Source organism: Centroberyx affinis, unplaced genomic scaffold, assembly GCF_046629955.1.
Source record: "Centroberyx affinis isolate AG114_WGS23_722 - 3 ecotype Tasmania unplaced genomic scaffold, CSIRO-AGI_Caff_v1 ptg000097l_1, whole genome shotgun sequence".
In the NCBI taxonomy this organism is placed as follows: Eukaryota; Metazoa; Chordata; class Actinopteri; order Beryciformes; family Berycidae; genus Centroberyx; species Centroberyx affinis.
The window spans coordinates 21,725-165,903 of NW_027278800.1; the positions used below are offsets into that span (position 1 = coordinate 21,725).

Below are 144,179 nucleotides of genomic sequence, written 5' to 3' on the forward strand. Positions count from 1 at the left end.
TGGAATTTTGAGAGGAAAACATTACTCAAAAACTGTCAATCAACTGTAGAGGAAGTCTAGGAAATGTGTCAAACAGTGGGCACATTTTCCCCTTAAATTGATTTAGCTTTTAGCCCTTAAAAGAGGATGAGAATCTTGTTATTTGAATTTGGTACATTGATGTAAATTTGTAGAATTTCCTCCTGACTTTGATGAAACAGAGTACTCAAAACATTCAGCGTTGATGCATTCAGAAACCACAATATACAGTAATGTAAGCAAAGCATTAGGTGGTGTTGGGGGTGTGTGCTGCTATGTAATATATGTGGAAACAAGTATTTTCAGCAGTCTGGGCAGTCTGTTTAGTTGCCCACTCTGTCTCACACTGATAACCCTGTGAAAGCTACTAACTGAGGCCACATGCCTGAGCTGCAGTGCAAACAACAATGGCCTCTTCCCAAACCTGACTGCTTAGCTTTTCATTTACTGCAATACTTTCAGTAACTACTGTTAGAGTTGCGGTGGATGACACTTTCAACACCTGTCTCTTATTTCACAATGTTGTCTTTTGAAATTAGATTACGTTTCTCACAATCTCACAAGCATGACACTATTTTTTGATGAAAAGCACTGATGAGATTTTATGCTACTGGTTCATTCTCCAGGAAGTGAAGTGATTTACTGTAAGTCTCAGTTAGCATTTTGATCATGGCACAAAGGACTGATGTTGAAAAAGATCTGGGGGGAAAAAAACTCTTATCTATTATTGTAAAGGCATAGACAGGTTTCTTATAGTGATAGCAAGGAACAAACATACAGAGAAAGAGGGAGTGGGTCATTGTGTTCGAAGCAGAGTCTGTGTGTGTGTGTGTGTGTGTGTGTGTGTGTGTGTGTGTGTGTGTGTGTGTATTTGGGGGGTGGAGGTCTTATCAGTGTCCTTGCTCTGTAGGTCTTACAGCATCAGCGGTTACACGTGCCACATGAGAAGACCCTCCTAAATTCTGGACCACCAGCAGTTTCTACATAGATGACCAGGATCCTTAATCACTATTTCAGAGAGTACTACAGCTAAACCACACAACTTTTTTGTCTCAGGAGGATCCTAATGGTGATTTACATGACATGCCTGGTCCTATCTGGAGTCTTTCCTGAAAAAAACAGTCTGGAAAGCCTCTCCGATAGCTGACAACTTGGAGTCAGTGATGAGAAGCTTAATTTTGTTCAGAATGGAGCGTCCAGGTTTTGAACTGAACACTTGTGGGTCAATATGCTGAATCTGAGTTGTGCCATTCCTGATTCATTTAGGACATGTTGCTCATGTCTGGGGTAGAAAATGATTGACACAACATCTGATCGCAAGCTTCATTACTAGATTTGTGGTAAGAAAGATCTTGCAAGGGCTATTTTACCATTATCATGCAGTGACTGTGGTTTTAGATCTATGTACAGAGTTGATAAGTGTGGGGAAAAAAACAACATTACTTCAGATGTTGCATTTACTATAGACACCACGAAACTGTGAGGACAAAACAGCTGAGCAAAAAAGCTCAAAGATTTAATTTCTCTCTATGATGAAGTGTTGTACTTCAACTGATTTGATGCAGATGTAATCAGTCAGGAATGTGTTGTGAAATATTACGTCCTCCCATGAAGTGGGAGGCGGCGCTCTCACAATATATCCTGTGGTTTGTGTTCATTGCTCAGTGGCCTGTTGTCCAGAGAACACATGACTGCACAGGCAGGTGGGCTCAGTAACACAATACCGCCTGTGCTTACCTAAAGGGGAGGTTCAGGACATTTAGAAGCCTTTCCTTGTGATCGCTAATCCCATTAATCAAGTCCAGGCAGCTTTATTAAGTGTTAAAAAATACTTTCACCCTGTGTTTTTGTGTCTGATGAAATAGCAGCATCTTGCTGTTAGCATTTGTCAGCAATGCTACTGTCTAAGCTAGGAATAAAATAACGAATCTTAACATCACTCTGCAAGTCTGTAAATCCACTATACCTCTATATGCTAGTAAGAATAGTAAGAATATGTTGTAAAATTGTTTGAAAGGACTCAGAAGTATCCTGATGGTTTAATTCCCTATTAACTTGCTCAATATTGCTCTACTGCTAACAAATTCTTGGCAGCGCTTTTTTGCAAACATTTTGAATGTTGTAAAAAAACTAAAAGGGCCTGATTATTGATCCGTACGGTACACCTCTAAAAATGTGGACTTCACCTTTAAGCCTTAAGGAAATGCTTTTAGTTTCCATCTATCATGCTACAGTTTGTTGACGTGATCCTAAAAATACAGTTGGCATTTTTTCCTTTTGTTTTGCCACTCTTTGAGCATTTAGATCTCACCTGGGGGAAGAAGGTAAACAGTCACAAACCAACTGATCAATGGGGTCTTTGTTGACCTATTAGACTCTATTACAGTGTGGGTTACTTCCCGTGGAGATGGGGGCTTTTATCTCTGACTCGGTTTCACTCTCACAAATGGAGGACAGGATACAATAGAGGGGAGCAGACGGTGCTCCTCTGAAACAAGCCACCCATTGTTTCTGCTCCCATTTGCATTGAAATAAAAAAACCTAATTTGTGTGTGCAGCAGTCCGACTCTTATTTGGTCAGACTGTGTTGTACTTAACAGCAGGCATTTTTCCGTACTCCCGTCATCAGAAGCATTTCCTGGCTCAATGTCCAGTTCTTACAAAAGCAGCGCAGAATCACAAATATTCCCACTTTAATATACACTGCATAGTCATAACTCAAATCATGAAGCTTGTAAAAGAAGACGACTTGAAATTGAATAAAGTGGAGGCTTTTGTATTGTTTTATTTAAAATCTTATAAAATTTGCTTCAATCAGAAATATTTTGTATGCAGATTGTCATCATTGTGTGAATTTCTTCAAGAACAGAAACAATCTTGATGTTTTTTACACAAAAGAGAAAAAAGTACTAATACCAAGTCTAAGTAAAAACGATTAATCTTTGAAATAAAATATGAACAACAGTGATTCCCACCACTACAGAAAAATGCTCACACTGAAAAACACAAAGCATGAAGCATCAGTCATTTTGTACATTTTGTACCAAAGATGCTGCATTAACATCCAGGCCACCAAACATCCGCGGCACCGCTCATCTACTGCACATCCAGGACAGGACAAGTTTTCTAACACTGGTTATCGCATCTTCACCTGAACCCACACGTCACATGTTCATACATAGTCTCTCCTGGTGTATCCATTGACTGACATGGTCTTGACGGCTGAGTAGTCCACCCTGGGGGGCGCGGAGCTGCCGCCGCTCTGCGCTGCGGCTGCTCTGGGGGGGCAGGAGCAGCAGAGCAGGGCTCCTCCTAGGATGAGCAGGCAGGACGCAGCCCAGCCAAAGTACAGCGAATTACCAAACTCTCTCTTCCCCGTCTCCTCCAGCAGCGGGTCGTAGAAGTCCAGGACGATGGCGTTGGCCGTCCAGGACACGGCCACCAGCAGCAGCAGCCCGGCCACCACGAAGGTTACTCCAGCTGCCAGCACGATCCGCGGCTTGCTGCTCACATCCGGGCTGCAGTTGGTGCACTTGGCGCCGGCCACCGACAGGCCGATACCCACGATGCACAGCACCATGGAGACGATGACCAATGCGCGGGCCGCCTGCAGGTCCACCGGCAGCCCCAGCATGGAGTCGTGCACCTTGCAGTGCATCTGGCCTGTGCTCTGCACCGAACAGTTCATCCACAAGCCCTCCCAGATCACCTGGGAGATGACGATGTTCTGGCCGATGTAGGCGGCCACGCGCCACATGGGCAGGCCGCACGCCACCATCACCCCCAGCCAGCCGGCCACGGCCAGGATCATCCCCAGGATCTCCAAACCTGCCGAGTACATCGTTGGAGCTGGAGCTGGAGCTGGCTGGGCTGGAGCTGGAGCTGAACAAGCCTCTCTTCCTGGGCGCAGTGGGATAGAAGGCCCTCTGTGTCCGCAGGCTCAACCCTCCTGAGATGAAGGCGATATCGGATCTCGTTGGCTCAAAGTCCCTCGTAAGGGTTTTAGTGAGAGAGAAAGAGAGAGGGAGAAACAGATTCTACCTTCTTTATACGGCTAAGAAGACTGAAGGTGGAGTCAGCTTAAGGTGGCATCATGTTTACTTTCAAATCACACTTGCATCTGGGGCCCTTTAATATTCCTTACAGCTCTCTGGTCAGGTCCGGTCTAGAGGTGGTGTCAAATAGGAAAACCCTGGAAATCAGTAGTCAGCTTGAAAACATATTTTTGTCCATTTTCTTGATGCAAAGGCATGGATAGCAGTTCTTAAAAGAGTTAAAATATAGATTTAGAAGGATACCGATGTCTTCCATCAAAGCCACATTTACACTTTATACATAATTTTGATATCAGAATGCTACACATTAAGCCTTTATGGAGTCAATTCTGAATATAAGACTTACATAGACATTAGCATACCAGCGTACCTTTTAAATCTCTATTTTAGATTTGAGAAAGAATCCTTGTGTATCTGTGACATGTGACATGTGACAACCTTGAAGGAAAATGCTGAATCACCCTCTGAATGAGATCTCCCAGCAAGGTAAAGGCAAACAATGACAGGCCTTGTTTTCTGCGTTAGTCAGCTACATAATCCCTCCTGGGAGAAAAAAATACAGGGTTTAGGTCAGGAGGCCTCACTGTCACTGGGCATGTCTGGGGAGTTTTATTTAAAATAGAAGCTATATGGTTAAATATTCAATTAAACAAAACACATTAAGAATATTTGACTGGTAGTCTATGAACTGGCATAAGTATATAAGCTTTTTGAATTCCCTATAGGTCACACCATGGCAAAAGTCAAACCATAAACACATAGCAGGGATATGATGGTAAGTCATCTGGGCAGCTACTCCCTCCAGTAAATATCCCCTTTGCATGTGATGATTATTTGGGCACTTCAGCAGACAGTGTCAGCCTAGTTTTAGACTGAAACATTTCTTCATGAGATTTCCATTGACAGGCAAGCCAACTTGACAAAAATGCATGAGCCTTTAACTAGGCTTTAATAAGTCCCTGCAAAACTGGCCCACTGCATCTTAATTTGCAGTGACCTGCCAAGTATATTGAAGTTATCATATGTGGGGCATCCTGGTGGATCATTGTTCTAAGGCGCATACCGTTGGAGTAAACGCAACGTCCTGGGTTGGAGTACGGCCTGGGACCTTTGTTGCACCCTCATCTCCCAATCTTCCCTGTCTGTCTTTGAACTGTGTAATAAATAATCTTTAAAAAAAAATTTGATTCTAATACTGTTTTAACTGAGGCTGTGAATGCTAAATTAAAAGCCGAAGAAAGGCAAAGTGAAGTGAAAAAGGCTCAAAAATAAAAATGAATGAGCTGTGTCTGTGTTCAGCATTCACAATGAACATATCTCAACTATACAGTCTTCCTTACTGTCAGCATCACTCTTTTCTCATGTCGAATGCTAAATGAATCAAAGGATCCCTCCACTGGCTTGAGTTAGTGTTTGTTCTTTGATACACAACAGGACTGGTAGGCGGCTCTCTGCCATTACAGGCTTTCCTCTCATTAACAGAGGTCAGCTGGGGTCAACGGTCAGGATGACAGGATGACATCCCCCCCCCCCGCACACACACACACACACACACCTGACAGGGACCTCTGCATCTGGAGCATTTGAGCGGCAAATTGAAGATCTTTGGAGGTCTTGGTAGGAGAAGGAGAATAAGCTCCTCCCTAAATTATCCAAACATTGTTTGTCCTAGAGCTTCAATATTTTCATCTGGTACAGAAAATTCACCATTTGACCCATGACCTTGGTACGAAATGTCATTGGTACAGTTTCCAAACCATCTGTTTACACTTGAGTGTATGACATTTCTGCTAATCCCACTCAAAATACGTTTCTTCTGGCATTATTGGCTCAGTAAGAGAAGATGTCAATATATCAGATGCCTAAAGATTGCTGCTTTGACATCATTACCCCAGTCGCAGTATAAAAGTACCAAACTCAACATCAATGATTTTAGTGGATGTTCACAAATATATAGTATATAGTGTCTCTGACTGCCCAAAAGGAAGAACTCCTTAAATAACAATCAGATGTTAGGAGTGCCCAATAGTAAGGAGTGCAAAGGTCAAAGCCACAGAACCCCGGTAACAGATTTGAGAAATACTGTTGTGTCCCCAGACTGTTCATTTATGACAGAGAGGTGCTGGGCTGAAGAAATAAGAGCTGGTTATAGAGGAAGTTCATTCCAGATGAAGTTCAGAACAGTAGGATAGGTGTTGCATTCTGGGACAGACTGGGAGGACTGAATGGCATCAAATCAGGAGGCGACAATCTCTCTGTACCTGCTCTATTTGTGTGTATTCTAGATGTACGTTTTTACAGCCAGGGGGAGCCAGTATTGCATCCTGTGTTTGTTGTGTTTCCTTTTGTCTGGTCTTGCAGGTAGCGCCTTAAATTACACTGGGATCTTGATTGTATTAATTTAGTTAATGATCTGAGCTATAAAAGAGATATTGCTTGTGTTTTGCAAAGAGAAGAAGAAAGGATTATGTGTATTTCTGATAAATGAAGACTTTATTGTGTATGATACAGAAGGGAAAAAACACATTCCATTGGGCTAACTGTTCACAGCAGCCTGATCATGGATACTGTCGCTCTGATAAACTCTCAACATTTTCGGATGCCTCACTGCTACTGTCCAGATATACCCTATCTCTGTCCCCCAGGTATGAGTTCCTCAAATATTAATCAGAGTTTTTTTTTTTTTCTTTTTTTACATGGAAATCATTTGCCACAGTTGGCAGCCGCCCCAGTTGAGGACTGCATTAGGGAGTTGCTACCGCTGTTTCCTAGGAAGCTCTTCTTTCCTGAGAAAGAAATGTTGTGTTGGAATACGGACAGATCAAGTCGGGGACAAAGTTTGAATCATAACAGCAGATGTGATTGGTTTATGCGTCCTGCATTGGAAGCCTGTAGCATTTGGTAGATTGGTAGGAAAGTGTCTCTCCAGAGCTGCTCTTATTTTTAACCCTTATTTATGCAGGGGTGGTTGGCTGAACATACAGGCTGTTCTTCAGCAACACCCTGGTCACCAGGTTTCCATAATGCACCTAAATAAGAAATGGTTTACATGATCTGAGCCCTGATAAATATGGTTAGTAGTCATACAGCAAACAGACTGGATAAACTGATATGGTTGGATAATAAGACTGCATATGTAACGGGATTCATTTGTCAATACAATGCCATTTAAGGAACACTTTTACCAGGAATGCATTTTTAAGTATAGCTGGCTCCAGTGGGAGTAAACCGCCCAACCCTGACAGTGTTATTGTCGTGCTCTAGTAATGGAACCTGCACACAGTCGAAAAATGAAAGAGTGAGGTTTGTTATGAGAGATATAGGTCAAGGTCATTCCAAAGTGCAACAAGTGCAAAAATACACTGCTGCAAACATTTTGACATTTATGCACTGAAAATGATAATTTGACTGAAATGCCTGCTGCACTGCAATTTCTTTCACTTTGGTATAAAATTGACTTATACCACTTATAATTCTGTCAAATGAGACCTACATACTTTGAAAAATGTGTTTGAACTTTAAATAAGCCACAATAAGTTTCATTCTACCCAATGAACTTCATGCAGGCCCACAAGTCATAATCGTATGCACATAGCTGTTTGTGAGACACACAATCATTTATATGCTACCTAACCCTACCCCATAAACCTAACCCTAACCCTAACAAACAGATTTTTGGTTATTATTATCGACCCCAAACATGGACATTATTCAGGGAGTTCACCTTGCTTAAAGCAGGTGCAGGTGTGTGATGAGACGTTTCCCTGGATAGAGACATGTAGCCACTTGCAGAGCGCCTTCCTACACATTCACCTGTTGTGGGAGCGGGAGCCGGTCTGACCAGTTTCCATGAGCTACAGGTACCTTGGCCGTCGTCACTTCTGGGCATGTACACACACAGCCTCCATTAATAACTAACGAGCCCCGACTCACGTTCTGGGGGAGAGAGAGAAAGAGAGAGAGAGAGAGAGAGAGAGAGAGAGAGATTCTTTTCAACATAGTTCAAAGGCTAAAAAAGGGACAAATGTTCAACACCTAGCTCCTCACTGCCTTAAGCATGGATGATAAAAGCAACACATATTCCAAAGTTATCCAATTAAGAAACTATAAAAAACATAAAGTTGCACCTGTTTTTTGGCTAGAAGCCAAAAAAACTCCCTTACTGCTGTGAGCCCAACAGTTCATACAAATGAGTAACTGAAAGTTGCCTCAGGCAAAAATACAAACCCTCTTTCCTTTCCCATCACTCCCTGACTTTTTCACAACCAAAATGTCTTATGTCCTGAACTACAAAGGAGCTAGTGTGGATTATATTTGCATAGATATCATGACATTTGCATTACATTTTACACAATTGACTGACTCTTAACCAGAGCAACTTCCAGTGAGTGCTGGACGTTGAACAAGCTAAAAGTCCTAGATCACCAACATGATAAGAAACCAATAGTAGGCAGTGCCAGAGTCCTGAGAACAGAATTTAACACAATAGATTAAAAGGGACAATGTGTGAAATATTTTCTACCCTAGATTCCAGATCTCTAAAAGGAAATCTTAGTAAATAACACTATCTCTTTCTGAGGACAGTGGAAGATGTCAGGTTCACGTTCATGTTTGTGTCATGTGATGTTGTGTCATGCCCGAACATGCATGACTCACTGAGACTCCCGCACGGATACTTAAACAGGCATGCTTAAATTACCCACTGAAACTGTGACAGTGTCCCTCCACAATGGCCTCGGGGCTCAGAACAATGACATCACACACCAAATACAGACAGTACCCACCTACACACACTGCTCACTCATATACATGAAATTACTCAACTTAAGAGTTTCATTAATCAACACAGTGATCCAAACACTGAAACTAAGGACATTTCCGGCTATATCACAAATTATTAATGTTGAATACATGGTCCAGATTCCCAGGGCGGCCATTTTGAACTTGGAGTGGGAGACTCTCTAGCAAGTAGTAAGTGCACACAGTTAACTACAAGATGCAAATGTCGGGAATCAGACAAACATTCATAATTTCACAGATTCTAGACTTAAAAACTCATTTGAAATAAAATTAATGGAACCCAACATGGATATAGGTTCAAATTTTAAGCTATAGCTACCAGAAACTACCCTAGGTAGCTAGCTAATTGCTAGCTAGTAAGCTAGCTTCGATACTAAATTCAAGAAGTCATGTAGTTGTTCCCAATGTTGTTAGCTAGTTTGGTAACTGTTAGATCTATCTGAAGTCCTCATGTGCTGTGGTAGTGCTAGTTTCATGCCATCTTTCGGGTAGAGTTTCCAAGCGATCAAAATGGCCATTGAGGAATATAAAATTTCCACTTTTGTAAGGTCCTGTACAGTTCAATAGGTACAATAGGCTACTAACACTGCCAAATTTAGGGGTTTAATTCCCACTGGGGACATCACATACTAAAAATGAATGGTACTAAGGCACTGTGAATACAAATATCTCCCAAACAGATGTAAGAAGCATCCAAACACAGCATCCTAACCCTGTTGTCTGCACTCCCCATTTACCAGGCTGATATGAATACTCTTTTCTCTTTACATAACATGCATAGTGAACCAGCCAGTTTGTAACTGAAGGGTTGGACACTTGACTGAGAGCCAAAGCCAGGAGCCGTTAGTGTGAAGCCCAGGCCTGTCTGGCGTCTACCTGCTGACACTTGTCACTTTGGCTCCCTCCCTCGAGCTTTTTCTCATGGCTGTCAAGTTTTCTGTGACAGACTTGCCACAATGAGGAAGCTTGAGCCCTTCATTACAGCTTTCTAACACTAGAAAATGCTGATTCAGTAGCATACTGTCATTTTAACACTTACAAACACTTTGCCATTCACTCTCTCATTAGGTCAAAAGCTGTTAATAGATTCACACACTCAGGATGTGTAGGAAGGCGCTCTGCAAGTGTCACTTCATCTAAGTACTGTACGTGCCTGATTATAAGATTGCTGATATTGCATTGATAAAATGATATGGAGCGTTAATTGATACAGTGACTTGTGGGGGGTTTCCACTGAAGTAGCACTGCTAACCTGTGTTTCAGTACCTTGTCTATTACTGTATGTGATTTTAAGATATTTGATCCTGCAACAGTGGCCCCACTGAGGCCTATCAGAGCCTACGCACCAGGACTAATCTCAGCAAGAAGCCGATATTCCCTGAAACCATCTCTCCTCAGAGTCTTAATTGTGGAAATTCCTCCCTGCCTACCTGTGTGTGGAACCCAATCTCCATAGCCAGGCCAGAGCAGCTTTAATGATCCTACCTTGGGTAAAATAGAGGCATTATAGTCCTAACGGCAGTTTTGGCTCTCAAACACTGCCTCCATTCATTTCTGAAACAATCTGATTCTCTTTCTACCTCTCTTTGCCCCCTCTCACTATTCCCTTTTTCTTCTTTTTTTTTTTTTTTGCAACAGTCCGACAACTGGAATCACTTTGCGTGTTGTTTGCCGTTTGCCCCACGTCTTCCTGATGCCTCCTCGCTGCTGTGGAAACCTGTCCATAGAGCAAGCGAGACCCCTGGACAGCACAGCTCACACATTCCTCCCTGGGCAAACGACAGAAGAAGGCTGCAGCCCTCCAAACCTCAAGGACTGACATCACATCACTGCAAGGTCAGATCTCGTTTGATCTCGTTTTTTCCCTATTTTTCCTCCTTTAAAGTGATTCTCAGTGAGTGTATGAGTAGGATTCATAAAAACACACTTAATCACTCACAGACCAACAGGTGTGCCCAACATGCTGTACTTATTGTGTGAATTGGGTTATTCAGTTGTATGTGGGGCGCATTGTGTACTTGATTATGTATATTTCCACTATGAGTAATTGAAGGAACCAACATGGAACTGATTGATGGAGCTTTTGGCATGTTTACCCAGGTATCTGTAGCCCTATATTCAATTAGTTTATCAGTGAGTGATTTGCCAATTAAGAACAACACTTTTCATTAGAATTTCAAGAAGGATTTGCTGATAAATTTGATGTCGACAGTTATGAATTATTGTATGGTTTGGAAGCCAAGAATTTGACTTTTACCATTCTTATCAAACTTTCTTACAAGTATGTCTAAATTTAGTTCTGCATCAATCTCAATACTAACAACCTAAGATGGGATTAATGTGAACAAATTAATAACTGATGTTACAGTATTTTTATGCAAGGTGTGACAACTCATGAACCATATTCTGGCATTCACTGTTTTACATTTTTGTTCAGTGATTCTGTGTAGTATCATTGGCATGATTGGGAAGGTATCATGGACAAAAGTAGTTTGTGTATTCTACCTTTGTCTCAAGGATCTGAAACTTCCACAGCTGAAAGATCAGACACCTGGGGTCAAAAGTTAACAGACAACACAGTTAGCAGCCACATTCTGACAAGAGGACTTTGTAAAAGCATTCTATAATAAAACCAAGACATCCTTGCGTTTTGTGTTATAAAGGGCTTTTGTTCAGTAAGCAAATATAGACGCCTGGAAAAAAATCTCAAATGACAAATGAAATTATCGTCAGACCTCCTTTGATGTCTTGGTCTGACATCAAAGTAAAAAGTACTTATTCACCACTTTACAAGCAAGTAATCACTGTTGGGTGAAAACCTTGTAACTCCAACTCCATTTTCAAGTTTTAACTTCAACTGAAGGGCTATATATTCCTCTATGGGCAGAGAGAATTCTACAGTCCTTGGGTTGATGAAACCTTTTCAAAACGAATCAGATAAACTAAAAATGTATCATCATCAAGCTAAAAACAAGGCTGTGTTTCATAGTTCCTCAAAAGTTGATATTTTGGAGATACAAAGTCTGTTTTCAGTTGCTAATATGAGGTATAGTCTAACGAAAAAAAATGTGTGAAAAGGAAAACAAGACAAAAAAAAGCTACCTGTTGACTAATACTGTAATTTAGAGGGTGTGGCTGATGGTTGTTTTTTAAAGTCAGCTAAACCAATCTGAATAGCTGTGAGTCACAATGTGGCTATTCCTGCAACGATCACTGACGAGAGACAAAAACTGACATGATGACACATGCCCCGGGGTGGGAGTGGGAGGGGGTGGGGGCAGTCACGTCAGACGTCTGCGTGAAAGTGTGTGTGTGTGTGTGTGTGTCAAGCCCCTCCCGAGTAAAGTATATAAAAGACCTGCTCCAACCTTGCCTAAACATTTACACTTGGGGATCTCTCAAGCAAGACCTAACTGACTTTCAGAGACACAACTTTTGGATTTCCTTTTGGACGACTGTGCAAGAACCTTTTGAGGAGATATGGTGTCTGCTGGGTTTCAGATGCTGGGCACTGCCCTGTGCATTATCGGTTGGATCGGGACCATCGTTGTCTGCGCCCTTCCCCAGTGGAAGGTGACGGCCTTCATCGGCCAGAACATCGTCACTGCCCAAACCACTTGGGAGGGCATCTGGATGTCCTGCGTGGTCCAGAGCACGGGCCAGATGCAGTGTAAGGTTTACGACTCCATGCTCGCTCTGGCCCGGGACCTCCAAGCCGCCCGCGCCCTCATCATCATCGCCATCCTGATTGGCATCGTTGCCATCCTCTTGGCCTTGGCAGGGGGCAAGTGCACCAACTGCGTGGAGGATGAAAGCTCCAAAGCCAAGATCGGCGTGGCGTCCGGCGTCTTCTTCATCGTCTGCGGCGTTATGTGCCTCATCCCTGTGTGCTGGACAGCCAACACCGTCATACAGAACTTCTACAACCCCTTGACGATGGGTTCTCAGAAGAGGGAGCTGGGTGCCGCCCTCTTCATCGGCTGGGGGGCTTCAGGCCTCCTCATCCTGGGCGGTGCACTCCTCTGTGCCAACTGCCCTCCCAAGGATAACTACTCCGCTAAGTACTCCGCTGCCCGCTCCACTGGACCAAAAGACTACGTCTGAGGAGGAGAAAGCCAATCGGAAAGGAGCAAGGGACTGAGACAGACTTGTGCAGACTATTGACTCAAATGCTGTATGATCCACGGATTTGATTCATACTGTCACATAATATGTGATTTGTATTGCACAGTGGTTTTGATTTCACATTTTGGTTTCATGCTTATATGTTGAGCTTCAGCACTTCAGGAAATTGTGCAACACTACTGAGATAAAGAGATGTGCACCACACCCAAACAACGGTGTGAATGGACTGAGAGAGATAATGCTGACAAATGCTGGAACAACACTTAAAATGTTGCATTGTAATAGATTGTAATTCTTTCTTTCTTTTGTTTATTTCGCTGTGAAACATTTCATTTATGCTTTTTTTTTATTTACATATTTCAATGTTGAATGTGTGCATGGCAGTGATCACAAATCTGTAAATAAAGTGTTCTTTTTTTCAAACTTTAATTGCTGTGTTTCATATGTTCTTTTAGATTTCATAACATGTTACAGTTTACTCTGAAGTAAAAAAAAAAAAAAGAAGCCTTCACAAAGAAGATGTGAGACGGGGCTCTGTCCTTGAATCCCACATCTTTGAGCTAATAATAATAAGACTTTAGTAAGAATAATAAATAATGCATAATATTGATTTAAATTTGTACTTCTTTTGACTTGGCCCATACACATTCATCCCAACAATAGAAAATAGAAAAGAAAACCTCATTATGTATAGTAACTTACCCTTACATTTCACTTATGATCAAATAAAAAAATCTCTGATGATTCCATTCATCTTTACTGAGTCAAAAATGTTTCAAATGTACAGTCAAAACATAATGAGGGCTTGGAGCCAAAGGGGCGTAAGTGCGTTGTAGTAGATTTTACAGGAGAGGCAAAACAAATTTTGACCAAACTTGGATCAGCTGCCACATACTAAGCATAATATTTTAACTTTTTGTGTTATCAGATTGAGCATTACTATAAAAACAATACTGCTACAGTTTAAGTTGAATTATATTTGTTAACTTTTTTTAAAAATGGCAAAAGACTGAAATACGCCTTTTTGGCACATTGTCCCAATACAGCCATGCAGAATATGGGTGTAAGTAAACAATTGTAAAACACATTCATTTTAATACAAATCTAGCAATTACACTTCAATCAATACTGAAATATAAAACAAGATCAGAATGAATATCTTTATCTTGAAGTAATGCTCAGCAACTTTCACCAAGTCCTTTAAAATTGTAGGCTACATGGAACATATCAAATTGATTGATACATTTTTTCTGTTAAAAACTTTTAATAAACCTTTTTAATAAACCTCTATAGACATAAGAAACTACTTTTGATTCTAAACTACTACTGTTTTTTTCTTTTGCTAGTATAATACATTGACCTGTAAAACTCCTCATAACACTGAGGGAGAACTTCAGCTACCAGCAGTCTTACTATCAGAGCTCATCTTGACCAGTTCACACTCCTCACATTATAAAATAACATTCTGAATCTATAGGCCTTCAGTATTTCATGGGGATATTACCATATTTACATTCATCTAATATTGACCTAGAATATTAATTAGGATATGAATAGGATACTAAAAATGATGTGATCATGCTGCCATGCTAGCATTACTTACGTCCGCATGCATTTTGAGCTGACCTAAGTGCTGTTAGAATCCTCTACCCACAATGCTTGTTCAGTGTCAAAAGTGGGGTTTTGCTAGGTGTCAAAAGGGCGTAAGTGCAGTTATGCCCTTTTGGCAGCAAACAAAACCCTACTTTTACTGTTACGGCTTTCAGTTTTTGTTGAATTAAAACTTATGGGTCATGATTTCAGTTGTGTCCTTTTGGCACTGAAAAGATCTCACTGAGACCTTTCAATTGATATATAATACTCATATTCGCCCAAAATTGCACTTATGCCCCTTTGGCTCCAAGCCCTCGCTCGATAAAGGACTGCACTTAATTTAGTTTTCCTACAAGTAACTACTTTAACAACATAATCATAAAAAAGATATCTTGGTTTCTGTGCACATTAAAACACTAGGTTGTTTTTTTTTTGAAGACCAAGGACAACAATGAAAGTCAGTCATGAATTTTGAGCTGCATGTAGGTTTTTTTAAATGTACAATTACATTTGTCCAATAAACTCCTAAAAAACCTTAGAAGTTGTATCTTAATGGAAACATAAGCCCTATTTTGCTTCTGTAGAGTATGAGCTTTTAATGCTATGATGTTTTTCAGAATTAATCGTTCTGAAAAGTCCTTGCTGTTGGAGTCATTACCTGTCCAACACTGCCCCTTGCAGTACATTAATAACACTATATAATACATCCTGTAGTTTCTCTCCTATACTTATATGTGTAAATAGTCAGAATTGGGTAACTATATAGCTTTAACTTACCTTACCTTGTCGTTTAATCAGAAATACACGTTTCATGAACATACAGCAAAAAGATCCATTTTCAAATGAATGCACCAATACTTTTGCCACTGGCTTGTATCTACCCTTGTTTGGACCTACAACTTGAATCCATGATAAATATATCCAGTTGTCCTCTTGACCAAGTGAGATATTCCCTACAGGCATTTAAAACTGAGTTAGTTGTCCATTTTTAAATGTTTTGATGGAAGGTTTAAAAAGGTCTGTATCTACAAAAAGTTTCTTCTAATTTTCTTCTAATTCTTCTAATTTCTTCATTTTGTACGGACATGTAGCCAAACTTTTTACTCTGAAATGTAAATGTATCGGAGAATAAAAGACAGGCTGATGAACAAGAAACTAGCTTTTTGTGTCTCTGACCTTGTAGCTTTGGTTTTCTGGTAGGTCAGCACAACTGAAGGTGACTGGGTCTCTGTTTGTGTGTAAACGAATTCTGGCAAATAGGAGCTGAGGACTGTGGTATCACATACCCTCATGTCTGAGTCCCCTCCTCTCACAGCACAGTCTATAAATACTGGCCCACTTCATTCCGCCCATCTTTCTTCCTTCTGGGACTTGTGGATTTTAACTGGAGTGTGTGAGGAACGGGGCAGACAAGATGGTTTCTCAGGGGCTTCAGATCATGGGCATCTCGATGGCTTTGATTGGCTGGTTCATGGTCATCTTGGTGTGCGCCTTGCCCATGTGGAAAGTCTCGGCCTTCGTCGGGGCCAACATCGTCACGGCGCAGACCATCTGGGAAGGCATGTGGATGAACTGCGTGGTCCAGAGCACAGGGCAGATGCAGTGCAAGGTGTACGACTCCATGCTGGCTCTGCCCCAGGACCTGCAGGCCGCCCGCGCCATGATCATCATCTCCATCTTGACGGGAGTCTTCGGTGTGATCTTGTCGATCGCTGGCGGGAAATGCACTAACTGCATCGAGGAGGAGCGATCCAAGGCTAAGGCGTGCATCGTGGCCGGAGTCTTCTTCATCGTCTCCGGGCTCCTCTGTCTCGTTCCAGTCTCCTGGTCTGCCAACACCATCGTCACTAACTTCTACAACCCGATGCTGATCTCAGCCCAGAGGAGGGAGTTAGGAGCGGCCCTGTACCTCGGCTGGGGAGCCGCTGCACTGCTGCTGATGGGAGGGGGGCTGCTGTGTTGGAACTGCCCCCCAAAAGACGACCACCCCCACTATGTACCCAAATTTACACCTGTGAGGTCAAGCTCCGCGTCCAGGGAATACGTCTAAGATGTTTTGCACTTCCCACATGGACTCTCGAAAAAGCAAAGAGAACTTTAATATTGAAGTGATAAGTTTGCTTTGGCAATTCAACATATATTTACTTTTTGACAATATAATCATGGCTTGAAAGTTGCACTTGCCACAAGCTGAATGATGGCAGATTTTGATTGTGGTTAGTAGCCTATGTCTCTCAATTCTACTGGACATTTTAACAGGAATACAGCTTATCTTACATGTCTATTTTATTCTAAATCAGTTTTGGCTTCTATGAAATTCTAGATCCACTTGCCACTGTGGCCACTTGGTTTCATGTCATGAATATAATGTTGTCTATTTAGTGAGTTCAGAAGGATTTCAGTAAGATGTAACTATCTTATAACTTACTATCTGTAACTAACTATGAACATGATTCATACAGATTTTCAAGGCAATATCTCACTAAATGAAGGAAATAACAAAATATGTATAACTTCCATTTATTTAACTGTTATTGGGCGAAGAGAAGAAGAAGAGTGAGCAAATGCTGACCACTGCCTACTATAACCTCCTGAGACACAGCAGAAAAAAAGCTTTTGCAATTCAGATTTTTTTTACATCTAATGAGTGTTTCGGGTGTAAATATCTAAGAAAAACGAATAAAAACCTTACTGTCAGTTTTTATGGACATCAGGTCTCTGTTGAACAGAAAAGTTCTGTTGGATCAAAGAAATTCTGCATTTTCATTCATTTAAAACCTTAAATACAAGAAAATATGTTTAGCTGTTTTTAGCTGTTTTTTTCATTTGAAGTTAGTTTCGAATTAAAATGTTTGTCTTTCTTACTCCCAGAAGTCATTGTTGTTTTGATAATAAACTATAAAAAGATATTTGCACTTCATGTATCTCACAAAGGCTTTGTCTCATAACATGAACTTAAAAATGCATTTTTTGCAAAACATATTTTTTAGATAATCTGTTGCATTCCAAATTCCACCTTTGTATTTGACTCACTTTATCTGAATCCTTTATATTTCTGCGTGTTTCCAGTGTTGTAATGTTCTGTTACTGTAAATAAACCATAATCTTATTGAATGATCACTGTTGATTTGCTTCTGAAAGACTGCAACGTAAAAGTAGTGACAGATCCCAACTTTACCATGAGAGGCTGCCTGTCACCTCGGCAGTTCTCAGTTGAAAGTCAAAGCATATGATGAGGGCAAACGGTTGCATTTTCATCACAGTGCGCTATGCCTATGGTGTTATCAGTAGATTGTGAATGGGGAAGAAGTGATGAAATGAACTGGCTATCAGAGGAAGGTATTCGGAAATGTATTGGATATGCTTTGGCTCGTTTGGTCACTTCAATAGCCATTTATGAGTTTCAATGTTCTCTGATGAGCAGGTTAAGTAAGTCATGATTGTTGTGCTGATAGGAAACAGGACGCAGGATGAAACACCTGTGAATTATTCAGCTGTTTACCTTGAGGTTGTTTTCGGCTCATTTGCAGATCAAAACAGCCATTACACCATAAATTTATACGCCATGGTCCACGTGTGCGTCAGTGTGCAAGATAACCTTTATAACCAGGCATTTTGCCAGATAGGAACATCCACCCTATCATGCCATCAGTCCGGTTCCAGATCCTGGTGATCGCTCTTGCCGTGGTAGGATGGCTTGGCGTTATACCACCCTAGCCATGGCCATCTCCTTTGCGGTCTTCTCCTTCGTCAGCATCCTTTGCTCCAACCATCCAGGAGGAACCGGCCAAGTCCAAGCCATCGCGTCGGAGATGTTCCTGATCGTAGACGGGCTCCTGTGTCTCATCCCGGTGCCGAGACTCCCCGGACAAATTCTCAGAAGCCAGACCCACTTCTGCTAGGCCGGCCGTGTAGCTCTGTCAGGCAATCAGCGATCATGGGCAAAAAGTGATGGCAAGAACAGCTGTGCCCCATTCTAATAACGTTATCCATTAATCAGTCACAAGAATGTACTAAGGTTAACTTGAGTCTCATTCTTCATCTTTAAGTTAAGGTTTATGGTCTGCATTACTGTCTCCACAGAGGAGAAATATGGCTATACTTACTCCATTCTCACTGAAGGCAAGGCAAGGGAAAATATAAGACATTTGATACCAAACAGTATCACAAAGTGCTTTATAGAAAACAAAGAAAAAATGACAGCAATGCAAAGTACAATGTAAAGGTCCTGTTGAAGGCTGAAGTTTAAATGTTTGAGGCATTTGCTTCAAGATTTCAAGAGCTTTAATATGAATTGTAAAATTAATTTCAGCCCCAAAATGTCACTTAGACCCTTCGGACTCTGAACCCCAGAGTTATAACATGTGTGACACTTGTAAATGAGAGAGATCAACCCTGTTACATGTCTGATTTTTGCCTGAAAGGGACTTAATCAACCAGATTTATTTTATTTTTTGAAGTTTTCCAAATATAATACATTTACACTTACCTGACTTTATTGTGTAACCACAGTTGAAAAATATTTTGTAGCCTTTGAACCTTTGAAACACTTGCTTTCAATTTCTATTCACCTGACTGAACAAGACATTAAAATGCATGTAAATAAAAGACTCTGATAAACAGGGTAGTTATGCATATGAAAATCAATTAAATTTGATTCTTTCTTGTGTCTTTTTAAGTGCCAGTGTCTGTGTATTGAGTATCAGTGAAAGGATTAACTTAGCGCACGTTTGCATTTCAATGTGCGTTGAATCTCCCCCAATTAAATTCAGGGCTGCTTGTTTTCTTGTGGTTTGTCCTAGATAGCAGTTCACTTTCAGTTTTACACAGCAATCCATATCTTAAAGCATCTTGTTGGAATCTGGTCACACTGGAAAGCACCATTTACTGTAAGGGATGTGGGTGTTGACTTCAGTATTCAACATATTTTAGAGTAAGACATGATAAACCCATTCCTTACACGGATACTGAGCTGGACGAATCCAAACAAAACATGACAACTGACAACTTTGAGTTTTCTTTTTCAACCAGCAAAGCTTTAAAATGGTGTCTTGTGGAAAAGTAGTGTCCATCCTGGGTTTTGTCCTCGCTATCATCAGCTTTCTTGGAACAATTTTCATTTGCTTGCTCCCGATGTGGACAACGATCATCAGTGTAGCAAAGAAACTGACTATTTTTGAGGGTCTGTGGGCAAGATGTGTGATAGAACAAAGTGGAAAGATGGAGTGTAAACAGTTTGTTTCTCCAACGGAGATATCTCCAGGTCTACACGCAGCCCGAGCCTTGGTCATCATTTCCATCTGTGTGGCATTTATCGGCATCGTCCTGGGCTTTGTCAGGTGCAAGTGTGTCAACTTTGCCAAGTACAAGACATTCAATGCCATAGTGTCAGCTGCATTTTTTGTGGCTAGTTTACTGTGCTTCATTGTTGTCTCCATCAGAGCCATCGCTATCGATTTTGACAGAGATGACCAAAACATCACCGTTTGGGGGGCTGCAATCTACCTCGGCTGGGCCCCATCTTGTGGCCTGATCTTGGCAGGAGTGCTGGTGATTTGTGCTGCCCATTCATGCTGTTCGTCTCCCACCAGAAGCCAAGAAATTCCCATGCACATTCACCCTGAGGGACAAGAGCAACAGCCCATGTTGTAGTACTACCAGGACCAATTCCCACAACGTGTGATGTTGCTTATCACTCTCTCATAAAGTGCCACATTTTACTGTACGAAACACTGTATTTGCTGTAAAACATCTATCTTTTTATAAACCATTTATTTTTGAAGATGTGGTTGTGGCTTCCAACAGATATGTTCCACCTTATTTCTTATTATTGTGGTATTCACAGTTCTAATCATGGTAAAGATCTTCCTTCCTGATATCCAAAGATCCAAAGTGTCAAATCTAACTCATAACTTGTTTGTGGCGTCATGATTTTGAGCTTCTGCGTTACGTTTTCTGTCATTAAAAGCCAATGTCTCTAATACAGCTGCCCTTGTTTAATTTGACTGAATTATAGATAGTATAGCTTATAGTAATGATGCAATAATAATCAGACTGTCTAAGTACATTTAGCCCAAATAGAAATACATGTAATTTTAGGATTAGTGTTAGCAGCAGAAAAAAGAAAATATTTTGCAGAAAGAATAAAGACAAGGTCACAATTAACTTTCATCCTTTCCTCTAAAATTGTCACAGTGGCATAGCAAACAAAATAGTGTAATGCACTAAAACAATATAATGAGTCACTCTTACATGACATGTATTGTTGAAACTAAAAGTTGTTAACTAGTTGTGTGTGTGGGTGCAATGCAGTTTTTGTCTTAACACGGGGGTTGCACACACCACCACCATTTTAAATTCAAATTGCTACAGCAAACAATCCATTTGTGAATACAACAATGTGTGGTGTCTTGGTCAGGCGGTCATCATTCACAGTCAGTGCTGGATGGTTTCAGGATCTTTGAAGCCGCCAGGCGGTGGAGAGATAACTCCACAACCAGATCATTAGATTTTCTGAGGACAAAAGCATTGCATTAAACATGTGTGCCACTCCTCAACTTCTGTGTCTGAGTATCTACAGTGTGACAGAGAGAGGAATCTTGTTTGGCCAGAAGAACTCACCTGATGACAACACACCCCTCCTCCTGCACATTCTTTGACAAACACCAGTCGAGAAAGCTGTGTCATTTTGGTAGCACAGAGCTCCGGAGAACCAGAGCTGTAAGCTGAAAGACTTCTCTCTCCTGCCGCAGACGTAGCCTCTTCGCCATGGGGAGGATTGGCAAGGAAGTGGCCGGTCAGGTCATAAGCTTCATAGGCTTGGTAGGGGTGGCGGTGTGTTGCGGGGTCCCCCTGTGGAGAGTAACCTCCTTCATCGGAGCCAACATCGTGACGGGCCAGATCGTGTGGGACGGCCTGTGGATGAACTGTGTGACGCAGAGCACCGGCCAGATGCAGTGCAGGCTGAACGAGTCTGTGATGAGGCTCACCAGGGACCTGCAGGCCGCCCGGGCCCTGGTCATCATCTCCATCGTCTTCGGCAAGATTGGCTTCTTGATCACCTTCATTGGAGCCAAGTGCACCAGCTGCCTGGAGAAAGATGGGTCCAAGGCCAAGGTGGTGATCGTGGGCGGCTCTCTCATCATTTTCGCCGCTGTCCTGATCCTCATCCCCGTCTGCTGGTCGGCAGCCATCACCATCACGGACTTCCAGAATCCCTTGACCATCGAGACGCAGAGGAGGGAAATCGGAGCCTCCATCTACATTGGCTGGGCCTCCGCCGGGCTTCTTCTGGTTGGCGGGATCATCCTAACCACGTCCTGCCCGCCTCAGAGACCCATGTATGGATACCCAGGCTATGGCCCAGCGCCCGCCTACCCATACGCAGGGCCAGCAACCTACGGCCCCGTGTACGCCCCCCCGCCCAGCAGACCCTACTCAGGAACAGGGTCGTACGTACCCAGCAAACCGTACGCAGCACCAACCACGTACTCTGCCAGACAGTACCTTTAGGCAAACTGAGTGAGACTCTCCATGGATTAAGACTCAGATTTCTGCCCTGATCTCTTCAGGAAGTTGTTTTGCACGGCTTTGCCACTGCAAAGTAAAAATTGCACCGAAACATACACTTAATTTCTTTCGGTTGGTATGTATTCCACTGTCTTGTTGGGACGTAAAAATCCACTCACGGCAATCAATGTGACCTTTAATTATTGTGAATCTTTGATAAGATTGTGCTCTTCTGGATTGCTTTGTGCTCAGAAGTAAGAATCTGCTTTTTATTATTTAATATTGTCAACATGGTAATGTGTAGTTGATATCCTCATTTTCATGAGGATATCAGTGTTGATATTTTTCTACCCTCATTATACAGAACATAACATTTTGTACATAGTGATGATTTGTGTTGTATATGTTGTCTGTAAATAGCTCCTTTTCTGTTGCAATAATTCAAAAGTATTTCAATAAAACATTTTTATTACCTGCAGTATATGTGTTTGTGGAGTCAATTACCGTATCATATTGGTCAGTTTTTCATACAATACAATGAAAAATGACATGAAGGGAACTGATCTGTGACCTCTCAGATGAAATTAAATGTATGTAGGGATTCTGTCTTTGTGTGTGTGTGTGTGTGTGTGTGAGAGAGAGAGAGAAAGAGAAAGAGAAAGAGAAAGAAAAGAAAAAGGTACATTTAAATTTCTCCTTTTGTAAATTCAGTAAGTCAGTAATTGTATTCTATACACAAAAAAAATTCTGTTCTAAAATTAGAACAGAAAGCTATCTAAATCAATAATAGTTTCATATCGATCACTGTGTCATTTCACTGTCAACTGAGCAGAAATATTATGACTCCACTAAAGTCTCTCAAATGCAAGAGGAGATGTGACATCCCTTGTGAAAATGAAAAAAATGTATAGAAAAAAATATTAGAATGGTGTTTGTAATACTCTAATTAACTGTGATATTGATCAAAATGAACGCTTCTGTTCTGATTAAAACATTGATAGATTAGTAGAAAGCTTCGGCAAAGATAAAGTGGTGATTAAACAAAAGGAAATGAATAAAAGCATGAAACTAGAAGCAATTGAAGGAAGCAACTTTCTGGTAACTTCTGACATCCGGCGATGACTCATACCCATGCTCCTTTTGTTTTTACCCTGAAACCAGCGGTCAGACCTGCTCCCCGGGTAACCTGCCCAATCAAAGGGTGAGCATTGTTTGAATGAAGCACTTGCTGCCTCTTTACAGGCCCCGCTTTTACGCAGCGCCGTTTGAGACTGATGCTCATCTCATCGAAACTACTCCCCATCCGCATACTGATAATGTGAAGAATCTGGTTGGGCAGGAAAATTACCCTGTGCAATGGTTTCAGGTCAGAGGGAAGGAGGTTGGCTCCACCCTTCACGCACAACATCCTTATAACAGAAGGCAATGTGACCCAGTCATTATCCAGCTTTACCACTGAGCTGAACTGACCTGCTGCTGAAACACTCGACTTCCTTTCTGCTTCAGTACTACAGAAGTGACCAAAACAAGACTCCACCATGGTGTCAATGGGACGACAGATGCTGGGCTTTGCCTTGGCCGTCGTCGGCTTCCTGGGGACCATCATCGTGTGCGCTCTGCCCATGTGGAAAGTCACAGCCTTCATCGGAGCCAACATTGTGACGGCGCAGGTCATCTGGGAAGGCTTGTGGATGAACTGTGTGACGCAGAGCACCGGCCAGATGCAGTGCAAGATCTACGACTCCCTGCTGGCTCTGCCCCAGGACCTGCAGGCCGCCAGAGCGCTGGTGGTTATCGCCATCATCCTCGCCGCCTTCGGGGTCCTCGTGGGCATCGCCGGGGGCAAGTGCACTAACTTTGTGGAGAATGAGAGTTCCAAAGCCAAGGTGGCCATCGCTGCCGGAATCATCTTCATCTGCGCCGGCGTCCTCACCCTCATCCCCGTCTGCTGGTCAGCCAACACCATCATCAGGGACTTCTACAACCCCCTCCTCACCAACGCCCAGAGGAGGGAGCTGGGGGCTGCGCTGTACATCGGCTGGGGCACCGCGGGTCTTCTCATCCTTGGTGGCGCCCTCCTCTGCAGCTCCTGCCCGCCCAAAGATGAAAACTACCCAGTCAAGTACTCCCAGGCCCGGTCCACGGCCACCAGCAGAGCCTACGTCTGAGAGCCTAATTCTCCTGAGAAAGACTGTAAATTATTTGACTATTTCTTAGGTAACCCTCCTCCATTGTGATTTTCAGAGAGAGACATAAGTTGGTGGGATCATGTCTCACATTTTTTGAAGGTGAACCACAATGGGAGAGGAGCCTTTTAAAACAACAAATCCTGAGTAATTCAGAATACAATGGCTGAGGCAAGAGAGAGTGTTTTCTTAAGGAACGAGAAACACACAGTACAAAGGTGTAGTGTGTACCTGCAGTAAGAAAATCTTACGACATGAGGCGATGACTGGACTGAATGAAAGCCATTCTATATTAAGCTTGTATCAAACCTAACCTATTCTGTATATAAAGTAAATCTAAGATGTGTTAGAAGGACATTCATACTCAGGAAGAACTATGATGGAAGGAAATATGTGTACAGTACAGATTGATATATTGTGAATTGATTGTATAGTGTATTTTACAAGCATCTGTGTTCAACTGCAATATCAAAAGACTGTTTTTGTTTACCAGTATGATTGATTTTTAATAAAACATTTACTTGATTGATATTTTATTGCCTAACGACCAATTTTTTTTTACAATTATTAAATGTTGATATTGAAGCTTATATGGTATTGGACAGTTGTTTTGTATTTACATTTATATTTCAGGTATTTAATTGACACTCTTATCCAGAGCAATATAGATACAACAAAATAGAGTTTAACTCTAGAATGATCAAGTATGACAAAGAAGTTCTAGGTAAGGAAATAAAAGCTGAGGAGAAATGGTCAAAGGGATTTTTAAAAATATATTTCACATATTGCGATCTCTAATCAAGAACAGTGAATCTAAGGAATGTTTTTTGAAATATTCCACAACATCCAGTGAAAGCATGTCGTAAATTCTGATCATGCCAGACTGAAACCAAATCTTCTCTGAACATCTTGTAAGAAAGGTTAAGGTATACACTCATGACCCAGTTACCCATGATGGGTGTCAGAGTGGAAATTGTGTGAGGCGCATGTTGCTGACTGATCACATTCACATTACAAAACCCCACTCACTGAAAATAAACTGGTTTGATTCAAAGATGTCCCAGAGGAGAAACTGAGTTGTAGACGGTGCAACTGCAACACAATGTATTCAAAAGCACTCAAGCAGTTTGCTAAACCAGTTGAACCTGTTTTACAGTGTTGAATGCCAGTCACTACTTTCTCATAGCATGCAGTGTCTCAGTTTCAGCACTTATTAGTGTTAGTTCAGAGTAAAAACAATGTTAACTTATGTACAGCACCAGCATTTAAAAAGTTTGATTTAAAAATGAGCCATAGTGACACAATAAATGATAGAGCCATATTAAGGTTCGGTTTGATAATTGGTCACTTTTTTTTTTGACAAAATGCTAACACCTTTAACAGATAACAGCTTAATTCAGATACTGAATTACAAACTTCATGTATTGATTACTTCTCCTAAATGGATAAATAACGTTTGGGAAATTTATATTATCACATGTTACAAATGAGTCACATTGTCCAATGTGTGGACAAACAAATTGTCAATCGTCAGCAAAGCAACAGGATGTTTAATCCGTGCGAACACTGCTGATTTTGCTGTTTCACTTCTCTTGGTATCGTGTGTCACAGCTGGCATCTGGCCGATAGAGAATGCCCCTAAACCTGCTATGGCATGATTAGTTGTTTTGACTGCTTCAGAAAATGTGGTGCCAAGTGTCTTTCAATATGTGTGATAGCAGAGATGGGAACAAATGCATCAAAACCTATTTTGCTACAAACGAAAAAAAAAAATGCTGAAAAAATATGGGGGGCAATTAACGAAATTCATTAAAATACATTTACCTTCGTTTTTCCACTTTCAAAATATAAAATGAAAATTAAAAACCGATCGGAAGACCAGCAAGCTGAGAAAACTGTCAATTCTTACTGTCCAAGTAGGGCTGGACGATAATTCAATATTATCATTTATCGTCTTTCAGTGGGATTATATTGTGATGATATGGTGATTTTGGGATATCGAGACGCACAATCCTGATGTCTAAACTGATGAGAACAAGCTAATTTTATTTAGAAACTCAGACAAAATTAAGTATGGTAGGAATACGTGATTTCGCTTATGTGAGCCATATCGTCATATATATCGATATTGAAAAAAATCCTTATGATTATTGTGATATTGATTTCAACCATGTTGTCCAGCCCTATGTCCAAGCAAAGTGATTATATTTGTACAGATACCAAACTATTTAAAAAACCTCAGTTTCCAGGTTTTGATTCTCCTAAAACCTGCCAAATCCCTAACGGGCATGAAGCAAAGCGGAAAGTCATAGGAAAACGTAAAAATAGTTTTCCGGCAGGAGGTGCTCATGTTGATTTTCACTGAATAATCAATGATGTCACAGCACTGAACTGATTTCTATGCAGATCTATTTGGGGGAGTAGGCTATGGAAATGCCATTTATTGTCTGTTTTAAAGTCTTTTCCCTGCTACAGAATATTTCAGAGAGCACGGTTTTAAAGGTATCCGGTTAAAAAACAACAATCATTTAGATTCAGTGGGAATACGACTCATCTCTGTGTGTATGTCCAGAAACAAATCACTGTTTGCCTTGAGAGTGTGTAGTGAATGGCAGGATGGATTCATCTCTCTCCCACTCTTTACACACTTGTGTCCTCATCATTCTTTAAACCCGTATGTCAACGCTTTGCTCTGTCTGTTGGTATGTCAAACAATCCCTGCTCTGCACAGTGCATTCAAGCCGCTTACATTAGCAAGCTGGTGTATTTTCAGTTACATATAGCCTCTCTTCTTATTGGGAGTGCAAACAAAACCCTGTGTAACACAATCCCCATCTCCATCCAGCAGAATAAATGAAACCCCCACTTTTATTGTTCCCTCACACAAAGAATCCTGCACGGCTGGTATTCTTTGGCAAGGCCTCTACAGTGTCCTTAATAGCTTGCATAGCACACCTCCCTTTCTTCGTCTGCTTCAGATGTTCATAAACACCTGATCAGCTCCCAATATTCTCTCAGAGAGTCGGAGAGAGAAGGCGATGGGTTCCATGGGGATGCAGATGCTGGGCAGCGCTCTGGCCCTGTTCGGCTGGATCGGGGTAATCATCGTCTGCGGCGCGCCCATGTGGCGGGTCACCGCCTTCATTGGCAACAACATAGTGACATCCCAGACCATCTGGGAGGGCATCTGGATGAGCTGCGTGGTCCAGAGCACGGGCCAGATGCAGTGCAAGGTGTACGACTCCATGCTGGCTCTGAGCTCCGACCTTCAGGCGGCCCGGGCCTTGGTGGTGGTTTCTATTGTCACCGGCATCGCCGGACTCCTCATGGCCTTTGCTGGCGGCAAGTGCACCAACTTCATTCCAGAGGAGGTAGCCAAGGCGAAGGCCACGGTGGCGGCCGGGGTGGTGCTGATCATTAGCGGGATCCTCTGCCTCATCCCCGTTTCCTGGACGGCCAGCATCATCATCAGGGACTTCTACAACCCTCTGCTGACCGATGCCCAGAGAAGAGAGCTTGGGGCGGCTCTTTATGTCGGCTGGGGCGCCGGGATACTGCTGGTCATGGGAGGGGGGCTGCTGTGTGCCAACTGCCCCCCCAAGGAGGACAAAGCCCCGTCTGTGACCTACCTGCTGAATAAGTCTGCAGGAGGACGCAGCAAGCAGGACTCAGTCCGGTCTTCTACTCCGACAAAGACTTATATTTGAGACAAGGGACAAATGGGAGTCTGGTTGACAGATTTTTGTCTGCAACAAGTAATAGAAGCTTGAAGTATAAGGACTAGCTGTGAAACGTGAAGGAAAAGCTCCTGATAAAAAGGATGTATGTACAGACAGCGCACTGTGAAGGAAATATGCACTTCATCGTTGAATTTTTACCTGGCATTCACACTTTGAATGAGTGTATGAAGACACTAAATGATTGAGATTTCTGTAAATATCAATGTTGTTCTTTGCAATGACATATATATGGATGTAGTTTAAATAATGGTGACTAGGTATTTTTATATTTGGGAAAATTGGTAATTCCAATTTGAAGATGTAAATTTAAATTCTGTGTTTGCACCTTTTTTGCTTTGATATTTGTGATTTTATCACAATAAATGTCTTTGTAGTGCGAGTTTTCCTAACACTCATCTGGTTTGTATTCATTCAAAAAAAAAGCACCCATGGATATTTAAACCAAACACTGTGAGAACCTGTTTGTCAGGTACTTAACACAGAGATCACTATCCAGCCTACAAACATGGTGTCATCCAACACTGTTGAAGTTTGTTGCATACATACTTGGTTTTGTAGGAAAAGAATATAGAAATCTGGAATAAAGGAATAAAAAGGGAGCTAACAAAAGTGAAATGTCAGAAAAGTGAAATAACAAAAGGCTTGTCCTCCATAAAAAGATGTTATATAAAAGGATATAAAAGGATGGAATAAAAGGATGTTAATTATTTTTTCACCTCAGAGCCTCAAATGAAAGATGGAAGTTGAGCTCTTAAATTCATGCCAGGACTGTTTTGGTTTGATTGGAGAAGTGGTTTGTGTTGTTAGTGTCGGGTGACTGTCTCACCAACCTCACGGAGGCCCGCGTTGTGTTTTGTCACGTTATCAAGCTGGGGATCAGGAACAAGAGCGGGTCACGTTACTCCGTTCTCACAGGAAATGTCTTAAGAGCTTAAAATTGTTTGCAATGCCTGATGGTTACTCTCATTGCCACAGGTGTTACTGTTGTCTCAGTGATTTGCATTTACACTCCAGGCAATTAGCTGATGCTCTCACTGTAAAATGTGTACAACAAGGGAGTAAAGACAGAGGCTGATTACACTACATTCAACAAATCAAATCTATACTGATTCTTGATAGTTAAAGGCTTCTTGTCCAACTTGATGAGGCTGCTGAATTTTCAACAGTGTCTAATAACTTGATTGAGAATTACAGACATGCAAAGGTTTTATTTACTTTATGGCTCCTGCCCCAGAAGTATAGTACAGTAGGAAGGATATGTAGTTTTGTTTGGCTACCTGTCACAGAAATATTGCTTAGGGGAAGGGTGTCATCTTTATAAAGAGCCCTCCCTGGTCTTGATGTTACTTTGAAGTTTGGGTTGGATCAGTTCTGCCTGGCCTGGGAGTGCAGGTCAGACATTAACTGATCTAACATTTTACTATTTGTTTGTATTTCCGTCACCCAGCATCACTGTATTTTGTAATTTGCACTTGTCATATCTGAAAAGACCAGTTTGTAATTTGTAAATGGCACTTTTGAGGACAGTGTGTTGAATTGGTGAAATACCAAAATACTTACTTTCATTTCACAAATCTATTTCCCTGTGTAAAGCTACTTGAAGAACTCATTAGGCTACCATAATATGAGATACATGAGATTGAGATTAATGATATTAATTATCTAATAATATTTAGAATTATTTAAAAGAACATGAACACGTATGATAATGAGCCAATTAATCTGCAAGAGCAGATGGTACAGGATGCCCAGTTCAAATGATTTCTCTATACTTTCTCTTTAGCTTCAAGTCATGAAACAAAAATAGACACTTTCTATATGGGCAGAAGATACTTAACGCATCTGGCTTCAAATTTACTCCACTGTCCACCAGGATTTTGATTGTTCGTGAATGTTCAAATGTTTGCTCTATCTTTTGAAAATGAAGGGTTTTGACTCCAAAATGCTACATATCCATTTTGATTAAAAAAAATGCTGCCTTGAAGTCATAAACATAGTCATCAATACTCAAAAACAGAACTAATTTGTAAGCAAAAGTCTTAAGATGATTAACTTTCGTGATGGACGATAAAATGTTTTCATGCCAGCAATCATTTTGTGAAAGCGGGTGACAGTTTTTTTCAAATAGTGGACATCTCATTTTTGGAATAAATCTCTTCACCTACAAGCCTGTATTCTTAAAATACCTTTGTTGCCTCCAGTCATAAGCAATTTGTTAATTAATCCCTTATGTATTCCTTATGTATGTGTAATTTAGAACAAGACATGAACAAGATATGATAAAGATGTCTTTGGGGACATGCTGCTCCCTAGTGGCGTTTTGCCTTCATGCACAACTCTGCCATGTCACAGTCAGGGAAGTAAGTCTACCTAATACTGAAACTATGACAAGCATCACAAAAATATTTATGATGGAATTTAAAAAACAAAAATCCCGAAATGTTTATCTTATGACAGCAGTTACAGGAAATGACTTTACAGAAACACATCTTGATGAGTGAATAATTGTGTTTTTAATGACATGGAAACGCTATAAGCATTAGCACTGTGTTGTTATGCCGACTGATAGTCTTCAGTGCAAGGACAGCCATCTGAACAGTCTGCTCACATGGCAATGGAAGAGAATCTAGATCTTCATTTGTAAAGGGAAAGTGGTTTATTTGCTCCACAAAGTCTGGTAGATGAATAATGGAATCAGCAGTGACCAGTTTAGAGCTGATGCAGTACATTAAATTTCGGTGATTAAAAACAGTTATACTGAATGAAGCATATGGCAGAGCCGATAAGTACTGTGCTCTGCTTGCTGACCACTTTATTACACACTTCATTACACAGGTTAGGCAAACAATACTGAAACAATACTGAAATTTTAAGCCAAATTCATTGTGTATGAAATGTACTTTGGGGATAAAGGGGTTTTTCCACTCCACCAGGTCTGTCAATTATGAACAAAGTGTATATTATGTATGTATTGACCCATGGAAGCATAGCTGCCATGATGGAGCCAGATCACTGGAATCATAATGACATGATAAGCTGATTTCCTGATCCCTGTCCTCTCTGTGCTCCTCAGGGTCTGAGACAGAGGGCACAGCGTCCCATGGCTCTGGAGGAGCTGGGCATCAGCCTGTCCATGATGGGCGTTGCCGGGACCATCCTGATCTGCGCTCTGCCCATGTGGAAGGTGACGGCCTTCATCGGCACCCACCTGGTGGTGATGCAGGTGTTCTGGGAGGGCCTGTGGATGACCTGCGTCAACGAGTACACGGGTCAAATGCAGTGCAAGATCTACGACGCCCTGCTGGACCTGTCGCCGGACCTCCAGGCGGCCCGCGGCCTCATCTGCATCAGCCTGGTGCTGGGCTGCCTGGGGTTCCTCATCTTCCTGCTGGGGGCGCGCTGCACCAACTGCCTGAGCCACCCGCGGGTCAAGGCCCGGGTGGTGCTGGGCTCCGGGGTCATCTTCGGCGTGGCGGGCCTCACCACCGTGGTCGCCGTTTCCTGGACGGCCAACTCCATCATCAGTGACTTCCACAACCCGCGTGTCCCCGAGGTGCTGAAGAAGGAGCTGGGGGCGGCCATCTATATAGGCTTTGTGACCTCCGGGCTGCTGGCCTGCGGGGGGGCGGTGCTGTGCACCAGCTGCCCGCCGCAGAGGCCCAGGTACCCCTCCAGTGGGTACACACTGGCCAGGACACCCACAAACAGCGGCTACGCCATCAAGAACTATGTGTGAAGGGAGCAGGTGGAAAACACACATCAGGCCAGGTGTTTGAATACTGAAAAGACATGATGTCAGAGTATCTGTTACCGCAATAAGATAAATGTAATAAACTGTATGATATAATATCAGTGGCATGGATGTTATATTTACTCAATGCATTCTCTGACCAATACAGCTTAGAGTAATTGACATTAATCTGAACATTCAAAATCTGTCTAAATGAATTATCAAGTGGAATTCCCAGGTATCATGAAGAATTAATGTGTTGCCAATGTCCTAATAGGTTTTGAACTATAGAAATCCTGTTGTTGAATCTGCATATATTTTTCCATCCAGTAGAAAAATGTGTTGTGTTTTTAGTAACAATGTTTAGTCAAATTATAAAAAGAATAGCCTACATTTGTCACATTTCTAAAGGTTCGTGTGCTTTTGTGATTTGCCTCATGGAATTACGAATAAACATTTTAGTATAAACACGTGCCAGTTGCATCACTATTCTGCAATGAGAAAGGTCATGGCCTAGAATGAGTCTCATTGTTGTTTGGGATAGCGTCACCGCCCAGTAGCTCCACAGAGAAACAGAGAAGTGAGCTGCACTGGTATTGTGAAGACACACATCCCAATATCACTAAGAACTTGTGGCTCTTTAAATTGAGTTTCCTCTCAAAAACACGAGCCAGTGGCTGAAAAGTCAGAGCACAGTGGCATCTTTGTTTTTGTTTCTCAACAGAAACTGAGAGAAAGGGATTGTTGTGAAACCATGGCAGAGCAAACAGAGGGATTTCCCTTCTCCACCCAGCTGCGGAGTCGATCCACGCCTGCTTCTTTCCATGAATACCGGAGAACCGGTTTTGCTTTCAACAGACATGCAAAAGAGTCACACACACACACACACACACACACACGCACACACACAAAGTTTTTTTTTTCTCTCTCTCTCTATCTCTCTCTCATACACACACACACTCACTCACTCACACATGCACACACAGGCTAAAACAACACCCCACCCCTCTGCGCTCCGCTGCCAGCTGTTTCTGGTTAGGCAGCCCGGCCTGCAGTGAAGAGGAGGAGCGGGCAGGCCGGAGTCATGAAGCGGTGGCTGGAGCTGGCTGCGTTCGGCCTGGCCGGGACCGGGTGGCTGTGTGCCATCCTGACGCGCTGCCTGGCCCTCTGGAAGGTGAGCGGCACGGTGGACAACACTACGGCCACTCTGCCCGCCTACTGGGACGGGGTATGGCTGGAATGGGACCACTGGGACTTAAACCACGACGGCAGCCTGCACTGCTCCTTCTACCAGTCTCTCATGTCTCTGTCTGGAAGCTTCCGGACGTGGAGGGCCCTCATCATGGCAGCCGTCGGGGCCGGGGCTTTTGCTGTGGTGATCGGCGCGGCGGGGGCTGTGTGGTTCCCCAGGCGCGCCCAGGTCAAAGTGGTTTCTGGTGCCCTCTTCGTTTTGTCCGGGATTCTGATGCTGGTCCCCACCGCCTGGACGTGCCATCACACCAGCCAGCCGCTGGAGGGCGCCGTGCCGCTGCGGAGAGACTGGGGAGCCGCGCTGTACCTGGGATGGATCTCCTTGGCTTTGATGCTGGCCGGAGGGGGGGCGCTCATGACCAGATGCCCCACTTTTGAGGAGCGCGAGGGGTCCGAGGAGAGGAGGAACCCTGGTCCAGAAGAGGAGGCTAACCACCCGCTGAGCAGCATCCACAGGACTACATTCACGCACAGCCAGTATGGACGGAGATCAGAGCCTCTCTGAGGGGGTCCAGACTCCTGCAGGACCCAGATGGAACCAGACTGTGATGTGTTTAGTGTGAGTGATTAAACTGCAACGAAATATGTGAAATGGGTGTGGATAGACTTAAGGATAGAGATAGAAGTCTGGACATGTTGAGTAATGATGCACTGGCTAATTTATACTGTTTAAAAAGCAGTAACACCAAAAAGCACTTACTTTTATTAATAGGGATTTGATAGGACTTTTCATGGACTGACATTTGCCTCTTGTTTTGCTGTGTTTCTTATATTTCTATTACATTTATTACATTTCTATTGAACTTCTATTGAATATAAAAGAACAACATTGTCATACATGCAGAGATAACAGGAGAGAGCTGATCAGTACAGATTCGAAATGTAAATGTAATACTGAATAGGGCTGCATTTTATTTAGGTTTTTTTGATACTGAAAATTCTGATACTTTAAATTTTTCAATGCTTTTATGGGTGTCTTTATTTTCTAAATAACATTTGTACCTACTGCTTTTGTAAATGCAATTAGACCATAATTGATTCCCTTAATACCCTACAAACTAGTAGAACCTGTGAATCCAACATGTTAAAGCCTTTTGATACCTTTTGATACATTATGATGCCTTATGAACTAATATTGATACCAAAAAGACTGTACAGCACTTGCCCTAAATGAGAGTAATGACATTTGCTTAGTTTGTTGACAGTGTCAAAAACTTTACATCTGAGTGGAATTCATTTGCACACATGGCATTGTGGAATAAAGCATCATGCATGACTTGAATTACAAATGATTCATAAATATATGTTTACAACAATCACTTGATTATAAAAATGCAAGTGGTTTTAAATGCCAATAACATGGACCTGTTGTGCATGACTACATGGCATGCAAAGACACAAAGAACACTTTTATGTTAATGAATAATCCAGATGGACTAAGAACCCTCATTACAAACTGGTCAAAGCCTTTCTGGACATGATACACTAAAGGCAATTTGAGTTGCTAAGCAGAAATTTTGAAACCCCTTCCATTCATTTTCAGGATTTGCCTTTTAAAAGGAAGATGAATTGTGAGGAAAAGTAGAAGAAACAGCTTATAATTGTTTTTGTGGTTAAATGCGTAATCATGCAAATGAAATGGTGTGCTCAGAGATTCAGAAGGTCCCAGTGTTAGATGAGGCTGGCCTCATCAGACCCCTGTTTGCAGATCAATACCAGTGTTCAGAAGATTATTCATTAGACTTGGATAGTCTCTTTCCTGAATAAAGAATACTGAATCCAGAAGGTGCAATGTCACTTTGTCCTGTCCAATTTTACAATGGAAGTCAAAGGAGAAATCTGATGGGAAAAGCTCACAGAAATTTGCACTTTTTGTAGTTTTGCATGTAATGACTGGATGATTACTTTCTTTTTTCTTTGACTCCAGAAGGGCTGAATGTTATCCATAAGTGAATCACATATTCCATACTGTGCTTGAGTGTTGTGATTGAGAGTTGACCCTGCATCCTGAATTCCCATTAAGATGTAATGGACCTGTTTTTGGCTTTGTTACAAATAAAGATGAGAATACAAACATTTTTAAAGAAAATCATTTCCCCAAAACCCTCAATACAGTTTGAGTAACACATAACATCAAATATTGAACAAGCTGGTTTAAGTGGGGGGCAAATCAGCCCAAATTTAGAGAGCGGGTGAATACATATACAAACTGTTATTTGAATTTAATATTTTCAATTTCTTTTTGAGAAATTCCTTTTTACTTTGATAGAATGCTTGGCATAGAACTCAGAGACAAAAAATCCCAAATAAATGCAATCTGAAATCTCTTTATAGCACAAGGTAATGTGCAACAAGTCAAAGAGGCTGATAAATCCTTTGAGCAACTGTCTATAGATTTTGCCTGGGATTAATACAACACTGCAATGATGTGATACTTTGCAGGAATAACAGGGTCCTGCTATTAATTTTAACAGGCACTGACAGCACTGACTGCCCCTGTTAATAACAGATGCTGAGTGAACTGTAGGGTGAAACAAGAATTTACCAGTCCACCATTTTTCTAGTTGAACTTGAACAAATCGCGATTACTCTATTTCTCCCTGCTGGTTAGACAGTAGGGCTGCTAGGTCAATATGTATAACAAAGTCGGTAAGTCTTCAAATTACAGGCCATTAACTATGCAGTAATGACTGGAAATAACCTAAGTAATTTCCAAGTAAAATAGATGTAATAACTCATTATAACATTAGAATGACTGGTAACTATTAAGTAATATACAAGTAAAATGTGCAGCCGGGTAGCACTGGTATCATGGAGAGGCAGAAGTCGGTCTGTTGGGTTTGTGAATACACACAGGCTCTACATGTGCAGCTTACTATACCAGACAAGGTGTGTCTGAGACAAATCACCCTGCACCAGTCGTTATTAGCAAAATCACTGTGAATAAAACAAAAGGAAACTAGATTGTTAAATATTTATTTGAGCACACTCATTTCAATATGACAAAATATAAATTATTGGGTTAAAGAAACTATCCATAAAATAGGGATATTGAGCATGATTACATGGCACACAGAGTAAAATGGAAGGCAAAAATAATTGCTGATGAGTATTGCTGATGGTCCAGTGATACTGACTTAAAAACAACTAGCATGCTTTTCTGTAAATAAGTGAATTCAGGCCATCTGAACTACTAACTGACCTGCAGGTTAAGGTATAACTGCTCAAACCTCTTTTGAAATACATTCCTCCCTATAATTGCAAGTTGGGCAGAAGAAAATAAATTCTTACAGAATCTTTTCAGTCAAATAAGTCCCTTTATATATACAGAGGCTGGGAAACAGGAATGGCTATATTGGGTATAAAATAGATCTTAAATATCAGTCTTTTAAATGAGTTTGCAGTTTGTGTGCCATGGTGGTAGGCTTTAGTGTGTTAAAGCGTTCTGGGTGGTTGGGTTACTCCAGCTTCTCGTCTCCCTCCTCCACATCCTTCAGACTGAGGACCTCCAGGGAGCCTCGGCCTTTGGTCTCGCAGCGGATCAGCTCATCGATCTCCCTGAAGCAGCCAGGATCCACTAGACAAACCTGGGAGTGAGGAGAAGGGAGGTAGAGACAGAGGGGGAGTATGGGTATGGATTAATACAGACAGGATGGGAATTGGAACAAAAAAAAGCATGGGAGAGAAAGCAACAGTATCCACCGCACTGGCAGATACATCTCACAATCACCAAGCAACCAATAAGATTTTAGAAAGACCAGACCTTTAAAATCATGGTTGGCTACCAAAATGGCCGGTAGAGCAGACAAACTTACCAGTAATTACCAGTTATTCTAATGCTATAACTAGTTATTACATCTATTTTACTTACATTTTAGAAAGACCAGACCTTTAAAATCATGGTTGTCTACCAAAACAAAGAGTAGACAAACTCACCAGCTACAGACAAGAATTACTAGCATTTGTCTGGTATCTTGCTTTAATTTCCCATCCTGCATGCAGTCATAGTCTGGGAAATGTGTCAACACCCCTCACCATTTCCAGCTCCTCGTCAAAGTCTTCGCTCTCCACCACCTTCAGCAGCGGTTTGAGCTTCTCCTTCAGCCTCTTGCCCTCCTTGGCCGACAGCACCAGCCTCAGCCTCATGTGGGCCCTCTGGATCTGCATGGACTCCTTCAGCTGCCGGATCACCTCCAGAGCCTGGGGACAGGGGAGACAGACAAATGTGTCAAGATCATAAAAAAAAGGATCATTATCTCCTATAATGAATGTTTTACAATGTCTATCCTTAATCACATGTGTTTTTTGTGATCAAAGGATAAACTACTGAACAAATCCCCGGGAAATAAAGTGTAAACATCCAAGATAGAGACTCTCACAGCTTGCATATGTAGCTTCGATTAGCACTGCATCAGTTCCAAAATGTATTTATTTCATCTAATTTACTTATCTACTTTTCTCGATCTAATCATTACCTTACTGGGCATATTGAGTAACAAATTTTTTTTATTACAATGATGACCTGACAAAACCCAGTAGGGATTAAACAACAAAACACACACATGTGGTGTTTCTGCTCTGCACTTCCCAGAGATCACATGTCAATCAAACCGTGTGGGCGGGGCTTGGATTTTATGTTGATGAAGTTTGAGTTTTTTTAGGTGCCGCTCTTTTTATTTTTTATTTGTCTGTTCAGTCATGGTGGCTATCGCTGCTCATGCCAACTACCCAGTTCTTCTATTTATTCCAAACAAACCGGAAATGTAAAACGCATCATTTCCTGTGTACTAGAGGATTTTCCCAGGAAAAGCTGCCAGACACCGGCTGTTTAGAACAGACAATGTTAAAGCTTTCATGACCTGGATATAGGTTGAATCACTTCTGTGTGATAACAATCAGTGACAGAGAGACATTTATTTATATGAAAATATCACACATAATTCCCAGATTCTCTCTATAACACAGCCTTGGCTTCAGGTGATCTTACAAACTTCTACAGTGTGCACAGCATTAATCCTTTGTGTTGTTTCCAACACACAGGAAACAAACTGAAGTGAAATGTAGCTCCTCACCTGCTGCTTAGTGCTCTTGTTGGCCTTAACAGAGTAGTGGATGTCCTTCATTGCCCGCTCGATGAGACTGACTGTGTACGGCCTCTTGGTCTCGGGGTTCACACACTTCTCTGCCACAATAGTCGCGATGTCCCTGAACATCGTCTCCAGCTGACTCTGCCTCTCCTTGTCTGACACCTGCAGCTCTCCTTTAGCCAAGATCTGTCCAAGGAAGAAACAAATCAGAGGAATAGTCAGGAAATGACACTGAATGCTGGACAGGTCTGTGGTGGCAAATGTTGAGTTAGTTAAGAGTAAGAACTATTCTGGTGATGTTACTTACTTGTTTACAGATTTCTGTCAGATCATCTGTTCCAAAAGCTTTGGACAAGTCATCTTTCTTCGCCACCTGACCCTTGGACACATTGACGAAAACAGAGTTTGTCTGCAAAACCTCATCCAAGTCCTTCTCTCTGGAAAAAAACAGAACATACGTGGAAATTCAGATACGGTTTGATCTCGTTGAAATTTAGTTGAAGGACTGTAACGTGGAGCAATGGGTGAAAATACTGGCAGACTAACTAGTTGTGGGCGTAACTGGCTAGCTAACGTTAACTATCAAATTAAACCAGCAAATGTTTGTTGCTTGTAACACATAAGAAACTGGTTATTTTGGTAACCGGTTACATTAGTCAAATCGTTTGAACGTCATTTTAACATTTAGCTAACGTTACTCACGCTCCTGATCTCCAACTCATAACTTTGTTTTTGTAGCAGGCGATTTCAAATCGTTTCCCTCCTTTCTTCATCCTCACCACCGCCACATTTGTCAGTCGTATTTGATTTGTTGGCGTGAATATAGACATGTTTAAGTTTAAGAAGACAGAATACTCTGTCTAGGCAGCTAGTAAACAGGTAGATGTGAAATTGCTGTCAGATTACAACAGTCGTCGTCGTTGTGCTATGAGTGCTATAAATGAGTGTCCACTCTGAAACAGAGACATTAAGCAAAGGTTCCGTTCCGTTTTTCGATTCTATCCTCGGTTCCAACCTTTAAAATCTAAATAAATAGTTTTTTTTTTTAACGTGAAACAAGAAATATTATTTAGCGTACAATATCTTCGTTGAAAATAAAAAATACAGAGGCAAAAAGTACTCAGTTCTTCAGTAAGTCACAGAAACACACAAAACTACACTTCCCAGCATGCACATCGGGCAAACAGGACAACAATATGGTTTCACACGGCAACAACTGCTGAAGACCTCTTTGACACAAATATTAGTTAAGCCTTGCAAAATATGTGCACCAAAATACTGCATACTGTGATGCAGGGTTTCTTCGTATTTCTTTTGGATTTCATAAAGCATGTGTCTTCCTCGGATACTAAAGGTGAGTTTATTTGAAATCTAAGTGGAAATGTTGAAACGTTAGCTTGTAGAAACATTGCTATGGGTGCTATGGTTAGCAGGCTAGTTAGCCGCCTTTTATTTGCTGCAGGTGAATTGAGCTTGTATCCTGTTAACCTGTTGCGTGCTGCTGTGCAAAGAATAAGATAAGCATTAGCCTAGCAAAGCCATAGCAGAGCCATTTGCATTTGCATCATAGCTAACCCTACTTAACTTCCTCATGTCTCAAAACCATAATATGGCATGTTACTTCCCTTCCAGTGTCAAAGAATGCCCACAGTCCCAGTGAGGGCTACTTCATGTCGGTATGGCACAACAGACTGTACTTGTATTCAGCTGCTGCACTTGTCTTTGGGATCTGGTTCTCTGTGAAGATGGCATTTAAGAAGGTAATCTGTCACTTGCTGATGTGTGGGCTCCACTTATTGCCTGGTATATTTGTTAGGCTTTATGTGATATTGTGTATGTGGCACTGTTAATCTTTTCAGAGGTGCTGAGTTTTGAGTTGCAGTTTCTGAAAGCATTAAATACCCTTCACGTTTCCAAACATTGGAGACCAACTGTGTCCTTCCATGAGAAGACAGCTGTGTGTGAGAAGACATGCCAGGTCATATGTCCTTTCGTGAATTGTCTTCTTCTGTTTGCTTTTTAGAAAAGCTTCTCCAACCAAGTTGGCCCGTGGCTCTACAAAGCTGTGAAGGAGAACGGCCACTCTGTGGAGAGAGACACTGTGGTTCATGTCTCAGGAGTTAAAATCTTCTACGGCTCACAGACTGGAACAGCAAAAGTATGGATTTTTGCTCCCTGAAATCATAAACATGCTCTGGATGATATGATGACAAAATATAGATATGATTATTCTATGATATGATGTGACATCCAGTAACAAACTACAAGTGATGAAAATACCAGGGCATATGGAGCTTTTAAGAATAGGAGTATTGATCTGGGGTTACTACCCATGTTACATGACCTTATAAACTTCACTGCGACACTTACGTTTGGCTGTTTGTATGGAAATTTAGTAGCTCGGGGATTGTCAGCAGAAAAGAAACTCCCGCACCAGACTGTAAAAAAACACTCAGTTTTATACACGCAATCAAAAGAGATAAATAAGCCGTTAAAGGGGGCAACAAGCTGTAAAATGTAAGATTTCATTTATGATTGATTTGTTCAAGGATAGATAGATTAGCGGCTGATAAACAGTGAATTGTAAAGATATTCTAAGATGTCTTATAAGAGCTAACTGTGATTCTCACCTTGACTTGTCCAGGGCTTTGCAAAAGAGCTGTCAGAGGAGGTGAAGGCTTTGGACATACCAGCCGAAGTGATTGACATGCAAGACTATGATCCAGATGACCAACTGGCTGATGAGGTAGGCCAAGTCATGGGAGCCAAATAATGATTTGGAGTAAAATGACGATTTGCATTTTGACAAAAGTTACAACTCTTATGTGGCAGTTAGTCCAAATTAAGCTTAGGGGTTTAATATTTTATTTAACTAGATTCCTCTGCTATTTGAATTTTATACAGTTACTGCCACATACATTTCTATATTTTTTTTTTCAGTTTGATAAAGTTGAGCTCCATGCATAGAACTGACTTTTGAGTAATTACACAAACCCGACATCACAGGAATACTTTTGTTAAATCTGTTGTCAGCGGCTCTAACTCTTGCTCTCCTTACTTTTGGTTGCTTGCAATGTTGGTTACAAGCAACCAAAAAAAATGTTGGTGACACAGCTTATTCTGCTGTTGCACTCATTGTAACTTACTTTTTAACAGCATCAGCTAAATGCCAAAAATGTAAGATGAGGACACAGCAAACTTAGCCAGTCTACTCTCTGTACAGACTGCACTTTGTGGCTGGTTAGTAATCCAGCAAGTCAAGCCTCGACTGCACTCACAGTAAGTCGCTCTGGAGTGTCAGCTAAATGTCTAAAATGTAAATGTAAGTACACAACAACAGGCAACGTGATTTGACAGGGAAGGTAATCCTCAGGAAATGCTTTATTAGAATAAAGTTCGTCAGAGTTGAATAAATCACGACTGACATTCACTGAAAGCTTACCAACAAAAACAGCCAAGTAACAAACTACAAGCAGCCTCAGGTTCTGACACTGTTACGCTCCAGTCCAACTTTTCCACTTCATTGTCCAGTGATTCAGTTCCTCAGACAGCTGGCACAGAGGACAGACGCGCTAAACAAATCCCGCTCAACTGAGGAAAGATTGATTATTTTCATCAACGTTCCTTTTTTATTTTGTGGGCAGAGGCGCTCTGCAGTGCATTGAGAAATGAATAGGAGATTGGCTGGCTGGTACACAGCAAGAGAGGAAATTGCTATTTATTCAATAGGATAGTGATACAGTTTTTGGTGATGGAAAATCTCGCCACAGGCAGCAGCCGGCCGCTAGATTCAGTTGTAGACGCTCAGTGCATTGACTCCCACTGGCCAGCCATCAGTCAAGGAGACACTCTCTCCTGAGCAGCGCAGACCCAGCTAGACATGAGGCATGGCAACCGCCTCGCTCCGCCAGGTTTCTGTTCATTTACAAGCGGCCAAGGAGAGGATGTGTGCTTCATATTTCACTTTAGTAGTCCCTTTGTAGCTACTCTGAGAGTGATTTATTTTCACCCTCTGCCTGTGTGCCGGTGAATTGGTTTTCTATTAGTCTGCTGTCTTTTGTTTTGAAATATCAGCCTTAGAAATAGACTGGTATATTTGATTGTATGTAAACATATATCATGATTTTAGTTTTCACAAATAATTTGGTTATTGGCACTGAGCAGTTTGGAAGCATTACATTTCCTACTGCTATTACATTTAGAATTTTTTCAGTAGTTAAACATGATCAAGATGTTGTTATAAGATCCCAAAAGTTCATAAATGGTTTTTTTTCCTCACTTCAGAACTATTAATTAATTTGATTATTGTGATTAATAATCTTGTTCACAATATCTATCAAAATGATCGAGGTAATTTCACCTATAATCATGCAGTCCATCTTACAGATCATTATTCTCCTCCTCGTTCTTTGCTGAAATGCCCTAATGCATTGTTTCACTAATTCCTCTTGTCCGTTTTGATCGTTTCTCTGCACAGTGCACCAACAAGTCGGTCTGTGTGTTTCTCTTGGCCACCTACACTGATGGACGACCCACGGAGAACGCTGAGTGGTTCTGTAAGTGGCTGGAGGAGGCGTCCACCGACTTCAGATATGGGAAGACTTACCTCAAAGGCCTGCGGTACGCAGTGTTTGGTCTGGGCAACTCTGTCTATGTTGGCCACTATAATACGGTGAGAAAGCTTTCCATTTTAAATTCCATCATTGTTTTTGCTGATCTGATAGTCCTCTCCAAACCTTAGTCTGCAGTGTTTTTGAGGTTATCAGTTATGGGCAGCTATATACACAAAGAAGGGCAAGAATTCAAAGAGGCATTAAGTAATCTCTAAACTTTATTGACCCCTATTGGTGACTAGTAGGAATTGCAACAACACTGATAGAACTTAAATCCTCCTACACAAGTCTCTGGCAGTTAGATGGCTAATTTTGATGGCTAATCTGTAGTCCCTGGCCAGTTGTTAAAAATGGCTACCTAGAGTAAAAGGCTATGGTGGCCTGTAATTGACACAAACAATAAAGTCACATTTTCACAATAGAGACGAGTAAGCAAGCTAATTAAAGCAGAGATCCAACAGAAACGTCTAGTAAAGAGGCAATATATCATCATGCAAAATACTGTAATAATAATACTACTTTGTCATTTCTTTTTTTTTTCTTTTGCCTTTGTAGCTGAAATGTCTTGCGACCTCGTAGCACCATGACAGTTGATAATGCATGGGGAGCAGGTGGGGGGAGGAGACTGGGATTGTTTTGAAATGCCAGTGGGGAGTTTTTGTTCCAAAAGGGAGTGCAGGCCAGAAAGTGAGTTTTAAAGGCCAGACATCTCAGCTCCTGCTGAAGTAATCATTAGGTCACTGGTATCGATCAGCAACCCTATTAAACCCCCGCAGATATATTAGGATCATTTTGTGCTATGGGACAGTAAAGATCTAATTTATTACCCCCTTTAACTCAAAGTACAGGTCACTTTCCTCAGTTTACACACAACAATAAACCATCTGCAGCTTTGGATTACATTTCAACATTGTGCGTAGCTGTAAAACATTATTTCTATGCTTATGTATCGCAAGTGCAGCAAAGTGTTGAAATCCAATTAATCAAAGCATCCAAAGCTACTAGTCGGGTGACTGTAGCTCAGCAGGCGGCAGCATATTCCAGTTCCAGACTGGACTTCAAATCCACTGCTTAATTATTGTTTACCAAAACGTCAACTTGGGTGAATGAAACAAAAGGCACTCTTCTTTGAAATTCTTTAAAAAGCCTTTATTTTCTCATCTAGGGACATTTAAATACACTTACAACACTCCAAAGCGTTTCAGTATTGGCCTTCATCTGAGCTTCATTTTTGAACATGAATTGTTTGAAGCTCCCTGATGAAGGCCAGTGCCGAAACGCTTTGCTCCATTTTTGTAGCACTCTCTGTTTTTCTTCTCTTTTCTTCTTTGTTCCAACTATTACTATGAGTTCTCTGGCAGAATAAGCCAAGCACCTATCCCCATTCAGTCTTATTTAACCCACTTCTTTGTTTTCCCTCTCCAGGTGAGTAAAAATGTGGACAAGTGGCTGTGGATGCTGAGCGGCATGCGAATGCTGACCAGGGGAGAGGGCGACTGCAACGTGGTGAAGAGCCGTAACGGCAGCGTCCAGGCAGACTTCCTGGCCTGGAAGGTGAAGTTCCTGAACCGCCTGCGGGCGCTGGCCAAGGGAGAGAAGAAGAACTGCAGCGGAAACTGTAAGACAGGAGGCAGCTCCTGTAAGAACAAGGGGAGAGACAGCCAGGGCCAGACAGACGAGGAGAAGGCAGCTCCGCAACACAACAGCTCTGAGGTAATGGAGGAACGACAATACATTTAGCTCTCTGTTGTGTTAGCATGGCACACTGTGAACACTGGACGACACGGGTTCAAGCCCCTGTATCTGCCCTGCTGAAGTGTCTTTGAGCAAAACACTGAATCCCTACCAGCTCCTGGAACGCTATTCTGTAGCTGACCCTGATCTAGGGCTGGGCGATATGGACAAAATCAAATATCACAATATTTTTGCCAAATACCTCGATAACGATATTGCGACAATATTGTAGGGATGACTATTGGTGCTTTCACAAAATATTTACACAATGAGATTTTTGATAAATAATCATCAGTAATGTGGATATAATGACTAAGTGGGTAAAGGCAAATTATAGAACAGCTAGAACAGTCTGGTAAGTTCAGAAAATTACATCACTTTACTGTAACGCAGCCTTTAAAACCAGGAAAAGACAACACTTATGCCATATCACAATATTACGATATCCAAAATCTAAGACGATATCTAGTCTCATATCACGATATCGATATAATATCGATATATTGCCCAGCCCTACCCTGACCCCAAAAATCTCCCCACAATGGATCAATGAAGAATGATGATGATGATTTCTATTATTGTTATTATTTCATGGGACGGAGAACTATTGATAGAGCCGTGTCCGTCAGTCCATCCATCAAACATGACAGATCTCAGGTGATGTCTCAGGCACCACTGGTCCCATTTTGACCAAACTTGGAAGAATGATGCATTTTGGGACTATTCTGGCATCATATCTAAAAAAAAAAATACACCAATTGACCTGATGGAGACACTATAATTAAAGGTTAAAATTTCAAACTTAGAAACTGTTGAAACACTCTGATTGCTGATTGGCCCAAGGGGTGCCTGCATCATTCATGGTGGGCGACATTTTTCTCTTGTTATTATGCTGACATTCTACTGTATAAAGCCCACCTTTATAAAGCCCTTACATACCCAGTTCGTTTTGGAGACATTCACATTGCAGACAATGCTAGTGTGTGCGTGTGTGTGTGTGTGTGTGTTTGTCTTTCTATCTGTATTAGCCTTGTGATTAGGGCTGGGTGATATGGTTCATCAAATCAATATCATGACAATCATAAGGATTTTTCTCAATATCAATATATATCACGATATGGTTCATGTATGCAAAATCACGTTAAATAATCAAATTAATGTTCATCTCATTGAAGCAAATGGTAATGTTAGGTGTGATGTCAAACAAAACAGAAATATTCAAATAACATTCCTACCATACCTCATTTTATGAGAGATTTTAAGTAAAATTTGCTTGTCATCATCAATTCAGACAGCGGAAATGTGTGTCACAATATCAAAATATCTTCATATCGTCACGATATGATTCCACTGAAAGACGATAAATGATAATATTGAATTATTGCCCAGCCCTACTTGTGATAGACTGGCGACTTGTCCATGGTGTTTCCCTGCCTCCTGCCCAATGCATGCTGGGATAGGCCACAGCCCCCCGTGACCCTGAATAGGAATAAGCGGTTGAAGGCAATGAATGAAAGAATAAAGAAAGAAAAAGAGAGAGAGTGCAGTTGGTGTCTGTAATTAGGAGGGTGCCCTCTGGCTTGTGATGACGCCTTTCAACATCATATGAACACTTTGGATATCAAAGCAGCTCTTATCACACTACTCAGGGAAGTGGACCGGCTGTGATAACGGCCTCGTGTTGCGCTCTAACAACGTGATTAAAATCAGATAAGCGCTCTAAATGTCCCAGAAAGACGAGCGCTACTCTCGGTTTATCATGTCCTGATTTAGTAGCACTGATGTCCTGCGTTGTTAGGGATGGGGTTGTGTTATAAAATGTTCTGCACGACTTTCATGAAATTTCTCATTTCCGGGATGTTTACCAGGATGTTTTTTGCAGCACGTCAAAATATATGACGTTTTTGTTATTCTCTTGTCATTCACTGAAATTATTACACATTTCACACAGAGGCAAGTACATCCACACTCACGCACACACTAAGTAACTGCTCTTATACACATCACACCGCACACAGATGACCAGTTGTCATGGCAGCGGGCGTCTCTGAGCCGACTCGGAGCCGAGAGTTTTTCCCCTCTGTCTGCGGCACTCGCTGCACGCAGCAGGGGTGACATTCAACCGGAACCGAGAGTAGTGGAGGACTGTGGCGAGGGGACCGTCATCGAGATTTATCTACCTACCACTCATCCATTTAATCTCGCCGCCGCACATGTGGGCGAAATCGTCTAGATAGGGCACGCACTGTGATAAAATCCTCTGAAGCGCCATAAATATGCATATGCTTTTCTTATTTAATCAGGCAGCCTAAGAGAAGATAATGACGTGCAGTGAGTGCGTTCCATATGGGCTCCCTTGCTTAATCATGGACAAATTTTTTAGATGGGTCATGGGTATATGCGAATCTGGAATAGGCTTGGCTGGCTCCACTTTGGGGGAGACTTTTGGAAGTGAAAAGACACTTTATTATCATATTACACCCTCCATTATCTTGTTTTGTTTTTTTCGTCCTCATCAATATTCTACACCACCTGCTGTCATTTACAGTTTCCACCATGGTGTCTTCCCTCTGAGTCTTGCTGTTTCCTTGTCCTCCTTCCTTGTAATGTTAATATTTTTTAACCCTCTCTTTGGGTCCTCCTCTCTGGGGCTGAAAGATAAAAAAGGTTTTCACCAATATCGTACCAAAGATTACCTGGAGCTCTAAAACACTTTGTTCAGAAATCCATTTTGGACGCCCCTCTCTTTTAAGCAATTAATTGCAGCCTCTGCGATTTGGAAATTGCAGAAGTTCATATTGCGATTTCGATCTTTTTTCGATTAATTGTTCAGCTCTACCTTTCTCCCTGCAGGAGGAGCTGATGGAGTCCAGCAGTGATGAGGAGGAGTCTGCCGTGACAGATGAGAGGAAACCTGGTTCTGTAGTGGACGTGGAGGATCTGGGCAGCATCATGAACAGCATCAAAAAAGCCAAGGTCAGACTCAAACCACCGGCACAGTAACACTAATGTTTTAGTTTATTCATTAGGGACGGGACGATATGCTTATCTCACGATGGGATTTGATACGCGATATGGGATTCCTGATTCAATACAACCACGATACGATGTAATAAATAAAAGTTCAATGACAACAAAGTCTGACTGTGCAGAATGATGTTTATTTCTGAGCCACAAATCTTTCTAGCGATGGCATCGGCTTGCTAGAATGTAAACAAAAATTAAAAATGTCATTACAAAATACAAATAATATAATTTTGATGGAGAGCTTGTGAAACTGTGATGGTCAAGCGTCTTATTTGTGATTACTACAGCAGAATAAAATGGAGCTAATATTGCGATTCATTTTTCTGCCCCACGATACGTATTGTCACATTTTCGTACTGCGATATTTTGAATTTCGATATATCGTCCCATCCCCAATACAGATGTTTTTCATTACAGCTGTGTTTTCCATAGATATTTTATCTGATGCTCTTATCCAAAGAGACTTAGACTGAGTTCAGTGTCTCCCTCAAAGACGTTACGCCACCTTTCCATAGCTTGGCATAACACTGCTGCCCAGGCAGTCAAATCATCCAGAGATTTATATTTATACTTGTGTACAGTTATATATACTTAACGTTCTGCTGCACAATACTACAGTCAGTTGTTTGTCCATTCGCTACAACTGTAGTACCGATTTCATCATCAAGCAGCTCTATTTTCAGCATTTCCGCGTTAAGGCCTGTAAGGGGGCACCATCGTGGTGTTGAGCCTCCAGCGCCTTAGCCCGACATCAGTGTGTGAGTAAAGAGAAAAGTGGTTTCATTGAAGGAGAAGCGGCAGATGGGTTGATAGACACCAGACCCTGGCAGGCGAGAAGCGGAGGCTTGCGTAAGAGCGAGGACGCCCACTTCACAGGCTTGCGAGGAACGAGTGACTCAAGAAAACGGAGGGGGAAAAAAGAGCGAGAGAGAGAGAAGGAAGAGGCATGATCGCTCCCCTTTTACAAGCCGATCTGTAAAGATCAGGCCAAAGAAGTGAAACGTGAGAGCGGGTGAAAGGGAAGGAAGAGAAATGCAAGTAACCGCCCGTGTAATGTACCTGTGCTTTTGACTGGCATGTTGGGAAAGTATTGACGCTCTTTAAATCAGAGTGAAAGCCTTCTCTGAATTTAGTTGCTCATTGGATGTGTCATGTTGTAACAGGTGTTCAGCACATCTTTCGCTTGTGTGACTTGCATGTTGTGCAGTGCCTAACACTCGACTAACGTTGACATGACTCTACTACACTAACTCAGTAACACAGCAGCCTGTCAAACAAAAAATAGTTGGTGGTTATCGCAGCCTCCTGCTGTCCATTGTGTCCTGCTTCAGCACGCTGCCTCTCCTGCAGTCATGTGACAGTGACAGACTGGGAAGAAATGTCTTCGACACCTCTCCAGGGACATTTGTCACTCACACAGAGTTTAGGTTTTGTCTGCGTTATCCACAGTTGGTGCTCCTCCTTACAGTGAATGAACAGTATTGAAATTCATTAATTATTTGCCATCCTACCTCACTTTTCTTGATCACAGTACTGCGAGAGAGCATCTGAGAAAAATCACAGTTGGGGATTTTTACTTGAATCTTGAAATTGGTGTCGGCGTAATTTGAGCTCAAACTGGAGCTTTAAAGTTACAATGAAATGAAAAATGACCTTTTCACCTTGCTAGCTCATTTTCCATACACCTACGTCACAATGAATGCCGTAAAAAATGCAATATTTTTGTGTTCTTGTAGTTTTTTATCAAAATCCCATTACTTTTACTTCCTGGAAAATGGGTGTTTTTTTAGTGGTTACTCTGGTGTGTAGGCATACATAAAAATTTCATCCAATTATACCATCATCACAGATTTTTGAACAATTCCACCCACCCCCCCACCCATTATATAAGACATTTCTCTCCCTAATGGATATCCCATTGCTTCACATCATCGAAATGTATGAAACTACACAAGTGTGATTCTCTTGAAATGCTGTTTTATTGTGACTTTAACAAAAACGTCTATTACGTCTAGACTTGTTTGTCAGCATTTGACCTGAAATCGAACTTTTGAGGATGATGTGTTTCCTATTACTGTCTTTTAAAGCGTATCGTTGCCCGAGGGGCAAGGAGTGAGCGACAGTGTTTGGTTTGGACAGGTGTGAAAGTACTTTTATGTGTTTTTCTGTAACTCAAGGGAAAGCTTTAGACATCAGCCACACGTACATTTCCCCCTTTTCCCTTTCATTTTTCTGCAGATGACAGAGGTGTTGTGAGAGCCCTTCTGGTCCCTAAAGTTTGTACTCATGAATGCATAATGCTTCACGACAAAGCTCGTGTTTTGCTAACAGTGATGGATTTCAGGAGAAGCGACCATGACTCAAAGAGCCAGAAGAGTACATAGGTTTTTTTCAACAGATCGTTCCAGGCTTGTGTCGTCTCCTGTGACATTAATATTACAGTATATGGTGTGTAAGCTCTGGGAGGTTTGGACAGGCCCTTTGTAAGCCCTCCATGAATTTATGTATACGGCACTGCGGGGAAAGTTAAAGGCAAGTCAGATGACAACTTGAGGAACCTGGGCGGCTCGGTATTTTTCAGTTATGTCTGCCACACTGGAAGGGGCCAGACTTGCTTTCAATTTTTTATGAGGTTTCATTTAGTTTTTATGACGAAGCCGTGGATTCCCATTGTCATTCTTGTCCCTAGAGTGTTTCCAGTACATATTTGTCATGGCCAACCACAATATTTGACAGGCCTCACCACAGATACATTTGGAAGTGAACGCCGCCTTGATTGTTGTCACTCTGACGCCTTTCCAGATTACGTCAATGTGCTTTGCTGCTGTGATTGGTCAAAGATTTTGATAATTGACAACTAACACCAACCAATTGATTGTGGGTGAGAAATTACGTCAGTGAATCAGGCTTGATCAGACCGCTATGAAACAGCATGCAAATTCAAAAGGTGCTAAAGACTGCGATTCATCGGGGTGGGACACCAGGCAAGTGTTCCTTGTTTACCCCGGCCTGCCACCACTACAAATTAGTTGAGAACCTGTGGGAAACCCTGTCCTGTGTAAGACAATCTAGTAGGAGAGTGTGATGGGTAGAGGAAGGAGGCAAAAATTGCAAGGCTTTAGGTCAAAGGAAGGATTTGAACCTTCTCTGCTGGGGTATTGCGCTCAAATGGCAATTTTGCTACTTCTCCATGGTATGGAATCAATGTTTTTGCAGAATTTGGTCTCAGAGAACAAGCCGTGCAAGATGTAATTAGTTTGTACGTTAAACATTTACTATTGCCAAGAGACGAAAAGCATTCAGCCAAGCTGCAAATTAAGTGTGAACAAGGAAATCTCTCTGACTTGAGTCTGTTTGACACTAAATCAATTTCGCAATTAGCTATTCTACAGTGTTCATCCAGTGCAGGTCCAGGAGTTTAATGTCTGTTTTGTGTGACCCAGGGGTGACTCCCTATTTAGACTAGACTGTTGAACAGGGTTTTTTTTAATTAGTCTCAAGTCGTAGTGGCTCATTAAAATTCACTCTGTGTGTTAGCTGGGAGGAGAGAGATGAGATCACAAGCACACACACAGTTGGGTCTTTCTGGTGCTTGAGATATCTCACATCAACCCTGCAAGTAACAGATCAGTTTGGCAGAGTTTGACCACTAGGTGATGGCAGAGACTCTCAGTTGCAGGCAGCTGAACTCAAATCACTGAGTAAGAGCCCATTAGTCTTTGGCAGCCTTAAAAAATGCCACGGCATCTGATATCTGAAACCATGCTGTCATTTTACTTGAATCGCCAGCTAATATGATAATTTGTTGTAGGAATTATCTTGGTAGGCATCAGGAAGATGGAAACAAAACATAATTTTATACACTCTCACTCTCTGACAACCAAACTAAAGCCAAATGTCATTGACTACCTGAATCTGTACTCAAGCACTTTGTCTATATCAGGAGCAACTGTTTTTGGTTGAGATCCAGTGCAAATTTGTATCTAAAATAACGGTAAAAAAAAAAGTTGTGGTACTTAAAAAAAATGAATGACAATATTTTCCACTGGTTCGTTATGCGCCCATTTGCTGTGTGCTTCCCTACATGACCGCTTTCAAAATAATCCAATAATAAAATGGCGGCTATTCAGTTTTCAAATCAATATTTTGCAATTACCACAGTTTCTTACAGATCACGTTGATATGCTTATCTTTATAAAAAAAGATGCAGTGCACAGATATAAAACAGAGGACTGCAGGGTAACCCTAACCCTAACCAAAAATGACTTTGCAGAAAGCTTCTGCACACACCCATTCACCTTTTCACCCCAATTTGTGCTGTGGCTTAAGTCCAGAAGTCAATCCTGACTGAGCAGAATGTGACACTTCAGTCCAAATCCAAAAGAGCGTCCAGTCATGGTTCAGCATCGCCATCTCTAACATTTATAGCTGAAGTATAATTAAGTTATTAATTGGAGGAATAGTTTTGGGGGTTTTATAGTCAGATCCTAGATGGAGGACCCAAAATAAATTTCCTACCCTAAAAAGATTTCATACACAGTATTGATCAGTCAGTGTATTTTCTCACTAATGAGCCTCACTGGTTGTGGTTGCCCAGGCTCTCAAACCCATTACACTGAAATTAACCCATTTTTGTTTGAAGTTCATTTTAGCGCATAACTACTAAAGTGCTAGTAACATAAAGTGTCATTACTTGTCTAATTTGTTCACACATCATCTCTCATTAGCTCATGCATCCTTCAACACTTTTTTGCCGTCATCCCTCTGGACCAGCCCACAAAAAAGGAAAGGGCTGTAGAGCTAAATACAGCAGGGATGGATTTATTTTTTATTTATGTCAGTTGTACTTGTAGCCAGGCTGGAATGAGGATGACTGGATGACTCTTGAACTTGATGAGTGTGTATTTCCCACAACTGTTTTTCTTCAAAAGTGTCCTGCGATAGACTGGCAGGCAGGCTGTGGTCGGCTGCCAGATCGCACCCCTCAGATTTCCCCACCCCTGGTCTGTATCAGTGTTTTTCTATTTGTCTCCTGCCAACTGCCAATAAGCTCAATTTCCATTATTTCTCCAGTTGATTTTGCACAAACGGTCATTGAATTGGCATCTATGAACTTCATCCTGGGAGGGCCCTCTGCTGCTGCCAGAGTCGTCCATTCGTAATGCTGCAGTTGTTGTTGCTGCACTGGGCAGCGGGACTGTTGCCAAATAGGAGTGAGTCTGGAACGGATCATTAACCTAGCTGCACAGCTTTCTGGGTTGGGTTTTGATGTTTTTTAGCCGGCTGTCCAGAGGGAGTAAGTGGAGGTCAATATACGACCATCTGAAGTGGAGCGCTGCTGCATCGCCTCACAAACCGTAGCCTTGGCGTAGTTTAAATGGAGAGGAGTCTGTTGAAAACTCCACTGGCTTGGGTAACCATCTGTCTGCCAAGTATGTGTCAATTCATGTTGTTTGTACATGCAGATGTCATTATCTAGAACATCCCACTGAGCAAAAGACGTGATTTCAACGTCGCGTCTATGCTTTAGCTCTCATATAGCCCAGGATCATTACGGCTATGTATAGACCTATTTTAGACCAAGCAGTAAATACATTATTACAATGAATAAACATCTGTAAATACCAAAAATATGCACCAGAGAAGTCCTGTAGACTAGCCTACAAAATAATTATCTGAGCACAAGAAGTAATTTCAACATTGCGTCTATGCGTAGCTCTCATATAGTCCAGGATAATATTGTCTATGTATAGACATCTAATAAACTTTCACTTTTCAACCCCATTTAAACTTAATTTAGCCTAGATGGCTATGGCCATTTAGACGTCTAATCAACGTAAAATTGCTCAGTGGGATGCAAGCCATGTTGCAAACATTACCTGCATTTATAAATATGTATGCTGAACATGACAAATTCAATATATTGAATTTAGTACTTACTGAAGATTAAAGATGCACAGTCCATCCTCACCTATTTGGTGTTTTTTTGATCTGATTTAATCGTCACTCACTCAGTGCCACACAGGGATGTGGGTGATTGTGGTAACACTTTGCTTTATTTCAGTGTATTAACATGTTGTAACCTGCGGGAAGGTATTGTAAATACACAGTTAGTGTTGTTGTTGTTTTTTTATTAAATATAGTTATGTACCTACAAGGGTGTAATCACACAGTATGAGCACTAAGTTTTACATTTGCATACTTACAGTACAGTGTGTTGTTAGTAGCCTAGGTGTTGCTGTAATTTTCATACTCTAAATTCCTTGGTGGTTTTCTCCTGAGGAATACTAACGTTGTGGCTTTTTCACATATTTATTTCAGTGCATTGAAAATCAGTATGTTTGAAAGCCTGCTGATCAGTAGTCTGTAAGAGTTCTCTGTAGCAGCCCAAAGTCATCAATACTACAGAGTCCAGTCCAATATCAACACTCACCTGGCTAAGATTAATGTGACCTCTTTCTAACACAGAACAATTGCCATTAAAGGATAATTAATTTCATGTGCCATTTAGATGTGTCTTTAATTTATGATTAATCCAAATATAAAACAAACGAGAGTCATTTGGATAAGAACACCGTATTTAAATTTTGTGGCCAAATCACGCTCCTTTACCTTATTATACAGCACTGTTGTTTTTAGTAAGTATGTATGACTGAGAATTATGAAACTCCCATTCATTTAGCATAAGCAGTGGCTGAATGTTCTGATGTGTGGCTTTTACTCAGGAACAAATAATTCCAGGTTTCAACGATGCATCTCAGTTTCACCTGGCCAAAGAGCCATCTCAGTATCATCAGTAAAATGAGAATTATCATTTAACATGACCTCTGCTGCACAATGATAAGCTGGGCACTTGATAACTGCTCAGCCACACCACCAAATGACCACACAGCGTTGAGGCTAATGGGGTTACTGACAATCTCAATGAAGCAGGGGTTGGATAGTAATGGAGATCACTGGGCTGCAGAGCGTCCATAATATCTGGACTGGAGCACGAGACTGGAATGGGACAGTGACATTAGCTAGTGCTGGAGAGGCTCGGTGTTGCTGGCTCTCAGCCTTTATCCAGTCCTGACGGGCAAAGCTCACGTTCCCAAGCCTGCTTTATTTTGTTTCTTTCCATCTTTCTGTTTGTCTGTCTTATTGTTTTTCCTTGTCTTTATATGTTTCTCTTTCTGTCTGTTCTTCTCCTTCTCCTCAACTTGATCGCTCTCTGCTCTGTTTCCCTCTCCCTTCATGTATGCTTTTTCCTCTTCCTCTTGGCCACCTGCTCCCTCTGTGTGTCTCTCTCCGCTGACCGTCTGCGTCAGCCCCATGTTGTGTCAGGGATCCAGAGCGCAACACGATGCTGTGAGATGTCCTAGTTCTGTTACTCCAGACAGGCCCAGGCATGACTGGGCGTCTGTGAGCTCCAGAGCGAGGGGGGCGGGCCGAGCGGTGGGCACCGGTGACCGGGGCCAGATGAATCTCCAGGGTTGCACGCACGCACCGCGGGGACAGATTGTTGCACTGTTGGCTCCATGTTGTGTGTGCTGTCAGAGTTTTGCATGTCACGGATGCAGTGAGTGAGGGTGGGCGGCTGTGCAGGGTGAGAGTGGTAAACCAGCAAAGACCTCAGCCATTTTGGGGTTTAAATTGCTGCGTTTTACCTGGGTTGCACAATTTGAAAATGTCGGTTGAGATAACTGGCGAACTTAAATGGCCATTTGAGCCACAACCTCCTGATGATTGCAGCTGAAGGTAGTTGATGCTATCTCACATCGACTGTTATTAACTGTTTTTTTTTTTGTGCTCGGGTTACTGTACACCTTCACTGATAACCAGAGAAGATCATGACTCATAGCATCCTTTAAACCACCCAAAGTAAGCACCACCCTGTGTATTTGCGGAGGGAAATGAGGTTTCCAAATGTCATCCGACACAACGCCTAATCCTATTCCACCGTGAAACGGGAGGTAGGAGGATTCTGACACAGCATGATGGCTTACTTATTCGCAGCATCCCCTTTCGACAAAGGAGCCGCTCATCCGAGGGACAGTCGTGGCTGTCAGGAGTGTGGAATCCCTCCCTTAAGCGCGGCTGAGGCTGGTTGATGGCGGGCACGCTCCTCCGCTCCGGCAGATACCCCAGCTGCACAGGGGAGATAGAGCTGCTAGATAGCTACAAGGGCTTAGACTCATCCAGGCGGAAGCTAAAAGTACACCAGTGTCTGGTTGATAAGCAGCCAGAGACAGATGGGCTCCGAAGCCAAACACCTGAGGTCATGCTCAGATGCACATACATGGGTTGTGTATATATACGGCTCCCGTTAGGGCCCGCTCCGTCTAGGTTGATGTCTGCTCTCCCTGATGCTCGGAGCACGCCCTGCATTACAAACTATGTGGGACGACGAGAGCAGGATCACACACTCGGTTTACAATGGAGTCTCCTGGATGTGTGTGTCTTCTGTCAGCAGATCATTTGGGGTTTGGATGGCAGTCAATAAATGTGTTTAAATCCTCTCGGCGTAATTGCAGGATGGCTCCCCTGTTGAAGCTCTGTGTGCGCGTTTGATTGTCTTTTGATGAATTGAGATGGGACCACAAATGTTTTCACTTTAAAAGTAATTGAGGGATCCTTTGATAAATGGACTGACAGTATGTCACATCTAAACATGAGTTCTGCATATATTTTCAGGCTGTTTCATTACTGGTGATGATTCACTCCTAACCTCTAGTCAGCAATGAAAGAGAGTTTGCCCTGCATTGAAATCTGTGATGTCACACCACAGGCAATCATTTGGAAAAAGATGGAAAAGGTGACTGTAAGAGAACCCACGGGATTTTCTGTGGATATGGATGTTTTTTCCCTTTCAAAACTGTTCACACTAATTATTTCCCCACTGTTGGGTGGTTTCAGAGTGTTAGTGACACACCTCACAAGTGTTGAGAGCATTGTGGCAGATGAACAAGGGTCACACAGCGTCCAAAAGGCTGTGGACAGTCTCTGATGTGAGAGACACCCGTATTTCAAGGATTGCACACATGCACACACACAAACACACACACACCTCTTCCAGCTACTGCTGACAGAGTATCAGGCCAGTGATAACTAGCCCCTGATGAGCGCTGCTGTTCTGAGAAGATGACATATAGATCCCTGTAGACGGGTCCAAGCAGTGGCAGCAGTACAGTAATTGGGTTGGGCGGAGCTGTCGCTAAACATGGCTAATCTCCAAGGCTGGTCGTCCATCACGCCTTTCTGAAAACTAATACCTACTCCTATGCTCCGGGAAACTTTCTGGCAGGAATTCATCACTCTTCTGTGTTGTCTGTAAACAGCATATCTCTAAGAAGTGTAGATTTACATAGAATATGTGGTGTAATGTGCAGCAGTGGAAGATTGCCCCTAGGGGAGTTGTTACTCTCACAAAACAAACAAGCTGCAGTGGCTTTCCTATCATAAAAGAGAGCTATTACGGTCAAAAGTCTAACATTTGTCTAATTAGGCTGTAAACCTTTTAATGAGTTTCACTGGCCAACTGGACTGACTTATATTAAACTAGCCAAGTCTGTGCAGGTCATTGTATTGTGTTGCTTTTGCCCAATGCACAGGGTTTAGATTTTCCTAATGTCTTTTCCAGCTTTCGTTATGCTTTTCTGAGCTACAGTCCAGACACGATAATACCACTTACACGCAATGGTTAATGGTTATGTCACACAGAAAGTCATGCAAGGACTTCAGAAAGAATCACATAACCCTTGATCTTCACAGGCCCCTCCAACATCAAACACTTAACTTAGGAGTTCTTTGGAATTGCACGCTTTTAACTTGGTTCTTTAAAGTGATTAGCATCAAATCATGTGCCGACTACCAAAAACTCAGTTGTGCTTTTTTAGCTTTTCTGGATACTGTTTCCTGCCGTTTTGAAGTTGGAGCTGTGGCTTTGAAACTAGAAAAACGATCGTGTTGCAGTGCAATTTTTGTTTGAACAGTTATTCTTCGGGGTCTTCTCCCCTTTTGTCTTCACAGTGAAACCCGTATTGTTCCACTGACCTTCTCTGTAGCTGTGGCCAAGTTAATACCTTTGAAGACATTCAGCTCGCACCTCTCATTAATTGAATCAGCATCGGCACTTCAGGACTTCTAGTGTATTGTGGAGGAGGGTGTGATTAATGTGCAGGTTGTAGAGCAATGTCCTACACATCTCTCCATTTGTCAGCATTGTTATGGAGGGAAATTGAGAGCCATGATGTCAATGTCACACAGTGACTTATTGCCAACCCCCATGGGCCTTAACCAAGTCTTTCCAAAACAAACATAGAAAAGGGCTGTGATAATTATGCAACATGAAACCACATAGCCATGAGGCCGTGGCGACCGCCCGTCTCCGTTCATTTCAATTCATTTTCCAATTCATTTTCTGATCTTTCAGAAAACGGACAGAATTATTGACAGAGAGATTTCTGTCTGTTGGGCTGTTTTGGAACATCAACATCCTGATCCGTCCAATGAGAGCTGTCCGTTGTCCGGGCAGCGCTGATGACACGTCCGTCTCCGACAGATTGCCGTCCGTTTTGACGGACAGAAAGTTCAACCCAGTTGAACTTTTTCTTGACGGACGGATTCGTCACCGCAAATCAGAGGCGTTTTTTTAAAAATAGCGTTGACGTTCCGAAACAGCCCAATGGACAGAAATCTATCCGTTAGTAATTCTGTCTCTTTTCTGACGGATCAGTGTGGCCGTGGCCTAACACTTTGCTCATAACAGAGCTACTTCATAGAAAAAAGTAGAAACAGACTGTACTGTAAGAAACTGACCTGGAAAACCTACATTCACCCCAACATTATACCAGGCTTTCTCAGTTTTATCTTTGCTTTGGTCGTACTGTTGTGTCTGTGATCGGTGCTATTTTTTCCAAAACAAACATAGGAATGCCTCTGATTGGCTAAACGGATTGTGATGAATCCATCTGTCTAGAAAAGGTTCAACTGGGTTGACCTTTCTATCTGTCAAAAAACGGATGGCAAGCTGTCCGGACAACAGACAGCTCTTATTGAAAATGAACTGAAATGAACTGAGACAGACAGACACAACGTATCAGTGTGGCCGCGGCCTCAGGAGGCACCGATGTGGTCACACTGACAGGTGATAGCAATGTGGTCAAATTGTCACTTGTTTTACTCTCATGTATTATGTATAAAGCATGAGCAGAAAGCACTGCTGCAGTGTAAAATTGCATACTTGTGGTAATCATGGCTGTGGTGTTTGTTTGTGTTGAGTGTTGTGTTTGCAAGTCCTTATCAAATTGGTGAGAGAACATTAATGCAAAATTGACACCTTCTTATTTCTTACACTGGAGAAGGTAGGAAATAGTAGGAGTCATCAGTGCACATCTCAATTAAATAAAGGAGCAGAGAATCAATTTAATCTCATTAAGTAGGCGTTGAATATGCATTCAGTTTCAAGCCTCCTTACTTTTGTCTATTTACTCTATTCGTGTTTGATGTGCTTGAGAAATGTGGCAGTGGGTATTTTCCCTATGTAAAGGGACATTTTTAGCATAGAATTTATGGCCAAGAGGTGGTGAGTTAAATTTTATTGGATCTTTCATTTTAATAGTCTAATACTCCCAAATGGAATAAATGAGGAATTTAATTTAACATGCTATAATGTTCTTGACTGTGAGATGGGATTATATGTCCTTAAGGGGATGAACCTTATACTGCCTCCTACACCAGGTGATAGCAATTATTTTTTGTTTTGTTTTTTTAATATTAGCTTCTGATTAGTCTATGGGCTGTGAGACATTTTAGATCATCATTCAATACATTTTTTGTTGACTATGTATGTACTCAAGTAAACCTGATGAAGGCTCTTTCAGCCGAAACACGGTGGTTTTTAATATTAAAGCTTTGTTCCCCAAGAGAAGCTGAATTTCTTTCTTTCCTTAGCATACAATTTATAACATTATTTATAATCCCCATGACAGTTGGCAGAGTCTTGACTTTTTGCAGATACCTTCATGGATATAAACATGAACTAACCCTGAGCTGTGTGTCTGCCACAGAGCAAAGACGAGGGCCAAGGAGACAGCCAGATGGTGAAGCTATCCAAGTTGAACGGAGTGAAGAAGAGTGAAGATGAGGAGGAGAGAAGAGAGATGATCACCCCCGCCCTCAGGAACGCACTGACCAAACAAGGTGAGGAACTGTAGTCCATGGTAGTCCAGGGTAGTCCAGGGTAGTCCAGGGTAGTCCAGGGTAGTCCAGGGTAATCCAGGGTAATCCAGGGTAGTCGCGCTGTTTAGTCGCACCTGTAATCGTTATGTGTGTGGAAATGAAAGACTCAAATCTCTCTCCTATGATCCCAGTCGGCAGTGTCACGATTAGATCAAACATGTTTGATTTTATCGGGCCTCGTCAAAGAGTTGAATCTTAACAGCAATTTTCAATACCCAATGAAAACTGAGATTGCGACAGACGAAGCAAGAGGGGAAAAAATACCAAAGTGTAAACACAAGATCCAATGGCTGAACCAGGACAGAAAAAGAAACCTGAACGTCTTCTCAGTCTTTTTTCCATGCAAATCGCAGCACAAACCAGAATTGCTGCAAGCCATATGGGCTGCACGTTTGTTTTGGTTTCAAAATATTGCAGAAAAATACATTCTGGCGAGTGCAGGTGTGCCATGAAAAATCACATTCTCGCGAGAGATCATCACAAGAGACTGCTCAATCTTTTAATTGTTTTTAAGATTGGAAAAATCTTTTAATGTGTCCCAGGCTTAAGATGACATGGATAGAGGTTTGCAATCAAGGCTGTAGATCAACAGTGGATCCAAAAAAAAAAATGGGGGTTGGAGCTCTGGTAAAACACTGTATCTGGGAGGAGTGCCTTCAGAGAATTTGAGTGAAATCAGACAAATTAAAAACAAAGATAACATAGACTGAACTGAGCCTTGGCCTGTAGCCTGCACCGCTTCAGTTGGTGGTAAAACTTTATGAATCTTTGGCACATACGCACACAGTCACTTGCAAAAGAACATCTGCTGGGTGTCACTGGTGACCATGGGCAATATATTCAAATTATGTAGTCTGCACTGCTTTGCAATAAAAAATCACATTAAATAGACGTAGGCACGCCAGCTGCTTGCGAGCACATCCTTAACCTTGCTGTTTTCACAAGGGCGGGAAAGTTATAATTCACTTCAAAAACATGAATGATGAGTCATGCCATTTCGTTAATTTCAACGGTAAAGCTAACAAGCTTATGCAAATTGCCAGCGGAGAAGTCAATTTAACCTTTTTTTGCTGAAACGTATTTTAACCCATTATCGAAGTCATTGACATGGGTGTCGATGTTCCCCAGCTATTTATCTCAAGAGCCTAAAGGTTTTTTTTGTAATTCGTCAAACCTCATGTTTACTGGCCTCAAATGCTAATTAGTTTGGCGTGCCATGCAGAAAAAGTATTAAGTCGGCATCTCTCGTTGGATTATGTTAATGTCCTCAGCTTTTTTCCCCCAATATCCCGTCAGAGAAGGCAGGCTGAGGTGCTGCATGTGGAGAAGCGTGGAGCCGGGGAATGTGTTGCCTAATGGCACTTAATGATGCAGCGCGGTCCAATTACCCCCTCTGCCTCCTCCACTCCTCGGGGTCCAATCCCAAGAGTTTTACTCTCCTCTTCTCCACAACACACTCTGCTTCTCCCACAGCTGCAGAACCTCGACAAATCCACTCCTGGTGGGCGTGGAGATGACGATTTGGATAAATTTCCTGCTTTAATTAGAATAATTTAGTTTCAGGACCATGTTGTTAGTAAAGGTAATTTAGTAAGTAAGTAAGTAAGTAAGTAAGCTTTATTTATATAGCACTTTTCAAAAAAGCACTTTACAAAGTGCTTTACAGAGACATAAAAACAAGATAAATTACCAGATAAAAAATAAAAGTAGAATTGATACAGTAATCATGACAAGCGAGGTATGGATTCCAAAAACACAATAAAACAAATAAAATAAAATGGAAGTGTAACCGATTCAAGAAAAAGCAATTCTGAAAAAGTGCGTTTTTAAGAGAGATTTAAAAGAAGAAACAGAGCTAGCCTGCCTGATCTCCTCCGGCAGGACGTTCCAGAGTCGTGGGGCCGTGATTCCAAAGGCTCGGTCTCCTCTGGTTTTTAGCCTTGACCTAGGGACAGACCTCTGCCGGAGGATCTCAGGCTGTAGTAGTAGTTACCTTTACGGAAGAGAAAAAGTTTAAGAATAGAAAAGAATCCATATATTTTGAATGGCGTATTGAACAGTACAAACAGAATATGTGTCTAACAGCATCAACTGAGAGCAAACAGAAATTAATTAATCAGAATTAAAGAGAAAGATATTACAATTGCTTTTGTTTGTTAGTGAGAGAAGACTTGAGTGAAGCATTTCTGGGCGGGCATATTTTACAGCTAAGGTTGGGCAGAGATTGCCAGTAGATTTGGAGAAACGGCTAAAAATCCCACAGGAAATAGTGAGCACTCCCTTAAGGCCAGACATAGCAGCACAGTATTATAGTTATTATAGAGGCACAGCGGATTTTATATTTTGTGGAACTCGTGGTGCCGTGGGAGGACGAGGTAGATGAGGCATAGGAAAGGAAAATGCTTGGGTATTGTAATGACTTACAATTACAAAATGACCCACAGAGGGCTTGTCTGTGACTCGGGTTGTAGCCTGATTTATGCGTTCTGTGGGTCCTAAACCAGTGTCTAAACATTTGCTGTTCTCAGTTAATTTATTGCTCACTTAAGTCCATATAATCCATAATTCACACAAACCTAGAGACACCCTACCACAGGTCCACAAACCTCGATGTGGTCAAAAAACTGTGTGCTTCTCCCGTCATGCAACACCTCACTAGCTGCCTCTGCCACCTCATCTATGTGCCGATCCCTGAGCTCAGTACACCACCCAGTGTGCAAGGCAGGTATTATGTTGACAAGTGTGCAGACATTAATAAATATAACCAATGGAAAAATATAGAAATGGTTGCAACAGGTATATTGAGTTGGCAGCGGAGGAGGAGCAGCAGGATTCTGGATTCTTGATTCTGAGGATTTGTAGCAAAGTCCTAGAAGAAGAATAAATTAAAAACAAACAAATCAGTTTTTTTGCTGCTACCTGTCACCAGAAGCCTTTTTTTTTTTTACGGGGTGGAGGCTTGTACTCCTCCTCAGAATCAGAATCAGAATCAGAAATACTTTATTGATCCCCGAGGGGAAATTGGGTTACATTGCAGTTGCTCACATTGTAGAAGAGAATATATATAAGCATAGAGAAATTATAAGAAATTATAAGAAAAATAGAAATAAGAAAGTAAGAAATATGTAAAATAGATGAATATGACTCATCAGGTGAAAATTAAGGGTCAGTCATCTCTCCCCCATCAGATTCTCCCTCACTCATGTCCTGAAGCATTTTCAGTGCCTCTTGGACATTCATCTTTCTTCTTTTGTCACCGTCCATTTCTTGTTTTTGCTAAGCTAGGTAGCCTACTGTAAGCCAAAAAGACGTCTTCACTAAACAATGGGCGTTGCTAGGCAACCAGGCGTGGCGCGAATGTTGAGCGCGGCATTATACAGCTGTTTCTATGAGGGGGTAAAAATGAGTGATCCTAATTATTTTTTCTTTTTATCCCACATCCCCCATAATTTACTAGATGATTAATAAACCCATTTTAGGAGAAGTGATGAACTGAGAGATGTAGGGGTTTTATTTTAACAGAGTTACATGCATTTGAAAACGCAAGGGGGGTAAAAATGACCCCGGTTCTAGTGGACACAGTGCTGCAAGCCTCATCTCCTCAGACCAGAAGGTCCCTACGCCCAAAAAACTCCTCTCTATCAGGTAAAAAGTGTTAGTCTACACCTTCCATGGAGCACATTGGAAATTGGCAACAACAAAACAGGGAAAAGAATAGGGAAAAAAGACCAAAAAAAAACAACAGAATTTCCTCTTCTTTCTGTCTGATGGTCTTACATTTTTGATGGCATTGCCTGATGATCACCCTGGATTATGGCAGAAGGGACGGTTATATCACTTGGTAAATGAAGCTACATGTAGTATATTCATATTATTCTGTGTATAAGAGCGACAGGCTGCTGACACACTAGCTCAGTCTGGACCGGTTTACTATCCCCTCTGTATTTAGCCCATTCACCAGGGCAACAGTACAGGCCACTTGTAGTCAGCAAATGATCCCCCGCTGTTCGCTTACACAATGCTCTGTAAATAGACTCTCTGAGGAAGATTTTTGCTTCATCTGACCAAATGTTGACCCATTTCATGTTTTTTTTTCCCATGTTGGCAACAAACAGTCCCTGTGGACGGTTTGTTTTATGTGGAATGGTGTGAAAGATGAAAGTGTTGGCATTGTTTAATGATATTGGGTCTTGGAAGGCTGTTTTTTTTTCCGTATAGCCTATTCCTGACATAACGTGGATGCCAACAGTCATACCTCTGTTGGATACTCTCTTGTTTGAAGTCCAAGGAAGTTTTAACGTAACACTGCTTTCTTTTAGAGAAACGAATAATTTTTTCATCAACAGAGCTGAACAGAAACGAAATTCAATTTGTACTTAATCCTCAGATGATGTCGTCAATATTTCAGTTAGTATTAAAACTTGGTGGATGAAGTTTGCTGCCAGTCAATATTCATTACTGAGACTGGGTAATGAACACTCTCAGACAGAAGAAAAAGACAGAAGTGTGTTGTTGGCAGTAGAGGTCTACTGACTGTATTGATATTGTAGCAAAAAGCTGGGTTTCTCAGACAATTCTACATTAATTCATTATGACAAATAGTAATATCTAACTGGTTTCTGACAAAGAAAACATTCCTTTTGTGTGTAACAGTGTTTTAATAATGATTTGAATATTTTGTGGAGCACAATGAAGTTTAGGAGCAGACATATATGCTAACATTGTTACACACAGTGTTACACAGCATTTGTCGTCTCATCATTGCTGCAAATACATTTTGTTTGTAACAAGTTATGAACAATAATATTGAAGAAGATGCCTGACTACACCTACATTATCTCTGTAGAATTTTGCTTTAAGAGTTGTTTTATAATCTCTTCACTGAAATCGTAAGTTATCTTTGGGGGAGTTGTACAGTTTGAGTTGAGATGGAGTTGGTTTGGAGGCTAGTTGTGGACTTGCACCAGAAGACTACAAGGCCCCCAGAGGATCATCCTGCACTGCTGTTAAGCTGAATTTGTCATTATTTTCTCTAGCATGGAAGCCTTGAGGATGGGAGATTATCCATGGCCGCATTGTACTCCTCGATCAAATAGAAAGAAGGGTAACAGAAGCACCTTTCCTTTCTTCTCTCCAACCGCCTCCCCCTCACTTTGGTTCGATCTTCGGCATTTATCTTTCAGAAAAAAAGGCTACTGAGGCATTGGATGTTGTCCCTTAAGAACACAGGAAGGGAAACGGTCCTTAGATTATCATCATCAGTGCTTCATAAATCATTAACACCGCTTCCTCTCTGTGATGTCTCCAGTCCTGTTGTTCTGGGTTTAGATGTGTTCGTGTGTCTCTGTCTCGTAGCTGCCAGGTACGAGGTTAGAGGAGGTCTCAAGGTATTTTCGGGTGAAAAAATGATTTGATGTTGGTCAGCAAGAAAAGGGCAGTAAACATCAGGTGTGGAGCAAGAAAGAGATTGAGTCTGGTGTTTGTGTGTGTGTGTGTCTGTGTGTGTGGTTAGATTGATTTTTTTTCTTTTTCAAAAGAAGCGTCCTGGATCAATAGCAGACCCCCTGTTTCAATTAGATGGTAAATGGAGAATGAGTATTCCGACATTCAGCCAGTTGGAGGTATTTATAGCCTGGATGAAAAACATCTATATTTGAGTCATCCAGCACCAGACTTGAGAACCGTGAAACCGATGAGAGCTTATAAACGCCCCGACACAAATTGGCTGCTGTGTGTTAATTAGACATTTGTGTTGTTATATTGTGTGTCTCTGTGATGCTGTATTGTTATTGTATTGTATCAGGGCGTCATTGTAAAAGAGGGCACCCGCTCTCAATTGACCACCCTGAATAAATAAAGGTAAATAATAAATTTTAAAAAAAACAACAAATGGCTGAATGGCAGCTGACACTTGTGTAAGGTTCCAAAATAAAAAGGTACTACGTGAAATCACCTTGTATACAACCCCAATACCTAAGGATGGATTCTGTCTCTTACCATCCACACCAGGCTGTTCTACCTGGTGTGAGACTTAAACTCTCTTTAGACATTGTGACTTTTAAAGCGAGCAAGATGGTTGATTTCCCCATAGGCAGTCTCTTAATATCATGTTGTGATATTTCTTGAGCAGATTAAAAGATGCAGGGGCTTCTAGATACTGTGCCTTGTACCTATTCTAGGTAATCAAGGGGGTGGGGGGGTGCGGGGGTAGGGACGTCTTACTTTATTACTGTCACTATTGTCACTGTTTTTATTTTTATATGATACTACATTGGTGTATATTTTATAACAATGTGGAATATGCCTGCTCAACGCTGGGAACTTTTGTTGAAAATCTCAATACAACTATTTTGAAAAGAAAAGAAAAGATGCAGGGGCAAATTCATAAAACTCTGCAATAACAGAATAGCGCCGTGCAAACTCCGCGACCCGGTAAGTTTACCTAATTCAGAAATTTACCACAGCTGTGAGTACCGTGAAGGAGCCAGAGTGACAGCCAATCAAAACCAACATGTTAATTAAGCTTTACATATTCAACACCGTGTCATGTGCCATGGACTGCGTAGACGTGTCAGAACGGCAGAGAAAATAACCTCCTTCCTCTTCATGCACTCCTGCTGTGATTGCAATGTTGGCCATGATCAACCGAATCACATCAGATGGAAACTGGCTTTTATAAGTGCAATCAGAGCGGTAATTAATAATTGCAAATCCAGTGTGTGAGTCATATTTATTGAGCATTTTGTTTTGTGTTTCCAATGATAATTAATGGCCTTGAACACAATATAACTTCATCTACTGATTTTTTTTAAAATCCTTTTAATTTTGTTTTCATTAGTTAAGATGAATTTCTTCAATATACAGTCTGACGAGAGCAGGTGGTGTTTTTTGAGCCACGGTGTCCTTCTATGAATCGCTCTCACAATATGCAAATGGTCAAAATGGGTGGACATACCAGATAAAATCCTTAACGCTAATAACAACCCGGTATTTCATGTTTATGAATGAGAAAACCCAAGAGTCACCCAAGCATGGCCGCTGTTAGCCAGTTGTGACTAGCCGCTTGTGACTGAAAGGTCGTCAATTCAAATCCCAGAGTGGCTGAAAGAATCTAGGTGGAGAAAGTGAACGTGAAACACTTATTTTTTTTACAGTCTATGTGGCCATCAGTTAGGGCTGGGCGATATATCGATATTATATCGATATCGTGATATGAGACTAGATATCGTCTTAGATTTTGGATATCGTAATATCGTGATATGGCATAAGTGTTGTCTTTTCCTGGTTTTAACGGCTGCATTACAATAAAGTGATGTAATTTTCTGAACTTACCAGACTGTTCTAAAACAGGGAAGGAAACCCTGTCTTTGCATTTTATTTTGATCACAGTCTTGTTTTAATAAAAGTGCTTGTGACATCTCACATGTGGCTTTGACTTACAACTGAACATTTAGCCCACTTCGTAGAAAATACCGAGATATATATCGTGTATCGCCATTCAGCCTAAAAATACCGAGATATGATTTTTGGTCCATATCGCCCAGCCCTACCATCAGTAGAAGACTGCGGCACTGGGCAGCTCCCAGGTGTGAAGGAGTGAAGCTGTATGAGTGTTAAGTAGGGCATTGTTAAAGTAAAAGTTTCTTTATTACTTGTGCGACTACATTTGATCACATAAAAAAAAAAATCCAGTTTATTCCAATGTATTTCCACAATTGTTAGCATTCTTCATCCAAAACCAGCTCGTGTGGTTCTGGTTCAGAAGTCGATTGAGAGCCTTATTTCTTCTTGTCTTTCTTGTCTTTCTCTCTCTGCACAGGATACAAACTCATTGGAAGTCACTCAGGAGTGAAGCTTTGTCGATGGACCAAGGTAATGTCATTTACTCTTCGCAGCAGAGCATCGGGGCTTTTCTGACACAAACACAAACACACAAACCACATAAAAGGAGTTTGTTTCTGTCTCTCAGTCCATGCTGCGAGGGAGAGGAGGCTGCTACAAGCACACCTTCTACGGCATCGAGTCCCACCGGTGCATGGAGACGACCCCCAGCCTGGCCTGCGCTAACAAGTGTGTCTTCTGCTGGAGGTGGGTGCCTGAAGAGCGAAGCCACTCTGCAGTTCAGCTCTGCACTTTCTGTAAATTGGTTCCACACTCGATGCGTCCGGGACGGTCCCGGTGGTTTGGGTTTCAGTTAGGCTGAGTTTGTCGCTCAATTGCTTAGGCTCGGGTCAGGCTTTGATGTGAAAACTATTTTTAAAAACTCAGCAATTTGTCATTACTAAATTTGTACCTCTTTCAGACAGTTAGTACAGTGATTCTCAACCTTTTTCATATCAAACTTAGTACACATTAGAGCCACGGACCCCCATTTGATGAGATTTTCTCTCTTAAACCCAAATCTGAGAATATTTTTATTGTTAGATTTGACTTTGTCCAGAATTCCAAGACTATCTGTATTGTAAGTAGAGAGATAACAGTGAAACTATGATCAAAATAGTCAATCTTCTACATTCTTCTTCTTCTTCTGTAATTGTGTTAACTTCTTGTAAATGAAATAATGGTGAAGAGCAATTCATCAATTTACTGGGGACCCCCTGGAACCCCCTCAAGGACCCCCCCTAGTGGTCCCCGGACCCCACGTTGAGAACCACTGAGTTAGTAGACACTGGCTTGACAAAACGTCAGGTTTGGGTTTTTCAGCTTGGAGATCGGCAAGGTTCTAATTTCTCGAATCACCCCTAATATATTGGTGTTTAGTTGCTTCTGCTATTTTGCTTTACTGCTTTATTTTGCAAGTTAATGCAAAATTTAAGAATATCCCATTACCTCAAACTCTTATATAAGTTGTTTTTAATGATGTAGTTCCAGAGTTCTTAAACATTTTTTAGCTGCAGAATCATTATGAGAAACTTAGTCTCTAGCCTTAGGACACAGGCTCATTAAAACACACTGCTGCTTTTGCCATGGTGAGATCCACCACAAGTAGGCTGGCTGCCCACAGCTTAACAAACCAGGGTGTTTGTGTATTACTCTCTGCATACTTAGTTATATTCTTGTCCAAACCCAGCTTCCGCACCTCTTGTCTGCCTCGTTATTCAAGACCACTTCCCGTCATTGAGCGATGCCGTATCTCTCTGACTGGTGGCAAACGAGTTGGTGATTTACGAGCCGAAGACTAACAGCCGGCATAATTGGGAGGCCCGAAGGTGGATGCTGATTCATTATGACACCGGCGAGAGACGGGGGCCCTTCACCCCCCTTCAAGTTCCCTTTTTGAAAGGGCGACTGTTTCGAACACTGTGAAAGGTCGCTGTCAGCGTGTGCTGCGGTGAGCGGCTGCCCTGTCACCACAGATATGCCAGTCTCTGTTAAGGCCGCTATCTGGGTCGACAGGGAGTAAGCAATTTCAGGGCAAAGAGGTATTGTTATAGCTGCCCTCGCCGTCCACCTCTCTGCAGCAACAGGTGGCAGTAGATTTGATGGACAAGGGAAGTGTGTTTGGTGTGTGTGTGTGTTTGTGTGTGTGTGTGTATGATAGCTTAGGACATGTTGTTGCCCCTAGACATCATATTCAAACAGTAAGAAGGAGCCACTAACACCCGAGCAGAGGTGCAGTTATATACAGTAGGATGCGCTCTTTAATATATTTTTTCTAGCAGTGGGAATCAGCCTGGCACTCACAACTCACTTCCAATTTATGAATTAAGTTCTTCATGTCTTGATATTTGCTGCCTTGATGCTAAATCTACTGAAATATAGATGATATCTCAGTCGTCTGTGTTAAATGATCCCAATCTGATGGCCTGAATCTGTCTAAATCTAAGTAATAGCTTGGAGCGGTCCTGCCTATCGGGCCGATACTTCAGGTTTAGTATTCTGAACAGGCAGTGAATAAGTGGAATGGTTGCGTCTCTAACTGAGTGGTTATATGTCGACTCTCATCTCCTCTCCTCTCTGTCTGTGTGCCTCCGCCATCAGACATCACACCAACCCCGTGGGCACAGAGTGGCGCTGGAAGATGGACCCTGCAGAGAAGATCCTGCAGGACGCGCTGGAGAAGCACCAGACCATGATTCGGCAGTTCAGAGGTTGGTGCCGCAGCGGTTGATGGATACAAACATGATTTTTCTCCATCTCTCTTTCCATCTCTACAACAAAAAAAAATAAAAAATAAAAAATAAAGGTGCCAACTGGAACAAAAATGGTTCTTCGGAGTGATGCCATAGAACAGTCGTTCTCAATCCTGCTCCTCAGCACCCAGAGCCCAGCAGTTTTTCATTCTAGCCATCTAGTCAGGGACTGATTTATACCTGGGACACCAGGTGAATGCAATTAACTGCAATTAACTAGCTGGTATGATAGAAAACCAGCAGTACTTTGGGTCTCGAGGACCAGGACTGAGAACCACTGCCATAGAAGAACCATATCTGATTCCACAAGGTCCTTTAAAGAACCATTTCTGCACTCCTTTTTCCACACACACACACACACACACACACCGGACCATGGAGGGGGTATGGTTATTTTCCAAATTTATGCCCTCACCCACTATCCAATAACTCAAACTAGAAGGGCACTCGGAGAGCGCAGACCTCTGCCAAGGCCAATAGTCAAAATAGTTAGTTAGTTTGGCAAATGCGTAAGCACAACCAAAATGCGGATCCACTCCAAAATGTAATGGGTTCTTCCTTGGCCCATGCTACACCCTTCCACGAAGTTTCATGAAAATCGGGCCAGTAGTTTTTCCGTAATCCTGCTGACAAACAGACAAACAAACGGCACCGAATACATAACCTCCTTGGTGGAGGTAATAACAATTAAGAACCTCTCCCAAAGAACCATATGAGAACCACCCACTAAATAAAGTGGTTCTTTAGTAGGTGACGGTTCTTCGTGGAACCACACAGCCTTTTAAAGAACGAGTTAAGAGCTCACATTATTTTTCTGTCCGTATAATTGTTTCGCTCTCCTTCCCTATCAGTCTCGCTCCATTTGTCTATCCAGCTGTCTGCCCATCCATCTATCTGTCTCTCTATCAGTCAGTTACAGCGTTGAGCTCACATCATACATTTCAGTCCTGCTTCTAGAAATAAACAGGAACACAACGGCCCAACCGCACCGACACACCGCGTCATCTTCATCATCTTCGTCATCTTCGTCATCACACACACATCGCTGCTTCACTATCCTCAATTTACTCCTCTTGACCCTATTTAACCCTCTGTCTAATGAAGCAAAGTGAAGATGAAAACGCTGATGTTTTGTCTCTGCCGTCTCGTCACGCCCCTGTCATACTGCTTCATCAATCACTTCTCTCACACACACACACACACACACACACACACACACACACACACACACACACACACACAAAGCTGATTCCCCCGTCTCGGCACCACTGCTGTGTCCTGTTTGTCACAACTTCACTCTCTTTATTGTCTCACTCTTCCTTATCCATATTTTGCAGTAGCCTCACACAGGGCTGTCTATTAGTTAAATTGGAATTATCTCATGTTTTCTGTCAGCAGAATTTGTCTAGTATCCAAAGTTTATTGGGTTCCATTTGTACAACTTGTACCAATATTGCAGGCATTTGGGACTTATTTTCTCTGGCTGGTGGAAATATTGGCGGAGAATGACTTTGGATTCCCACAGCTCAGTCGAAAACAGCGTCATGTGATCATCCCATCAATATTCCCTAAGCAGCGTCTTCTTTGACAGGTTTTGAGAAATACTGTCAAAATATGTTGGGAAGACATTTATCAAAATGTCATTAAAGCGAAATATTTGAAAGGACTATTTTACTATTTGAAAGTGATTGAGTGGTATGGTTCCACATGGATTTAAAAACAACAGCATCACCGGTCTTGAACTATTGCTTTTACACTTTCCTCTTGTCACCTTTCATTTGACGTAAATGCCTTGTTTTCCAGTGCAGTGGTTGTTGTTTGGATTCTGTTGTTTTTATCTTGTTTGTGTTTTGTTTTGACCTGCACAAAGGGTTGCTGATCAATATGTTTGTGCCTGACGTTCAAAGACAAAAGTAACACACATACACACACACACACACACCATAAATAGATTTTAGCTTCTCAGCAGTACCTTATTTTGAGCATCTTCAACTTGAGTATCAACTATGACACAGCAATAAGCTACTGCCTCGCCCCTGTCCAAACTGCATCCCATTCATTATTTCACAAGGATGCTGCAAAGATAACTCTTGGTTTTCGTGACATGACTGTGGCTCTGCAGCCCGCTGAGACTCGGGACTAATTTAGCCAACAGACCCCCGTCAGCATAGCCACACACACACACACACACACACAGACACTTACACACATACACCCACACAAAGACCAGTTCTGACAGGTCCAGACTCAGTTTGCCAAACTGTCTTCTTTTCAAGGCAGTTCATTGTTGATCATTCTGTTTTCTGTTTCTGTTTTTGGTGTTGCTGCAGGGCAGTATACTATCTTTTTTTGGTCCTCAGTCCACACTGCCTGCTGCATCCCAAAATTCACTATTTTACCAGTCAGCTACATTTTTAGAATAGAATAGGACCTCCAGATGATAGCTGGTTACCTGTCAAAGTGGTTGGTAGAGTAGACAAGCTTAATTATGTGTTTATCCTAAGCACATAATTGATTTTTTTTTTTACCTTTATCTAACCAGACTGACTGAGCAGCAGGCCCTTTTCTAGCAACTTCTTGGTTCACATTCACACAGTAACACACATTCACACCTGGGATTTGCCCAGTACAACCACAGTCTGCTACTAGGGATGGGACAATACGAATGCGTATCATGGGGCAGAAAAATAAATCGCAATATTAGCTCCATTTTATCCCGCTGTAGTAATCACAAATGAGACTGCCTGCCCATCTCAATTTCACTAAATCTCATCTGTAATGACATTTTTAAATTGTTGGTTACATTCACAGCCCTACACAGAAAGACTTTGTTGTCATTGAACTTTTAGTTATTACATCGTATCGTGGTTGCGTCGAATTGTGAACCCTGTATATCGTGTATCGAAACGTATCACGATAAGCATATCGTCCCTATCTTCTACTATTGGCCACTGAGTTTGGGCAGCCTCACTGATGGTTGTTGAGGGCGGGGAGAGTGTTTGTCATTCACTTTCCCCAGCTTTCTCAGAGAAACAAAACAAAAAAATGGCATCAAAGGCTGCTCACCCAAATCTGTGACTGCACCCCCAGTCAAAGCAGTCTAAAACCAGACCTGGTTTGATCCGGCATTCTTCCAGACAGTCATAAGTCTACTTCTATAACTTCAAGGCTGCTGCTGCTCCCATTGTAAGACATTGGAATCATTGTACTCAGAATATGATATAGCCTCCCAAAAGAACCTGGGACATATTCTCTACCAGGGCAACTTTATGGTTAATAACATTCTCAATGCAGCCATACCAGATTCATGATGTATTATAATGTGTGTCATTATATGGCATGTAGTTTGTATTTTTTTTAACAAGAATAGTGCACATAAGATGAGAATATGCTTAAAGCTGCTTCACAGTGCACTTAGAGTAAACAAAATGATTTGTCAAAAAAGGGATCACAATTATGACTTTGTTTAGAAAAGAAAGAGAAGTACATTTACAGATCCTTTTACATTTGGCGAGATATTTTAATTTGTTGTAAAACTGTATGCTATTATAATTAGAAGCATACCAGAGCGTGACGCAGGCCTATATTGTCATTATCTTTCCTTACTTTCTTTCCAATTGTCATTCTGTCATTGTTAATGATACATTTTAAGACATCAACAGCGCAAGGCACTATCCAGAAAATGGCCCCCCAAACCTCGACTGAGATCAAGAGAGTTCATTTGTGCTGCTGAGTCGTGACTACGCTGATTATCTGCTGCCTGGAAGGTCTCATCAAGTACCAGCTTTTTAAATGTAGTGGCACAATTTCAAAGAACAAGCCGTTACAGTCAGTGTCCCATACTCCATTTGGAGGGCTTTGACTGTAGAAAGTGAGGCCAGGAAGTGGTAATAAAATGAGGGAGGCCTATTAGAAAGTAGTTAAAATAACAACTTAAACCCTTTGTTCCACTTAGAACAAAGGGTCCTTAAGTGGTCCAGCTTACCTTACATTCACTTGCTATACATCTGCATTATGTGATAGGCTTCAAATAGGGGTAAAACTGCCACCCCATACAAAATATATTTTTTTGCACTGCCTGCCCCTCACTTCAGTAATTTTTGTTCATCAGGTTCTTCTCCCTGGAAAGGAAGGGAATGAAGAAAGGAAAGGAAACCCAAACTAGCGATAAGCATCTGAATCCCCCAACCTAACAGAAATGAATCCAAGCCAGAGGCCTTTAATAATTGAGGATTCAACAGAGTTTTAAGGGATCAGTCCGAGTGAATAGGGCAGAGTTTCTCATTTGATCTGTCTAATGATCTTGGTCTTGCTTTGTGATGATTGACAACTTTAAGTGGTGGTGAATTGCCAGAGTCAGTTTTTTTTATTTTACTAAGCTTGTACAATGAGTAGACATCAAACATTGTCTACTTTTAAAAAATACTGTTATGAGTGAATGAATGAGGGAGAAGAGGCCTTCAAACGTGACCATCATCACTTCTCTATAAAAGTGAACAAGCCGCACACTGCTCTCTACTTGCTGTGACTTTTATTTATCGCTCCAACGTTTCAGCTATGATGCCTTTATTTGTTTATTTCCCAGCAGTCAGCGCCTCATTGGGTGTGCGTTCTCCCACTTTTAAATTTTTCTTCACCATCTCCTGTGCTGAACAGATTCCTCTTTTTGACAGGGACTTGGGCCACAACGAAAGATGATGCAGGTCCAGTCCAGAGGACGTCAGAGGTCTTTGTTAATAGTTATGTGACCGCCCTCCAAGAAAGTCCGTGGCTTCTAAATCAGTCACCGTAAAAGAGCCTCTTGTCCTCGCTGATAGACTTGATTTTTATGTGAGCGATCCACTTCAGGAAGAGCAAGAGGCCCTCCAGACGGCCACTAGGTAGCAACTCTTCTGGGAGTGTAATGGGATTTCACAGTACCAATATCAAGAAGATATACATTTAATGAGTTTTCAGACACTTCTCCTAACACATATGCACCGTCATCCTCGGCCGGGTTGTTGTGAACGGAGTTAAGTGGGATTTCTCCTGGGGAACAGTTTAGCGTTTGATGTCTTTGCAGCCGGTGCGAGATGCAATTTGTCCCTGAAATGTAGCACAGCAACAGTTACTTGTTGTGGTTCGTCCATAGACACCGCTCCGAATTGCTTTTTTCAATCTTTTCATCGTTAATTCATAGACAATGTTATAAAGCCTATGGAGTCAACTGTCCCAACTTTTTTTTTTTTCATTTAATCAGGATTCACTGTGTGTACTTGAAAATGAAATAGCATCTGTGCTCTGGCTACAGCAATATCTCATTTAATCCCCATGACTGTGTGTGAAACTTTCTACCCTAGGCTTTTACAATTTGTTTATTCCCTGACTTCATCCAGTCAAACAGCATTTTATACTTTATACTGTCAGCAAACAGGAGGCTTATATTACACTGCATTTATGCCCTTCTGCCCCCCATGCCAAGAGCTTTCATTCTGTACTTGTTGGCTAGACTTCATCAAACCACAGATCCTTCATTGTGTGTCCTTATATACCCATAGCTGAGCATTTTAGAAAAATTAGGGGATGGGAACCAAATTATGAAGGGAACCAAATGTTGCAAAAAAGAATCTTTATTCAAGCTAACAGTTGCCTAAATAAAACATTCAAAGCACAAAGGCTGTAGAACAATAAATATGGCTAAATAATGATCCTGATTGAGGGAAAGTGTCGGTGTGTTGCTGCCTAATATGTACCGGCCATATTTACTGTTCCTAACCCTGTTAGTTAGTTTGTCTATCAGCTGGAAACTTATGAACAGATTTCCATGAAAAATTGTGGACAGATAGTTTAGGAATCTGGGATTTCCAGTATTAGACAGTTATCATTTCTTAGCCATAACCATGAATCTAACGGGGACAGACTTGATTCCAAATCCAAAGAGTTTGTTTTCTGGTTCAAGAAATTCAATTTAATTTAAAATTTAAAGCTGCAATAAGTGAAATTTTCTGACCACAAGAGGGTGACAGAAACCACAACGCATTTGTAAATAACACACAGCAAAGCCACTGCACTACGTAGGTCTACCTAGGTCAAACATTGCAAAGCACTGTGCATAAAGGCTAACAGCTAAGCTAACATACATATATCTGGACAAGTGTCACTGGCTACCAGTCTTGCTTTGCCAGAACTTTCTTCCGTTAAATGCTAATTGGTGTCCCACAATGACAAGTGAAGAGGTAGGTAGCAAATTTTCTAGTTTACTAAGTTTACTCGCTTGCTTTATCAATTCCACCATTATGAGGAACTTTTCAGGAATGGGAGGGGGTGAAGACCGCGTTTAAACAGCGAGGGAGGAGACAAGCTAGTTTAAAAAAAAAAATTAAAAGCTACTGAATGGACCGAGGAGCTTCGTTCTGGAGCAGAATTTGTAAGCTTTAGAAAAGAGGTGAAAACAACAACACAGCTGGCTGCTGTGTGGATTTTGGTTTATATCATTATGTCTCAATGAAATCTCCGCATAGCACACATTAGTTTCAGGATTGGTTATAAGGTCTGGTATTGGTTATTGCAGGTCTAAGTGATAGGAATGATGTCTTTGGGTGTAACAGCAAGAATTGTTGGAGAATTGTTCAGCGTTGGCTGGGTTTTGTACTCTCTGAGTGCCTTCTTGTTTTTCTATTCAACTGTTAGCTTGAATAAATAGTTCCCTTTTTTTCTTTAGAAGTGGTTCCCCTCTTCTTTTTGTAGTGTTTTGCCTCCTTGGGAACCCTTTGCCCTTCTACACACCCATCACATATGTACTTGATGATAAGCACATTTTAACAGCACCCTGTAGTCCCTGCCAGTAGATCCACTGAACAGTGGGAGCTGGAGAGACCAAGACCACCCAGTGGAAAGAAAGAGAGAGAGAGAGAGAGGGAGGGAATGAAAGAGAGATGGACTGGGCAGCAGGCCAAACTCCCAAAGCACAGCTTTCTGAGACTATTCCAGCAGGTCTTTTTTGTCTCATTCTTCCTCTTCTCTCCTCTCCTCTCCTCTCCTCTCCTCTCCTCTCCTCTCCTCTCCTCTCCTCTCCTCTCCTCTCCTCTCCTCTCCTCTCCTCTCCTCTCCCGTTTCCTCTCCTCCTCTCCTCTCTTCTCCTCTCCTCTCCTGTTTCCTCTCTTCTCCTCTCCCATTTCCTCTCCTCTCCTCTCCTATTTCCTCTCCTGTTTCCTCTCCTCTCCTTTCCTCTCCTGTTTCCTCTTCTCTCCTCTCCTCTCCTCTCCTCTCCTGTTTCCTCTCCTCTCCCCTCCTCTCCCTCTCCTGTTTCCTCTCCTGTTTCCTCTCCTCTCCCCTCCTCTCCCTCTCCTGTTTCCTCTCCTCTCCTCTCCTCTCCTCTCCTCTCCTATACACCTCTCATTCTCCTCTCCTCCCCTCATCTTTCATGTGCAACACGTCTCTCTCTCTCTCTCTTGTGCCGGTTTGGTTGTACGTTATTACTCAGCTTGACCTCACTTCAAAGCTTGACCTTATGCAGTTTTTTTTTCCTCATGGCTTTCATAAACCCTTTGCAATGACAACACTTTGACTCCACATGTAAACCCCATCATTCTATTCTTGGAAGACATTGATTAAGTCCAAATGATCGATGGTGGAATCTGCTTCAAATTTACCTTTTAATTCAACCTTTGACCCCCTATCCCTGCAGGTGTGCCTGGAGTGAAACCCGAGCGGTATGAGGAGGGCTTGGCGGTCAAGCACTGCGCCCTCTCGCTGGTGGGAGAGCCAATCATGTACCCCGAAATCAACACCTTCCTCCGCCTCCTCCACACACACCGCATCTCCAGCTTCCTGGTCACCAATGCACAGTTCCCCCAGGAAATCAGGTGGGGGCAAAACCGAGCTGCACGGTTGTGTATTTTTGTATGTGTGTGTGTGTGTGCGTGTGTGTTTTATTGAGGAGGGATATACACACGCGCACAGGGGACGGGTCTCTCTCTCTCTCTCTCTCTCTCTGTCTGACTGTCTGCCTATCTCTGTCTCTGTCTCTCTCTAGCCCTCTCTCTCTTTCTCTCTCAGAAATATCCACTTCAGCCTATCTGTATTGGCTCTGTATCCGTCTGTATCAAACCCCCTCCAGCTCTTCTCTTTGAAGCCTGGGAAGATGAACTGGAATGTCGGGGGCAGCAGGGTCTCCTAGTGGTTAGAGAGACTGTCCCTTAAATAGAATGGAGTTACCAATGTTGTGTGTCCTTTCTAGAGCAAGACACTGAACCCTTACCTGCTCACTCATTGTAAGTTGCTCTGGATAAACGCATCAGCTAAAATGTTGAATTTGTAAATTGTAAGTAGGGCCTGATCTGAGTTGGACATTGCCCAATAGGATCTAATCTGGAAGACGGCATTGCAAATCATAACCCAGCTGTATAGTTTCCTTTCACCAGTTTCTGCATCAACCTTTCTGTCTTTTGAGTGAGTTGTTCAGTACAGGCACGGTTCCTCGAGGCAAGTGCCTTTATGCACCTACTGTTAGCTGTATGAAAAATACATAAAAGGCATTGTTACCTCAGATGGCCTTATGTGCACAGATATAGGCTACACCATACAAACACACACACACACACACATACACTTTACTTTGTAGAGGCAGAGGGGGCTGCGAGCAACACTGTGAGAAAGAAAGGTTTCACGTCTGAGGAAGAAAGACACTGTTGTGACCTCAGAGCGCCGTTACTCACTGCTCTGCTGAGCGCTCTGTCAAGCCAACACTGTAGCAGAAAACCTCTCAAACATCACTTTGTGAAACAGTCCATTTCTCCTTTAAAACTGTAGTGCGTGAAGTGGAAAAAGGACTTGCCACAAATGTTTTCAGGGTAACATTGCCATGCGTCGCTTTAAGTAAAACCGGCATTAGATTGATCATGTTAAAGCAGACATCCACTGTATTATTGATAGTGCAAGCTAACACAATGCCCACATTGAATTTATGTTTCGAATAAATTCGAACGGCGAACTTGCCAATTCAGGGCTAAGGCTTCTCAAGGTAATGCTTCCTTTACAGCAGACAGTTACAGACTGAAATCTCGTGAAATATCCTTTTATTGAACCAAGCGTTTTCTTCCACACAGGGTGGGAAATTAACAGCAGCCAAGTTTTGGCTGTGGCTGCTAAGTTTATCTCCTCTACCAGCCACTTTAGCAGAGGTTCCTTTATATTCTAAAAACAATTATTTGGCTGTTAAAAGGCTGGAAGTGTGACTTTTTGAAATAAAAAAAGTTTAGAAAAAAAGTTTGTTTGTTGCCCGAGCTCGACATAAATATCAAGTAGTAAAAATATGAGCACAGTCGGGTCACAAACAAAATTACAACCCTAAAAATCTAGTTTCCGTTGCACAAGTTATAGATTGTCATGATGGATCTCATCGAAGTGCAGAGTTGCCAGCCATCTAGATTGAAGAGGTTGTCGAGTTTCCATGCTCTGACGTTTACCTTGGCTTCCTCACTCACCATGCCCTTTGACCTCCAATCCAAACACGTCAGTCCGTCCTGATGCCTGGCAGCTTGTCATGCTGGGTAATCTTTACCCACTGTGTCGCTGTATCTGTGGCCACCTTGCCCGTCATAACCTGACTTATGGTGTCCGACCTGTTGGAACAGGCTGAAGGTGAGGACAGCAGCCATCAATCATTCTCAAACCCCGCCTGCCAGAGCCACCCAGCTGGAGACGAGCTGTCGCACTTTATTGAGTCTCCATTCCAACATTACTTTGATTAGGGAGTTTGTGTGTGTGTGTGTGTGTGTGTGTGTGTGTGTGTGTGTGTGTGTGTGTGTGATTTGCGCAGGGTGAGGTACAAAGAGCTAAATTCGCTGACTTTCTCTCTAGTTGCTTATTTGGCTAATTGGTTATTTCTGTCCCTTCACATAATTGCCGCTCTCGCACAGCAAATATTTTGATCTCCCATCCAAAGACACATGAAAGGTTAGCGCTTCTCTTGTTTGGGTCCTCTGAATCTTTTACACTTTTCCCGCTTCTGTTTACTACTCTTGTGCATCCTCCTGCTCTTACAGATTGTGCCAGAGTGCAGCAGCTACATCCAAATAAAATTCATGTCTTCCCTTATTCAGTATTGATGAGAAGCTCTCTTTAGCTTCGTTTTCACAGCTTCTTCCTTCTTCGCCCCCTCATTTTCCCTTCATCTGCCATGTGCAATGAATATACTGCTTTTAGCACAAGTACATGGAGTGTTTCATTTCATGTCATTGCATGTATGTTATTGAATGAAGACGCTCTGTGTAATTACTCGGTCTTCAGGGAGAAGAAAGTCATACTGAACGGAACTGAGCAACATGTATATACAGCCAAAATGTTTCTGTCTTGTCTCTGACTGAAGGAGTATGACTGCCTGCCTCTAAGAGCTGGCAGAAATCCGCTTATATTTTCTTAGAAATATGTTGAGGTTTAATTGTATTGGGGCAGACTCAGACGTAAGGAAAAAAATAAAGAGGCATCGTTTTCTGTTTCCCTTTTGTTCTCATCTAACCGCTCCTTATTTCCCTCTGTCTCTCTTTGTCAGATTCTCTTTTTTCTCTTTCTTTCTCAAGCTGTGATGCTGTTCTGTTGGATCTCTCTTCATCTCCTCCGTTCTCTGTATTTTCTGTGGTCTCCAGGAGCCTGGTGCCGGTCACCCAGCTGTATGTGAGCGTGGACGCCAGCACCAAAGACAGCCTGAAGAAGATTGACCGGCCGCTTTTCAGGGACTTCTGGCCGCGCTTCCTGGACAGCCTCAAGGCCCTGGGCGAGAAGGTGAGCCTGTCACTGTTTTAGCCAGGAGGTCAGGGAGGGGGGTTTGAATCCTGGACCAGGTGGGAATATCTGGGCGGGGAAAGTGAATAAGAAACCCTCTGCCCTCCCTCAACAACTACTGCAGCTCCCAAAGGTGCCGCAACTCAAGCTAAAAATGTCGACAAATTTGTTTCCCTGTGATCTTGCATGACAGTCTTGGAAAAGTGCCAAAGACCAGATATTGATATTCACAGAGAAAGAAGAACTGATAGTGTGAAAGATTTATCTGAGAGCTTTTTTTTTCCCACCTAGCTACTGAGCACAGTCAGGAACACCTGTGATGATAATTGGCACTTTCACACTGTGTTGCCAACTAGCTATAATTGATTTCCTCAGTTGGGGTTAAGTTACTGTTACAGACTGTATATTCATAGAAACATAAACATCATTGTAAATAGGAAGCTGTGATTATTATTGTGCCCACAGACCGCTCACCATCGTGTTCTCCCTAAGGGGAGTCGCTGTAGCTTGTCATTACCTCAAGATGGATCAAACTGTTTGATTATCCCATCTTTGTAATTCTACTGTAATTTGCTGTGCACCACAAGCACACAAATTACAGTCTAATTATTTGCATTTTATTTTTTCAGTCTGTAATTAAGTTTAGAACTGATAATCTCTGCAGGATTTTGGCCCGCTTCATTGCTTGAATTAATTCTATTATTGGGTCTTTTCTTATTATAGTTTCACTGTCCAGGTTCTCTTCAATGTCAGCATGTCTGCAAGGAAAACTCGACTTGCAGTGTTTTTTACCGGGGGAATCAAAATATTTCAAAATTGCAGTCATTTTGTCCAAAAGGAAATGGGTCTAACAGCGTGATGGCAGCATGATCGGTGAAAAGTGTCAGTTTGAGGAGGAGATCTTACATTTTCAACATCACCCGTGTTGATAAGTAAGAGTTAAAAACCAGAGACATGGATAAGAATGACAGCTTATCGCGTCTGTTACATCCACTGAGGCGCCGCATAGCATCCTGGGAGTTTTCCTTTCCAAAGGCGGTGCAGGAAACCCACTCCTCACCTTCCTTCTGTCAGATGTGTCATTCGCTTTACGTCAAACTGGGACGAGGGGAATGCTCCCTGCTGCATCTTTGTCTCAATCCACATTGGTATTCACCTGCTCATTGTGTATCTTGATATATCGTGAGGAGAGATGTGGTGCTTGAGATGTTTATATGTCTTCATACCTCACACATCAAAGCAGCACTGGGGTCACATCTGTTGTGGAATAGACAAATAAAACCACAATAGGAATTCTTATTATGATAATTTACCTGACGCCTGATGTGAAAGCTGACATTTATGATAATGGGTTTTGTGTGTCGGCTGATGGGAGGCGGTGGAAACAACAATGTGATTTCTTTTATGTTAGGGACTTTTCAGAGGCATTGACTGAGAAACCAAGGCCGAGGTCCCAGGACTTTTCCTCTTATTAACCATAACTGGAAAGAACATATTGATGTTTTGTGGCCTTTCTATGTGTTCGTGTTTTTGCCACTGTTTGGTCTGTTTTTGTCAAAGGCTGATGCTGAGGACTCACTTGGTTTGAATATAAGATTCAGTAACACTTTACTTTACAATGGCCATATTCCAGTGTATTAACCTATGGAAAAGTAACGCAAGTACACTGTGTAGATGCTTCATGAACCCCTCCCTAATACACAATGTACTTACAACAGTGTAATTACTCTGTTTTACTGAAGACATTTGAATGGTTTGTTACATCATTATAAGTACATTATGTATTAATGAGAGTTTCAAGTATCTACACAGTTATGTTGTGGACTTACAATATTTTCCATAGGTTAATACATAGGTTAATACACTGGAATAAGGTATAAAGTAATATAGGAAGGAATAAAGGGAAGTGTTACCAAAGATTGTGTCTGATATGGTGGTTGATGTGCAGGCGAGGGAGTTTCCGATATTGTGATTTCATTTGTTTTTCTTTTTATTCAACCCTAGATTTGTGGGTTTCTGCCAGCCAGTGTTTTTGCTCAATATTACACCCTTGAACAGAGGAGAATCTGTCTTTAGTACACTCCACCGTTAAAACAGTTGAGTCTCGCCCTGCCGTGAACATTTACTGAAGCTCTCCAGTGCCCAAATATCTTGACAGCACAAGTTGATTTCTTGGAAAAATGTGAATCAAAACACGCTGTCGAGGCGATGTTTAACAGAAGTGTTCTCCATTCCCCATAATTCCTTTCATGTCCAACTTACAGTCAGACTCTTGGATCTGCCAGATTCCTCGCCTCCTGTGCAGACTCATCTTTAGTTTTTTTTTTTTTTTCTTTTCGAGTGAATCAGAGCAGCTGGCGAAAGCTGCAGGCCTGAGTCCTCTCTGAAACCACAGATTGAGACGTCCTCTGTATTTACCAAATTCTTGTGGATGCCAACAGTAAGATGGTAAATAAATAAAAGAGAACATTTAAAGCCTTCAACACCTCACTTAAGGTGGGGGAAAAAAGGTGATGTCAGGTGATGGTACAGCTCGCTTTTTTGTATTTTCTTTTATCGATTCCTTTCATACTTGTAATATTTTGGCTTTCTTTTATAGATATGTTTATTGACTTTTCACTTTAAACTTTACAGAACACACAAGTGCATGTTACAAGCAAAAATGTACATGTAAACATAAATGGGACAAAATAAAATGAGAATAGAAAAAAATTGACATGAAAACCAAAACTTAACAAAACTCAGCTCGGCACGTATATATATTTATGATAACACTTTGTTACAGGTACAGTTACTAAACGTATAATTTTAGCAGTCACGTATGGAAAATTAGTACAACATCAATTAAGGTTGCGTCTTAACATGTTTACATCCATATATTCCAGGTTTTGGCATTTCATTTTTGAAGTTGGTAAAGCTCACTTCAACTCAGACGATCAGTTCTTTGTTTCCTATGAACTCTTTCCCTCCCTACCATAAGAATGAAAACATCTACAGGTGTGTGTTTCTATTAATTCTGTGATCTGTGACCACAGTTGCCCCCGCAGTTGTTAAAAACAGTACAGCCATTAACCTTGAAGGCCTTTTCATCATCTTGTGAGCGGAGGGAATGTACATTATCACAGCCTGCATCTCGCCGGCGGGCCGTGTGTGTAAATCGATTCTCTGCGCCGGCCTGTTTCCTAGAAAGCCAAAGTGAGGAGGAAAAAAAAAAAAAACAGCACTCAGGCGCATCGGGCGTAACGACCTTGAAAAAGATGTGGGCTGTGAAGTCTTTCAGAGGGAGCCTGTATTACAGCGATCTGTAATCGGTCTGCTTCCTCTTGTCTAATGCTTTAGTAAACAATGGACAAATTCATTACCACTCAGCCTGAGGTGTTAGCCATTGAATGGCTGGAGGTAAATCACTGCTGATAGATCATTGCACTCTAATTGCCTTTAGGTCACCCTTTTCGCCAAGTGCAGACAAGCAAATATCATGTGAGGTGACTGGTCTTATCTGCTATGCATGAATGGCCAACCCACGCTGAAATATTACTCATTCTTTTATACTATACCAAGCGTATTCTGTGTAGTTATTATACATGTAGAAGACACTTTCTTGTGGTGCATAATTCACACAGTGCAAGTGATATCTGGTCAATTTGGCATTTAGGCTTTTAGCTGAAATTCCCATCCAGAGTGGCTTGCATCGGATGAGTAGGTAGGTTTGGTTTAGTTTAATTTAGTTTATATACACATATTAAATAAATAAATAAAAATACATTTAGAGAATTACCAGAGAAGGAAATGAGAAAGAAATGTCCATGTGCAGGTGAGGTAAAAAGCCCAAGATGAGCTTATATCAAAACCTCACCTCATGAAAATTCATTTTAAGCAGGTACAATAATGAAATTACAATTACTGAAATGTAGTTGCATGATAGTGTTTAGTAAACTGGCACAGGGGATCTACTGTATGTGTTGTTCAGGGCCACTTTGACAGGACTCATGGCTGTTGATGGACACATTGGCTGCTGCAGGGATCGAACCTGTGACATGATGGATACAGAATAGTCTCTCCAGCCACTTGGCCGCCCTGCTGCCCACAGATACACTGCTTGAATCTGGTCTGCACCGGGCTTTATTGTCTTCAACTGAATACATATTAATATCCCCTCTAATATCGTTATGTAGCAGTGAGAGTGGGGAAAAAAATTGGCATGGCGAGTCCAGTCATTACCACATTTTACTGGTCCCGATCTGCTTGCATGTCATATTTGGATGATTATGTTGTGATGTAAGGACTTATTTTGGGGTGGGGTGTAGAGCTGAACAATTAATCTAAAAAAAATGGAAATCACAATATGAACTTCTGCAATTTCCAAATCGCAGAGGCTGCAATTAATTGCTTAAGAGAGAGACTCTGCAGAGTTCTCCATCTGAACTCATCTGAACAAGCTACATCCAAAAAACCTGCGTACATCAAAGCTATGTAATGCAGGATGTTGGCAATTTGTCAAAACCATTATCACTGGTTTCCCTCTCCCCAAGTGACCAAAGATCCAACCGGAGTTCAGTTGAGGCCAAATGGGTGACAGAGTGCTAGCAAAGTCCTGTTGGACCCGAGTGTGACATTTCTGCCTTCCGGCACATTCACTGCCTGCTCCCTGCAATCTCATTATTTTGAATACTGCTTCACAGTCTGACAATCAGAGGAGCCATCAGTCTGAAGAATCACTTTTCTACTTGTCAAAAAATGTCTAATGATATCAGCGTTTCCTGGTGGCTCAGCAGTCTCAGGTGCATAAGACATGTTAGAGATTTTGAGTTTGAATTTGACACCAGATCCATATCATAATAATAATAATAATAATAGTCACAATTCTTAGAAAAGTGCTACAAGATAGAAGGAACACAAATCTCACTAATCATATATATTGCATATAACAAACTTCTAAAAATCAGCTTCTGTTTTATAATTAGGTAACTATTTTTTGTTTTTTTTTGTAGTTCTGATATTGTATTTCCTGAGGCAGCTTGTCACAGAGTTGAGGTGCCCGTACGTTCCCCTCTTCCTTTTTCTTTCCCCTTCCTGCCACTCTCTGCTGGACTACCCAATAAAGCAGAAATGCCATACAAAGCTCTTCACAAAAAAAGAAAAGTTTGATTTCAAAATGAGGTATTGACCATTCGGAAATTGTGAAATCTTCTCTCACAAAAGGAGTGCTGGCATGAAAGTACATTATAGGTTACTATTTTTTTCTATATAAAGTTTTATACTTTTTATAGATTAAATCATTTGTGTTTTTGAACTATTGACTGGTGGATTTCAGGTAGAGGGTTTTCACAATGGATATATCCCGCAGTTACACGATTACACTGACAGATTTGGCCTTCCATCCTTCAATGGGACAGTTGCTCAATATAGCGGCCAGCAAGATGTGACCTCTTTCTCCTTTGGTCTTCCTGCTAACGCACCAAACCTCACTGTGGCCTATTGTGCATCACACTGTAGTCAGGTTATATGGTGATGGATATGCATGGTGTGGTATAAAGATTGAGATCGAGGTAAATAGGAAACGGTTATGATTATCGTAGCAGTATGGTGGGAAATGTGGGCCTTGGCAAATTCAAGGACAATTAAAATGAAGTAGAGAGCGCTGCAGTTATATAATGATTGCCTTTAGCTTTTCCAAGGACTCAAATCTCCTGAGCGGTCAATGTTGTGAAGCTTAAATCTAAAATATGCATCGCCTTGAGTCGGCGAAGTGTACTGTTAGTCCCGCCCTCCTCCCCCTCAATTAGTCAAGTCCTAGCCCCAACTTCTTGTCACTCATCTTGATGAGCCGTCTACCCTGAAACAACATCTACAGTAGCCTGAGGCTGAGGTGATTCATAAATCCACAACTTCCGTAAAGCCACAACATGCGCTGAAGAAGCAAACGGCAAATGCAGGAAATCAGCAATTTTAGAAAAAGGTAATGCTGATGTTGACCCGTGTTTTTGAACGGGTCTTATCTGCCGCACGTTTAATTCACTGTACTTTCTTTTCTTACTGCTTTTCACCACTGTTGTTGTTGCTGTGACTTCCCTGTGCTGTGGCCTCTAGCCTCACCTTGATAGCTACAACCCGGCCCACCGCTGGCCACGCCCACACGACACACACACACACAGCAAATGGCATACACCCCAAAATATCCCCTACATCACTGAAAAGCCAATTTCAGGCAACCGGAGGGATTTAGGCATGCAGGGTCAGAGACTGATTATGTATAATATATTCTATTCTAGTGTTATTTTTATGACAAAACAGGTGTAACTCTCACCGCCAAACCAGAGACATTTGCACATAGATGGTCATTTTGCATTATGGGTTAATGTGATCATCTTTGCCCCAGGGGGTTGTGCATGTGCTTGTGTTTCTGCCCATGTGTGTACGCCTAACTGTGCCAATGGTATGTCTCTGTTCGCCTTCCCAGTTCCCAAAAATAAACCGTTACACAAGCAGTAACTTTGAGCCAGCCAAACCCCTCTCTCTATACCCCTCTCTCTCTCTCTCTCTCTCTCTCTCTCTCTCTCTCTCTCTCTCTCTCTCTCTCTCTCTCTCTCTCTCTCTCTCTCTCTCTCTCTCTCTCCCTCTCTCTCTCCCTTTGTGTGTTGTTCCCATCACCCCCCTCCTTGCTCATATTCCTAAGGCTCCCTTTCATGGTGGGCTCTGCCTCCACCCTGACCCTCTCCGCTCCCCTTTTGACAGCTCTCCTCCTCTTCTCCACCTGGCCTCCATGTCGGTGCGCTGGGGGATTGATAGAGTTGTGCCTCGCTGTCGGATTTGGAATAGAGGCGGCTTGAAATACCTCACCCCCCTGCCTCCACTGGCCAATTATCCTCTTCCCTACTGGGCTGAAAGGACCTGGTCTATAGATAACCTTCCAGTCAGAGGGAGAAAGAGAGAAAGAGTGCACTCTCCTCTCCTCTCCCATTGTCATTTACTTGTTTCCTCCTAATATCCATTCCTCATGTCCTCTGTCCTCACCTCTGCTCTCCTTTCATCTCCTCGTCTTGCCTTTCCTCTTCTTTCTTCCTCTCAGTCACATGGTCAATAATCCTCTGCCCCTGCTACACAGACAATGGCCTGATTCTACAGCACTGGACTGTTTTTTTATTTACCTAGGGAAAGTTAACTGAACACATATGCGCTTTTGCTGCAACTCAGCAGTTGTTAAAGCATTATCGAACATGTGAACCTTCCCTAAACAACTGTGTCATGTCCCAGAGTTAATGTAGGTGTTTGACATCTGGGAGCTGCTGTGTCACCTCTGGGAGACACATGTTGTTTCATTATAAAAATATTCAATACAATATTTTCTCTGACATTGATCAACATTTTGGCATATCTGCAACAGTGATATCAGTTGTGCTCAAAATGTTTTTAACATTGGGATCAAAAGTGCTCTTTTATTATTCGCCACTATTATGACGAGTTAGCTATTTATTTCTGTTAGCAGTAAAACTCCAAACGCTTGTGGCCTCTGAGGGGAATTAAGCAATATGAATAAAAAATAAAATCAGACTACGCTTGATTGGCCCTGAAGTGGGTTCTTGGAAAAAAGAATCATATTAAGAGGAAAGGTCGGAAAAAATAAAAGCAATGAGGTCTTGTATGTCAGATGGGTTTTTTGTGAACACTGCCAAACACTGACACCGACTGTTTGGGACCGGTGTGACCATCAGTACTACAGTACTTGCAGTTACATTTATAGAACACTGCACAGATGTTAAAATTTTAACTGCACCTTTGTATGTATATATTCCCAACTGCACTACTTGCACATAGGGCCACTGCAATTCAGCAAATGTGCAATATCCTGAAGTGCAATATCTCAGCTGCTAATATCAAAATACCGTACTGTATTGTTTTATATCTTATTGTTTTATAGGTTACAGAAACATATACATTTTATATTTTATTTATATATTTAGCACTCTTAATTAGTTTAGCTTGAACTCTTCTATTTTAAATTGCTGTTTGCTATGTGTGAATGCACCGTCAGGATTGCCACTCAATTTAGTTGTACTCTGTGCAATGACAATAAAGGAATTCGAATTGAATTTTGAATTTGAACGGGTTTTTCAGCTCTTGTTCTGATGCTGAGCGAGCAGCTGTGGCGTCTCTCTCTCTCTCTTTCTGTCACAGCTAAGTGGCATCTTGACATCTTGTCATGATGGCAAGAAATGTGTCACAGCTACAATTTTACCCCTTTGTCTCTGGCATGGTGAAATGTACCGAGGCAATGCACATGAACATGGTGAATGCCACCGTCATAACATCTAATGAAATGCCAAACATGATCCGTTTGCTTTTCAAGGAGTGGAGTGTTTTGCTGTCGGGCCTTGAGGTTCGAGAATAGCTTAACGGCTGTACTTGGGTTTGACCTGGAATGCATATTAACAACTTTATATGTCTTATCTTTTCTTCCCACTCTGCCTCTATTCCTCTCCTCTACTCATTTCCCCCTTTCTCCACACTCCACTCTGCTCCCTACTCCTATTCCTCCTTCTCCCTTGATGTCTCATCTCTCTTTCTCCTTAATTTCCCTTTCCATTCCTTGCTCCTCTCCCCCCCCTCTCATGTCTCTCATACTCCTCCACCTCCCCACCTCTATCCATCCGTCCATCCAGAGGCAGAGGACGGTGTACAGACTGACGCTAGTGAAGGCCTGGAACGTGGAGGAGCTGCAGGCTTACTCGGAGCTCATTGCCATGGGCCAGCCGGACTTCATCGAGGTCAAGGTAGGGTTCATCAGCACGCGCTTTTTCCTCTGCGTGTGTTCTCGCCGTCTCATTTCATTAGGGATGGGATGATGTAGCGAAATTCAATATATCGCAATACAAAAATGTGACCGTGGGCCAGAAAAGTGAATCGCGATATTAACTACTTTTTATTCTGTTTTTAAGAAGCTCTCCATCCAAATTGTATTATTGGCACATTTTTAAATTGTTGTTTACATTCTAGCAAGTCAGTGGCATCGCTAGAAGGATTTGTGGCTCTGAAATAAATTAATTCTGCACAGTCAGACTTTGTCACTGAACTTTTATTTGTTACATTGTATCATGGTTGTATCAAATCGTGAACCTCATATCGCGTATTGAATCGTATCATGAGATAAGCATATTGTCCCATCCCTACTTATTAGTAATTATTACTATGTACTTATTCTCTTTGTCCTCGCTCTTCCTCTCTTTCTCCTCCCTCTCTCTCTCTTCCCTTTACTCGTCCGCGCTGAGCCCTGATGTGCGTCTGAAGTTAAGCCTCCTAATGGCCAAGCTCATCTCATTTGCTCCTCGTTAATGTGTTTGCTGAGAGCAAATGAGCCAACAGCACCGGCCACCACCACCGGATTTTTTCGGCAGTTCATTCATTCTAGAGGAAACCGTAGCGCGTGATATCTCCTTCCACAGATGTATCATCCGCCCATTCCTTAACAGAAGTCTACCAAGTAATGACATTATATAACAGCGACAATGCCTCAGAAATACACTCTCCTCGTACTCCCAGGCTGAAAGGGAACAAGCTGGCTTAAATGACAATTTAATGGGGAGAGCTTGTGTTGAATTGGTTCGACAACCCCAGTGGTACCTAAATATTTCAAAACTAATCATCAACATCTTCCCTGGCATGTCTTCTTTGCATTCTATTCCACCAACTTGTACATCAAGGGAAAGGGTTGAATCACAAACAATCTGATATTCATACACTTATCTTTCTTTCTAAGTCGTGCCTCCGCGGTCTCTAGTTTTTAATATTTTATTTAAAAGGTAAAAAGCCACAACAAATCTCAGCAAATCTCATGATTCCTTTTTCCCCAGATTCCAAAGAGTACCTTTTTTATTTGAACCATACATTATTAAAGCACCGCTGTGCCCTTCAACTGTCTCTGTGCAAGTGAGGGTGCGATTTAATTTGTTTGACTTTATGAATGATTGACTTTATCAGTGAGTGATTCAACTAGTTTGTGAGTGCTTGTGAGTTTCTGAGTGTCTTAGTTTGTGACTGATTTAGTTTGCGACTGATTTAGTTTGTGACTGATTTAGTTTGCGAGTTTGTCAGTGGATTAGTTTTGACTGGCCAATTCACAACTCCCATTCATCTGCCCAAGCCCGTCCATTCAGCTTTGTGGCGGAAGAGTCATTATCTTCTCAAACTAATGGTTAGTTGAATAATGGCTGAATAAATCTAAATAATGGTTGTATTAAAAAGATCTGAGAAACATTCCTAATTACGCTGCACTAGATTATGGCAACGCATCCAAAAGTACCGATGCGAGCTGACAGGAGCTACTTTCATTTCGCCATTTCTTCACTTTGAGTTTAAATCTCACTGATCTGTTTTTCTTTCCTCTGCCCATCTCTCTTCCTTTCAACAACGTTTAAAGACTCTGGACTGGGTCTGACATGCTGGCACTCAAACAGAAATGTACTGACAGATAAAAAGACAGTGATCTGAATGAATGACTGGCTGGGATGGCCTCTTAATGACATCTCCAGTTATGCTGTCAAACGCCGGCGCCGCTGTTTAAACGATAACACCCTCCTCCGATTTATGTAGCCAGCATTTTGCCTCTGTAGATGTCCCTAGATGAGCGGGATAATTCACTTTATCGGTGGGTTGTTTACCACATCTAGCCGGCCCCGGTAATTAGGCAGATATGGTATTAATGGGATGGGAGGAGGCACCTTGTGGCCCTGCAAGCTATGGTTGTCTTAGTGACAAACTCGCCAGAGACTGCAGTCATTTTTCAGTGCATCGCTTCCGGCTTTGATAATAGTAATAATGGCAGTCAGTTATGTGGCAGCAGCAGGAGTAGTAGTAGTAGTAGTAGTCTATTAGTAGCAGTAATGACAGTACTAGTAGTGTCTGACGTGTTATTTCTTGTACTATATATTCTCCTTGTTTTATTATATTTACTATTTTTTTTGTTTTACTATATTGCTATTCACGTTTTACTATTTAACTGTTTTGTGTTCTTCTAGTACAGTGATTCTCAACCTTTTTCATATCATGGACCCCTAGTTTAGTCCACATTAGAGCCTTGGGCCCCCATTTGATGAGATTTTGTCTCTCGGACCCAAATCTGAGAATATTTTTTTTTATTAGATATGATTTTGTCCAGAATTCCATGACTATGTGTATTGAAGGTAGAGAGATAACAGGGAAACTATTGTGTTAACTTAAATAATAGGGACCCCCTGAAATCCCCTCAAGGACCCCTGGTGGTCCCCGGACCCCACGTTGAGAACCACTGTTCTAGTATCCCATTGTGAAACACCTTGTAACCACAGTTTAGAAAGGTGCTATATAAATACAGTTTACTTATTTATAAGTAAAGTACTTAGTCATAATAGTCATAGTGACAGCAGTAGTAGTAGCAGTAATGACAGTAGTAGTGACAGTAGTAGAAGTAGTGACAGTAGTAGTAGCAGTAATAACAGTAGTAGTAGTACTAGTGATAGTAGTAGCAGTAGTAGTAGTAGCAGTAATGACAGTAGTAGTGACAGTAGTAGTAGCAGTAATGACAGTAGTAGTAGTACTAGTAACAGTAGTAGCAGTAGTGACAGTAGTAGTAATAGTAATGACAGTAGTAGTGACAGTAGTAGTAGCAGTAATAACAGTAGTAGTAGTACTAGTGACAGTAGTAGCAGTAGTAGTAGTAGTAGCAGTAATGACAGTAGTAGTGACAGTAGTAGTAGCAGTAATGACAGTAGTAGTAGTACTAGTGACAGTAGTAGTGACAGTAGTAGTAGTAGTAATGACAGTAGTAGTACTAGTGACAGTAGTAGCAGTAGTAGTAGTAGCGGTAATGACAGTAGTAGTAGTACTAGTGACAGTAGTAGTAGTTTCAGTAATGATAATAGTAGTAGTTGTCGTAAATAGTGGCAGTAGTCGTCATCATAGTGACAGTAGTAGTAGTTTCAGTCATGATAGTAGTAGTAGCCGTCGTCATAGTGGTAGTAGTAGCTGTAATGACAGTAGTAGTAGTAGTTGTCGTCATAGTGACAGTAGTAGTCGTAATGACAGTAGTAGTAGTTGTCGTCATAGTGACAGTAGTAGTCGTAATGACAGTAGTAGTAGTCATTGTTGTATTGACAGCAGTAGTAGTAGTTGCAGGAGTAGCAGTGGTATTAAAGACAAGTCAAGGGCTTGTATGTCATCATGGGGGTGGAGTAGTGCAGTTGGTCAGTTCATCAAAGTGGACATTGAGCTTGACCTAACGTAGCATATGGTATTTTGTGACTGCCTTTAGCCAAAGTCCCTTATAGTACCATTTCTGTCATGGGTGTCCAAGGTGGTAAATGAGTCCCTAACCTTGGTAATGTTAGTGCCATGCTCTACCTATCGAACTTTACTGGACCGCAAAGCTTGAACTTTGATCTCAGTGATATTTCAATTGTTTTTTGTACAATATAATTTATAATATAATTTATAATGAAGTGCTTTGTGCTCTTATTTCTTGCATTACTTTTTTAACTTCTGCTCCTTTGGAATTTGTCAGCCTACTTTGCCCACACATTCATGTCACTGCCGATGGCAGACCTATTTTCTCCTCATGTGTTGGCAAATGTGCATTTCTACAGCTTATTAACCAATACACGTCTTTTATGAAATAGATATTCCGAAAACACATAAAATTGGTTAATGTAGTAGCTTGATATGTGAAACTAATGGAAAATATGTTCCCCTCTGCCTGGTTTGATGGTCGTCTATTGATTTCTGTGTTTTTATCTGTTCTCTGTTACAGCTCCCATCATGCTGCAGCAGTATTGTTAATTTGTTTGTGGGGAATACAAAATGGTTTCTGAATTATGCTGAGTTGGCCTAAATGAGCTGCGGGCATTAAGGGAGTCAGCAGTGCATTTCTTCCCTTATAGCTGTTGGTACAGTATGTTGATGTGTTTGTTTTGTTCCTTTTCTTTTACAGCACTTTGTAACTTTGTCAAGAAGGCTGTTGTGCTTTATTATTATTATACTCACATATTCACCCCTGCTAATTTATGATGCTTTTGAACATGAATCACTGCACTCGAGGGGAAATGGTCTAACTGGTAACTTTTATTCTTTGTTTTGATTTTGCATTCTGCTTCCTCACTGTAAAAACTATACTTGAAATTGCTATCCAGTGCAGTTTATTCTCAGTTCGCTTTAAACCGCGCCCAAACTCTGTAAAAATTAGGCCAACACAATTAATTGTCTCCACCTCAGATTGCAGAGATTAGAGAGAGAGCCCCAACCTTTGAAGTCAAGCAGAAAATTCTGTTGTATTCTATTTTCATTCCGCTCCAGGGGGGCGAGCTAATTGGGTTTGAACAGGTACTCTGCCCGTTTGTCCGGCCTCCCCCTGTCCCACTGCATGCTTCCCTAATGCCCAGCGTTCCCTTAGAAAGGCAAAGGAACAGGTGAGATATCTCGGTCACAACCGGTGTGAACATTCATGAAACACCTCTCCCCACTCTGAGCCCCCAGCTCCCAGTCCTTCACCACACACACACTCATTCAAAAGCAGGAGCACACGTCATTCCTGCACTGCCTGGCAACAGCTTTCGCCCTCTTACATCCACCGCTGGCCGGGTGTGGGGGACTGTCGCCCCCGTCTCCACTGGGCACCCCGTTTTATGCCTAGCAGCGGTAAACAGAGGCATGTAAAAGCACCGGTCCTAGCTGCTGCTGTTGCTATGCGACTATTGAAAACCCAACTAAAAGATCGAATATTTTGTATCATTCATTCATTCATTCATTTTCTTTTACACGTGTGTTCCTATTCAGGGTCATGGGGGGCTGGAGCTTATCCCAGCATGCACTGGGCTAAAGGCAGGAAAACAATGAAGAATATATTCCAGCAACTCTTGCAGTACTGGGAACAAACGTTTATTAGCAGAAGGCAGAGAGACACCCTGGACAGGGTCCATGTACCTAGTGGCCAATCATTTTTTTGTTATCAAATCATCAAAATGAAGAATAGTGTTTGAGCTTTTTTGTTGTTGTTTTTTTATCAAAGTAACATCGAACAGTAACCCCACTGTGACGCTCATTTTTCTCTCTGTCAGTTGTAAAACAGTGGAGCTCAGGTGGGCGGGGCTAGTTGGAGGTGAGTTTGATTTACTGGCACTGTTCTCTCCTTCTGTGTATTGTGCTGCTAACATTGGGTTGGAGAAACCTTGGTGAAATGGTACAGTAGGTTTCTGGAGACATGGTATTGGACAGTTTTATTACATTTTGTATGCGACTAATATCTAAGATATTGAACTTCTGTAGTTTGGTGTGTGTAACTGAATTCAACTTTCTCTCTCTCTCTCTTTCTCTCTCCAAGAAGATTGAACACACTCCTCACAATCACACACACCACAAATATGATCAATGGACCTCTCAGGCCTCAAAACCAACGCTGTTACACTTAATTTAAGTGTGACAGCGTAATATAACAGCCAATGCTGTCACATGTAAAACACTCAATATAACACCAGACGGTGTTATAATGATGCTTCACCTTCTTCCCACCTGGCCAGATACAGATCCTTTATCTGTAGAGAACTATTACAGGACTAGCTATAATGTTGTAAACCGAAGCAGGCTATGTATTTATCTACTGAGACTGGCCACTGTGGCATTACAGCACAGACTCAGTTGAGGCTATGTAACAACTATTTAGCTATTAGCAAAACAAGGTTAAGGTTAAATAATGAATTGTTTTACAATGTCAACAACAGTTTATAAGCTTAGCTAATAAACGGTAGCTAGTTAGCTTTAGGCTAGCTATAAATAGCTAATCAAACTACAGTAGTTTGATATCTTAGATGTCAAACTTCTGTAGTTTGTTGTTGCTAATTCTGCCTGTCTGTGAGCTGTAGTTCATCCACTTGCTGCTAGGGGGCAGCAGATAGGAGCCAGGCTCACTGAGTTGTCAGTCTTTACATCCTGCCATAGGATGGATACAAGCGCGCACACACACACACACACAGAGCAACCCATGGACATCAGACTCACACAGCGAGCATACAGAGGAATCCACCCAAGTTAACCCTCAAAACTTCCACTTTCTCTTTTCACTCTCTTTAAAGTTTTTTAACTTTGAAAGTTTCTTAACTTTCAAACTCTTGTCATCTCAATTACTTTCTCCCTCATTCTGTTAGTTGCCACCCTTCCCTTTCTCTGTTTGTTTTTTTGTATGTGTGCCCATCTGTACCTAACTGTGTCTATATATTGTTGTGTCTCTGTCAGGGTTGCAACTAACAATTTATTATCGATCAATCTATTGATTATTTTTTAGATTAGTCATTTAGTCTATGAAATGTCAGAAATAATGACAAATGCCCATCACCAGTTTCCAGAGCCCAAAGTGATTCTTAAAATTGCTTAATTAGTCTGACCAGCTGCCAAAAAAAACAAAGTATTAGTTTTATAATGATATGAAACGGAGAAAAAGAAGCAAATCTGAGCATTTGTGATGCTGTAACCAGCAAATGTTTGGTAATTGTACTCGATAAATGACTAAAACGATTAATTGTTTAGCAAATTAAGCAGTTAAGCAGCCAAGCCCAACTCTCATCTCTCTCTCTCTCTCTCTCTCTCCCTCTCTCTCTCTCTCTCCCTCTCTCTCTCTCTCTCTCTCCCTCTCTCCTCTCTCCTCTCTCCTCTCTCTCTCTCTCTCTCTCTCTCTGTCTGCACTAAAGTTTGTTATGTGTTGTAAATGTCAGAGCAATTTTTTGCCATCTGCACTGAAACGACTTGGACCAGCTGTGTGGCAATTAAAGGATCCCCAGTCCTCTCTCATACTCTCTCTTCTCTCCTCTCTTTCTTATATGTATACATTAAACTAATGTCGTCTACTTATATGCAGTGTTATACAGCTACTTAAGTAATTAAAACTTGCTTAAAGCAAGCCTTGCGTTTATGATGTGTTTAATGGGAGAAAAAACACACACTTCCGTCTCTAAGCTTTCCCCTGAGGCTGGGCTGGCTTCTCTGTTAAAGATCTCCTGTAGGAGGAGTGTGTATTGATCCATCACTACATGGCATTTCATTATATCACAGAGAGCACAACAGTAACGAGAGAGCAGGGAGCGCTGGGATTGGTCAGGCAGTCTGAGATACCCGTCAGATGTGGCCGTGTGCGGGAACACACAGACTTTACTCAGGAGATCAGATGTTAATATGAATTCACTCGGCTGTCATTCCTCACTTTGTGCATGTGTGGCTTCCTTTTAACACACAAAGAGGAAGAGCGCAAAGAACAAAGGAGAAACATGTCGACCCTTGACATGCTTACTGTGCACTGGAGGGGATTTAGATGAAGGGCAGCACACACACATAAAACTGAACTTCACACACACACATTACAGTCAATGGTACTTGTGACAGCGGTGCTTCATTCTCAGATATGAGGGCCAGTTTCGGCCTGACTTCATCCCAGTATCCAGGTCAGGTAATCCGTTGTCACATCTACAGTAGTTAAAGATTAATCTCTCAAAGTTTATTAATTGGATTCAGTATTTCATTTTCTCAAAGAGTTCTGACCATCAGACCAGTGAAAATCAAAGTGAAACCGCCTCTCCCCTGACACTCAATTATTTAACCCATCTTCCTGGCACAGGTGAAGGGTCACTATCGGGGGTGAGCTTTCATCTCTTTCTCTCTCCTCCTCCCCCTCTCTCTATTATCTCTTCTGCCCCTCTTATCTCTGTTGCTGCCGTATCGCTGTTGAGCCCCTCAGGCTGCTGAGCTTTGGGCAAGATATCGACTTAAACATCATGAGCTCTGTAATTAGTGTGTCCCGGGATGGGCCGGTGACAGTATGATGGAGCGGGCCGAGCCGGCTCTCAAATTAGCCCTCATCGCTGACTGATGGGGGGGATAAGCATCAGGTATGTGGATCGGCTGGAGGGTTTGATTGTGTTTTGTCCACAGTGGCCTTGATTGTCTTCCCATCTTAAGGGTGGGGTCAGTTTCATGTGTAGGCATCAGTATTGGGTTTTTAATATGTTCAATCAATTTTGGTTTCCAGCTGTGTATACACATATGTGCGTGTATGTTTTGTGCATGCATTTGTACTTTTAAAAAATGAGTTTTGCGCAAAGTGCTTCACTGAAAAGAAAGGACACGATTAATTGAAAAGATTAATCGATTAGTCAATCAACAGAAAATTTATTATTATAATTCTGGTAATTGAATCATTGTTTTAGTCATTTATTTTAGTAAAAATACCAAACATTTGCATTTGTTACATTATCAAATGCTTAGATTTACTTGCTTTTCTCAGTTTCATATCGTAAAATGAGTACTTTGGAGATTTTTTTGGCTGATTGTCTAAGTAAGCAATTTTAAGAATCACTTTGGGCTCTGGTAACTTGTGATGGTCGTTTGTCATAATTTTTTGACAATTTATAGACTAAATAATTAATCAATGAATTGAAAAAATATTCAATAGATTAATGGATAATGCAAATAATCGTTAGTTGCAGCCCTAGACACCAATACAGATAAAACAAACGTCAGAGTGTGAATGTATAAGCGTGATGTGGTGTGTGTGAGTGTGTGTGTCTCGGCCGCTGTCGGCACCCAGACCTTCGTTACTGACACATTAATTATTAGGCCATCAAGCAGCACTAATATGGTCCAACACGCTCTGCCCGCACAATTTACCATCCACTGTCCCATTGTTGTCCAGCGTGTGATTTATCATCTCAGCGCTGCGTCAATACCGCTAACCCTGCCCCCCCGGGTCCTCACTCGACCTCACTAGAGAGAGAGAGAGAGAGAAAGAGAGAGAGAGAGAGAGAGAGAGGATGCAAATGTACAGAGATAAATTTGGTCAAACACACACGAGCCATATGCTGTACGCAGAGAAGGAGCCTTGAGGATCAGCATTGATGATTTCCATTGCAGCCGTAAAGACGTATAATATTTGTGAACAGGTGAAGGGCTCTCACTCTTCCCCCCTCATCTCTCTCTCTCTCTCTCTCTCTCTCTCCCAGCCTCCCCTCATATCTTCCTCAATGATACAGTACATTCATTTTCTCACTATATCTCATCTATCCTCTCTCATCTCCTCCTATCTCTCGCTCCTCCTGCCCCCGCCCCCCCCTCTCCATTCCTGGTGATTTATACGGAGTCCTGGATAGTCGATCTTTATTCAGCGGGCCTCCAGGCAAGGCTGATAACACCAAGGCTCCTCATCAATTCTGCCCCGCGTCCCTGCCCTGCCTTGCCCTCCAGCCGCGCCCTCACTCCCAACTCAACCCCATAAGGACACAGTTCACTCTCTGTTTGTGTTGCGCTTTCTCTGCGGGGGCGAATTCACAAGCGGCCGTACCACAGGACGTATGCTGTCGAATTACTGGGAGAAAACCCGGGTGTAGTTCACAAATGAATAGACAGGCTCAGATAGATGTGAACGGCGCTCTGGAAACCGACAGGCGCAGAAGACGAAGAGCTCGAGCTCACGGGTGGTGGAGAGAGATGGAGTGTGAAAGTATTTCTTGTGCAGCACACCGTGAAGAAAGGCAATCAAACAGCCCAAAAGAAGGTGTAAATGTTCTTTTTTTCTTCTTTCTTGGGTATAAATCCCCCTTATTGTCCTTGGTAAATTGGCCTCAGCCAGCGGGATTGGTGAAGGCTTGATGTGTCTGGCTCTTATTGAAGACTTGTTACTGTATTTTCACCTGCAGTGGACCTGTCACTTTATTCAATGGTCAAAAGTATTTAAAATTTCCCAGCATAATAAAACCCCAGTGAAGGATAATTAAATTGATAGTTTGATAATCCTCCTACTCAGTGACTCAACCTCTGACCAACCTGCACAACCAAATTCCAGCTATCCTGCAGTGATTTTCTCTGTGTAATAACAGAGATATAACATGACCAAAATAATAGAATACAATAGAATAGAATAGTTATATAATAGAATAATTTCAGCAAATCACTGTGGCAAATGAGACTGCCTTTCTCCGCCAAACTCATTTGTCAGTTTTTCACTTTTAAATCAGAACGCTGCATTGGGAAAGCATCCAACAACATCCACCTGAGGCTTGTTAAACTGTCTTTGAACTGTATGATCTTTTTAAAATAAATATGAACAATGATTTTGTTGAAACTTAATTTTGGAGAAAAGATACATTTCTTCCATCTGTCTTTTTCTTAAGAGTAGCCACTTGCTTGAATGTGAGATGTGAGGCTTAAGTTAGTGGAATGTGCTTGACTGAATTTTAACACACTCACAGTCGTCATTTCTCTCTCACACATGGTCACACACACACACACACACACACACACACACTCTCACACTTGTGATTCCTCCATGAGTTACCTGGGTGAGGATCAGACAATGTTCCTGGCCAAAAGATCAGAGAATCCTGGTAGCACAGCTGCTGCCTTGGCCCCGCTACAGTACGCTCACACACAGGCTGTGTGTGTGTGTGTGTGTGTGTGTGTGTGTGTGTGTGTGTGTGTGTGTGTGTGTGTGTGTGTGTGTGTGTGTGTGTGTGTGTGTGTGTGTGTGTGTGTGTGTGTGTGTGTATAAAGATAACGGTTATTTTCAACCTGGGCCTTATTTTCCATATTTGTCATTCTCTCTCTCTCTCTCTTTCTCTTTCTCTTTCTCTCTCTCTCTCTCTCTCTCTCTCTCTTTCTCTCTCTCCCTCTCTCTCTCTCTCTCTCTCTCTCCCTGTCTCTCTCTCTCTAGCTCTCTTTTTCTCTTTCTCTCTCTCTCTCTCGCTCTCTCTCTCTCTTTTCTCTCTCTCAAATCTGTTTTATAAGCATGACTGGACAGAAACCTACATTGTTAAAACAATATAGTGTATCGATTCAGGTAATATTATAGACATTCACGGAAAACACACAAAAACAATAGCCTAAGAGCTATTGGTGATCATATCATAATATATTAAGTAAACATTCAGTAACAACTAAATTTAAATCAGTTGAATTCCAATCAGTTCAACTATTCTATTCAGTTGTTTCTAATAAACAAGCCGGATGAACCAGGTGAGTCCAGACTGTAACCTGTCCAGCTCTACAGGAGCTTCTGTTCATGCACAGCTTGTCCTGCTGGGGGTTTTAATCTCATGTTTTGTAGTTGAACTTTAATAACGGGCCCCGATTTCACTGCTATAAAGAAACATTGGTTTCATAGTGATTCACATATTTTTTTAGCTTTTCAACATCACCTCTTATCTGTTCTGAGCCTTGTGTTTGTGCACGTACAGCAGCCAAATTGGTAAGTATGGGTATTTTTTATAGTGTTACACACAGACACTAGCTGTGTTGGTTACCCTCTCTGTAGTATTATCTGCATCTTCCTATTTTTAAGAGAGCCATTTATATTGGCGCGCTTCAGTGTGTTACAGTAAACAAATTGCCTCGGCCATACTGCACAGGTGGCTGATGAAACCAGTTTGGCGAGCTTAAAGCTAGCATTAAGCTAGTTCTCACTTGTTGTAAAGAGTGTGTCCTCGGCCCACATTTGATTAATTTTGTCCTAAACACTCCAGAAATCTTAATTACTCCCCTGATCTCCTCTCCCTCTGCGTCGCTCTGCTCTCCTCCTCTCTGTCTTGTTTCTCCTTCCCTTGGGCCTGAGGAGACTATGAGAATCTGCTTCTGTGTTAATGCACTTAACTACTGACTAATGCAAAGATACATGTAGCCTTGCTTTTCTTGGTTTTTTGGTTTTTTGGTTTTTAAAATTGAGGATGTTGCAACTGTGTTCTCACAGCCGCTCCTGCCACATCGGTGACATTTTGGGTGTGCAATTCAAGAGCTCTGCCAGTCAGAAGTGATTTATTAACACAAAGGTCAATCTTTAACTGGCTTGGTCTAAGATGGCGGTGCACTACGGATCAATTTGAACCATTTGATTATTTGAGCCATTGAAACATGAAATCCTAAATATGATAACAGCTATATATTATAGTCCAGGTTAAAAAAAAATAACAACCAAGCTGATTCCTGGTATTAGATTTGCATCAGAGGGTGTCTGGTCCGGAGACTGCTGCAGCATTCCTCCACTCTGTGAAATCTGGGCTTCAAACACACACACACACACACACACACACACACACACACACACACACGCCCCCACACACACACACACACACGCACACACACACACACCCTTGCTGACCCTCTGCTGTCGTCCCAGCAGCCCGGTGGTTTGTCTCTGCCATGGGGAGCTGCTGTTCTCCTCTCATTACCTCTGCCTTTTCATCGCTCATTACCACAACACAGATCCGCAGCTATTGATCAGAAAAGTCTCAACGTCCAGCCTGCTGTTTTGATTGATTTTGTGGCCGGATGGTTCTTCACTTCCTACTCCATTTCTCTCTCTCGCTGAATGGGAAATGATGTGTGAAATCCGGAGATTGCTGGTGATGGTTGCCGATTGTTGCTCTGCGTGAAGCGTTTTTGTCAATCACACGCTCCAGACTGCCAATATGATTTTTGAAAAATGAAGCCAGCCCATTTATTTCATTACTTTCATTCATTTTTTCACAGGAAAAGCTATTGGTGTTGACAGAAAACTGACAAGACCAAGTGACAACTGAGTCATAACTTCTGTTCTGATTCTTATTCTTTATGCTGCTCCTTATACAAATCTGGCAGGCTCCTTCCACTGAGAGGTTTAGGATAGTCATTGTATTTCAGTCACATTGTTACCTTCAGTGTTACCAGTACTAGTCTTATACTCAGCTCTATACTGGTCACTGTTTTATCCATACATCTTATTTATTCCAGGTTCATTTGTCAGGATTCCTTTGCGTTGTAATCTGCATGAAGAATATAATTTTTAACCTCTGTTTACCTGGGGAAGGTTTGCTGAGCATGCAAGCTCAAAGCCTTGCTTCACACTCATACAGTTACACTCTTACTGTTACACTCATCCACACTGGGAGCTGCCCAATACAACCACAGTCTTCTGCTGCTGGCCACTGAGCAGCTCCACTGAGAGTTAAGTGCTTTGCTCAGGTCAGTGTTTTCCATATAGTGTTAATATTTGGGGCGGCCCACCCAGGTAAATTAACAGTAAATTTTTGTTTTGGATTCATTTCGGGTGCCGTGATGCATGAAGCTGTATGATGTAGTTTCTAAACAATCAAGATTTAATGCTGCTAAACCAAGAAAGTTAGTGAACTACAATGGCCATAATTCATTGCACCTATGATGCAGCACATCTGTGTTCCTCCAAGTCGCGGTGTGTGTCTGTGCCGACACAAACTGAATGGAGAGACAGTTTGAAACATACTGTAGCCTCAATAATCAGATGGAAGTTTAATAGTCAGCTAAAGTTGCAATTCCATTATCTTATTCTGGATTGAGAGACTTTAGTACCTGAAAAAATATGAGTTGCTGGGCTCGCTAAATGAAATGTCAATAAACCCTCAAGCTGCTGAAGTAAACTGACGACCTGTGGGAAACACTGCAGATGCTCAAGCTAGTTGTAGTTGCAGGTTAGGGAGGAGAGAATTTCTCATTCTCTTTTCTCTGGCCAGATTTTACCTGCAGGTCCGGCACTTGAACCAGCAATCTACTCACGAGTAAAGCGTACGGTGGACAGCCTATCCAAAACCTCCATTCGCAGAACAGGATGCTGAGCTTTGATTGATGTCCTGTCATAACAGTGCTGTGTTCTCCCAAACCTTTTAATCAAACCCATGATCAGATTGTGTCCAGGCTGCATGTTTGATACCGGGTGGGGAGATTATAAATTGAGCCTGTGCATCGGTACACTTGAAAGTATTTGAGGTCTTAAACTGGATCCTTAGTTTTTAATGCAAATGGTGTGTGTGTGTGTGTGTGTGTGTGTGTGTGTGGAGACAGAGAAAGACACACAGAGCTTGGAAATTACATCTGTACACTTTCTGCTTACATTGTGTTATTGCACCGTTCTTACTATATAATGTAGTAGGGAGTTTTTCATTACACACACTACCACTCAAAAGTTTGGACACACCTGAGTGAATGTACTATGCTTTTCAGTCTCTTAAAGCGATTTTGTTCTAAAGGCTTCTGCTTAAACGCTTGAAATGAGTTTCTCAGACAAATATAAATAGTGAAGTTGATGCCTATGTATGAATTTCTTTCCTAAGTCTTTGCCTTTCCATCAAGGCAAAGGGCGGCTACTTTAAAGATACTAAAATATACGATAGTTTTGATTTGTTTAACACTGTTTTGGTCACTGCCCAAACTTTGGACTGGTAGTGTACTTACAGAGTTTTCCGTGGGTTAATACAGAGAATAATACACCAGTTTAAAGCCCTTTCTTTTCCTTGGCTCTGATGGTTTTCCCTGTCTGCCCAGGGAGTGACGTACTGCGGGGAAAGCTCCGCCAGCAGCCTGACCATGGCCAACGTCCCCTGGCACCAGGAAGTGGTCGCCTTCGTCCAGCAGCTGGCCGACATGCTGCCTCAGTATGAGATCGCCTGCGAACACGAGCACTCCAACTGTCTGCTCATCGCTCACACCAAGGTAAAAAACCTCTGGCTTCAGTGGATCTCACTTACATGCCGCACCAGGTAAATTTAAGTTTTAACGTCTGCTGGTTTGAAGGTAAAGTCTCACTAAATCTGAGTTTACGCAATACAAAGATTGTATCAGCTGCACCAACTGAAATAGTTCCAGCGCAGACATAAGTTACAACTAAAAACTTACATCTACACCCTACTAGATGTCAAGACTTCCATATAATAGCCCTTGACATGTGCAGTGATTTGATAGATGAGAAAACTTGTCCAGCCCGGTTTACATCAGCAGTATGAAATTAGACACTCAACAGATGAAGAACCAAACTACAAGTTTAGCTATCTTATAAAATAAATAATGTTTTTCCACTCTGTTAATGATAGGGAAATTGCATTAGGGCTAACTGCATTAACAGTACTGATGTTGCCTGTAAATTATATAGTTATAGTTATACATTTATGCCTGTGTAGTGAGTATAGGAGACAAACTATAAATTATTAATTTACGATTGAACACAGGTTCAGCAGGTGCAACAGGCTGATGGATATTTATACTGGGTACAGCTAACTGGATACTGCTGTTCTTCAATACACATATTAGCATTCCCAGCGTATTAGTATTCATCACTTTACAGTCTTAAGACTGATATTCACTCATTCATTCACCGTCATTTGGTCTGATCTGGTCTGTAGCGCACTGTAAAAAAAAAAAACTCCATGTGACATGGGGACTTTTTGTCTGTCTTGTTTGCTTGAGCCACTGTTGTGTTTATCATCCATGCAGTGTTTCTGCATTAATGCTTTAGTTTCTGCCCCCAGGAGACTCAGTGCTGACACCTTCCTTACAAAACTGTAACTTTACAGAATGTCTACTTGCATATTCAGATATTCAGAAACTCTGTCTTTCACCATCTTAAAGACTCATCTAATGGTGTGTGTGTGTGTGTGTGTGTGTGTGTGTGTGTGTGTGTGTGTGTGCATGTTCCTGCATGAATGGGTATCTGGGCTACCCAGACAATGCATACTGCATAAGCATCCCCTCCAACATAATAATGAATTCTGTGTACCTTGGCTTCCTTGCATCAATTGCAATTCTGCATCAATTCCTCTCTGACACACATGCGCACACACGCGCACACACACACACACACACACACACACACACACACACACACACCCTTTATCTCCAGTTCCTTTCAGAGTAGCTTTTCCAGACAGCAAAGAAACATGACTGCAAGCTCCTGGCTTTTAGTTGTTGTTTTGATTTCTCCTTCTTTTATTATTAATTATCCTGTCTGCATTACTTTCATGAGGCCAAACTACACAAGGATGAGTGCGGTTTATTCTGGCAGCGGCTCAGCCGCCCCTTCACCCGCCCCAGCAAGTATCAGTCATCGGTGGGCTACGCCAAGCCAAATGTCCATCAATAATTAATGAATGATGATTAATTGCCGTCTCGGCTCTCTCTGACAGAGTAGAAATCCAATCCAGACACACACACACACACACACACCCAAACACGCAAATGCTGTGTAAGAGCTGGAAGGATGTGTGTTATCACAGTTTTTATGATTGTGGCCAAACTCGTGCTCCTAATCCTCCTCCGCTTTTATTTGCTGGAGCTTTGTTGTGATGTGTCTAGTTACATAATTATTTGAGTATTAACTCTGTTTACCTCAGTGCTGTTGATGCTACAATGACATGCCGCTAACTGACACCGATATGTTGTGGCGGCCCTGAGTACATCAGCACTTTTCTCAGTTGCTGGTAAAATCAGGGATAATTATCCATTCCACAATGAAAGTTTTCTACTGCACACTGAAAATGCTCAATGCACTGAAAAGCGCACATGTGCAGACACACAGATACTTGCCCAGCCTTCCCTGTGATGCTGATAGTGAGGATGATGATGATGATGATAATCTTCATCATCACCTGCTGGTCCATCCCTCTTCTTAGCCTTGTCCTACAGGCAGAGCCGCCTCACCAGTGGGTGCTACGGAGGTCTGCAGGTCGCACTCGAATACACCCACCCACATTCACACTCTTCCAGGTGTTTCTATTCTTACAGGGACATTTTGACTGCAAAATAAAGTCAAAAACACAAGGTACACATACACAAACACACACACACTCCCACACATCCCTGAGACAAAAAAAGGTGTTAAAAAGCCAGTTGTTGGCTTTATTCCTCTCCATTTCTCACACGTTAGCCAGCTAGCAAGGCCACAATCAATATTTCACTGCATTGATTTCCACCTTCCTCTTTCCATTCCCCCCCCCCCCCTCCCCCTGTCTTCTCTTTTTTCCATCTCTTTATTATTCTCTCACCAACGCAAATTCCTTGGTCTATAACAGTGGCTATTTGTGCCACTGCTTCAGACACCTTCATTAATTTACACCTCCTCGCCTACCGCTGTCAGTATTGCTTTATCCACACACACTCACACACTCACACACACCACACACTCACACACTCTCTCCATCTTATTCCATTTCTCGCTCTCAGACACGCAGGTTGCAGTATTAGCGCTCGATGCCCTAGAGCAGGATCTAGCTGCCTGTTAACTAATAGCTCCGGCTTAGCGACCGTTAGAAGAATGAACAGGGTTTTGCACTCAGCAAGTCCTTTTAAGCTTTTTAAGCATCTATAAAGGTATTTTAAGGCGGGCCAAGCCTTAGCTGAGGAGCTTCAATTTCAAACACACACGCACCTCTAATTATGCTTGTTTCCCAGTGTGTGTCTCTCTGTACACACATTTATATGCATACACACATGCACTTATCAAGTTGTCAAGTATAAATTCACTTGTACACTACCAGTTTGGACACACCACATTTTTCTTTATTTTTACTATTTTTCACATTTTAGAATAATAGTAAAGACATCAAAACTATGAAATAACGGAATCATGCAGTGACCAAAAAAGTGTTAAACAAATCAAAACTATCTTTTATTTTAGATTCTTTAAAGAAGCCTCCCTTTGCCTTGATGGAAAGACAAAGGCTTTGGAAAGAAATTCACACATAGGCATCAACTTCACTATTTATATTTGTCTAAGAAACAAATTTCAAGCATTTAAGCATAAGCCTTTAGATCGGCTTTAAGATAATGGAAAAACATTCAGGTGTGTCCAAACTTTTGACTGGTAGTGTGTGTGTCAGTTTGTACATAGTGTGACACACAAGTACACACGCTCATGCTTTCTTTTTTTTTAAATTACCAGACTGAAAAAGTGGGTATGTGCATTTCAAGTGTGAATGCATCCCTGCTTGCTTTCTATGTGAATGTTTACAGACGCATGTGCACCATGAGGCGGTCATCAATAATCCAGCAGGGTTTGGAAACTGGAGGCATTTTAAAGTTGTGTGCTGTTTTCCTGTGGAGTGTGTGCAGCATCCTGAACAGCTTAGCCAGCCAGGGTCCCACAGCAGGAGGAGAGTCATTGTTAAGTCCTCAAGGTTTTTATGTTAACTAAAAATGTTACATAAGAGTGATGTTTTAAAGTAGATCGCAGGAAGGCACTTCATTCTCATTGTGTGTGTGTGTGTGTGTGTGTGTGTGTGTTGCGTGCTTACTCCGCTAGTCCTCAGATCTTCCAATTCCAGCTGGACGATATCACTGTTTGATGTGGTCCTTTTAAAAGACATCAGAGCTGTGCGAGCGTGTGAGAGAGCGAGTGAGATCACTCATAGCGGCGAGCAGTGATAGATCCTCGCCGCACTGACACATCATCATCATTAGCTCTCGCTCTCCCCCTGGGATCTCCCTATTGATGGGCATTTCTCCCTCCGTATCTCTCTCTCTCTCTCTCTCTCTCTCTCTCTCTCTCTCACCCTCGTTCTGCTTTCTCTCTCTCACCCTTTTCTGTCTTTCATCTCCCCTGTTCCTCCTCTCCCTCCCTTCCTCTTCACCCCAATCTTTTTTTCTCGTTCCCCGTCCTTTTCCATCCACCTCTAGCCCCGTTTCTCTCAGATGACAGTGTAATGAAAACAGCACGCTTAGGACACCACCTCCCAGAGAAAGATCTTCTTAAAAGCCCTCAAATCACTGCTATCTGTGGACTAGGTGTGTGTGTGTGTGTGTGTGTGTGTGTTTTGAGACTGAGATGAGAGGAGATGAAATGCACGGTGATCTTTTCTTCTCTGTGAGTGTGTGTGTGTGTGTGTGTGTGTGAGAGAAAGTACAGTAGAGTGCACAGGCATGCGGCATACATCAAGGCACCTCCTGTCGTTCTTAGCGAAGAAGCTGTCCTTAGTGTCCTCAGTGATCCTTAGCAAAGAAGCTGTTAGTAAAAACAACAGGCAGTCTTGTACTCTTTCCAGACAGCACAGTTTTTCGCTTTGTTGCTTGGAGACTGAAATTGTTTGCTGCGATGCCGGCTGAACAAATAGCATCCCTCCTCATTACCAGAAACATTAACTCCCAATAGGCGCTGCTTTCACTTTTTTTCTCTCTCAGGCCTCATTAGCATTGCAACGGGTAGCTTTTCTCTAATGGTTGAGATGGGCACAAGGCATCTAATGGCTAACGCTCAAATGCCTAAATGCCGTTTCTCCCTCAGTGGGCCATCGTCTCCAAAAGTCTTTAATTGGACAAATAAATGTTAGTTCTTCCAGACTGTATTTTCTGTCATTTTTGCTTTTGAGACACTCTCAGGACTAAGGAAGTGAGCAATGTAACGCTAGCTGTTGATTTTTTTTTCCAGTTGGAGAAGTAGTGGCAGCAGCTGGAGAAGTCTTAAGAAGTTTAACCGAGAGCCCCAGTGCACACATGGGGGAAGGCGAAAGGAGCTGTGAACCTGAAACAGTTTTGAAATGCTAAGCGTTGAAAGCTAAAAGCTTAACCTTCGTCCCCGGTGATAACTTAGTGCCATTCTGCATCCAGTTAGAGCTTATCAAAAACCTCCCAGCAATGCCCAGCAGTGAACTCAGAAAGGCATCATGGACCATTTTAAAGGCCAAACTTCACAACACACCGCCTGAACTTAACTTCAGAGGAAACCTGCTTTTGTTGGTTCAAACCACTAGACCTCTCCCTTCCCCCTCTCCATCTTTCTTTCTCTCTCCCACCTTTAGAGAACAAGGGAGCATAGCACTGTGTGTTGCCTTGTGCCATCTGTCTGACAGCCAATCAAAACAGCTGGAGAGTACTGTTGCATGCTGGGAAAGTAGGGTCAAACTCCTTCTCACCTTCTGTGCTGGGTTGGGAAAACAAGCAAGATTAGAGGGGAGTAATGACATGAGAGGCTTGTGGCTTCTTCTCCCTCTCTGTCCCACAAACACACACACACACACATACACACACACACACATTTCAGCTCTCCACTCTCTTTCTGTCCGTGTGCCTCCGTCTCATTCTCTCCTTAGTGAGATGGATGGGGAGTTGGGAGAAGGAGTAAGGAGCAGTGATTGATAAAAGGAGAGATGTGAGGAGAGGAGGGGAGGTGGAGGAGTGATTCCCCAGACGGTTAAAGAAAGGGCTAAACTAACAGCAAATGGCAAATGTGGAGCGAGGCGCTTTTTTCGGGGTAATAGCTGTATTTCCACCAGGTTATCACTCCGTCTTTAAAGTAAGGAAGAAGGGATAATGGGAGGTAAATGTCTGCCTGTTAGTTGGTCTCTCTCTCTCTCTCTCTCTCTCTCTCTCTCTGTTTTCCCCCCCCTCTCTCTTTCTCTCTGTATCTAGAATTTGATATAAAGTGTATGTGCTGGTCCTGGTAGTACCTTGGGTTGTGTAGCTACTTGGCCATGATATAACCCGAAAATTGTTGATTCTCTGTTATCTGTTGCTCCGGTCTGTGAGAGACAACTGGAGAATTGTGTTTTTTTTCTCTCTCCTTTCACTGTGAAACAGGTCTGAAAATCACTCTTCTAGCACATAAACAAACATGAACAAAGCAGATTCTGACAATACATTAAAAAAATAGTACTGTTGCTCATGTGTGGTTAAGTGAATCGCTTTCTTCATGTTTATTAAACCTGTCCGTTTGAACAAGTGTAAAGCCAAAATGTGGTCAGAAGAATTTCGGTTTCACCATACAATGGCAGTGAATGGAGAGAGAAAAAAAACAAGGATTCTCCAGTCGTCTCTCACGGAGCCCCGGAGCAACAGATAACACAGAATCAGTGATTTTGGGGTTATATCACGGCCAGGAAGCTACACAAGTTCAACATCACTTTAAAGGTATAATATGTAACATTTCCGCGTTAAAATATCTAAAAACGACTAGACCTATGTATATTTTTTTGAGTTGTGTACTTACATTACCCCAAATGTTTCCAGCAATGTTCAAACCGAGAGAAATACGTAGTTTTATTCAAGGTAACGGTGCGTTTCATTTGGTCGCCTGTCAGTGGCATCACATCCCCTTTACCCCCTAACTTCCTGTTATGGCGTCATATCCCCTTTACCCCCTAACTTCCTGTCATGGCGTCATATCCCCTTTACCCCCTAACTTCCTGTCATGGCGTCATATCCCCTTTACCCCCTAACTTCCTGTCATGGCGTCATATCCCCTTTACCCCCTAACTTCCTGTCATGGCGTCATATCCCCTTTACCCCCTAACTTCCGGGGAAACACGGGAAACACCAGATGATTCGTCAGAGAGTGAGGAAGGAAGTTGGCCAACTAGCTAGCTAGCCGCTCTAGCCGCTCTGTTGTTTTTTTCATTCTATTGTTTTTATCGCTCACTCGTGACGGATCATGATTATTCATTCCCGTTTGCTGCGCGTTCTGTCACTGAAGCTGTCCCCGTAAAAAAAAAACTCCCATGATCCCACGCTACTTCACGACGTCATCAAACTGCGTCTTTTGTTATTGTTTTGATTGAGAGACCCCATAGCGGCAGAAATTACATACTGTGCGTTTAAGGCCTTAAAAACGTATAAAAATGTCTTCATTGCGGTTTTAGAGGTCTTATTTTTCACTATGTAATGACCAGTTTGTTTTTAAGTTTAATTTCATAGTATTGGTATTGGGGTATTAAGTGATTCTTTACATTCAGTGACATCTAGTCGAAGCAGACTTGGAAAGTAAGGCAAACAAAATAAATACCATGAATTGTGTAGTTTCACTAAAGGATGTGAGTTTTATAGTCTCTTGTATTACAGTACTTGCTCTTCCTGCTGCCTTACAGATGACTCTTTAGGTTAATGCAGAACGGTATTAATACAAAATGTGACACAATGCTTTGTTTTAATTGCATCTGCATTAATAAACAGAACTCTGCATCATGTCCGTAAATGATTAAATTCCTAGAGTCCTTTTTTTTTTGTACTAGTTTCAGAATTTTCATTAGATATGTTCATTCAGAAATAGGCTAGTTTTGACAAATTTGTGTTTATTTTTGGTTGTTAAATTGGTCTTCAACGTAATTCCAGGTAGTGTGAAAAATGTTAAATTTAGCTTTGTGAGTCCTGCAGATACCCTGATATAGCTCTGTGATCACTGCCTAGATGACTGCTGCTAGCTCATCTGCCACCTTGTTTCTCTCGGTCTCCCCTGTGTGTGTGTGTATGCGTGTGTGTGTGTGTATGTGTGCAGTTCAAGGTGGAGGGGGAGTGGTGGACGTGGATCGACTACGAGCGTTTCCAGGAGCTGGTCCAGGCCCACGAGGGGAGCGGCGGCCAGCGGAGCTTCTCGGCCCTCGACTACGTAGCCAAGACTCCCAGCTGGGCTCTGTTCGGGGCCCGCGAGCAGGGCTTCGACCCCGCCGACACGCGCTTCCAACGCCGCAACAAGACCAAAGACATCTCCGGATGCTGATAGATAGAAAGAGGGAAAGAGAGAGAGAGAGAGAGAGAGAGAGAGAGGTAGGATGAACAGAGTGAGTACTTAACAGCTCCAGAGGGAGAAATAAAGAGGAAAGCAGGGTTTGGAGGGTTTTATTCCCATCCGCATTGAGTTTCACGGAAGCTTTATTTTTTACCGTTTGCTGGACAGTTTCTTTAGAGCTGATACCTGCCCCGTCTCTCAGGGCATTCCCCTCTGAACTTTCTGTCTCCCTGCTTTCCTTTCTCTCCGCTGTGTGTCTTTACATTTCATCGGCTTGACCCCCCCCCCCCCCCCCGAGATCAGCCCCGACTGCCAGAATCGATTCCTCCGCGCTGCTTCTTTGCCATTCCCCTTCACCTTTACTCTAACTGTTCCTTTTGCTTCTTTTATGTACATAGATCTTCGGTATTTCCCCCTCCTCCTATACGGTCGCGATTATAAATGTCAATGGCTTCGATTTTTATAGCCAGCTGGCAGCGCTGAGGAGGGATTGCACTGTTTAAGTCGAAGCCTGGAAGTGGCTCCCATCACCTTTCTCTTCCCTGACACTTTTACAATCCAGTTTCTAGCGCAGCATGCAGCGCGGGGCATGATCAGCATGTTCCAGTAGCTTCCTTTCTTTCCCCTTAGTGTCGTCCCTGGGAGCTACAGATCTTTCCCAGGAACCTCTGCTCTTCCTCCTACTCATTAGGACAGCGGTTATATTTTCTTGACTGGAGAGAGAATAGCATTAAGGCCTCTGGCTTTGGCCGCACTGGCTTCTTTTTCTTTTTCCGTTTTCAGAGGAAAGGTCGCACTGTTGCACATTCCCAATTGTTTTTAGTGCTGCGAGTGCCGGGTTAGGCAAGAAAATATTGCAGCTTTCAGCAAAAGCGTCCCGCCCTTCAGACGGGTTTTCAGCAGTCGCATAGAAACAGCAGTAGCCACAGCCGGTGCTTCCCACATACATGCAGCTAGCACTTCCTACATGTGTAGCACTGCTAGCTAAAAAAAATAGATGGGGGTAAATGTACAGTGCGAATGTACAGCGCGATTGAGATTTCCATTTTGATATATACATTGATACGCAAATGTGTGCACTATGGTTTGCATTCGGCCTCTATCCAGGACATTGGTGGCACTATGGAAGAAGAACATGGATACTGTGGCTCCACGTCTGACTAATTGATGTAATCCCATCCGTTCCCATCCAAAGTTGTACAAAACAACAAAGCATACTGGCATTTGCTGGATAATACTTTCCAGGCCAATTCCCTATCTCATAACTCCAGTATGCCACTTGTACGCCAACACTGACACACTGACTGTTCAAGTGAGAAAGTAATCCTCCACTATGCACACTAGCCCTCCTCTAGTCCGGTATGCCAGTACAAAGACGTTACTGATTCATTATTTCATTTCAAATCCAGATGTTACTTGAAACTTTGTGAAAGAAAGATTTGTTTGTGTTTTTGTTTTGTTTTTCCCAACTGTCATGTTTTCTCCATGATGCTGCAGTGCCTCCCGATCAGGGGAATATTGTAGGACTGCAGGTATGTGGATAAATCATTGTAATAAATTTGTAAATTTGGAAAAACTTTGCTGTTGTCCTTTTGTGAATTTCATATACAAATCTACACACCAACAGGTGCATGAAAAGACGCGTGTCATAATTCTGGCAGACACCGTATTGTCATCTCCGCCTCCGACTGCTGTGTTATTTTCTTTTTCTCCTTTTTTACTGGCAACAGAGTGGGTGGTTGACATTTTACGACTCTGATAAGCCTGAGAGATTGGCAGTAAAAAGCTTTCTTGGCTGCACTTACTGCAGAGGCCAGCAGAAGGCCGCTAATTGAACAAGGATGGAGTGACAGGTGGAGGTCAGAGGTCGTACAACGCAGCAGTAGCCACTATCAGAATTTGAGATTTCTTTTTTATCTTTACTCTTTCATTTAGTTTGGCGCTACTGTTTTTGTTAATAAATATGAAATGGCATGTCACTGAAAGAATAACAGTACATTAATAGTATAAGAGTAACGGTGGCTGGAATTACAAATCCCAACAAAAGACAAAAGACTAACATAACCTTACATACAGTATAGTGCAAGAAGATGTATGTAAGTGAGCAAGTGAACAGTAACATTGTCAGGAGGGTTGAACATGGACTGCTGTTTCATGCTGAGGCTGCGACTCTCCAGTGATGCTCAGATCTCTTCATTCACTGATCATTTTCAAACTCTCTTCTTGCTTTTCCTCTATTCATCTTCCAGACACGGCTCTGTTAGTCCATAGCTGGTTTCTCTGGATTTTTTTTACTGTACAAAAAGATCTACAAAGTGAAGTGTCTCCTCTAGACTTCTTCCTACAGGAGCAACTACAGAAAAGTTTGGGTTTGTGCTCCAGGCCCAGCGCTGAGGGGCTTCGCTCTGACGGACAGCACCACATTGAAGTGTTCTGTTGTTCATTTTAACATCAATAAATAATTTTGAGATATTGGTATTAGAGCTGCAACGATTAATCGATTAGTTGTCAACTATTAAATTAATCGTCAACTATTTTGATAATCGATTAATCAGTTTGAGTAATTTTTTAAGAAAAATAAGTCAAAATTCTCTGATTCCAGCTTCTTAAACATGAATATTTTCTGGTTTCTTTACTCCTCTATGACAGTAAACTGAATATCTTTGGGTTGTGGACAAAACAAGACATTTGAGGACGTCATCTTGGGCTTTGGGAAACACTGATCCACATTTTTCACCATTTTCTGACATTTTATAGACCAAACAACTAATCGATTAATCGAGAAAATAATTGACAGATTAATTGACAATGAAAATAATCAATAGTTGCAGCCCTAATTGGTATAATTAACAAAAACAAATGAGACCGTAAGAAGATTGGCAGCTTCTTGGCTTCTGCGCTGCATTTTTCATTGTGTGCCGTTGCGTGGGATTTCGAGGGGAAATCGGACGGATTTGTTTTACAACACAAAGCAGGAACCATTTTTATTTTGCAAATAATACAACTTCCAGTTCCACTATTCTAAATGCACAGTTTCAACTTCAGGTTATATTGGCTGTCATCGGTTCTGATGCTCTTCTCGCTCTTCAAAACACAGAGCGACACCACGGAGACTAATGGCGACATCCTCTTCTGCAACAGGGAGAAACGGGTTCATGAGAAATGTGATCTTTATTTTGAAAAATACACAGCACCTTTAACTACAGTCAACCATGGCTGGTGTATAGATGATATCAAACTGAATTTCTAAGCTCTTAACAGTCAGTCATATAGATAAAGACGCCAACTCAGCAATCTATAAATGTGAAGGAATACTTTCAGCTTTTATGAATATGAACTTACTGCTTATTTTTGTGTGTCTGGCCAAAAACGTGTATTTTGAATATTATTTTCCATAACTCCAACATATGCTGTAGATAAAAGTACAGTAATAACAGATTTTGTTGTTACCCACAGGAGAAACTGATTATGGAGCAGCTCAGCTCAGTTGCAAACTGTCGAGGATTGGAGATTGCCAGGTGTGAATGCATGTAACTGTATGAATATGAAGCAAGGCGTTGCTTGTATTAATGTGTAACATGGCAGGGAAAGTGAATGAGTAAACCTCCTCCCCTCCCTAAAAACTGCTGTAAAGGAGCCCAAGGAACTTAACCCTCAACTGCTGGCGGTCGCTCCCAGGTGAAGCGAGACGTTGCTGGAAAACAACATGCATGCAAACGTTCCCTGAGCAAATAAAGGTTAAAAAATGTCAGTTCTAATTTTACTCTGCGTTTGCCCTGGATACCCTGGTAGTTTACACACGGGTATTTCAAGCTGTATCCCTCTCACTCTGCAGCCCCCAGCTTGTGTTGTGTGTAGTGAGATAAATGACAGCAGCGGCTCGTCGGTCTCGGGGGGGGAAAGCAGAAGATGCTGGGAGGAGAGGAGTGGGAGCTGGAGGGTGATGGGTAATTGCTCTGGTGTCCCAGAGAACTCTGGATAACAGGTTGTGGAGGTGCACGTGCATCCTATCACACAACCTTTTAACCCAGACACACAGAAGATCTAAGGTCTTCTGCTGCCTTACTAAGAAGGTTAGGTCCCGTTTCAAAAGCCTGTTCTTCGAAAATTTGGGGTGCAGTAGCCTAGAACGGGGGTTATCAAACATTGTCTTGTCACAGACCCCCAAATAGACACACATTAGGCCCATGGACCCCCATTTGATCAGATTTTGTTCTAGAAACCACCATGTAGTAGGATTTTTGTTGTTGATCTAGATTAGATTTATCTAACTGTCCACATTGTACATAGGGAGATAATAGTGGTGAAACCTGTGATTAGAACAGTCATTCTTATACATTCTCCGATCGGGATGATTTCTAATGAAATATACTGAAATTGAACTGTTCATTTTGCTGGAGACCCCCTGGAATCCACTCAAGGACCCCTGGGGGTCCCCGAACCCCATTTTGAGAACCACTGACCTAGAGGTTAGGGAAGCAAGCTGATGAACCCGTGCCTACAGCTTTTCCTGGATAAATAAAGTTTAAGCAAATCAAATAATGGTTAACTCTTTACAGAAAGCATACAGTCATAAATCATTATAATATGTTGAGATTAACATGAATGTGACCCGTCATGGCTGCAGTTTATGGGATGTTTTATGTGTGTTAACAACCAATGGTACACTTAGTGAAGTTGCATAGTGACTGATTATGAATATCATTTTACTGTTTCATAGATGTATTCTTCAGTTAAAGTGTTACCCAGGTTTCAGTGGAGATCTCAATTTAAAAAGATTTTCAGTCTGTGAAACCGCTCTCTTGTGCATACGGCTGATGAAGAACACTTGTGTCAAAACCCTGGATGTGCAGATTATTGTGCTGACTAAATCTTAATAATAAAATGAACTGATTTGAAGATTTTTCTTGTGTTACCGCATGTGCTTCCCCAGTTGTAATATACCAACTGTTGGTTTGGGAATGCATTGTGAACATATACTTTGGACACTTTTCTTAACCGCAAGGAAATTACATGCTACTGACCCAGCTGACCCTCTCTCCTCTTATCCTCTCATGTATTACACCTTGATAGAATTTGTCTTTGTTATCCAAATATTTTTACCTCTTTTCTGTGCACAGACACCATAGGATGTTGAAACTCCCCAGTACTGTGAAAGGTGAATTTTTCATTATGTGAATGTATGCAATAATACTTTTTTGAATGGGGAATTTGTGTTCTTATCTGCTTCCTGCAATCCTCCCCTAAAACCAGAGAGAAAAAGAAGAAATAATTAAGGCCAACTGTGACAGAAAAGATTAAAGTAATTGCTTTTAAGAGAAAGAGTACGCCTGCTTTGGAGGAAGCATGAGAGAGCTACAGAGAGAAGCTAATGCAGTGTTTCCCTCTGTCCTGCATGGATTTCAGTTATGCTATTCATGCAAATATTTATCAGTGAGACAGAACGGCACTCGGTGTTGATATTGCTAAATTGCTAAAGGCAGAAGTTACAGGTTGATGGCATGAAATGGGAAGTTTATTAAAATTTGAACATTCTGTACCCAGAGAATTGGGTTCCTAGCCCAAAACCCTCTTAATATGCATTTAGTTAAAGCATATGTGAGGCTAAAAACAACACTTGGCTTTGCCCTAACAGTGACAGATGGAGAGTAAACTGGCTCCGATTCACCCGAAATGCTTTGTAGCTCCTTCACTGAATTTGGTACACCGTAAGCTGGCATTTGGAAGTGAGGACCGCAGAAAAAAGGGAGATATTTTTTGGCACTTACACAACTGTATCTATTTATATTGAAGTTTGAGTTTTCATATATCATATTTCAATTGAGTTTGGAGTCCAAGATCCCTCTCTAGAGGGATCTTGGACTCTAGAAGACTTTTTTGTTTTTTTTTGCTTTTCATACACAGTGTAACATCCATTAAGAATTGACTCTCTGGCCACAAAGCAAGCCTAATATTCTCCTGGGCTGATGTGTTTGGCCGGCAGAGGTGTGTCCCGTGGCACAGGTCAGCGTGGGTCATTTGTCATTTGAACAGCAGGGTCTCCGCTGAGCTCGGAGACAGCCACTGCCCCTATAGAGAGCGTTGAAAAATAGCGGTGTGTGGTGATGTTTTTTTTTCGCTTCTTTTGTCCCACAGGCTTTCTCATCCATTTTTAAGCTGCTGCTGCTGCTGGTGTATACAAGAGCAGCGCCGAGGCAGGCTGGGATGGAGAGGCTGTAAACAGTGTGTGTGCGCGCCTGTCTGTAATACCGCTTGTCACTTTCGGTTCAACACTTTGACTCTGGGAAAATCCGTGTATTTGTGAAGGTGTCTTTCAAGCGTGTGTGTGTGTGTGTGTGTGTGTGTGTGTGTATGTGTCTGCATGCATGCCTAATGATAATGTGCCTGGAGCCAAAACTCAAGGGTATGTGAGAGTGATAATGGTTTTTACAGATGGCTTGTAAATGTGTTTGGGGATGTTATCTGTGTGGATGTATGTGTGTGTGTGTGTGTGTGTGTGTGAGAGAGAGAGAGAGAGCGTCTGTCTGCCTCAGTGAAGTGTATTCACAGTCTGCAGCAGAGAGAGAGAGCGAAATTATATGATGCCAATTCATAGCAACTCGATGCCCCTTCTTCCCCTCACCTTTTTTTTCCCCCTATTTTTCTCTATTTTTACAATTTTCCTACATTTTAGAATAATAGTAAAGACATCAAAACTGTGAAATAACACAAGTGGAATTATGCAGCGACCAAAAAAGTATTAAACAAATCATAACTATCTTATATTTCAGATTCTTTAAAGTAGCCGCCCTTTGCCTTGATGGAAAGGCAAAGGCTTTGGAAAGAAATTCACACATAGGCATCAACTTCACTATTTATATTTGTCTAAGAAACACATTTCAAGCATTTAAGCAGAACCCTTTAGATCAAAATGGCTTTAAGAGAATGAAAAACATAGAACATTCAATCAGGTGTGTCCAGACTTTAACTGGTAATGTATGTGTGTCTACTGTATATGCTTATGCTGCTACTGTATATGCTGTGTGTGTGTGTGTGTGTGTGTGTGTGTGTGTGTGTGTGTTTGGGCCAGATGTCCAGGGAGTGTGGGGTTCAGGCAGCCCTCCAGCCCTCAGGCTCATCTCATCCCGCCTGCCTCCATCTGGCCTGCGCCCCCAGCACCCCTCCTGGCTGATGTGGGGTGGGTGGTCTCTCTCTCTCTCTCTCTCTCTCTCTCTCTCTCTCTCGAACCTGCTCCTGGTGGGCCAAGCCTTTGATAGTATCACTGTCAGCACCAGTCATCTGCTGAATGGGACTTACATAAGGCCTGAGAGAGCGGAGGCAGGCTCCTTTCTAATGAGATTTCACATTTACAGTTTTTTTTGTAAGACTTCTCACACTAAGCCTGCCTCCCAGTGGGCGCTAAACTGGATGTAGTGTGTGTGTGTGTGTGTGTGTGAGTGTGTTTGGATCCGTACATGTGTGTGAATGTGTGCACAGTCATGCGTTCAGATGCCTGTGTGAATGTGCATCTATTAAATGCCTCCGTCTTTATGTCTGAATGTTCTCCAGCGAGAAGGGATGACCTATAAACTGGATGAAGTGTTTGCACGCGTGTGTGTGAGTGTGTGTGTGTGTGTGTGTGTGTGTGTGTTTTTGCGTTCCATGCCCGTGTGTTCAGATGCCTGTGTGAATGTGCATGTCGTTTGCATGTCTCTGCCTGTATCTGAATGCATTCAGAGGAGGGATGAGCTGTCGGCACTCTGACAAGCCAACAGATTTGAAGGGAGCGGGAGCCAAATGTTGAGCTGCCCCTCTGCCAGAGAGGAAATTGCTGAAAACGACAACAACAGCCCAAAACAAATTAGCACACAATGGAGACCCCTTGCAGAACCACAGAAACACTGGGTTATTGATAAAATGTAATAAATGTGTCATTCCACTTGAACTCCACTCTCCCACGACCCTTATAATATTATCTTATACAATAATATGATAAATAATTGATGCTGCAGGAAAAGAAGAAATGAGTTAAACACTGTTCAAAAGCCGAGTATCTGAGTGTGACCTGAGGTTTTCCATGCTCCGGATTTATCAATGGAACATAGTTCAGTTTTGAAATGACTTTAGATGTCAGCGGAGCTCAGCTGCGGCTGCAAGCCAGCGGCACATACTGTATGTTTTGTCAACAGACACACACTTTGACCTCCCGTGTTGTGAGAGTTCATGGAATTAATTTTTGCTCGTTCACGCCCGTCGCTTAGCATCTGGTGGCTTTGTAGTCGCATTACTCAGACGTAACTGGCTCAAACTGACATTTGACCCCCCGTGTGTTGAGGGCGCGGCGTCATTTTCTGCCTGCGTGTGTGATGCACTGTGGGTAACGACCTCGATTGGCTCTTATGCTAATCTCCTCGTTAAACAAAGTGAGTCAATTAGCCAAATGGCCGCCAAACGAATGTGACGCCTCGCACATTGATGTTGTATTTTCGATGGAGGATTTGCATTTTAATGGCGTAATGAATTCTTGCCCGACAAGTGACTGGCGATCAATCACACAGCAATGCTATGAATCAGAGAAAATCTGTCCCATTAATGAGTGTTGGAACGCGGGGTGTGGAGCGATTAGGAGGGAGATGTGCTAATTGCCTGCTGTGTGTCCTGGTTCATTCTTGACACAGGCTCAGCCGTCACATGACCTGTTTCACTACTCATCGAAGTCCAGGGAAAAGTTTCACACCTTGAAGATTTCTCTTGAAGGAGATCCGTCAAGGTCTTTACCGTCCTTTGTGTCTCTGTCTTTGAGCAAATATTCCTAATTTTATTCAGCAGACTGAAATTCCCATAGCCCAGTGGGTAGAGCAAGGCATTACCATCGTTAGGGTTTGATACCCATACTGAAAACACAGTACACATATATCATGTTATCTACTCTATACCCAAGCATTCGGTCTCAGCTATGAGTATTGATCAAATCTACCCATATCTGAGTGGAGAACACACTAGAGATATAGAAATGTGGTGGTTGAAGCTTTTGCCTTCTCATGGCACAACTGCAGTTGGGAATATTCTTTTGTTATATTAATAAAAAGGTTAAATATTTGCCCAAAGACATTATGGAGGGTAAGCTTGCTGGATGTCTTAAACCCTCACTGTGAGATGTGTCTGATGGGAAACAAGACTAAGAGTCTAACAGCCCCGCGAAATTGAATTTTGTGAAAGCGTCCCTACCGGGAATCGAACATTCCCGATTGAGCGTGTGCAATCACCACACTTTCCCCAACATGGCCAAAAGTGGTGAATGGAGTGAGCGAGAGACCGAGATTGCGATCCTTAGAACCCCTGCTATCGCGGGGCTAAAAAAAATACAACAAAACCCACACTACATCTGTCTAAGGATCGTCTTCGGACATAGTAAGAGCAGTGACTCTTGCCATGTGAATTCAGAGCCTCATCATGAGGTTTGTCTACTTAAGCATGTGGGCAGGTTTAGATTCAGTTCATTCACACATCCATACAAAAGATAAAACTGCAGAAGAGGATTAGGGCCACGTGAAAAATGTATTGGAGTTGTGAGAATCTTGGAATTCTGAGAATAAAGTCAGAATTCTGAGATTCTGAGAATAAAGTCAGAATTCTGAGATTTAAGTAATTCTGACTTCTGGGATTTCTGAGAATTCTTATATTAATCTCAGAACTCACATTTTTCACATGTGGCCCTAATCCTCTTCCCCATTAAAACACTTTAAAAGAAGCAGAAGGCAAAATAAATATAAACTGAGTGGGTGAGACTAGGAAACTCCACAAGGCTTTTGAAAACTTCTCGACCGAAAAAAAAAAAAAAAATCAAGATGACAAATGAAGACAGAATTGAATCGGGCAACAGGAGGCGTGACATATAAAGGTCTACAAGGAGAATGCTAGAGGTGTTACTGTCCCTCCAAAGAGAGTGTGTGCTTGTGTGTGTGTGTGTGTGTGTGTGTGTGTTTGATCATTCATGGGTATCTGTAACCTTTATGTCCTGTGGTCTGGTATATGCTGTGTGTCCCACTGTGTGTGATTTGATGTATGAACCACAGTCAGGTCGCCAGGCAAGAAGCCAAGTCTGTGAGCTGAATCACACTTAGCTGATTATTATCCATCACACAGACACACTGAAATAAAGACCGGCTCCCTGTGACACTTGAGTAGGCAATAAGTGAGAGAAATGAATGCTGACTTTACATTACCGACTGGGTTTTTTTCTTTTTATTGTCCCTGAGACTGAAAGGCTGTGGATGTCACATTGTTGCAGCGGGATGCATCAGCCTGGCTGTGTAATACACATGGGTGGGATGTTGTTGTTTTTTTTGTTGGCCTTGCATAGAAAGTACAACTATTACGCAACGTTACAGAGTTAGTATGCTTGTGTGTGCACATAATGCCACTGAGAGAAAGCTGAAGGGAGGAGGGGCGCTACGATGGGAACTGTTTGTTCTGCACCTTTTCACCCACACCAGTGATCAAAGCTGTTGGGCCGTAACATGAAACGGACCTAAACTTCAAATTTTAGGGAGTCAGGATCCAGCCTGGTGTGGGTCCAGCGCTGCGGTGGGGAAGATATTATTTGATTCATTTGAGAGTCGTCGCAGCCAAGGAAAAATATCAGTATTTTGAATGTAAACAGAGTGCGGTGTGCTGCGTTTGGCTGTAATGCCACACTGGCAGTGCGTGTTGATTTAAGAGCCAAAGTGACGTGCTTTCACGGTGTAAAAACACACCCGCCCCACACCCCTATGGAGCGGCATCCGCCCATGGACTGTCTCCTCACAAACCATATGTAGTGGCATAGGACGTATGATGGAATTACCTCTTGCGTGCTGCTTTTGTCATTTAGAGCATAATGATGGACTCTGTATAACCTCAGTCTACGTCAGCGTATATAAATACATCTTTAAATGTGAAAAGTCACTCATGGGCATTTGGGGTGAAGCTTATTTCCCGGTAACCTATTTCTTGTGCACTCTGTGGCTTAAGATACAATCTACTGCACATGATTTGATGTATGGATTTCAGGTGGGTTGCCAGGCAAAGAGCGAGGTCTTTTGAGCTGAATCACACTCAGCTGATTAATATCCCACACATGGAGAAACAAAAAAAAAGACTGACTCCCTGTGGTAATTGAGGAGGCAATCGTTGAGTGATATGAATGCCAACTTTACATCATTTACTGCTGTAATTCACTGAAACTTGACGTTGTTGTCGATGCCACAACGTCTGAAACGGGCGCATCAGCCTGGCTGTGTAATGTTAAGATGTGGGATGGTTTTTGCATCAGTGCATAAGAAGAACAACTGTTACGCAATGTCAGAGTTAGTATGCACGTGTGTGAACACAGTGGTACGGATGGAAAGCTGATGAGAGAGAGTTCTGCACTGGCTGCGCTGTAAAGGTCAGCGTGGACACAAAAGGTTTTATTCAAACCGAGAAAAAAAAGACCCACACCTCTCTCACCCAGACCCCCAAAAACATGGACCTGGATTTACTGAATTATTAGAAATCATAATTTTCGTGATCCAGTACCCAACCTGGTCTATATCAGATCCTTGTGTTTTTGGAAAGGGAAGATATATTTGATTTGATTAAATTATTATTATTATTTTTTTAACTGATTAATTTGGAGGTTACATGCATAGATGCTTATTGTAGGTATGGTCAAATTTCTGTACATGTGTTACTTCCGTCACTAAATCTGAAGGTGAATGGCTCCCTCTGCACCTTTGCACCCTCTTGCACTAGTATGTAAATTTGTTAATCTAAACTGCCAACATCAGTTAATCTGTAAATCTGTCCATGGTCAACATAGGGAGATTTATTTCAAGCTAGCAGGAGCCCTGTATCAGCATAATGAAGCTGCTGTGTCTTTAATCTTCAGTATGCTCTATTTGTTGTATTTTTATCTATATCCTATTCTTTGCCTCGGAAATAACCCAATTTCTCTTCGAGATCAACACAGTTCACGTTATCGTATTATCTTTTCCGAAGCGCATGGCGCTGATGCTGCTGGATTTTGCGGTTCCTTTTCCACTGGGGCCACAAAACATCATATGTCATGTTATAATTCATTAAAGCAGTAATCCACAACGTTTTCATGTACTGTAAATAAATGTCCATTTTGCTGCTCTGTATCACCAATTGATGCAACACAACAGCGATTCAACCTAGACCCAGTTCATAAAAGCTTTTCCATTTGCTGTTCTACACACCTGGTGTCTGGTAGCTCTTTCCTGGGAAAAAAATCCTCCGGTATACAGCAAGTGATGCGTTTAATGTTTCCGGTTTGTTTGGAATAAACAGAAGAAGAACTGGGTAGTTAGCATGAGCAGTGATAGCTACCATGGCTGAACAAAGAAAAGAGAAACTCAAACTTCATCAACAGAAAATCCAAGGAAAAAGACATCACAGTCCCGCCCACACTATTTGATTGACAGGTGATCTCTGGGAAGTGCAGTGCAGAAACACAACAGAACGGCTTAGCACCAAATAATGTCACCAAAATAAAAAATAAAAAACAAGGATCTTGCAGATTACGACTTTTAACTCAAGAGTGAATGCAACTACAGGATCTGTGTTTTGAATGTGAACAGTTGCATTGCAGCCATTTCTTCCACATAGATAGTGCATAAGTCATTCTAGAGGGGAAGCACATGGTAAAGAGGCAATAATGCTGTTCACTGATTATCGGTATGTATTTCAGAGCCAGAACACATGACAAAAAAAGCCCACAAGTCTTCCTCTCAGCGCTGTCCTGTGGTCTGCGTTCCATACTCGTGTTTTAGGGAGGGGAAGATACATGCAAGACCTCTGCTCATTGGTTCTTTTCCTAACACAATGCACAGTGTGTGTTTAGAGTCAGTATTACAGAAATAAATAGACTGAACGCCGGCGTGACGTTGAGAGCTTTGGTGTGTGTATAATAATGTTAGAGGCTACACACACAGCCTTCAGTCTGCAACACTGCGAATAAGCTCCTGTCAGCGCTGCACATGAACACAGTGTTAGCCACATGACCAGTCACGAAGCACAGATGCCTCACATTTGGTTGTTGTCCGGAGTAACTGCGTGTCCCCGCTACGTCTGTGTGGAGCGAGCCTGGCAGAAACGCGACTGGAGGAAATGTAGGTTGCAGGAGGAGGACGACTGTGCGATTATGTGTGCAATTCACCGGATGTGGTGAAAGCAAAGGAAAATGTCATTATAAAGATTTCTGCTGGCGACGGTAGGCAAAGCTGCCTCGGGTAACTGCTACAGTATCCCCCGTACATTTTTTAGCGGTGAGGCTACAGTCATTGTCATTCTCTTCACAACATATACTGAGCATTTGTGACTTGTTGAAAAGGTGCTGTCTTTCTAGAAAACATCCCTCTTATAGTGAAATTCATTATGGGATGAAGGTGATCATTCATAATCAAACAGCAAAGCCCTTTCAGGAATGATTGGATTTGTTCCAGGCCAAGAAATATACACCGCAGTCGTATGGAAGCACCATATTTGCTCCACTTGTGTATTTGTGTGTGTGTGTGTGTGTGTGTGTGTGTGTGTGTGTGTCAGTCAGTGAGAGAGAGTCTCTCTGCCCCAGATCACAGTGTGCACTGCGATGCCCAACACAGTGGAGTAACAAAGAATTTATATAATGGAAATTATCAGTATAGTTTTAAACTATGAATGTGTTCAATCCTGCATCTTGGGGTCTTTAGATGAAGTATGACATTATGTTTTTTTGGCCCAAATAAGGGATTCCGGACCCCGCCTCTTTTCAGTCTGACATGAAAATGAATAGCGGTGTAAAATAATTGCCTTTCACTATGTCCAATGCTAATATTACTAATACTATTTTTTGCTTTTAAGTATTCTATTCTGCATTTCTTTATTTGTTGAGGTGGATTCTGATGCATTTTGAAGCTGCAATTGAAAAAATAAAACAATCGCTAGCCGTACTTAACTTCACATTCCAGCATTTCATGGCTTTGAGGCTTTTCTGAATTCAGTGACAGGTTAAAATATGTAGTAACTTAGTCATACGTAATTTCTGCATTATTTCACTCATTTTAATGACAGAACGGCAAATGGGAATGGCAGAAAAAACAAAAAGGATCTGGATAGAATCTGAAAGCCCCGAAATGATGACAACACTTGAGAGGACAGAGACTTGGAAGCATTTATTTGAAAGGTTAAAAGGCTAAATAGTTGTTTGCCTGCAGGTTTCAGTTAGAGTAATGCCCCAATTTAGCCTCCGCCTCCTGCTCAGCCCCATCCTCCCTGTGCCAGTAAACCTAGAGCATAAAGATGGGACTGTCATAGTTTGATGTCATTACCCGCTCAACAAATATTTTAAAGCGAAACTTGAAATGCTGTGTGACGGACCAGCGGGACATAATGACGGAAAACCAAGAGACTGCTTTCATTGTGGTCAGGACGCACCTGTACCTCTCTGCCTGCACAGCTGAGCCACTGGGTTTGTCCTGCTGCTCTCAGTTGTTGATGATTGAAAACACAATGGAGTTCTGCCAGTCTATTAAAGGAAAAATTTGCCCTAAAACACTTAAACACTGCATTTCTGGGCCCGTTTTTTAATGTATTTTTCTTATTCCCGCGGAAAAGGTGACATTGAAATTGTACATTATCACAGTATTGTAAAGAAGAGGAAATACCGTGGCAGAAAAAGTAATGTTGAGATGTAAAAGAAAGACTAAAGTTAAAAGAAAAACTTTCTTTGCCTTTTCATTGCCGTGGGCCACCGAGCCAGCAGGGGCAGGAGATGCTAGACTTGCCTGAGGTGGCCTCTTCTCTACTGAAGTTTCAGCAGTGTTGAATAGATTTTATCCAGCGGCTTTTATACCCAACTTCGAGAAACGGGGACAAAGTGGTTTGTGGTTAGACTGCAAGGACTCTGTTTTATCCATTTTGGAGAAAATTCATTGTCTGAATCTCGTCATTCAGCATATCTGAAATATAGAGGATCCAGACTATAAGTGTCAACCAATGACCTAAGTTTACCTACCATCCTTTAAAAAGTATTACTGTTTGTTTAAGTTTTTATTCTATTAATTATTTTGTAATGATTAATCCCACTGCAGGCATCACAGTGCCTGCAGTGGGATGTTGGAGTCATCATGGTCATGAGACACAAACCCAGGCAGTAATGTTATATACAGTATTTTGCCAGTGCAGCTGAAGACCTTCAGTCCACCACAGCTTCTTTTGGCATCTGGTGTACATAATTGTCTTTTCAGTCCACCTGAAATGATTGTTCTGTACACGACTGTGTTCACATCTGTACACTAATGCAGTGATTTGGGTTGTTCTGTTGCCTCTATATATATGACAGTAACAGTCATGTGATAATCACTAAACCAAGCAAATTGATGATTGCGGTACAATGGCAGAGAGCTGAAATGCTCAATGAGTGTTACAGTACATGTTGAGCAGACACAATTATCTGCTGCAAATTGCACCATGGGATTGGTTGTGAGGCCCGACTGACGTCAACACAGTACACTGAAATGTTTATTTACATGGTCAATTAATGAGTAAACTTGGGACACATTTGTTGTCCCGCTTATGATAATTCTTCTGAAAGTACATTTACATTTTTGGTAATTAGCTGACTTGTTTTTTTCCAGAGCGACTTCCAATTAATGCAATAAAAGAATAAGCTTAAATTCGTAGATCACCAACATTACAAGCAACAATTAGTAAGAAGTTCAAGGGCAAGAGTCCTATTTCCCTGACAGGAGATGCAGCAAAATATTCCTGTGACCCGACAATGATCAAAACAGACACAGTCCCCCGAAGACATGGTGCAAGTTACATTATCAGATATTTAATATGTTTGTATTCTTCTGTAAATTGATCTGATGGAGCATCCTGGTGGCTCAGCAGACTAAGATGCATATCATGTTTTTGCAATTTTGTGGTTTGAAGCTGGTTTGTGACCTTTCTGAAATGCTGAATCCCTGGACTCCCTGCTATCTGTCCTGCCTTTTTCCACTATATACTATCTAATTAAAAATGGAAAAAAAAAATCTACATTTTCTCCTCAGGGTGCTGTGCCACTCTGATCCTTGCAGTCCTTGTTGTTGGTTGACTGCAGCATTGGTGATTTAGGAATTGAAAACAAATCCAGTTGCACTTGGATAAGAGTGTCAGTTGAATGCCGAAAAAGTTCATGTAATAAAACAAAAACTAAAGACGCGTTTAAAAAAAAAGTTGTTTAACTATTCAGATCTACTTATGTTGTGTGTATCCTTGCTCTGCAGCTGCCATGTGTGTGCTGGCTCCGGCGGCGGACCCCGTCTGTCACCTGGTCCGTGGAAATAGGGCAACTTTTACATTTTCCACTCAGTTAGCTCCCCCAGCCTGGCTAATCACACTCCTATTTCTCAGTGGCTGCGGAGGGAAGAGGCTGGCTGGTTTTTGTTTTGGTCCCAGCTTCCTTCTCTCGGTATCAAGGTAAACAGCTGCTTGAAATGGCCACGGTGTTTGCTGCTGCACTTCATACTATTGTTATATCATCTCAAACTTTAACTCAGAGGGCTTTTTCAAAACCACCTGAGGTCAATTCTCCATTTGCTCTCCAGGACCTTTACTTTCGCTCATTGTGTCAAACCAAGTTCCTTCAACTTTAAGCGTTGGTTTGCACACAGGAGATGTTGCATTCATCTGACTACATTTTTACATTTTGTTATTATGCAATTACCCTGTAATTATAGCCTGATTAAACTGTCATTTTTATTGATTATTGTTTCAGGTGCTTATGGTTTAGGGGATTTTCAGTAACGGGTGTGAAAATCTCAGTCTCAGAGTATCATCATATCATATGCAGTCCTTGGCAAAGACAGAGATCATTATTGTCAACTGAGACTCTATTGAAAAAAAAATCAATAGGGTTTGTGTGGCTGTGATAGCTGATATGAGGATACAGGGGTTGTTGTGAAAACAGAGAAATAAAAGAAAGTGACAGGTAAGCGACTAGTTTGACTTTGCCTTATAGGCATCTCCTTTTAGTACACAAAGTGATACTGCATATATTGTTTCATAAAGAGGTTTTACAACTGTCTTTTGAACTCAAAGTAGACACTGGCAGTCTCTCTGGAACAAAGCATTTTCCCAGTCCCTTCTGTCCTGACTAAACACATGGGCTTCTGTTCTCAAGATAAACAGGCAGGTACGCTCTCAGATTTGACACTAAATTGATGTACCATGCACTGTCTGTGTGTGTGTGTGTGTGTGTGTGTGTGTGTGTGTGTGTGTGTGTCAATGTGATGGCCGCTCGGTTTTCAAGAAAATGCTCCATTCGTCCCCCAGAAAGGCTTTGAACAGCCAAAGCTTCGAGGTCCTCAGCAGTTGTCAGGCAGCTTTGGGGAGGATTTTAGTTTCATGTCAGCAAATCCAGAGCAGACCCTCTTGAAAGAGTCTGATGAAGCCACAGCAGGAACAGAGATATAGTGACGCATTCCACCAACTGCGCACACAATTACAACCACACACACACACACATACACACACCTCATGGGGATCGGCTTTCCAAGGCTGAGCTGGTATACGAATTGAGCTCAGATTGAATATGTGATACATTGTGTGTGTGTGTGTGTGTGTGTGTGTGTGTGTGTACGCCCCGCTCTGTAAGTACAGCAAAGTGCAGAATAGATCATAGTGTTCTTTGCAAGGAGCACATAGACCAAAATCATATAAAACTGCAACGACTGCAATTTACTTAAAAGTAAGCCTAATTTGCCTTTCCAAATTGCTTGAGTAATGATCTATCATGTTCACTTGTTTGCCTACTGCAAAGTTTCTCCCCAGTACAGGGGCCTTAATTAACTATAGCTATGTAAATTTTATTGTACTCTTGTGAGATGGTTATGCTCTCACAGCAGTCACCGCACTCGTTGTACTCAAATACGCAAATTAAGGCAGTCCTGATTTTACCATGAGTTATGCACTGATGTCAGAACATCCACTGGACCAGCATGGCTCCTGTCCTTTAGGCTACTCATAAATTATTAAAACACAGATACAACCAATGGATAATCCACCACTGGATAAATTATAGCTCTCATTTCTGTAATGGAGTGCAATAAAACTGCAATAAATATATGATAAACTATGATTTGTTATACAGAAACTATGAAAAGGGAGATTGTGTTCTGTAACTCAATGTGTAGGGCAAACCACTAACACTGCCAGGGTTAGAGGTTTGATTTCCACTAAAAAATATGTAGCCTATGCACTCACGGTAGCATGAGGTGCTTTGGATAAAAGCATCCACCAAATAACTCATGTGGTTTGTTATCTCTTTATTTTTCTCAGCCTCATAACGAAATCTGCTCAGTAAGCGTCTGCGAGTGAATAATAGGCCTATTGGTACCACTACTATCAGGTGTGTCAGACTTTGCTTCATTCTGTTACGCTCTGAATACACTCTAATTGTGTAAAAATGGAACTGTAATATAAAATGCTACAGGCCATTGCTTTACAGCAGTCGCTGGAGTGTCTCAGGATCTATTACAAATGCGACTGTGCATTTGGAGTGTTTATTATTCTCTTTTTGTCTGTTTCTTGTATAATAACTTCACAGATGCTTTACACTGCAGGGAATTGTTCCAGCTGAGGTCACTCCTTCCTTTGCATACTTGGACAGGGTACAAACACATTTACAATGAGCCACTGTTTTGGGATTAGTTGGTCTCATTAAAAGGTGCTACTTGTTTATTGGAGAAAAACAATGGTAGTAGATACACAGCATGGCCAGCATGTAGAGGCTGTACCGTAACCAAAATCCTGGAGAAAACCTGTGTGCGTCAACCAGCAGACGAGTCCTTGACCAAGACAGTTAACTCCTCCGTGCTCACTCAGTGCAAGTCACACTGGATGAGTGTCCTCTAAATGCCTAAAATGTGAAATATAAATGTCGTAACCATGACAGAAAAAAGTGGGTGGCATTTTTGTCAGGGCCTTTTTGTACTTTAGCATTCCTAGTGAGCCCATTACCCTGAATCTAGATTACCACAGCAATACTTACAATACCCTGTTAGACATAGCCATTCATTTGATTAAACTAACTGGAATAGGAATAAAGAGAGAGAGTGGGTGTTGTAGGAAAGTGTTCTGCCATCAGCCTTGTAGCCTTAGGGAGAAATCAACCACTAGCCATCAATAGGCATTTATAATGGACTTACCTTGTCCTGGTGCCTTTGAGTTTGAAGGCAAATCTGTTGCACCCATTGTGTTCCACCTCGTCTTCACTCTTATTATTAACAGCTTATTATTCTCAAAGTGTAACAAAATCCAGCAACGTAAATACTAACGTAAATAATAGATACATAATTACCAGTAAATACCAGTCAAGAGAAGTGCGTGATATGCCTGTTGGTAGCAGCAGAAGCATCCATCCATTGTTTTCCTGCTTATCCGGTCACGTTCACGGTGGCTGCAGGGTGAGCAGAGCAGCCCAGACATCTTTTTCCCAGCAACTCGCTCCAGCTCCTGCTGGCGGATCCCCAAGCACTCCCGGGGCAGCTGGGAGATGTAGACCCTGTGGCTTGTCCTGGGTCTACCCCAGGGTCTTCTCCCAGCCATCCATGCCCGGTATATTGAGCCGAAATTGACGTCATTTCCATCAACACTTGGGTTGACTTTACCCTATGTTAGTGTATGGGAGGTTACTTCATATAAGCAATCTAAAAAGCATATGGCTTTGATTTTGAAATATGTTGATTATCTACTCCCTACTCAGGAGGATCAGCCCCACTATCAACAGTTGGTACATTCTATGTTGTAGTTCTCCATTGTTACAAAGTCTTTTCTGTAAGTTTCTGCACCAGTTGTTGCTTTGTTGTAGAAGACATACTACTTTGCAGACAATGGAAAATTATCTTAGCCACTTAGCTGCTAGCCAACCACAGGAAGGCTTCAGCTCCCTATGTCTCCAAAGGGAGACACAATCCTTGGCGATCCTTACCTGGTGCCAAAACCACCTCAACTGGTTCCTCTCCATGCAAAGGAGCAACCTGTCATGGAAAGTGAGCCCAGCCACCCTGCGAAGAAACCACATCTTGGCTGCTTGTATCCAAGATCCCCTTCTTTTGGTCACTCCTCACAGCTTGTGACCATGGAGGTGAGGGTCAGAACAAAGATTGACTGGTAAATCAAGAGCCGTTTTGGTTTAGCTCTGTCTTTACCACCATGGTCCGATATCATCTTATGATCCCTTTAACACAGTCAGCCTTTTTTTGGATTGGCAAACAGGGCTGCATTTGGAAAAGCCTTACGACTATGTTACCTGAGGTATCCTGTGACAGTTGCTGTGGAGTGCGGGTCCTTACACATTTGGAGTGAGAGCTATGTTCGCATTCTCTGCATTAAGTCAAGCTCATTTAAAAGGTGTTGGACTCCGACAGGGGTGCACCATGTCCCCTCTGCTGTTTGTAATATTCGTGGACAGAACGTCAAGCCGCAGCTGAGGTCTGGACAGTTTAAAGTTTGGTGTCATTAGGGTGACGTTTCTGCTGTTTGAAGATGATGATGTCCTTTTGGTCTCATTTGTCTTTGATTTTTATGCGTATTGGAGCGGTTTGCAGCAGCAGAACCATCTGCGTCAAATTTTGTTCCAAAAAATCCTTTGTACCTTTTCTCTCCAGCTCTTTTATATTTTCTCTTTTCTTTATCGCTTCTATATAAGCATGACAATTCTAGGGTCACATGAATATTTTCTTACATTACATCTATATGTCATCTACCTTCTTGCGCTCCTAGTGTTGGTTGCTTATAAAGTTGGTAATCTATGAAATTAAGCGTATTCAACTGTTTTTTCATGCTAATTTTACGCTAATTTTATGTTGGTCTGGATAAGAGTGTCACCTAAATGTCTAAAATGTAAATATAAAATGAAGGCAATTGAATGTGGATTTATTTTTTCTTAAAGACGGAACTTTACAGGCAGTCTAAAACAACACAAGATGTGTTTATTTTTCCAATGAGGACCCATGAGTTTAAAATAAAGCAGGTGTGTTGCAGCCAAGCAGTTCTGCACAAGCCTCAGGTGTGAGTAACAAACAAAAACAAACAAGTAACAAACAGTGAAACAGCCAAAAGCAGCCTCTTTGAACAGCACATGGTGAGATTGGTAATTACATTGGTGTCAGTCTTATCCCCATGTATCCATCACAGGTAATGGTGAATGTCACTCGATTTCAATTTAAGAATTCATATTGTTCTTAGGCAGTAAATAACCTCAGTCCATAAACATGAACACATCTCTTTCAAACCAAGACTAATCAGTGATGCAGGCTACAGTAAATCTTATACACAGCCTGGCACTGTTTCCATCACTGGGCCTATGAGGCAGACTTTGAGAATTCATACAAGCTTGGTCTGAAATTTTACATCCAGATGAGGTTATAGTAGTTAATTTCCAAAATACTATATATCTGTTTGGGCAAAATTAATACCTGAAATTCATGATTCAATATCTCTAAAATATAGAGGATCCTGTTATTGTTTTGTAAACTAAGGACCTACATTCCTTACTATCCTCTTACTAGTGCCATAATATATTTTAAGTTCACGTTCAAGTTTTTTGTCATGTACACAGCACACACAGGGTAAACAGTGCAATGAAATGCTTGCTCTCAGTATAAAAAGAAAAGGAACATATAATCACAGACATAAAGAAATATAACAAAGAATCCAATTAGAATAGAAAAAACTGAAATTAAAAGTAAATAAAAAAAGAATAAGAACATAATAATGTAGTGCAAGTTTGCTGGTGCGGTGACGTGACACAAAGTGTCATCGTGTTTGTAAAGTGGTTGAGTGAGTGAGTGTCCATTTAATTTTGTAGGCTAAATAGGCGTCACTTCTTGGATTAGTTCATTTTGGAACATAACTCTTCAATTACAGTAATGCTATCAGTTCTCAACCAGGAAATCACTCTGCCGCCTGTCAAGAGTCAACTTTCCTGATTTATTCGCTCCTTCATTACAGAGTTGAGGCTGGTCCAACTCCTCTGTCTTTGTTTCTGGCTCTGCACATCAGTCATGTTCACTTCAACAGTCTGAACTGCCATAAGACAAAGGAATAACACATTTTAAAGCTGAAATTCAGTAGTATTCACCTTAACCATGACCGCCTCTTTTCTGGCTTTATTTTCCCTATGAGGAAAACACTGCTTACAGTCAGAATCCAGACTTGCTCTTGCAGCAGCTGATGACTCTTCTTCTCTAACACTGTATGTTTTCCTTCTGCCAGGAACCAAATTAGAGCCAATTAAATATACATGTGAATGACTTGTCTAGCTCCTCTCTGCAGTAATGTTGTGGTAGAAGACAAGGTGGGTAAAGTGACCTCAGGCAAACATCCACCAATATAAAAAATAAATTAAATATTGTCATAAAACATTCATTTATGCTTTTCCCCTTGAGAGACCCTATCATTATACAACTTACTTCAGTCTGGTTGTGTTATAGCTCATATGTAATTTATGCAGAAAAAGTGGGCAAACTGTATTCCGGCAATTAAAAGGTGGAAAAAAAAAGAGATATGGCCAGTCCTTGGGATTCAGAAAACCCTACGCCGAGACATACTGTAAATGGTAGGTTGTGATTTGAGAAATTACTTGTGAGTTTCGTCAAGTTAGACAGAAATAGCCTGAAAAATACCGGAAGATAGGTGACCGTGCCTTCAAAATAAAAGTGTAAAATGAAACTCACGGTGTGGAGAGCAACAAAATCGCACCAAAACTACTTAATAGAATCATTAGATCAAATATCAAGTGAAACTACAACTGTTAAATAAATACAAAAAAAAAACCCATTAGCCTATGCCATAATAAAGATTATAGTAATCTAGTAAGATTTTATTTTGAAAGTCATCATCGGAAGATGTGATCTTTAAAGTTCGGCTAACTTGACACAGATTGACTTGGGCTTCTTCACGACCAGTGCTGAGGAACAGGCGGAGTGACGGTTATGGAAGAAATATGTTCCTAGTTAATGAATCGGGACCGCGCTGATAGTTTCTCTGGTTGAAAATGGCACAATAAGTGGGATTAAAGCAAATAAGACGTAAATGCAACCAATCGCTGTTCTGCTGCTCGATTGCGTATTGATTTGGGCAGGAGCGTCTCCTCTTGCCACCGGGCTGCTCTCATCAATCTTTCCCGGCGCGCGGCACCTGTGTATCTTGTGTCCATGGATTTTTACTTTAAGTAAATGGGCTTTTGCGTTGTGTAAGAGATATTTTCCGAGTGTATCGTCAGTGTTTAACCCGGACACGACGTGGAATGAGAGAAGAAATAAAAATTGTTGAGAGTTTAGCGAAAAGTGCAACTCGGTTGAATGCGCCGTGGTCTGCTGCTGGACTTGATATTAGAGAAACCACGAACCAACCGGCGCTACCTTCCTTCTTGTTATGATGGGAAAAAATGACCATACTGTAGTCCAGAAGAAGGGAATAATTCATTAATAGAGCAGCCTTGGTGTATTAGCGAGGTTGATTGAGGAGTCCGTATCAAGTCTCTAAACTGGATTGTACTGCGGGCATCGATTACGGATTTGATTGATCACTTTCAAAGGCTTAACACCCTCAAAGGTAAGTCGGGGAAACGGGACTATAAATTACCTTAATTAGAAATGAATAGGACTTATTACAGCCTATCCACACACCTGTTGTGTGGATTGGTCAGGACGGATAGTCATTCAATAATAAGATCTAGGCTGCATAACTGTTCCCAACACCTGCTACATTTCTCTGATTTGATTTGTATCAGCACATGGTGAATGCCGCCACTGTGTGAGAAACAGCCTGTGGCTTGAAAATAAATCAAATTCATATTTTACCTATTCCTATTTGTTTAATGGGTTTCGTCCGAGGTTGACTTCGGCATCCTAACTGATTGATCCGTGTTTGAAGAAGAACGTGTTGTTATAACTGATAATTGAGCAACACTGCTCATTACCATCTTGTAAGAGCTGCTGTCTTCAGAATTTTCAATACGACACGACTGCTTTTCTAAAAAAAAAAAAATCGAGATTTTTTGTTTTTATTATTTTACCGTAAGACAACATACGCTGTCATGAATTCCCACCAGGCTAAGCAGAGTAGCTGTTTTAATTAGCCTGCCGACACTAAGCCCACTAATGATAGAGATGTTAAGTGAGTGATGAATATAATTTCTGTCACACTGATGACGAGCGGTTCACAGGAAGTGTGTGTGGATCGGTGTGATGTACCGGAGGTGTGAAAGGGGCTCAGCAGAGCTTTGTGGACCCCCCGCCGGGAAGCCGTGCGCGTCCCCTGCGCAGCATCCAGCAACGCGTGCTCTTGTTCCACACGGTGGCGCACGCTTTTACGCGCGGCGCGCTCTCCTGTCACTCTGTCACTGAGATGCGTGTCGCCTTCTGCATGAAAAAGCGCCTTTACAGCATCTCTGTGTTGACCTGCAGAGCGCACTGTGAGCGCAGTCCACTGGGATGTAAAGCGTGTGTGTGTGTGTGTGTGTGTGTGTGTGAGAGAGAGAGAGAGAGAGAGAGAGAGAGAGAGAGAGAGAGAGAGGATACACACACACACTGTTCATCCCTCTCTAGCTCCCTATCTGCCTATCATTTCTCACCCTCACTTCACACTCACTCTCTCACTCGCTCTCTCTCTCGCTCTCTCTGAGTCTGTCTCAATTTTTCAATGCGCTTTATTGGCATGAAGGCAAACAACGCTGCCCAAAGCCTGTAAGAAGAGATCAATCAACATTTTCAGAAAATGAATCCCATCCGCTCCCTTGTCAGACCCTCTATAGGTGAAGGATATCGCTATTTCTGTTTATGCAACTCGTGTTTTGTGAGGAAAATTGTTTTATTAACCAATTAAAAATAGTTTTTAGAGGAATCTACATTCAAACATATTCTTTATATTTATCTTTATCATATACATCTTCTAACAGTGTTGCCCTGCTTCCTTAATGTGCGACAACAATCAACAAATTTTGCATCTATTGTTGCATACTGACTTTTCTCCCCCATTGATAAGGAAGTTTTAGAGGATCAGGGAGAGCGGGTTGAGCGGGTTTATTCTTCTTATCTTCTCAAATCTCTCTCTCGCTCTCTCTCTCTCTCCACCTCTCCCTCTTTCTCTTCCCCTCTCTGAGTCTGTCTCCGTCTCTCCCTCTTTTTGTCTGTCTGCCTCTGCCCATCTCTCTCTCTCTCCCTCTTTCTCTTCCCCTCTCTGAGTCTGTCTCTGTCTCTCCCTCTTTTTCTCTGTCTGCCTCTGCCCATCTCTCTCGCTCTCTCTCTCTCTCTCTCTCTCTCTCTCTCTCTCTCTCTCTCTCCCTCTGTGTGTTGCGAGCGCAGCCGCAGGCAGGCAGGCAGGCAGGGCTGTGTCTGTCATTGGGACTCACTAATGAGCCTTCCACTCTGTCTCCCCATGTGGAGGAATGTTTGCACTGGGGAGTGAGTGAGAGAGCAAAGGAGAGAGAGGGAGTCAAGGAGAGAGAGAGAGAGAGAGAGAGGGAGACAGAGAGAGAGAGAGAGAGAGAGAGAAAGGGAGGGAGGGAGAGGGGAGTCAGGGAGTGTAGCGTGAGAGGAGCCATCGTACCTGCTGCTCTCACTGCTCAAATATTAACAACGGTTTTCCGGGAACCGATGCTGCCGCTCTGGGAGAAACCCAAACTGTGGAGGCAGTCGGGCTCAGTGGTCTGGGGACAGGCAGTCTGCCGCTGCTGCTGCTGCTGCTGCTGGAGGCACCGCTGCGTCTAGGAGTCTGCCACACCAGGCGGCCAGCCGATGGAGGAGGAGGTCACCGAGCCCGATCCTCAGACGGGGGAGCCCACCGGCGCGCCGGCGGCCGGGGCGCGGGCGGAGGTGAACGGAGACTTACCGGGCAACCCCTACCTGAGGGACGGGACGGAGGATGTGGTGGAGAGTCCAGCGAGGGAGCCTGTTGTGCTGCAGTATCCAGCCGAGTACAGTCACAGTCACCAGTATGGGTAAGGAACAGCAGGGGAGAGACGGAGGAAGAAAGAGAGGAAGAAAGAGAGTCTCTTGTTGCAGGAAGCAGCCTGTAACGTGTGCAGCGAGCTGCCACTTCGACTTGGCTCCTGCTGTGGGACGCTCTACTATCTTTTCTCAGTTTGGGGATCATTTGAGTCCTTTTTCTTTGAAGTGATTGTGTGGTCAGTTGTCTTTGCGCCCACTTGCTTGGTTTTGATGGACCTCGTCTGCCTCTCCTTACAGGGTGTGACCTGACAGTCCATATCAATGGGGAGTAATGTAACCTCAAATTGCTTCTACAGTATGTTCAGGGATTTTTTGACCTATCTCATCATCTGTATTACTGTTTCTCACCTCTTAATTGATATATTACTGAAATAGACCGGTTGTGACACACTGATCAATTTGTTTTAGTGTCTGTGTTGCATAACTGCCTTAGTGTGTCATCACACACCTAAAAGAATGAATTTGCTGCACCTACACTAAGGTGATCAAATGTGTAATTATTCCATTTTAAAGATGATTTGCTAGAGGCAACAGCGGTTGGTTTTCACAAGCCTATGGTTTTTGCCATCTTCTTTGACTCTTTGCTGCAGCAGTGTACAGTGTTGTCAAAGGCTTACTGTCTTTACCCAGATCCATACGTGTGGATAGAGACATCACACGACAAAGCACCAAGCCGTCTCACTACATGGACGCACCACTGAGAGTGTAAAAAATAATTACTGAGAAGGATTGACCAGAATGCCTTACTTCTCATGTGATCTCAAGTGTACAGATTCTCCAAAATCATCCTGTCTTTTTGGTCCTTTTTTAACAGAACTGACATGTCCTTAACTGGTCATTTTTGATGCCCGGTCGGCTTCTGTTCTCCACCGTGTAGCAGGAATAGAAATATCTGGCCCACCAGCTGCCTTAAGCAAACCTTTCATTTGGTGTTACTGTGTGCTGCACTTTTCCTTGGTTATGTGGATGAATGTCAATTTGTCAATGTAATGGAAATGGCTTCTTTACACCTTTTGAATCCTGCTGATAACTCAAGCAACATTGATAGTGTTATATGTGAAATATGACTGATGTTTCTCCTTTCTGCATCGGTTATCAGACACACTAATCATAAACATGTCCCCACGTGGGCCATGGTCTTCAGTACAAAGTTGTTGTTGTGTTTGGATGTAATGTGATTGTCAGTGATCCGGTGTCTGTTGGCGGTGCACCGTGTTCTGCTCGCATCCCGCTCCATGTCGCACCATTGCTATTGGCTGTTGTGCTGCAGGGTCTGATGTGAGAAATTGCCATCTGGCCTCCTTGTCATGCAGAAGGCTATGAATAAAGCTGTGCTCTTTTCGTCAGGTTGCGCTTCGATTAGTCATTCCTCACCTCAGGACTCAGGACTGAGGACTGGTTTGGTTCTCGGCGAGGCAGAGGGTTGATTAGTCATGTCTTGTAGAAAGACAGAGGCTTCGCATTCAAAGAGATGACTGACATGTAATGCAGTCGCATCCCAAAGTTTTAATGCAGAGCAGCAGATCAAGGTGCAGATATAGTCTGTTTACTGTCAGGCTACATTGGAAGAGTTTCACTCCAAATCGCTCTTTATCCACTTTGGACTAAAACTATTATCTGATGTTCATTGCTCAGTATTTCAAGAAGACAAGATTATATCCTCTAACGGGTTTTTAAGGTCTTTGTTTACCTAATAAAGTCAAGAATAATCCATACAGAGTTTAACATTAATGCCAGCAATGATTTTCTAAGAGTAGGTGTCACATTTTTTCCGCTCCTTTCTATTAAAACTTGGGAATGTGTTTCAGGCATCATAAGCCTTACGGTGAAGCGCACCTTTTTTGCTTTGAGCGCAGTGAAGCATCTGCGTTTTGATTAGTCATGTCTGCCATTAGGATGCTGACGGTGTCTTTTAGTGGTTCCAGCAGGTGAATTTTTCATGCCTAACCCCATCCCATCACTTCTCCCTTTATCTTAACCACTGAATACTGTGTGTTAAGGGAAGAAGACGCTGACTTATCAGTGAGACGTGAGTTTGATTCGTCACGCCTCCTCACCTGCTCTTTCAGGACTCGCCGCCTTTTAGTGGCAGCAGCGGGGTAAAAGTGTTTCGCTTAATCATGCCATCTTTGTCTTATCCTTGAAGTGTCATTACAAGTAGCACTTTGCTGTAATGCATACAAACACACACGTGCACACACACTCACACTGCAACAGATTCAGTGGCATTGGTTGTATTTATTTCTCTGCTGTAATTGGGTTCAGTTCTGCTGTGACCCAATCTAACAAAACTGGCAAGACTTACAAGTTGTAGAAGTAATAGTCTGTCTACTGTCAGGCTCTATTCCAAATCACTCTATATCCACTTTGGACGGAAATTATCTGATGTTCATTGCTCAGTAGTTCAAGAAGACAAGATTATATCCTCTAATGGGTTTTTATTTTGTAAAGGTCTTTATTAACCTAATAATACAGAGAATAATCTAGATGGAGTTTGACATTAATGCCGGCAATCGTTTTGAAACAGAATGTGTCACATTTTTCAGTTAGTACACGTCAAAAGTTTGGACAAACTATAACACCAATGGAATTATGCAGTGACCAAAAAAGTGTTAAACAAATCAAAACTGTCTTATATTTTAGATTCTTTAAAGTAGCCGTCCTTTGCCTTGATGGAAAGGCAAAGGCTTCGGAAAGAAATTCATACATAGGCATCAACTTCACTATTTATATTTGTCTAAGAAACAAATTTCAAGCATTTAAGCAGAAGCCTTTAGATCAAAATGGCTTTAAGAGAATGAAAAACATAGAACATTCACTCAGGTGTGTGTTGGGTGATGGCTCGCTCTATTCTGACAGATTGTGGGCGGGGCTAGAGGCACTGGATTTTATCTAGTGAGCTTGTGCAGCAGGCAAATCATGTATTTATTGCTGCTTTGGTATTGTCTTTCATAACGTTACGATGTTTTGATGAGTTAACATGGCCAGCTAGCCAGCAATTGCTGATTAGGTAGCATTTATTGAAAATAAACAGAAAAAAAATCAATAAAATGACTTTGGCGTGTTTCATAGATCTCCAACAATGGATGCAACCGTTCTTCTCCAAGCATCGTGTTTGAGACATTTATTCCTTCAAATAAAGAGAGAAATGGAAAGAAAAAGCTCTCTGCAAACTCAACTTTGTTATTGGAGCATCTTTATTAGGAACAATACTGAGATGGATCTGTTGTGCTGAGACCTTCATTAGTTTATCAGATAAACTGATGAAGATCTCAGTACCGAAACGTTGTTCCTAATAAAGATGCTGTAATAGCAAAGTTTATTTGTCGACCTATTGTCTTCTCATCACCTGTCGTCTTGTACTCAGGTGTTCAAAAGCTCGACTGTTTTGTGTTGTCTTTCAAATAAAAGTTGTAGAGAACTGGGAAGCTTTGAATGGCTGGAAGCAACTTTTCTTCCATTTTGTACTTGCCAGGCCGACGTATTGTTTATAGAACAAAATCACAAACAAGGAAGCGCGGAAATCTGATTGGCTGTCGACAGCTGAAAAGTTCAGCCGTCAAAAGTTCGGCCAACTTCTCTCAGCTGTACGGTTCACATATTGACTGAGTTTCCCTGGCAGCTCTACTCTTTATGAAACGAATGGATTTCTGGTGACTCGTTGATCGTGTTGCTCACAGTGTTATGCCGAATCTATATGGATAAGAAACAGCAGGCAGCAGGGAGGCTGATTTGATTAGAGTGACCATCCCATAACCCAAAATCTCGCAGGTTCGATCCCCCGCAGCAGCCGATGTGTCCGTCAGCAGCCGAGCGTCCTGTCAGCTCGTCCTTGAGCCAGACGCTGAATCCTGATTCGCTCGCTCACTGAAAGTCACTTTGGAGAGGAGCATCAGCTAATGGCCTGAAATGTAATGTAAAATTTGAGTTACTGTCCTATAAAACGGAGGCAGGTTTTATCTGCTTTTAGTGTGGTGCACATGTGTCATTGTGCCACACGTTCTTGACTTGATGATGTACTTGTCTAAATAGGATCTGTCCGGATGCAACTGCCTGGATAAACAGAAGATTTAAACGGTTTAGGCCTCCGGACTTCAGCCGCAACACAAGATACTGCTGCTGTCTGGGCTTTACAGTCCGTTTAGACGTGGTGGCGAAAAAAGTTAGTTAGGGCCACAGTCTTGTTCGAGAGCAGCTCGCTCAGTGAAATACCGACATCCCATGTAACGATTATATCTCCATGACCATGAGTCATTTCTACAGCTCATTTTTATCAGCCTGTAAATCCGAGCGTTAAATCCCAGAGGGACCCTGGCTTCTCTTTGTCTGTATTTAACGCGTGGATCAGAGTGCGCAGTGAGCGATTAGATGGGGAGAAAGAGGAGGAGTGTGACAAACCTCGGTCTCAATGCGGCGAGATGGGACGCTTCCTGATTTAAGTGATTATGTTGCTCTCCTCCTGAAGGGCAAATGAATTTGTTCAGTTGAGACCTTGATCAGTTTAATCAAGTGTAATGATGCTGCAGGCTGTGAACGGCTCTCTTCCTCCCTCAGCGGTTGAAGATCAGGTGTTTTTTTTTACTGTTTCAGCGCTTAATCTCCCAGTTCAATTTCTTCGTTAATAAACATTATGTCCCAGTGAGATATTACATTTAATTTGTCATAAAATCTTATCGCCGGCCTGTTAATGTGCCATGCTCTCTCACTCTCTCTCTCTCTCTCTCTCTGCTCTTAATTCTTTTTTTGACACGCTACATTAGTGGCTTGGAGTGTCTCCCAATGATGTCAAGTTTCGTTTTCTCTTTGGGGGAATTTGCTCTTTTTGAGTTATATGAAAAGAGCAAATAGTTCAATACATGTAACTGTTGGGATTCACTAATGTGTTGAGTCCGGCCTCCAGACCAGAATTTTGTCTTTTCTCATGTCTTGGACTCCGTCTCGTGTCTGTTTTGACTCGGACTTGTAGTCATCTCGGCCATTACTGATTGTCGACTTGTCTTTTTCCTGCCCATCTAAACATTTTCAAAGGTACATTTGTCTCCACCTGGTCCACATTGTCTTTGTTTTCTTCCTAGTGCTACAAACAAATTAAAGGGACATTAAGTAATTAATGACTTTTAATGACTATGGACCTCTGTTGGAATTACAACAACAGCTTACAGTAGCCTGTAATAGACAAAAATGTAAGTCAGATTTTCACAATAGATTGAGTAGAGCAGGAACGTCTAGTGAAGAGGTAATAAACCACAATGTACAATAAAAAAAACTGCTTTGTCATTTACTGTTTTGACTTGAGGATGAAATACAGTATGTCGCTCACTTGTAGCACCGACCTCCATCTTTGAGCAGCATCCTTAAGAAACTCCATTGGAAATAAATGTACACTGTTCTTTTTTTTGTGTGCCTATTTTGGTCTTGGACTTGACTTGGTCTCGACCCACTTTGGACCTGATCTTGGAATTGACTTGGAGTCGGTGGTGTTGACTGCAGCCCTGTGTGTGTCTGCATGACTTGGTAGAAAGAGTAGAAGTCAGTCCAGAGTCAGTCCAGGCACTGACTCTCTCTCACACACACACACACACACACACACACACACACACACACCTAGACTGATATTCATCTTGATGCTTTGGCAATATTGTCTGTGAACTTTCATGCCAATAAAGCACATTGAATTGAATTGAATTGAATTGAATTGTAGAAACTGTCATGGAAGCAGAACATCATCACCCTCGATGCACCAAAAGAGCCGCTCAGATCCAGTTAATTGCTTGTGGATTGCACATTCGAAACGCGATACAGGGTTCATGGTTTGATATTATCATGACATTTTGAAATCTGACTGAAGACAATTATGACTGGGAAAATAAAGTTTAAGACCAATTTCATCCCCAAAGATTAAAAATAAATAGTACATCTGCACTCCCCTTTGTCACTGAAAAAGCAGTGCACAGAGAAACAGATTTCTAAGACCTCTGAACCATATTTAAGACTCAAACACAAGATTTAACTTTATACCAGCGACTGTAGTTGTTTTTCATTGTGATGTGGTTACACATGGTGCATGTTGTTAGCGTTACCTCTTAGACAAGGCTGTCTTACAATACTTTGTCCTGTCAGTTGTCTTGTTGCCGTTTTCTTCCTTTATTCTTCCAAATGCTGCCACAGAGCAGACTGAAAACTTGGCTGAGTGTCCTCAACTCCAGTTCCGCCTGAGTCCATCTTGTCCCCTACTTCGTCTTCACAATACTGAGTTCAGCCGGACTCACAGAAAGCGTGACGACCCAAGATACAACTTGCTAGGCTTGTGCTCTTGCTCTCTCTCTCC

The 144,179-nt window shown here is 42.1% G+C and overlaps 9 protein-coding genes across 9 annotated transcripts in view; 7 read left to right on the plus strand and 2 right to left on the minus strand.

Annotated features, from left to right (window-relative positions):
- LOC139646700 (uncharacterized) overlaps positions 1-3,859 on the minus strand; it is a 5,267-nt gene extending 1,408 nt beyond the window's left edge. Inside the window, exon 1 of the mRNA XM_071522498.1 lies at positions 3,197-3,859. Within this exon, the coding sequence (XP_071378599.1) occupies positions 3,197-3,859 (663 nt within the window). The remainder of the gene's footprint in view (positions 1-3,196) is intronic.
- Positions 3,860-12,262: 8,403 nt separating this feature from the next.
- Positions 12,263-17,674, plus strand: LOC139646716 (claudin-4-like). Its single transcript, XM_071522499.1, has 2 exons — positions 12,263-12,834; positions 16,001-17,674. Exons 1-2 carry the CDS (start codon positions 12,354-12,356, stop codon positions 16,639-16,641), a joined length of 1,122 nt encoding a protein of 373 aa, XP_071378600.1. The 5' UTR covers positions 12,263-12,353; the 3' UTR covers positions 16,642-17,674.
- A 3,540-nt stretch (positions 17,675-21,214) lies between these two features.
- On the plus strand, positions 21,215-22,571 carry cldnf (claudin f). Its single transcript, XM_071522529.1, has one exon. The coding sequence runs from the start codon at positions 21,360-21,362 to the stop codon at positions 22,101-22,103; it is 744 nt and encodes a 247-aa protein (XP_071378630.1). The 5' UTR covers positions 21,215-21,359; the 3' UTR covers positions 22,104-22,571.
- A 976-nt stretch (positions 22,572-23,547) lies between these two features.
- On the plus strand, positions 23,548-28,414 carry LOC139646790 (claudin-4-like). Its single transcript, XM_071522517.1, has 2 exons — positions 23,548-24,121; positions 27,322-28,414. Exons 1-2 carry the CDS (start codon positions 23,639-23,641, stop codon positions 27,991-27,993), a joined length of 1,155 nt encoding a protein of 384 aa, XP_071378618.1. The 5' UTR covers positions 23,548-23,638; the 3' UTR covers positions 27,994-28,414.
- A 2,712-nt stretch (positions 28,415-31,126) lies between these two features.
- On the plus strand, positions 31,127-31,762 carry cldnj (claudin j). Its single transcript, XM_071522500.1, has one exon. It carries the CDS (start codon positions 31,127-31,129, stop codon positions 31,760-31,762), a length of 636 nt encoding a protein of 211 aa, XP_071378601.1.
- Positions 31,763-32,743: 981 nt separating this feature from the next.
- On the plus strand, positions 32,744-35,069 carry LOC139646780 (claudin-4-like). The gene has a single exon (XM_071522504.1). The coding sequence runs from the start codon at positions 32,841-32,843 to the stop codon at positions 33,510-33,512; it is 672 nt and encodes a 223-aa protein (XP_071378605.1). The 5' UTR covers positions 32,744-32,840; the 3' UTR covers positions 33,513-35,069.
- Positions 35,070-35,993: 924 nt separating this feature from the next.
- Positions 35,994-39,021, minus strand: sbds (SBDS ribosome maturation factor). Its single transcript, XM_071522553.1, has 5 exons — positions 38,797-39,021; positions 38,402-38,531; positions 38,080-38,280; positions 37,043-37,207; positions 35,994-36,594 (listed from the first exon to the last, which is right to left on the minus strand). The coding sequence occupies exons 1-5, from the start codon at positions 38,922-38,924 to the stop codon at positions 36,466-36,468; spliced, it is 753 nt and encodes a 250-aa protein (XP_071378654.1). The 5' UTR covers positions 38,925-39,021; the 3' UTR covers positions 35,994-36,465.
- A 293-nt stretch (positions 39,022-39,314) lies between these two features.
- Positions 39,315-113,407, plus strand: tyw1 (tRNA-yW synthesizing protein 1 homolog (S. cerevisiae)). The gene is made up of 16 exons (XM_071522502.1): positions 39,315-39,448; positions 39,727-39,854; positions 40,118-40,252; positions 40,739-40,840; positions 42,572-42,766; positions 44,133-44,420; positions 47,295-47,417; positions 59,519-59,651; positions 67,510-67,562; positions 67,660-67,778; positions 69,672-69,781; positions 77,490-77,667; positions 80,449-80,584; positions 89,245-89,355; positions 103,910-104,077; positions 111,618-113,407. Exons 1-16 carry the CDS (start codon positions 39,358-39,360, stop codon positions 111,837-111,839), a joined length of 2,292 nt encoding a protein of 763 aa, XP_071378603.1. The 5' UTR covers positions 39,315-39,357; the 3' UTR covers positions 111,840-113,407.
- A 24,111-nt stretch (positions 113,408-137,518) lies between these two features.
- LOC139646804 (calcium-binding protein 8-like) overlaps positions 137,519-144,179 on the plus strand; it is a 62,936-nt gene continuing 56,275 nt past the window's right edge. Inside the window, exon 1 of the mRNA XM_071522542.1 lies at positions 137,519-137,841. Coding sequence (XP_071378643.1) covers positions 137,639-137,841 — 203 coding nt within the window. The 5' untranslated portion in view covers positions 137,519-137,638. The remainder of the gene's footprint in view (positions 137,842-144,179) is intronic.

Coding starts and splice junctions, on each gene's coding strand:
- LOC139646716 (XM_071522499.1), top strand. CDS start 12,354: ATGGTGTCTGCTGGGTTTCAGATGCTGGGCACTGCCCTGTGCATTATC. Junction 12,835..16,000: donor TTCTCAGAAGAGGGAGCTGG/GTGCCGCCCTCT, acceptor GGAACGGGGCAG/ACAAGATGGTTTCTCAGGGG.
- cldnf (XM_071522529.1), top strand. CDS start 21,360: ATGGGGAGGATTGGCAAGGAAGTGGCCGGTCAGGTCATAAGCTTCATA.
- LOC139646790 (XM_071522517.1), top strand. CDS start 23,639: ATGGTGTCAATGGGACGACAGATGCTGGGCTTTGCCTTGGCCGTCGTC. Junction 24,122..27,321: donor CCCAGAGGAGGGAGCTGGGG/GCTGCGCTGTAC, acceptor CGGAGAGAGAAG/GCGATGGGTTCCATGGGGAT.
- cldnj (XM_071522500.1), top strand. CDS start 31,127: ATGGCTCTGGAGGAGCTGGGCATCAGCCTGTCCATGATGGGCGTTGCC.
- LOC139646780 (XM_071522504.1), top strand. CDS start 32,841: ATGAAGCGGTGGCTGGAGCTGGCTGCGTTCGGCCTGGCCGGGACCGGG.
- sbds (XM_071522553.1), bottom strand. CDS start 38,924: ATGTCTATATTCACGCCAACAAATCAAATACGACTGACAAATGTGGCG. Junction 38,532..38,796: donor ATGAGTTGGAGATCAGGAGC/GTGAGTAACGTT, acceptor GTTTTTTTCCAG/AGAGAAGGACTTGGATGAGG. Junction 37,208..38,079: donor ACAAGAGCACTAAGCAGCAG/GTGAGGAGCTAC, acceptor CCCTGTCCCCAG/GCTCTGGAGGTGATCCGGCA.
- tyw1 (XM_071522502.1), top strand. CDS start 39,358: ATGTGCACCAAAATACTGCATACTGTGATGCAGGGTTTCTTCGTATTT. Junction 67,779..69,671: donor AAGTGTGTCTTCTGCTGGAG/GTGGGTGCCTGA, acceptor CTCCGCCATCAG/ACATCACACCAACCCCGTGG. Junction 104,078..111,617: donor TGCTCATCGCTCACACCAAG/GTAAAAAACCTC, acceptor GTATGTGTGCAG/TTCAAGGTGGAGGGGGAGTG.